This window comes from Acinonyx jubatus, chromosome F2 (assembly GCF_027475565.1).
Source record: "Acinonyx jubatus isolate Ajub_Pintada_27869175 chromosome F2, VMU_Ajub_asm_v1.0, whole genome shotgun sequence".
Taxonomy (NCBI): Eukaryota; Metazoa; Chordata; class Mammalia; order Carnivora; family Felidae; genus Acinonyx; species Acinonyx jubatus.
Genome location: NC_069394.1, coordinates 73,906,916 through 74,051,094, shown reverse-complemented (window position 1 = coordinate 74,051,094; position 144,179 = coordinate 73,906,916). Strand labels below are relative to the sequence as shown.

The 144,179-nt window shown below is 42.5% G+C and overlaps 3 protein-coding genes across 9 annotated transcripts; 1 reads left to right on the top strand and 2 right to left on the bottom strand.

Moving 5' to 3' along the window:
* Window positions 1–12,342: 12,342 nt before the first annotated feature.
* Window positions 12,343–13,654, bottom strand: MOS (MOS proto-oncogene, serine/threonine kinase). Its single transcript, XM_015080691.3, has one exon. It carries the CDS (start codon window positions 13,441–13,443, stop codon window positions 12,397–12,399), a length of 1,047 nt encoding a protein of 348 aa, XP_014936177.2. The 5' UTR covers window positions 13,444–13,654; the 3' UTR covers window positions 12,343–12,396.
* A 52,206-nt stretch (window positions 13,655–65,860) lies between these two features.
* PLAG1 (PLAG1 zinc finger) lies at window positions 65,861–117,360 on the bottom strand. 7 transcript variants are annotated; one of them, XM_053208179.1, is made up of 6 exons: window positions 117,151–117,360; window positions 84,106–84,209; window positions 83,500–83,571; window positions 76,585–76,683; window positions 73,619–73,977; window positions 65,861–73,098 (listed from the first exon to the last, which is right to left on the bottom strand). In XM_053208179.1, the coding sequence occupies exons 5-6, from the start codon at window positions 73,858–73,860 to the stop codon at window positions 71,841–71,843; spliced, it is 1,500 nt and encodes a 499-aa protein (XP_053064154.1). In that variant the 5' UTR covers window positions 73,861–73,977; window positions 76,585–76,683; window positions 83,500–83,571; window positions 84,106–84,209; window positions 117,151–117,360; the 3' UTR covers window positions 65,861–71,840. The 7 variants fall into 7 exon arrangements, with proteins under 7 accessions (XP_053064154.1, XP_026898694.1, XP_026898693.1 ...); XM_027042893.2 differs by lacking the exon at window positions 83,500–83,571; XM_027042892.2 differs by lacking the exons at window positions 83,500–83,571; window positions 84,106–84,209.
* Window positions 117,361–117,769: 409 nt separating this feature from the next.
* Window positions 117,770–125,262, top strand: CHCHD7 (coiled-coil-helix-coiled-coil-helix domain containing 7). The gene is made up of 4 exons (XM_015080699.3): window positions 117,770–117,869; window positions 120,969–121,038; window positions 122,507–122,605; window positions 123,952–125,262. The coding sequence occupies exons 2-4, from the start codon at window positions 120,985–120,987 to the stop codon at window positions 124,054–124,056; spliced, it is 258 nt and encodes an 85-aa protein (XP_014936185.1). The 5' UTR covers window positions 117,770–117,869; window positions 120,969–120,984; the 3' UTR covers window positions 124,057–125,262.
* The last annotated feature ends 18,917 nt before the right edge of the window (window positions 125,263–144,179 follow it).

Genomic DNA, 144,179 nt, shown 5'->3' with positions numbered 1-144,179 from the left:
GCCGTGTTTCACCAGGCTAGTGTAAAGAAAGAGTGGATGTCGCAGAGTGAGTTGATTCACGCATATTAAAGTCATCAGATAATATTTACTTCCGTCTCTTTGATAGCGTTTCTTAAAATTCATTTCGTAGAAAAAGGCACATTAACATATATCCCTGCCATCCACCTTTTCCCGAGACACGCCCACTCGTGTTTACTTTTTCTTTCTCAAAGTTAGTTTTACTTTTCTTCGAAGTCAAATAGTTGCACTAGAATTCGTGCAACAACAGCAACAACAACAAAAGGCCTCTAGGATGCCGCATCAACTCTCGGAGTCTTATAACCATTTTCAACTCCCTTTTGCTGGTGGTTTTGGTATCTGTGTCTGTGCCTAGAAGTAGTGTGCTTATGTGGGCACTGCTGGAGTTTTTTTTTCCCCTTAGTTTTAGGAACTACCCATCGATACCTATGGACTTCTGTCTTCGGAAGATTAAGATTTCGTTTTTTCCCATTCCCATCTCCAATACCTATAGTCAAAATTCCCCTCCATTGGTCCTTCTTTCATTGTTATAGCTTTGGTTAGATCAACATACAATGTGGTGTTATTATAGCTACATAGGGCTATTTTGTTGTTTTTTTTTTTCAACGTGTTTTTTTTTTTATTTATTTTTGGGACAGAGAGAGACAGAGCATGAACGGGGGAGGGGCAGAGAGAGAAGGAGACACAGAATCGGAAACAGGCTCCAGGCTCTGAGCCATCAGCCCAGAGCCCGACGGGGCTCGAACTCACGGACCGCGAGATCGTGACCTGGCTGAAGTAGGACGCTTAACCGACTGCGCCACCCAGGCGCCCCTACATAGGGCTATTTTGAACTGAACTGCTTTTTATGCTGTATTTGCTTTTCTTGTATTGCCCAACTTTTTGTGTCCCCTCAAGGTAATACATTTTTTGTTTCATTCGCTTTGTTTTCTCCGTACTCATCAGTTAACCCTGAGCTCTCCTCAAATTGGGGAAACGTTCTTTCAGTGTATTCAAACACAGATATTCTTTAGTTTTATCTTCTTGGGTCTTCAGATTTGCTCTAATTTGCCCTACTGCACAATTGGTAACTTGTGATCTTCATTTACCATCATCTTTGGAGATTCCCTTTGTCTCTCTATTGAGTTGGATCTATTTCTTGAATCGCATATTTTCTTCTTTTTTGGTTCCTACTTATGCTTTGGTGGAATACCCCCTCAAGTAGTTTCCTGAGAAAGGGTGCACAGGAGTAAATTGAGATCTTGCATGCCTGGAAAGGTCTTTAGTCAGACACACATTCACTCGATAGTTTGGCTGGGTATAGTAGAATTCTAAGTTGGAAATGATTTTCCCTCAGAATTTTGGAGGTGGTAGCCTCCATTGTCTTTTAGGATCCTTATCTATTGTGTGTGATTTCTTGGGGAAGCTTTATTAAAAGCTTCTTGTATTTTGTTTTTGTTGTCTGAGCAATTAATACTGCATCTTTTCATTCTGGAATGTTTGTTTACTAAATTGTCTATTGGTAATCTCCTGTTTTCCATATTTTCTCTCCTTGGATCTTCTGTTATTTGGATATTAAACTTCACAGATTGACCCTCCAATGTCGTGGAGAAGACAATTGATATTTCAAATCTTTTTTTACTGTTCCTCTACTTTCTGAGATATTTACTTCTCTTTATGTATCAGTTTTTCCGATGAATTTTTCATTTATGTTATCATAGCTGTAACTTCCAAGGGCTCTTTACTATTTGCTAGGCTTTTTAAAAAAGTAAAACCCTGGTTTTTTCATGTTGTGAGTAGTTCCTTTTATATGCCTGTGAGGATAATTAAGGTTTTTTGATCTTACATTTTTCATATCCAAAACTTTCTTTAAAGACAAGCTGAGCTATCTACTCCTATTTAATAGTAGGGCACTAAAAAGCTAATTGGTAACTCTGTACATGTGGATTGGCCTCAAAGAATGAAAGCCTCACTGTAAGGTTATTCTGGCTGTTTTACTAGGGAACCTCCACTGTCAATATCTTGAGGCATATTTTCTTGGACTATTCATGTTTTTCTACTTACAGGGTATTAGCCCAGTTGCCAGAATCTATGAACTTAAACAACCAATGCTAAACCCTTTGGGCATTCTGTGATACAACTCAGGTTGTATCTCAGTTTCCCCTATTTCTGGCTCAGGATTAAGCTTTCTAGGGCACACTGAACTTGCCAGCTTCCAAAATTTTGTTCCTATCATTTTCTCTCTGATTATCTTTGCCCTTGTGAATTAATGCTTTTAAAAATTCATCTCCTGTCACATGGAATTTTAGGAGGGAGAAGAGATAAATGAATAATTTTTGCCCTTCATCATTCACTGGAAGTTCCAGAGTTTTCCAGGACAGTCAGGCAATTTAAAATTTGGAAATGTATTTAATATACCAATAAGGAAATCCGTATCCACAAAATCTTGAACATAGTATCGCACTACCTCTTCAACTAGAACGTAATTCTCAAATCCCGGGTCCCAGGGATATACTGGATAGTGAAAGACAGGTTTGCTGAATATGTGAACACATGAAAAATGATCAGAGTTATGTGAAGGAAAGGAATAAGTACAGACTACAACTGTTTTCTTTTTTTCAGCGTTGGGCATCATATTCTACTTCCCAGATATCTTTTCTGTTTCCTTTTAAAAATCATCTTCAACTATCCTATCCTAATATTTGTACAAAGTAATGCCTTACATAGTAATTTTCTTGGTTGATTGTTATGAATTAGATGAAGCAAATTGTTTAAACATTTGAAATAATGAAGCTAAGAGTAGGGTATTCCCTGCCCTCACCACCATCCTGGGTGGTGAAGTAGAATGGCAAGGACATGGGTTCTGACCCTGTCACTTAGCTGTAGGACCCTGGGAAAGTTCTGAATCTCTCTGTGTCCGTCTCCTCAATATTTAACATATAGGAAATAATAATAGTAAGTACATTAGGGGAGTTGTGATGATTTAATTTGATAGCTACGTAAACCATTTTACAGTTCCTTCCTGGTACATAATGCTCTTGACGGAGTTTAGCTATGATGTTGATGATTCTTCTAAGTAGTGAAGAGAGTAATTACAAGAGTGATGGGTGCTGTGCAGATGCAGAATGTGACAGGGATGTTTATCAGAGGGTGTAACCTAACCTGGGTGAGCTTTAGTCTTTTTCTTTCAAAGGCCATGGCCCCGGGAAGCTGCTCTCTGCTTTGAATCTGAGAAAGGTCAGGAAGAAATGAATTTCCCGGCACACTTAAAAGCATGTTTACCATGATTCCATTGGCGTGAGGGAAGCTGGATGAAGAGGGCTGTTAGGTGAGATGATTCAAAGTGGTTTGGGGCAAACTTGTACAGATAAGGTTTGACTTTATTTTTAAACATGGTTACTACTCAATGTTGCTGTTTTTGCAGAGGCAATGCATTCATATGGTTCAAATATCAAGTTAATAGAAAATAATAGAAAAGATCCACTGCAAAAACTCATTACCATTGCTGTTCCATCCATCTCTTTTCCTAACACAGATCATCACTTTTACTTTGTTTTTCCTTCGGGGGTTCTTATACAAATAGAAACAAAAATGAATATATATTCTTATTTTCCTTCCTTTTTTTTTTCGCAAAAGGAAGCATAGCATGGCATATGGCATTCATTACTGTCTTATACCTTGCTTTGAATTTAAAAATACACTCTGAAGGTTTCTCAGAAACAGTAAAAAGTGTATTCTTTTTGTTCCCGGGAATAGTGTTTTATTATATAGATGAATCAAAGCCTAACTAGTTCTTATTGAAAGGTACTTGACCCGCGTCTAATCTTTTGCTATTCCAAAAATACTATAATGAATAAGCTTGTTCATATACCTATGAGTAGATCAACAGGATAAATTTCCAGAAGTAAGGTTACTGGATCACAGGGTACGTGCTTTTGTAATTTTAATAGATGTACCAAAGTACCTTCCATGAAGTTCATAACAATTTGTACTTCCACTAGCAATATCTGAGGGGATCCAGTTCCCCATGCCTCACCAATCTTATTTGTCAACTTTTTTGCATTTTGGTGATCTGTTTTCAATTTCTGTAATGGAAAATGGTATCCCAGAGTAGCTTTAATTAGGAATTTTCATATATTTACAGATTATTCATGTTTCTGTTTCTGTTTCTGTGACCTGATTGTTCACCCTTCTTTTTTTTTTTCCCTTATCAAATTCTAAGAGCTCTTTTTGTATTAGGGATATTAGCTCTTTGCGGTGATTTGAAGTATAAATACTCTCCCCCAGTCTGTATTTCTATTTTGACCTTATCTGTATTGTTAACTTTTTTTCCATGTAGATACGTTCCTTCTTTTTGTAGTTGGGAATACCAATTATTCCTCTTATGGCTTTCGAAAAACTTTCCCACTCTAATGTTATAATGGAGCTGACCCCACCTTTTTTTTCCTGGTAGTTCCCATTAGTTCATTTCTGACACTTAAATCTTTGACTCACTGAGAACATATTCATATGTTGTGAGATGTAGACCTACTTTTGGTTCCAGTTGGCCACATAAATGTCCCAACATAATTTCATTGAAACGTCCATCTTTTCTCCATTGATTTAAGAAGCCATCTTTATTGTATATCAAATTCACATATGTGTTTGACTCTTTTGCTGGACATTCTATTCTGTTTGAATGGTCTGTGTATTTATACATCATACCACAATATTTTCATTACTTAGATTTTATACTACATGTTAATGTTTAATAGGATTAGTGCTTTCTTGTTGCTCATTTCTTTCTGAATTTTTCTGGCTCTTTTTGTTTTTTCATTTTCTATATAAATCTTATAGTCAGCCTGTCTGATTTTCAGATGGAGATATATGAAAATTGGAATCATTTAAAAATTATAAGTTAATTTAGGAACAATAGCCATCTTTATAATAAGCTTTCATTTTGTTTGATGCCTCTTATGTATTTTTTAAGGTGTTTTAAAGTCTCCCCCATGAAGATTTTGCACATTTTTTAAAGCTTATACCTACGTATTTTCTTTTTAATTGTTTTTTTTTTTATTTAAAAAAAATTTTTTTAACATTTATTTATTTTTGAGACAGAGAGAGACAGAGCATGAACGGGGGAGGGTCAGAGACAGAAGGACACACAGAATCTGAAACAGGCTCCAGGCTCTGAGCTGTCAGCACAGAGCTCGACGTGGGGCTCGAACTCATGGACCGCGAGATCATGACCTGAGCCGAAGTCGGATGCTCAACCGACTGAGCCACCCACGCACCCCTTAATTGTTTTATTTTGAAATAATTCCAAACTTTCAGAAAAGTTGCAAAAGTGACATAAAAGTCTCCCAAATCCTCTTCAACAGAGATTCCCCCCAGTTGTTAAATTTGACCACATTTACTTTATCATTCTCTTTACATATGTTTATAATAATTTCTTCTTCTGAACCACTTGAGAGTAAGTTACAGACATGGACACCTCATTGCTCTTTTAGTATTTCAGTGAGTATTTCCTAAAAACAAGGACACTCCAACATAACTGCAGTATAACTATGGAAATCAACAAATTGAGCCAATACTATCAACTAATCCAGAGGCTGCATTCAAATTTTGCCAGTTGTCCTGGTAGTGTCCTTTATGGGACCATGATCCAATTCAAGATTATGTGTTAGATTGGGTTGTCATGTCCTTCTCTGTCTTTCCTTGATGGTTTTCAACTACACGGGCCAATTTGGGTTTGTAGATTGTTTCCTCATGATTTGAATCAGGTTGTATATCTTTCTCAGGAATGTCATAGAAGTGGTGCATGTTTTTCTCAGTGCGCCATATCAGGAGGCACATGATGTCAATTTGTCCCATTGCTGGTGATACTAACTTGATTAAAATAGCTTATATCTATCTATTTCACTTGTAAGATAATGTCAGCAGGACTTTCCACTGTAAGGATAATTAATAATTAATAAGTCTTTTACATTTATTAGCAATTCTATTGTAAGGTAGGACTTTCCTTTCTCCCTTATCTAGTTAATTATTCATATCAGTATGAATTCCTATTTCATTCACTAAGATTATTTGTTCCTATTTTACTTGCTGCTATTATTATTTTATTTTTTTAATGATTCTCTTCTTTTAATGTTTATTTATTTTACATTTTTTAACTTGTTTTATTTTTTATTTTCTTGCCGTTATTCTTTTATTGCACAAATAGTCTTCGGTTTGGCCAGTGGAGACCTGTCCTGTGTCCTTTTGACTTGTCCCTCTCATTCTGGAGCACTTCCCTTATTTGGGGCATAAGATGTTCTAGGTCCATTTTGTATTTTCTCCGCTCTGCAATCAGCCAATTCTCTAAGAAGCCCTGTCTTTCTTCTGCTGTGAATAGTTAAGAATTTAGAAACTAAAAACTCAGAATTCAGAAACTAAAGTCTGATGCTGAAGTCTGCTTCAAAACACCATTATTTTAGACCCTTTCAAAGGACGGAAATAGAAAATACATGTATGTGCATACACACCTATAGATACACATTTATGTCTATTTCTATATGTCTGTATCTTGCTAGCCTTCTATCACTGTTAAAAAGTATGAATTTACACTGATACCTCTTATTTCAATCCAACAGGATGCAATTTATTGTAGACTATTTCCTTTTTGTACGTAAAGCCCCCTTCTCCAAGGGGTTCCCATTATCTTCAATATATTTACTTCTCCGGCCCATGTGTATACAAATCATATCCCTCCCACACTGGCCAAATATCCCATCTTCTGGCCTTAATATCACCAACCAAGCGGCCCATTGGATGTGTCGGGGAGAGTATTTTTCTCTTTTTCATTGCTATGGTAAAAGGAATCCTCTTCTATAAATTCTGGGGTTTTTTTATTTTTACATATTTGAAGTCTATTGGCTCATTAATTTTTTATTATTGAAATACAGTTGACATATTTTGTTATTTTTTATAGTGCTACCCTATACAGTCTTTTCATTGCTCTTTAGTTTTTCTGTTAATTCTTTTTCAGTTTTGCATCCCGAAAATTGAATCTGCAAACAGAATTAGCTTGCCCTCTATCTTTACAATTATTAGACCGTAAATTGCCTTCTTTTTTCTAATTTCAGTGATAAAGTGTTAAATAGTAGGGAAGTAGTGTACATTCTTATGTTATTCTTGACTTTAGTGGGAATGTTTCCAGTGACTACTCATTAGGGTGGTGGCTCTTGGGCTGAAATGTGTTGTTATGATTTTTCACTTTTTATTTGGAAATAATTTTAGAAATACAGAAAAGTTGCAACGATAGTACAATTATTGTCTTGTATACCCTTCACCTGGCTTCCCTTCATGTTAACATGTTATATAACCATGATGTATTTATAAAAACTAAGAAATTAAGATTGGTATGTGGAGTGTTTTTAAAAATATTAAGGGTTCCTCTTTTTTAGTCTCTTTTTAAAAATTGGAACTGAACGTCTAATTTTGTCAACTGTCTTCTCAGTATATATTATTGTTTCTTTGACCAATTAATATGATGAATTAATAATTTTTAAATACTGACCCATCCTTGCATCTTGGAATAAACTCACATTTATTTACCATGCATGATTTTGTTTGCTAATATTTTATTTAGAACCTTTACACTGATTGTTATAAATAAGGTTGGTCTTTGTTGCTTTGTAAAGCAGTCTTTATCAGGCTTCAGTGTGTTATTCTCAAAAAGAGTTGGGAAGTTTTTCTTCTAATTTAAGTAGCACCAAGATTACCTGGTCCTTAAGGATTGAAGTCAGTGGTGCTTTGGGTCTTATGCCTAATGGGGTGAGGAAAGGGAAAGGACTGGACAACCTTCTAGAGAAGGCAAGGATTGGACAACCTTCTGGGGAAGGGAAGGATTGGACAACCTTCTCTATTCTATAGAAATGGGCCTGCTGAGATTTTGTATCTTCATTGGTGCCAGACTTGGTAAATTATAGTTTCCTAAAATATTATATATTCTTCTAGGTGCTATAACTTTTTGAGACTACAAATTTTCTTTGACTTTATTGTTTTCCTTTGTGTTCTAATATATGTGTTTTTCTTATTGTTGCCCTCTGGAGTTCCCACAATTTTGACTAGCATTTCTTTTTGACACATAATTACTTAAGAGTTTTAAAATTTCTAGGAGGGGGCACTTGGGTGGCTCAGTCGGTTAAACATTTGACTTCGGCTCAAGTCACAATCTCATGTTTCACGAGTTCAAGCCCCACGTCGGGCTATGTGCTGACAGTTCAGAGCCTGGAGCCTGTTTCAGATTCTGTGTCTCCCTCTCTCTCTGCCCCTCCCCCACTCACGATCTGTCTCTCTCTGTCTCAAAAATAAACAAACATTTAAAAAATTTTTTTAAATAAATAAAATTTCTAGGAAAAGGAGCTTTTTCTTTTTAAATTTTGTTAAAATTTCAATTGTATTTGTTTTTACAATTTTTAGGTTTTGGAATTTAAGGTTTTCTTCATGGTATAGATCAGTTTTCCACAGGTACTTGAAAAGAAGCTATGTTTATTTTTTTGGGGTCTTAACTGTATTACAACCAGATGTATTCTATTAATTTTGTCAATGTCTTCGACATCATACCTTATTTTGTGCCCATCTAATCTGTTAGTCTTCTGTGGATAGTGTTTCAGTTTGTTCTCTTACTGCTTGTTATTTCTGGTCTGTGAAAATTGTTGCTATAATATGTGGCTCACAGTTATTTCTAACTTTTGTTTATTGATTGTGAATTGTATTCCTTGACATTATTCAATATCCTTCTTTGACTTCAACTCCTTTTTATCTTACGATAAAATTGTGGCTCCCATTTTCAGTTTGCATTTAGTTGGTATATTTTTGTCCATGCTTTTAAAAAAGAACTATATTTGGGGCGCCTGGTGACTCAGTCCGTTGAGCATCTGACCTTGGTTTCAGCTCAGGTCATGATCTCCTGGTTCATAAGATTGAGCCCCTGGGTGCCTACGTGGCTGTTGGTTAAGTGTCTGACTTCGGTTCACGTCGTAATCTCGTGGTTCATGAGTTCGAGCCCCACACTGGGCTCTGTGCTGACAGCTCAGAGCCTGGAGCCCGCTTTGAGAATTCTGTGTCTCCCTCTCTCTCTGCCCCTTCCCCGCTTGTGCTCTGTCTCTCTCTCTCTCAAAAATAAACAAAACAATTTAAAAAAATTTTTTAAATAAAAAAAAAAAATGATTAAGCCCTGCATCGGTCTCTGTGCTGATAGCCCAGAGCCTGCTTGGGATTCTCTCCCTCCCTCTCTGCTGCTCCCCTGCTTGAGAACTATATCTTATAGCATAGAGATTTTCTTTTAACAGGTGAATTAAGTCACTTACATTTATTGGTGATGACGGATAAGCTTAATCTAAATTTTCACATTTTATATTAGTTTGTTCCTATAGTTTATGTTGTTGTCTTTCATTCTGTGCTTGGTTCTTTCACCTTTTTGTTTTGTTTTGGTAGTTCTGATTTTGAAGGCGGGTTTTTTTTTTTTTTGTATTTGTGTTCAATTATATACTTGTATATAACATCCTTAATCCTAGACAGTATCTATGAGTTTACTTCTATGAACAGTGATAACGTTGACAGCTTACATCCTTTTTCCTCTCTCCCCCTGTGCCTCAATTTATGTCAGGAGTATATCTTTAATGCTTATCTTTGTACTGTTAAATATGCCTTTACCTCTGACTTGATGTGTCTACTTTAAGTAATTTCCTGTGACTGTTCGCTATTACAGGTGAAGCCGTCCGCGTACTTATTCTACCTCCCATCAGAGCAGTCTTCCCGCAGCTCAAAGACTTCCTTTCTCTGCCACCCCAAAGACCATATTTGTCTCCTTCGAGCATGGCATTTCTGTGGGTTTCTTCAAGCAACCACACCTTTTTCTCTCTCCAAACAAACCCGGCTCCGGAGGCTTCTGTGCCTGTCTTGTATTCCCTGACCACCCCCGGCCCCCGCCCAAATGACCCTCTCATGCTCAGAGGGGGCTGTTTGCTTCCACTTTCTGAGCTGGGCCGTGGCCAGACCTCCCTTAGTACTTTCTGTGCCTTCGCTCTCTATCAACTCCTGTAAGCTCAGCTCCGTTTGATCTTGGCCCTGTTCTGAGGATTTTTTCCTCCACTTTTGCACTTCACAGCGCGTTCCTCTTCATCAGGCCGTGTTTTTGCCAAGACTTTGAGGTCGGCCACCGATAGGTCCTCCCCTGAGCTACCCTCTACCGCTCCCCGCGCTCTTTTCCTGCAGGCTGTGTCCAGTCATCTGGCGTCACTACATACACTTTGTAGCCTGTACATTTTGTCTCCTCGGGTCACCTATTAGGGGGTATACAAGGTACCTCCCACTTTGGTTTCCAGGAGAAGAGAAGGTATTTGAGTCTAAGCTGTGGCCATGTTCATTCTGGAAGGGAATGCTGGACCTTAATGCTTTTGATAGGGGATCCTCAAGGAGCTCACTGTCTGTTAATGAGATATTCGGCATAATTAGAATCTCATTTTAGCATACTTGATGGAGCAAACTGATTTCATTTTGCTTTGGAGCCCTCGTACCTTAAACTTTCCAACATGAACCCCTGTGGCTCCAATGAACAGGGGAGGAAATTGTTCGCTGGTTATCTGGGTGCTCTGTGCTCCAAGCTGCATGGACAGAGATAGCATGCTGAACCAGTACTTTACGTGGGCGTGGACAGCTCCCTTTTGTTTCCCTCAAAAACAGTTCCAAACCTTGATCTCCTTGTAGACCTCCTACTCTCAATCACCCTTAACAGAAAATAGAAGCCCTCAGATGTGAACCTCCCCAGTGTCTCCTTTTCCTGCGTAAAAACTCACCTTCAGTGGCAATTGTCCCGCCCTCGTTTGCTTGCTCGTATTGCTCGTTGGGGAGAAATACCCTTTCTCTCTAAACCTATGGTTTCCTTCCCTAAGTACTACTTTCCATTTCTTTTACAACTTTTTAAACTTCATCATTTATCCTTGTCTCTTCTTGCTTCGTTCACAAATCAACTCACTTCCTTCATCCTAAGACAACTAAACCAAACCCCGAAGCCGAACACGGGTGTGTCTTACCCCCTTTGAAGGTTTCTGCTCTTGCCTTCTTCCTCAAGAGCCCAAGCACATCCAGTCTTTGCCATAACTGTCTGGTCCATTGCAATGGCCTTGCCCTCCACCACTCACGGAAACTGCTGTGCTAAATGGAAGTCAGAGTGGTCCTAATGACAAAATTCAGTCACCTCATTCTTCACAGTCTCATGTCCTGGCAGCCATTGCCTTGATTTCTAAAGGGGGCATTCTGGTTTTACTTGCCTGCTTTCCTCCAACCAAATGTTGAATTTTACTCTTCCTCGGGGTTGTCATTTTCTTCTCACATATCATAAATCTTTGCTTTGTCACCTATTTCTGAGTCCAAATAATAGGTAAAAGAGACCCAGTTTAGAAGTATTTTTCTACTGGGACGCCTGGGTGGCTCAGTCAGTTAAGTGCCTGACTTCACCTCAGGTCGTGATCTCGCGGTTCGTGGGTTCGAGCCCCGCATTGGGCTCTGTGCTTTGGTGTGGGAGCAAGCAAACTGTTAATAGGTTAAATTTAGGTGGTGGGTACGGAGCATATGATCTGAATTTATAGAAAATTTTGGCATTTTATAATTCAGTTCTTTGGACAAGCCGGTTTCACCAATAACAGATTTGAATAAACGCAGGAGTAGGGGACTGTAGAAGTAAGCATGCATGGGGCACCTGGATGGCTCAGTCAGTTGAGCGACCAACTTCGGCTCAGGTCATGATCTCACGGTTTGTGAGTTCGAGCCCCATGTCGGGCTCTGTGCTGACAGCTCAGAGCCTGGAGCCTGCTTCAAATTCTATGTCTCCCTCTCTCTCTGCCCCTCCCCCACTTGTGCCCTGTCTCTCTCTGTCTCAGAAATAAATAAACGTTAAAAAAAAAAAAAAAAGAAGCATGCTTCCTGCGAAAGCAAAGTGTATGATTCTCTAAGGGAATAAGGTTACTAACAATATTAAGACAAGTACTAGATTTGTAGTTGTGCTGTGTGTCTTAGAAGAGGTATTTGAGGGGCGCCTGGGTGGCTCAGTCGGTTGAGCGTCTGACTCTTAATTTCGGTTCAGGTCATGATCTTACGGTTCAGGAGTTCCAGCCCCGCATCGGGCTCTGCGCAGAGAGCCTGCTTGGGATTCTCCCTCTCCCTCTTTCTTTCTCGACCCCTCCTACTCCTCCCCCACCCCCCATCTCTCTCTCAAAATAAGTTAAAAAAAGAAAAGGTATTGGAGACAAAAAAGGAGTTTTTAATAACTTTATTTTCTAAAAACCCATCCCGCAGATATGTTTTTTTTTCTACATGGTCACTTCTTTAAAAACGAGCAGAAACAAAGACAAAGCCTATCTTGATACAGGTTTAGAGTCAGCCAAATTCAGCTCTTAAGGAGTTCAGGTCGACCAGGAGGAGTTCTGCACTTGGCCGCTGCAAGGCACTGGCCCTCCAGCAGCACCGGATGATCTTCCCCAGTCTTTTCCCAGACACGGAGTCCGTGAAGACAGCTGCTGACAGAGACGGGCGAAGATCGTAGGCCACCACAGCGTAGAGCACGTACTGCCGCTCCCCTGAGTACGGGGCCTCCTTGGTACTCATTTGCCAGAGAGTGATGGCAAAGGAATAGATGTCAGCTTTGGGCGTTACGGCCTCTCCTTTCAGGAGCTCTGGGGCTCGGTGGGTGTAGGTGCCCCCCGGGGGGTAAGGGGGAGTGCGGCAGCACGGCAGATCTCCCAGCTTCTCGGAGCAACCGAAGTCGCCGATTTTGCAGACGTCCTGCTCACTGATCAGAATGTTCGCAGGCTTCAGGTCCAAGTGTACGATGCTTTGCGAGTGAAGGAAAAGCAGGCCGTTCACGACATCTAGGGAATACTTCAGACACTTTCCCAAATTGAATTGCTCTCCGGCACAGCGGCGAGGCTCCGCGTCCTCCTCGGGGCAGCTGGGGGCACCGTATATGACTTGGTGTAAGGTGACATCGCCACCGAACTCCATGATTATGGTGCCCAGGCTGTTAAAGCCTGCGGGCGTGCGCGTGCTGGCGGCCACCACCCGCACGATGTTGTCGTGGCGAAGCCTGGCGATGTTGAGCTCGGCCCAGAAGCTGCGCTGGGACGCCAGTCGGTTCTTGGTGCACCTGTTCACTTGCTTTATGGCCACCGGAACACCGTGGTAGGTGGCCTTGTACACCGAGCCAAACCCGCCAGCTCCCAGCCTCTGCAGGAAGCACACCTGCTCCCAGTCAATGGAGCACCAGGCCAGCCGGCGCGGTAGCCGCGGGGCCCTGGGAGGAGTGCCACCCCCGAGGAGCTTCCCTGCCCTACCTGGCAGCTCAGCAGGGCTGCTGCAGGGCCTCGAGTCCACCGGCGGCGAAAACTCGCCGGGGAGGTAACCGCGCCGGGGAAGCGGCGAGGGCATCGCGCCTTCGAAGCGGACCCCGGAGCCACACAGGCGAGCGAAAAGAGAAGAGGCCCCGGGAGTTTGGAAGCCTTGCTGCCGACGCCTTGGCTCCACCCAGCGTTTTTCTCCTCTTCCTTCATTTTCCCCCAAAGGAGCCGCATCTGGGGTGTAATCAGCAAGTGTTTTTATCAGAAGGGGGAAACAATCTTGAATGAAGCACAGCCCTCTTTTTCAGATGACAGGATTTCCCTTCGACGCTGAAAGCGCCTTCTTGTAAAAACAAGCTCTTGACTGAGAAGAGTTCACCAGATAAACAACACCGAGCTGCCCCTGGGCTCCCCCCCTTTTTCCCAGTATTTCCCCGGCTTTTTTTTTTTTTTTAAGTGTCATCGGCAGAACGTGATCAGTCCTCAGACTAAGGAGACCACAATAGTGCAATGAAATGATTTCACACTTTGCAGGCTATAATGATTGTCAGTGTTGTTTTCCAGCTGCATTAAATCACTTCCAGCAGTTATTGGCAGGAAGAGTTGAAATACGAACAGCTGACATTTGTTTAACCGATTACAGGGATAATTAGGTGCAACATTCATACATGGATAAAAAACTAACCTCGAAGTAATCGATCCAAATAGAATCACTGATACAGGTCAAAACATCCATCTCCTAAGTTCATCAGGGGAAAGGAAAATTCTCTGACACTCCATTCAGCTTATATAGCAAATTAGCAAGACTTCTTAGCAACGTATCGACTTCCTAACAACCCTGGGCCATGGTAGTTTGGCCCACCCGGTAAACTCACTTACAAGAGAGATTCTCGACTTCCCAGCAAATGAGTTACAGAAGTGTCCAAACAGAGTTGGGGGGGGGGGTGGGGGAGGGGGTGAAAAAAAGAACAGATTCAGATTCAGAGCCATGATCAGAGCTTCAAATAATAACAAATAGAGAATCCTAGGAGAGGAAAGATCTGAATAAAAATGGCACAGAATCACTACTGTCTATATGTAATGTGGACAACCAGATGTTGAAATTAAACCAGGGGCTTGCTGTGCAACCATAAATTCTTCCTTTCTAGTTTCTATAACAAACTCCCTACCTCCCACTAATTTGCATTCCATATCTTTGGGGAAAAGACCAACATTACCCTATTGATAAAAAAACAGAGGAACATGTTAGGATCTACGTCTTCAAAGTTCTGTTCTTCTTGTACGGAGAGCACACAGGTGATGTTAAACTATATTTTTATGATGATAGATCTATGCTTTTGAGATATATTCGTTCTGAGAAGATATGAGAATAAACCCAAGGCATTTACAGAAGCCATTTGAAGTCTGTTGAGCCCTAGGATAGGATTTCTAGTCTATACTACCCATCTGCCTTAGTATGTGATCTCGTGTATAGTGTTTAACCTGTTTGAGCTTCAGTTTTTTCACTTAAATTAGGATAATAATTACTAAACTTCTTTATTTTGGGATAAAAGTTGGGGAGTCCTGTACACACTGATAACAACAAAAGTCTAAAAAGTGGACACTTATGAAATATTTTAGTAGAAAGGGGGTTGAATCCAACCCAAAATACAAAAGGATGACAGTGGAGAGAGTAAAATAAGAAAGTAATAAAATTCTACAGTAAGTCAATACTGCAAAATTTATTTCATAGTTGTCACATAGTTGGCACATAGGTATAATTTAGTTTCCTGGCATGAGGAATGCTGTGAATATTAGTCAAAGAAGAGTAATAGAGTGTCATAACCTTCTTGGCAAAATGACGTGACTTGTTATGTAATTTTTATTGTTAAGATAAGAGCATAGAGAGTTCATTTTCCAAAGGTTGATTTTATTATTTATATATAATGTAAGGTATTAATGAAAATGTGGTACTCTATATTCACAAGCCCCAAGTTCATTATACCCATCATCTGCCAATCTGCTCAAGAGTATTTCATTGCTGGGGCGACTGGGTAGCTCAGTGGGTTAGGTGTCCAACTTCCGCTCAGGTCATGATCTCACAGGGTTTGTGATTTTGTGAGTTCCAGCTCCATATCCTGCTCTGTGCTGACAGCTCAGAGCCTGGAACCTGCTTCGGATTCTGTCTCCCTCTCTCTCTGTCCCTCCCCTGCTCGTGCTCTGTCTCTCTCTCAAAAATAAACATTAAATTTTTTTTAAAGCTAATCTTTTTTTAAAAAAAGTATTTCATTGAATATCCATTTTAAGACAGCCTCTGGGGCCAGATGGCCTGGGTTTCTGCCTGCCCTCCAGTTTCATCCGCCCTACCTCAGGATTGCTGTCAGGATTAACAGAGTTCCAGATACTTAGATCAGGACCTGAAAAGTTATACCTAATTGCTAATTGTTTCAAATACTTAGATCAGGACCTGATAACTAATGCCTAACTGCTAGTTATTATTTATGAAACTAATAATAAACAGTGTATAGGTGTTGATACCCGTAAGACAACGATTTGTTAAACAATAGTGGTTTAAAATGTACCCTGCCAGGGCTGATGTAACTCACTACAAGCTAAACCAATCTGAAGTTTGACTAGTTTTTCCGACTTAAATTTTGAGGTTAAAGATCAAAGAGCCTACTGCCTTCTTGTAATATACTAAAAACGCAGAGGATTAAGATTAATCTGATCAAATGCCGTACCCGTGTCATCCCCAAATAAAGGCAAAGGATGACATTTGTTGATAACAGGGTGGGCACTATCTACCCTCGAAGTGCTAATGAAACAACGGAGAGAGAGACACTGGGTGCACCCGCCGAGGAGCAAAAAAAGGCAATGATTGGAAATGCTCCGATTGGCAGCCCTTCTGCGAAGAGCTACTTCGGGATCAGGCGGACAAGGGCGTGTTTCTCACAAGCTGCGACAGCGGAGGGCCGAGTTACCAGCGCGTTGAATCCGATTTCAGTCGGAGAGAATCGCTCTTGGTGCCCGCGCAAGGTCTCCCTTCCCAAAGGGCGGCCGGGCCGGGGGCTCGGGCTCCGGCGTCCGGCAGCGCCTCCGCTCGCCGGCCCCGGGGGCCCAGGAGGGCGCTCTCCCCGCGCGGCTCGTGCGCAGGCAGCGGGACCAACGACGTGGGCGCCTCCCCTGCACGGCGCACGGGGGGCCCTGAAGCCAGCGCGCAGCCGCGTCGGCCGCGGGCCCGGCGCTCCCCAGGGGGCGGAGAAGCACGTGGACGAGGCCGTGACGCCCGAGGCGGCCAGCGGCCCGAGGTGTGGTGTGCGCCCCGCTGCTGCGAACTTGCCCTTCGGCGTACACAGAAGTGCGTCCGCCTTTCAATGCAGAATCGTCCCGTAATCCTCCGGAGGACGTTTTCAAAAGGCCGTTACGCTCCAGGTCGTGCCGACTACGCGCACGACCCCGCCGATGACGACCGCGGCGGAACGGCCACGGCCCTGGCTGCGCATGCGCGCCGAGTGACCACGGCTTCCCGGCGGTCTCCGGTCACAGCCCAGTTTCGGAAAGTTACAATGTGAGGGAATAGGCGTACCGAGGTCGTTGAAGTGTTGTGTTGCTCTCTACGATCATGAATTAAGGTCGAAAATGCCCTTCTGCTGCTTTTTAGAACTAAAAAGCTAAAAAAAAAAAGTGTACTTTGCTACGGATAGAGATTATGGAGTCAAACTTGCAAAACATTTTTTTTTTTTTTTTACTTAAGTGGTATTATACTATTGATATTATTCTGAACTTTGAATTTTATGCTTCGCAATGTATCATGGACTTGTTTCCATGTCTGTAAGCGTAGAGAGCTACTCTGGTTTCTTCCAAAATAATGTGATGGTCAAGGGCAAATCCAAGTTTTGTGGGGGCTCAAAGCTTATACAAATTGAATATTTGTAAGAAAACTATTTAAAAATTAGGCATGGAAGTGAATATTTTTTAGATGATAAATCACAACAGATCACACATTTTGAAAAGCTGACAACATAGTCATCACAAAATTCAGAGAAATAACATAATTTTATTAAAGACTAATACCTGATACATCTATATATTACTTTCCCCTGCATTTTGGGGGGATATACTTTTTTATTCCCTCTTCAGATGACAAGGATTCTGTCAAAATTTGATCTTGGGTAGAACAAGTAATATCAACATGAGCATTTTGTTGTTTTACTATTATGGGTTTATTTTATGGAAAATTAAATCGATCCCAAACTTGTAAGGGTGTAGAGCACTTTGGGGGAGATTGCTTTTATTTAATTCTATTCAGTGTCAGTCAAACATCCAACACACCCCACCGAATGAGATGATGGATTTAGATGTGGTCATGAAGACAAGTCAGAACAAACTGCCGCTTCTCTAAAATATTTGGTTGCACGTCTTATTTTTGCTGTACTATGTGGATCTGTACATTTTTCGGTGAAAACTTTGTGTACCTCCAGATTTTTACTCTATTTAGCTTTTCATTGGCACAGAGGTTAATGGATCTTCCTTTGCCCTGGGAATCATTAATTGCTTGGTTAGTAACAGATACAGTGTCCTGGCCAGACTTAGATGTGGAGAGAATTAATTTTATATTTATGTGTATTTCCATTCATACATGCAACTTTGGCCAATAGTGTTTATCACCTCATGTATTGTTTATAAAATTGCTTTCTTGGAACAGTATAAGAATACAAATGAAAATAAAGGAGTAAGTAGAGGCTGTTTGATTACGATGCAGCCTTTCATAATATAAGAAAAGATATAGGACTGTAGCATGAAGTTTAAAATAATGAAGAGGCTTTGGAGCAATCATCCTAATTCCAGTCCTGGAACTAATACTTACCAGCCGGGTGGTCTTGGGTAGGTCATTTATAAAATGTAAATATTGATAGTGCCCTGCTTCTCAGCTGCGTAGCACTTAGAACTGGAACATAGTAAGTACTCAATACGTGTGTTTCGATCAGATAAAACTAACCCACAACTTGACCAGCTAAAAGTTAAAATGGTCCTAGAAAGTGGCAAAAATGCTTAGGTTTATAATGCATCTTTTAACAATATAACAAAAACTGAAATCATAAGTGAAAAATTTATATTGCTATTTAAGTTAGATACATATATGTGGTAGCCTTTTTTAAAAAACCACATTTGTAATTCAGCACTAGCTGCCCAAAGCTGGAATTCGATGAAATATGAGACTAAAAGCACACGGACAGAGATGCTAGTAATATCTGGATATTACCCATATTGTTTCCAACCCTGCACCTCAGATGGGAAGAATACTGAGTCATCTAGGTTGACCTGAGTCCCAGAGCTGATTTTTTGAAAGAGGAATTGAAAGAGATATCTAGAGTTTGTAATATCTAGAGTTTGGACCACAGCTTCGGGCAAGCCCCTAGCAGAAGTCCGTCCATTCTAGAAAGGGGAAAATGTTTATGCTGGCCACCTCAAGATTTGGGCCAGTGGTAAAAGTTCATGGGCTTTATTTAGTATGTGCTAAGCTGTCACTAAGTTCTCCCTAATCTATCCTGAGTATGAAATACTTACAAATCTATGAAATAAACAATGGCTGGGATGAGTCTGAAGCTTTTTTGTTTTTAATAGTAGTTTGAATACTATATGTAGTCAGACCTTAACTGAAAATGACCAATCTAAACAAATTATTCAATTATACATTTTAAATTAGAGATACAGGCCATCACTCTAATAGGCCCAATCCTCTTACATGTTAACAAGTGTATAAAATCTGAAACACACACAGGTTCCCACTTGCCAGATAGTAATGCTATGGATTGCTCGGATCGTGTCCCTGGATGGAATCTGCACACAGTACCTGCTGCTTCTGTCCATTCACCGAGGTTGGTGGCTCTCATCTGGGCTGGTTGCTTGGATTTTGTGTTTTGACTCTTAAGATACAAAAATACATGTTTACTTCTGTAACGTGTAACTTCTAGCTTCTCTACCTTTTAACTTCACAAGATTTTAAGACATTTGCAAATGCCTTTCAAACTGGTTTTCAAAATCTTTGAGTTTAATGGTATCCTGCGATTTTTCCATATTCTTAAGACCATAAAATGCTTGTGGACATTTGAAATGATATCTGATTGAGGTTTGGTAACCTTGAATGTCTTTGTCCAACTTACAGTCACAGTTTATGGGATCATTCTACTGGCATCCTTCCTTAAGCCAGAAAACACTTGTTAATAGTATGTATTTAATATTTACTAAATTCTGAATTTTTCCCTGATAAAGTAAATGAATCAAAATCACATCATATTTGAGTAAAGGATTCAACACTAATACGGGCTATTCAGTTCGCCATCTTTATTCATCTTTATGCTAATTTTCCTCCTGTATATCATTATAGACTCATGACTTTGCAGAGTCTCAATGTGGTTTAACCAACTGCAACAACCATTGTCTTTTACTGCAAATTGATGCACCCATGGGAATCACAGCATTTGTGTTCTTTTGACACAGTCCCATTAATCTGAATTATTTCTTGTCTCCTGGTTCAGCAAGTTGCCCCAGGCTTATAACCTACCCACCCTAGACGTGCAATCAGCCATTTTTTCCAACGTGTCCTGGAAAGATGGAATTAGAAATCATAATAGCGAAGTTTACTCATTAGGTTCATTTCTTAGTCCCTTGTTCCTAGCTCATTTTAGCTGACAGATTTGGAAAACATATGCTTTTTTTTTTTTTAAGCATGGGTTCATATTGTTTCTAATTCAGTTCTAACATTATAGTTCCTAACTAAAACACTTTGCTTCTATAATTCCCTTCCCCTTTCTCTTATACTTAAGATTTTGATTCCAAACAAAATTAATGTAATTACTAATGTTGTCTAACAAAATTATTAAATAAAGCTTAAGATTTCTTTGGCAGTTATTTTTATCCTTATACTTAATGCCACTACGGATGCGTAGTTCAATTATTTTCTGGGAAAGTCATTCATAATAATTTATTCTGAGTCTTTTTTTTTTAAATTTTTTTTTCAACGTTTTTATTTATTTTTGGGACAGAGAGAGACAGAGCATGAACGGGGGAGGGGCAGAGAGAGAGGGAGACACAGAATCGGAAACAGGCTCCAGGCTCCGAGCCATCAGCCCAGAGCCTGACGCGGGGCTCGAACTCACGGACCGCGAGATCGTGACCTGGCTGAAGCCGGACGCTTAACCGACTGCGCCACCTAGGTGCCCCTATTCTGAGTCTTTATAATTACATGTATCATGTATGTATATGCATATATCATATGTGATAAATATGATTTAATTGGTTTTCAATTCTGGGAGGTTATCAGCAGTTTTCTTAAGAGGTAGTGGCTTTCAGCCAAGAAGTTTTCTTCTTGTGTGGTATTCAAACCCTGGAGGAGGACAGAAGCCAATTATTAGCCTACCTGATGAGATGAGGAGTAAAGGGCAAATCAAGCAGATGAATTTCCCAAGTTCTGTATGAAAATTTCATTTAGCTACATATGTTCATATATTCCACCAATATTTAATTTAGTAAACATGACATGATAGTAAAGCCTTTAAAATTTATTTTTCGTTTTTAGCTTCCTTACACAATATGTAACATTTTTCTGCCAACTTAATAATATCACATTATATCAAAGTTTACAATGTGTAAAATCCAAATGACTCCCTAAATAGGAATCCCAACATCTTTGATTTTCCTCCAGGAAGATCTTAAGGAGGTATGTAGTATCTAATGAAACAGTCGAATTCTGTTTTATTAAGAAAGGATGGATGCTGTGTTAGTCCACCTTTTCTGAGGAGCAGATAGCATCACAAGGTTAGACACGCAAGGGACCTACCAGGGACACACAAGGAGGAAAAATAAGGAGGGACCTGGGCTGGAGGGCTGTCAGCCCGTGATGCAGTCCTGACCGTTGTGAAGGACAGAGGGAGAAAAGGAAGGTGGGACGGAAGAGTCTTCGCCTGTAACGTAGCCCTAAGAAGGTTCAATATGGCAGACGAGGAGTCCTCAAGTCAAAGATGTCCCTTAGAGGAATCCTGTGTCTCCTAAGAATGGGCGGGCTTCTGCGTCCCTGCTGCACAGCCACTGTCTGGGAGCAGTGCTGGGAAGCTTGGCTTCAGTACAAAAACATCGTGGCGGATTTTAGAGCAAGTGCAGCCTGCTGTGGGGCCACTGGCCAGCGATACGTTGTGCATTCAGTGATCTGAGAGACACTTTTCCATGGCCACCACACATCAAATATTACAAGCTTTGAAGATTTGTGTGAGGACCTGTCTACTTGGGTCAAAATTCTGACGTCATTTTGTACATAATAGTTACTATTATCCTGATGTTTAATTACAGTGTAGAATTCCAGTTTTTAAAAAGCCTTTGGATAGGTTCTATTTCTTTTTGAGGTTAAGACTCTGCTTTAAAAAATAGATGTATTTGCTTAAAACCCATTCTAATTTTAGCTTGATACAAATACATATGTACTTACACACATTCAACCAAAGGGGTAAACACAAAGTTGTATATATGCTTGAAGCCAACAGAACCCTTAGAAGTTTCTAAGCAGACCATTCTTGACAATTACAGCACCATAAGTGCTTTTTGGAAGTAGGGCATTTAAAAAAATTTTTTTAAGTTTATTTATTTTTGAGAGAGAGGACAGAGAGTGACAGAGCAAGAGTGAGCAGGGGAGGGGCAGAGAGAGAGGGAGAGAGAGAATCCCAAGCAGGTTCCATGCTGTCAGTGCAGAGTCTGAGGCAGGGCTTGAACTCACGAACTGTGAGATCATGACCTGAGCTGAAACCAAGAGTTAGATGCTTAACTGACTGAGCCACTCAGGTGCTCACAGGAAGGCATTTTTTAAAGCTGGTACAAAGAGAATTGTTTTATGTGTGTGTCTGGATAGATAGGTTGTGTATAAAACTGTAAGTAATTCTCTTTTTATTGATTAAAAACTTGCCTTACTCAATGCCTCTTATTAGACTAAGACTTTTATTTTTATTTATTTATTTAAAAAAATTTTTTTCAATGTTTATTTATTTTTGAGACAGAGAGAGACAGAGCATGAACAGGGGAGGGGCAGAAAGAGAGGGAGACACAGAATCTGAAACAGGCTGCAGGCTCTGAGTGGTCAGCACAGAGCCCGACGCGGGGCTCGAACTCACGGGCCGTGAGATCACGACCTGAGCCAAAGTCGGACGCTTAACCGACCAAGCCACCCAGGCACCCCTAGACTAAGACTTTTAAAATACAAAACTTTTAAACCCATTTCTACATAAAATATATAATGTATCTTCTTAGCGCCTCTTGTTAGACTAAGACTTGTTAAATTTGAAATACAAACGATACATTTCCTACTTGGCCTTCTGCAGTCTGGACCTATCTAAGGAAAGATTTATATCGTTTTCATCTATTCTAAAGTACTCAAATGTGCTACCTTTAATGGACAAAAATATCCTAATTATTTCTAGAGTGTCTCCTTGCCAGCTTGAAGATTTCAGTGCTAATGCTTTAAGGCTTAATCTTACATGAAATTTAAAAACGCACTTTATAGTGAAGGTCCTGGCTCCCCTGGCTCCTCTCTTTGGAAACAGAACATCAGGAAACTTGTTGGAACTCCACAGTAGGTGATTTTAGGTGGTTCTGGAGGAGGAAGAACCCATTACTAGAAGATCTTTTAGCTCTTGTTGAGAGGAAAAGCTGGAGTATAGGCTTCGTAGTCAAAGTTGGGCAAGTAGTGGAAAGAGAATCTTCTTGAAGGCTTCCCCTCGGTCTCTCTCTTAACATCTTTAATGAGGTTTTGGCTGCTTTCTTGGCAACTTGTGTCAGATCCTAATCTCCTCTTCCGTGCACACCATGAATCAATGTGGTTGCATGGTGTTTGCCCTGGTTTTCCTTCAGGTGTTTCTGGCAAAAACCGAGGTGGCAAGGGGGACGTGGAGGTGTGTCTAATTCCTGTGCTCAGCTGGGGTGATTTTGCATGCTCTAGAACCCTCCTGCCATTTCAGGGTAATAGTTTAGGTCGCGGTGAGGATTCCAAAGACTCCTTCTTTGCAAGTCCTAATAACAGTCCCTTTCAGATGTGCTCTCTACACGTTCACACTTTTCAAGGATAGCTTCCTTTCTATAGGACCATGATAAATCAGTTCTTACTCTACTCTTGAGAAGGGAAAAGCTGGCACAGGGTAATAGCCAGGCCTGACTGGCCCCCTTGAAATGTTTGCACAATTAAGTCATTTTGGACTTTTACTTCTCCATAAGTTCCAGTGGTGAAGGGGGTCTTTTCATTTATTAGGGCCCTCGGGCCTAGCTAATTATCATATGCTCTTTCTCTTGGCCGTCATGATTGGTTCAGGAAGTCCCAGTTTCAGGAATTCTCTAGACCAATGAAGAACTAGTAGCCCCTTAGGCAAGTGCCTACCTGAGAGAGAAGTGAATGCGGAATAAAGCACAGCAAAGATGTGGTCAAAGAGAGATGGGGATCGAATGGCAACGTTTGAATTCTGAGAACTAATTCTGCATGAAGCAAGGCACTGTGCACGCGTCAGTTATGTGATGCAGTAAATAGATTACCTTTGGGGAGAGAGTGGATGTGAGAAAGTCTCCACGGTGGCTGACATAGGATTTCCCTACAGTTTGGTGAGACAGGAGCCGTGCTCCCCAGTCGCCCTTTCTCACCTGTTACCCAGGGGCAATCCTTTCCAACTTTCCAAGCTGGGTGTTGGGTATTTACGAATTCTGGCACATACACCCACCACTCTCTTATTTCAGAGTGGGTGGTGGTTCTAGTCTATAACATAGCTACCATCTTGGGTTTCCCTTTACTTTTACTCTTGGGATTCTCTTTGACTCTCTCTTGGTGTGGATCTTCTTTTTCTTGCATTCTGCACCTTCCTCTTGTCTGGTTTATTTTGATTTTTTTAAGTTTATGTATTTATTTTGAGAGAGACAGAGACAGCACGAGCAGGGGAGGGGCAGAGACAGAGAGAGAGAGAAAGAGAGAGAGAGAGAATCCCAAGCAGGCTCCGTGCGGTCAGCACAGAGCCTGACACAGGGCTTGATCCCATGCACCGTGAGATCATGACCTGAACCAAAGTCAAGAGTCTGACTGACGCTCAACCCACTGAGTTTCTTAGGCACCCACCCGCCTCAGTTTTTAAAGCAGCTGATGAGATGTCAAGTGCTTTTATATCCTGGGTGCTTTTCATGTAACTAATTTTTCATTTGTGGAAGTTCTTAGGATAGCCTCTGCATTAGATATCTCTTGTTGAGTAACAGGTGGCCCCAAGGCTTAGTGGGGTTTATATCTCACATATGTTGCCTCATAATTTTTGTGTGGTCAGGAATCTAAGCGCAGCTTAGCTGAACTCTGTAGCTCAGAGACTTTCAGAACTTGCAGTCAAGGTTTCAGCTGGGGCTGCAGTAAGGGTTTTTGTAGTGTTCCTCTGCTTTCACAGACTTCCTATCAGACACTCTGTAATCTAGAAGATAATGGAACAGTCTTTAAACTGCTGAGAGAAAAACTAGGCATCCATCTATTAATCTTGAGCAAAAATGGCACTCAAAAATGAAGTTGTAATAGCCTTCTTTTTTTTCCCTTTCCTGAAACCATTTTCATTTTGCCTTCATTTTTTAAATTAAATTAAATTAATTTTATTTCTTATTTAAAGTTTGGCTAGTGAACATACACTGCACTATTGGTTTCAGGAGTCGAATTCAGTGATTCATCACTTACATACAACACCCACCGCTCATCCCAAGTGCCTTCCTCAATACTCATGGGAACTCTACATGTTCAGAGAAACTTCTCTAGTAACAAACTATAGAAAGGATCCCTGAAAGGATCCCTGAGAGGATAGTCTTTGCAATCGCCTCCTGAGGCAAACAAAAACAGAAAGAATTTATTCTCTGTAGACCCATGCTATCACAAGGTTAAAGGAAGAACATTAAGCAAAAGGAAGATGATGGTGGATAGAAACCTGGACATACACAAAGGAATAGAGATTATTGAAAATAGTAAATAGGTAGCTAACTGTTCTTATTTAAAAAGTTTCTTGAAGGGTACCTGGGTGGCTCAGTCAGTTAAGTGTCTAACTCTTCATTTCGGCTTGGATCATGACCTCATGGTTTGTGAGATCGAGCCCCGTGTTGGACTCTGTGTTGGGTGTAGAGCCTGCTTGGGATCCACTCTCTCCCTTTCCCTCTGCATCTACCTCAAGAAAAGGTTTTTTTTTTTTTTTAATTTTTTAATGTTTATTTATTTTTGAGAGAGAGAGACAGAGAGAGACAGAGCATGAGTGGGGGTGGCCAAGAGAGGGGGAAACACAGAATCCAAAGCAGGCTCCAGGCTCTGAGCTCTGAGCCGTCTGTATAGAGCCCGACGTGGGGCTCGAACTCTTGAACCATGAGATCATGACCTGAGCTGAAGTCGGATGCTTAACCGACTGAGCCACCCAGGCGCCACTCACCCCCCAAAATAAAGTTTTTTAAAAAGCAACTGAATACTTAAAAGAAAATTAATAATGTATTGTTGGGTTTAAAATGTATGTAGTAGAAAGCATGACAATAGTAGCACAAAGGAACAAAGGGGAGACGAAACATGGTGTAAGGTTTACATTGTAACTGAAGTGATATATTACATAGGTGGACTATAATAAGGATATATATTGGAACTTTAGAGAAACCACTAAAACAATAAGATGAAGAGGCATAGCTAATAAGCCAATGGGGGAGATAAAAAAAAACAATCTTAAAACTTACTCAACCCCAAAGAAGGCAGGAAAAATGGAACAAATTATAGATATGAAATAAAAAGCAAATAGTGAAATGACAAAGTCTATCTATCTATCTATCTATCTATCTATCTATCTATCTATCGATTTGTTTTAAGGAAATAGATCGTGCAATTATGGAGGCTTTGGCAAGGCCAGAATCTGCAGGGTGGGTTGTGTGGCTGAAGAGTCAAGTAAGATTGGCAGTTCACTGAGGGAAGGATGACGGGGGGGGATCTGGATGCCTGGAAGAAGTATTGAGTCCTGAAGAAGGCTATGGGAAGTCCCTCACAGTGTCCCCTGGACACCTCGCGTGGCAGATTCACTCCTTGGAAGACACATGTACCTCCACGCTGGTTGTCCGGTCATTCCACCAAGTCTTCTGGGAGTGAAGGGATTCTTGAGCACCGCCTATAGCCTCTGGCTTCCCTGTTGTCTGAATGAATGTTCATTCATTCAAAGCATCATGGGGCCCATAAAATCTATAACTGGGCAAAGTCTCAAAGATATCCATCTCACCAATGATTTCTTCTAGGTCTTAAACCGTTTGGTATATATTTCCATCGTAATTTTGACATGCTAGTTCTCTAAGTCTGGAATATGAACTCTTGATTAGGATACTCCAAATTCTAACTGTCCCTATGGAGAAAATCGGTGTTTCTCTCTCTCTCTCTCTCCTGTATTTATCTCTGGATATGGAACACAGTGTATGCATTAGTATTGAACCTCCGCCCCCTCATCCCCCCAGTAGTGTGACAGCAGATATACAGGCCTTCCGGAGACAGAGTCGGGGAGACCCCTCCATGATGCCCTTGCATCCAGAGAGAGTTGACTGCCGAGTTCTCATGGGATTCTGCTCAGTGGGGCTCCACTTCTACCTGTAAGGTTGGAGCCACAAGGAGCAGGTGGGAAAGTGACCCAGGTGTCCAGGAGCCAAGGTTTCTTATGAAGCTGACATAGCAGGCTTGGCTGGGTTGCTTAGCTGGTGTCCATTCAGAGTGGCTGCTGGGGCTCTTGATGAAGGTGGCTGGGAAAACGGGACGTGTGAAACTCCGTGGTTGTAAGGGGAATTGTTCATGTTATAAGAAGCATCTCGGCACCTCTCGTTATAAAGATTGCAAGTGTGGGGTCTCAGTGGCTTAACTGCTGGATTATGTGGTTAGATTGGAATTTCCCAAAGGGATAATACGGATCAGTGAGGAGATAATGTCACAATTGCTCCTCCAGCTGGGGGAGGCATTTGAACAGTGCCGGCCCCGCTTGGAACAACCTGTAACCTTTTAACCGTGGTGGTTCGATAATGTGGCCAGCAGCCAGGTGCCAAATACCTGGCAGTCCAGACCCTTCGTGTTCTGAAAGCAAATGCCTATGCATGGTTAGGGGCTGAGCAGAAGCCCAAATCCAAGAGCTTCGCTTTTAGGAACTCTCTGCTTCTGCAGAGTAGGGGGAGCTGTAATGAAACTCCAAAGCCAGGGGCATTGTCTTCTCCCTCACGAATCACATGCATGTTTGCTCCACGTTTGCTCGACAATTGTTTGCATTGAATTTCTGTAGGTTATTTATTTGCAAGGTCTAGGAAAGCGTAGTAAGCCTAGGAGTCCTGAGATCTTAGTAAAGGGCAGTCAGTCAATGATCTGACACGTAAAATCTAGAAACCTTTGTCCATCTTTTTCATCCTGTACTGTAGCGATGGGGAAGAAATCAGGAAAATGATAAATGCAGGTAGGCCCTTGCACCCAGAACAGCAGCCCAAAGATGAATCCGTTGTACGTATCCGTTAGTTCTCGGGACCGTACTTGATGGGTAGGTATTAACGTATGCATAGCCAGGGATGCCTTCGTGTGTCCTCTGTGGTTTTCAATTTTGAATGCGCATCACAAGATATTTCTGGGGCACCTGCCAAATTCCAGCAGTTAATGGAAAAGTAATTGGGGGCTATCCATTATCTAGAATGGTTGGTTTGGCTTGAGCCCTGGAGGTGGGTGGAGCACGTATACAGTTGTCCCTAGACAAGCACCTATTCTGTTAGGCGTCTATACGACGCATGGGGTGTTGGTGCCATTCCACGGACTGGCTTGAAAAAATGCCGCTGTCACCAACTGGTCCTTTCCTTGTATTAGTTACAGAAAGTTAATGTTTAATAACAATTGTAAGAGGCTTAAAAAGGATCCTTCCCCAGTGTTTGGACCCCTCTGAAATTCACTCAGACTCATCACATGAAGGTTGTGACACTGCACGCACAGCAGCACACCCTCCTGGGGGCCACCTCTGCTCCACACTGTGGCCTCTGGGACGTGATCAGATTTGCATTAAATTTTCTTTTTTTTTTTAGTGTTTATTTATTTTTGGGAGAGAGAGCAGGAGAGGGACAGAGAGAGGGAGACACAGAATCCAAAGCAGGCTCCAGGCTCCGAGCTGTCAGCCCAGAGCCCGACGCGGGGCTCCAACTCACAAACCGTGAGATCGTGACCTGTGCCAAAGTCGGACGCTTAACCGAATGAGCCACCCAGGCGCCCCCAGATATGCAGTTTTAGAAAGTTTCTTTCGTGGGAGCCTGGGTGGCTCAGTCGGTTAAGCGTCAGACTCTTGATTTCAGCTCAGGTCATGAGTTCACGGTTGGTGAGTCGGAGCCCTATGTGGGGCTCTGTGCTGACAGCGTAGAGCCTGCTTGGGATTCTCTCCCTGCCCCTCTCTCTGCCTCTCTCTCTCAAAATAAATGAATAAACTTAAAATAAAAGTGTCTTTTGGTAGTTATGGGAAAATGGATTGGATGCCAACAAGCCTGGAGGAAGGTAGCCACCTGGGAGGGCATTCTAGTAAGCCCAGACTTGGAATTAGAGGAGTCCACCCACCTCGTCCAGGGCTACCAGACCCACCACGCACTCCCGGAGGGTTAGAAATGTTTCAGAACTTTGTTGTTTTAGGTCTAGCTGGAAAAGAGTGAGGTCGAAGGAAAGATGTGGACCTTGATCACAGAGGCAGGCTGTGTGCACAGTCTACCACTTAGTGGGTCCACTAAGCCCACCAGCAGACGGAACACGCAGAAGGCCAAGGGTGAAGTGCACACGGTGCCCCGGGAATACCCAGGAGACCGATTTGACTTAGGCTGAGGAGGCCCCAGCAGCCAGAAGGCCACACTGCGGTTCACGGTTTCGGGCACATTTGGATTCCCAGACCCCAGGGCACTTTCCTGTCCTGTGCACACAGCAGTTAGAGCCGGGGCTTTCTTGACTAGTTTGTGCCAGATGGGGCAAGAGAAGGAAGAGTTCCTGGGAGGAGAGGAGGATAAGGGAGGATGCGGATTCAAGGGGAAGAGCTGGAACGTTATCTCTATGTTCTTTGTAGGGTAAAGGGGTTGCAAAAGTTGTTATAATGTTATAATGATCCCTCATAACTTTCATCCTTGCTGTGTTGTTGTGGTTGTTGTTGTTGTGGACGTGCACCTAGTCCGCTGTGCTGTCTTTAAGGACATCACCCTGAGGGGTAAGAGTTTTCTCATCCTATTATGAATAGAATTCTTTTACTTCTGTTATGTGAGATTTTGGCAGACTCTTTTTCTGGAACCATCTCCGGGTTCACAGGGGATTTATGTAGGTGAGATCAGAGGTTTTCAAACTTTTGGGGCTCAGAATCTGTCAATCTACATTCCGCAGCCCCCACCAATAACATAAAAGGTTTATTTATTTAATTTTCCAATAGGGATTATATCCGTAAGTATCAAATGATACACAAGGAAAAGACCTCCCTTCCAGCTTGTTCTTCTGTCCATTGCTTCCTCCTACCCATGGAAACCATTCTTACTGGATTCTATGTATCTTTTCAGAGTTTATGTATATCCAAGTAGACACAGATACGGAGCCTTATTTTTCTCTATTTTTACACAAAAGGTGGCTCATTATGTACCTTGTTCTGAATGTTATCTTTTATTTACATTATATCTTAGGGGAATTTCCATTGTGAGTGCAGATAGCTACTGATTGGTTTTTTATCTACATATTATCCATTATATTGATGTGTTATAATTTATTTAAACCTTCTTTTCTTTTTCCAGTATGTACTCCCCCCACATTTTATTTTATGGAGATATAATTGTCATACAGCACTGTATATATAAGTGTAGGGTAACAGCATAATTATTCAACTTAAATATATTGTGAATTATTACCTAAATAAGTTAACAGCCATCATCTCATATAGATATAGATACCAAAAAAAAAAAAAAAAAAAGGAAAGAAAAATTTTTTTCTTTGTAGTGAGAATTCTTTTTTTTTTTTTTTTAATGCTTATTTATTTTAGAGAGAGAAACAGAGTGTGAGCAGGGGAGGGGTAGAGAGAGAGGAAGACACAGAATCCAAAGCAGGCTCTCAGAGCCGGATGCAGGACTTGAACTCATGAACCGTGAGATCATGACCTGAGCCAAAGTCAGACTCTTAACCAACTGAGTCACCCAGCAGCCCCTCCTTGTAGAGAGAACTCTTAAGAACTCTTAAGATTTCTTCTAGGGGGGCCTGGATGGCTCAGCATCTGACTCTTGATTTCGGCTCAGGTTATGGTCTCATGGTTCATGAGACTGAGCCTCACATCCAGCTCTGCGCTAACAGCTTGGGATTCTCTTTCCCTTGCTCTCTCACTCTTCCTGTCTCTCTGCCCTTCCCCTGCTCACATGTGCTCTGTTTCTCAAAATAAAGAAGTAAACATTTTTAAAAAGAGATTTATTCTAACAACTTTCATATACCATATAGCAGTGGTAGTTAAATGGTCAGCATATTGTACATTATTACATCCACAGTACTTTTTTTTTTCTTTTTTTACTTTATAACTGAAAGTTTACAGCTTTGACCACCTCCTTTCAGCACCCCTACCTCCTGCTGCTAGTAACCACAGATCTGGTCTCTTTTTTTCCCACTTTGGATTCCTTCCACAAATACGTGAGATCCTACAGTATGTGTCTTTCTCTGATGTATTTCACTTAGCATAATCCTTATCCTCAAGGTCCATCCAGTGCTGGTCTCAGATGGCAGGCAGGATTACTTCCTTTTAATGGCTTAATTTTCTGTATCTTTACCTCTGTCTCTATGTATATATCACATGTTTAGTCATTCATTTGTTGGTGGGCACTTAAGTTGTTTCCATGTCTTGGCAATTATAAATAATGGTGTCCCGTGAAAAAAGAGGCTGGTTCAGCTTGCAACTTTAACAACTGTACAAGTGCTTTTCCCCAGGATAATTATATGTTGGTATACAGCAGAAATGCCTTAAGTATACACCCTGTTCAAACGATGGAGATTTCATAAAAGCAAAACTTTTAAGCACTTTACTAGACATAGTTCTAAGTGAAACTGCCTCTTTTTTTTTTTTAGTGGGAGTGTGAGACGGTGAAGAAACAATACCTTACTAGCACAGTCTGTTGCCTTGAATAATGCTGAGGGTCCGGCAGTTTTGAGCACCTTTCCTTTTGCATCACAAACACAAATACCAACCGAGAGCTGAGTGAAACAAGCAGGGACGATTGCCATCTCCTAGAGCTCCTGAGGGGGATTCTCGGGGACCCCACAGGGGTCCACGCAGCACCCCTCATGAGCTGCTCGTGAAGACAGAAATGAGAAGGGCATTAAGCCTTGGGGTTATGTCAATCTTCAGAGGTTGGGCTGAAGAGGAGGAGAGCCCACCAGAGGAAAATGAGGTAAAAAGACATCCAGGAGGATTAAGATGTCATTACAAGAATGAGGAAGCCAAGAGTAGAAGGAAGAAAGCCTGATTTGAGTGTGTCCAAAATAGGAGAAGAAATGGTCGTATTAACCATGTTTGTTATTTTCTCTATGCTGATGCTTTGACATCTGGGGCCTTGCTGATCTTGGATGGTCTGCCCCTTCCGGGGTTACCAGTTCCTAGAGATACTGAATGACTCACTCCTGAGCACACTTTTCAAAAACAACCCAACCAGTCCAGAGCCCATATCCCCAACTCTCACATTCTGGGCCACCTATCCCCTGCCCTGACCACCCAGGGCCAACTACCAGACAACAAGGGACATCCTGTGACCCAGAGCCCACTGAAGTGATTCGAGGTAGTCAATCCCAAGCCTGCCTGCCCTACCTTGCCTGTTCCTTCTCGTGGAAACCACAATAAAGCTCTTGTCCACAGTGGCTCCCTCTCCCTCCACCTCTTTACCTCCCAGTGCTTCCCCAGGGGCCCAGCAATGGCGTGGCCTTCCTCTGCCTTTAGGAACGATGAGTAACAAACTGTCAAAATTTTCCCGGTCTGTTGTTGGCCTTACCATACCTCGAATTTTCTATTAATACACTCTATTTTAAAACAACAGTGATGGTGAATACAGATAACTCCTTTAGGACATTTTGCTGCAAAGAACAGAAAAATGGGGGGTAAGCTGGAAGGGAATATGGGATCCAGATAGTGTGCCCCATTCGCAGGACACATTGCTGACGGTAATGATCTTACACAAAGGGGAAAGAAATTATTTTACTTTAATGGGGGGCCACAGGGGAGGTGGGACCCAGTGCAGAAATGGAGTCGCTGGTCTTAAGTATGTGGACAATAGATGGTTAGATTCAGTGGCCAAAACATATGGAAATTCTCTTCTGTTTGCTTCTGTTTTCTTAGTAAAACATGAAGTAAGGCCACCAGCTGGGACTGGACTGGAGAGCAGTGTGGAAGATTTGTGACAAGTGAGGAAATGTGACTTGGAAAAAGGCAGAGAAATTTGTTTAGGACAAGACAGTAAGACCTCTAGACAACACCAAGCACTCATTGGAGGTCTGGGGGTTGTAAAGTTTAGGTGAGACGAGTTCGCCTGAATGTGTGGTTTTCCTAAGGAAGAGACACAGAGTAGATGGTTTAAAATTTTATTTAATTTTAGACTTTTCATTTTAGAACAGTTTTACATTTACAGAAAAGTTGTAAGAGAGTACAGAGAGTTCGCAGATAGCCCACACTCAGTTTCCCCTATTACTAACAGCTTGCCTTGCACGGCACATTTAACGATCGGTATGGAAACATTATTAACAATAGTCCATACTTTGTTCAGATGACCTTAGTTTTTCCCTGTTTTCTGTCCCAGGATCCCATGTAGGGTACATGATATTTTCTTGTCATGTCTACTGAAGCTTGTCATGTCTATGGCAGTTTCTTAGACTTTCCTTGTTTTAGATGAGCTTGACAGTTTTAAGGAGTCTTGGTCAAGCATTTTGCAGAATGATGTCCCCCATTTGGGATTTGTCTGATGTTTCCCTCATGACTCGACTGGGCTTACAGGTTTCTGGAAGGAAGATTATGGAAGTAAAGTGCCATGTTCATCACATCACATCAAGGGTGTAAAGTATCGACATGACTCACCTCTGTTGGCGTTGACCTTGATCACATGGCTGAGGGAGAGTTTGTCATGTTTCTCTACTATGAAGTCACTCTTTTTACCCCCCTTTTCCATACTGTGCTCATTGGAAAGAAATCACTCTGTGCAGCCCTTACTGGAGAGGCAAGGGATTATGCGGTTGCACATATACATAAGTTATTTGGATTCTTCTGCACAACAGATGTGTCTGTTCTCTCCCCTGTTCAATCGTTTATTTATATCAATATGCAGGCATGGATATTTACTTTACACTTTGGGTAATGATCCAATACTACTTTATCTTGTTGCTCAAATCACTCCAGCTTTGGCCACTGGGAACCCTTTCAATTAATTACTGGGTCCCTTTGACACACCCCTCTCATTATGGGCTCTTTATTTCTATTTTGAGCACTTCCTTGCTTTTGGACACTGAAAGACGTTCAAGGCTCATTTTACGTGTTTCCTGTTCGAGAAGCAGCCATTTATCCAGTGCTGTTGTTTTAAATTTATTTTTATCCTTTTAACTGTAAACTATTCAAAAACTAAACGTACAGCTCAGAGAGTTGTTACAAGGAACACAACCTCCCAGTGCTGTGCCGGAGCTGGCCCACGCGGCCCTCTCAGGGCCGTTTGTGCAATCTTTTCCCAGCTCCACGATGACATCATGTTGGTAGCTTGAAAATTGGCCATGGTGGTAGTGTTTACATGATGGAAATCAGGAAATGCTACAAGCCCAGGCTTTCTTTTCCCCCTGGAGAGCCAGTTGTTAAATACCAGCACACCACTGCTTGTAACTGCCACCCAAGTCAAGAAATAAAACCACAAACTAATAAATAAAATGTTGCCAGCTACCCCAGTAACCCCTCTGTGTATCCCATCATAACCGTCTCTATCCAAAAGTAACCACTACCCTGACTTTTATAGTAATCACTTCGGTGTATGTGTGTGTGTGTGCGCACGCACGCGCGTGTGTTTAATGGTTTTTATCAACTATGGGTCCATCCCTAGACACTATGGTTAATATCGCACATTATTTTTACCTTGCTGTGTACTTTAAGGTCTTTAATCTACAGATTCTCTATCTCTTTTTTTTTTTCTTTACAAATTATCTGTTGAAACATATGTGCCATTTTATCTGTAGTCCTTCCCCTGTCTGGATACTCACGGTATCGTTCAACATATTTCTTTGTACTCTGTTATTTCAAATTGACATTGATAGAATATTCCACCTAACAACAACAGCATACACGTTCTCTTCAAGTGTGTGTGGAATATATCACGAAGACCACATCCATAAAGCAAACCCCAAGGAATGTAAAAAAAAAAAAAAAATGAAACCAAACATACCGAAGTATGTTCTCTGATCATGATATAATTAATTAAACTAGAAAAGAATAACACAAAGATAACAGGAAAATCTCCCAGCACTTGGCAACTAACTTACACACTTGAAAATAATCCGTGTTTCAAAGGGAAAAATCTCAAAGGAAATTAAAAAAAAAAAAAACAACATTGAAGTGATATGCATGCAGCATATTCAAAATTTGTGGGACACAGCTAAAGCACGCTAAGAAGGAAATTTGTAACACTAAATGCTCACATTATAAAAGAAGAAAAATTTCAGATCAGTGGTCTGCATTCTCATTTCAAGAACTTAGAAAAAGAAGAGCAAAATAAGCTTAAGAATGCAATAAAAGAGGTCAGAAAGCAAAGTATAGGCAGAAAAGCAATAGAGGAAATCGAGAGAACAAAATCTAGCTCTCTGAGATAACAAAAATGGACAAACTTCAAGCAACATGGACATATAAAAAAGAACACAAATTACCAATATCAAGATTGAAACAGGGAGTGTTGCTACAGGTCCTGCAAACATAAAAAATATAATAAGAGATGCCACAAGCAATTCTGTATGTATACAGTTGGCAAAGTAAGTGAAATAGACCAGTTCCTTAAAAAAAAAAAACTACCCTATTTCAGCCAATATGAAATGAATAATTTGAATTGCTCTATAAGGATTAAGGAAATTGAATTCATAATGTAAAAACTTTCCCCAAAGAAATCCTGAGGCACAGATGGCTTCTTCAGAAAATTCTCCCAAAGGTTTAAAGAAAAATTAGCACCAAGTCTGCATAATCTATACCAGAAAATAGAAGAGGAGGGAACACTTTCCAAGTCATTTTATGAAGTCTGTATTACTTTGATACCCAAACCAAACACAGCACAAGAGAAGCAAACTATAGACCAATATTCCTCGTGAACATTGATGCAAAAACCCTTAACAAAATATTAACACACAGAATTCAGCAACATATAAAAAATTGCGCACTATGGCCAGGTGATGTTTATTCAAAGAATGCAAGGCTAGTTCAATATTTGAAAATCAAATAATGTCATCCACCACATCAATGGGCTGAATAAGAAGTCACATGAGTACATCATTTGCAGAAAAATTTGAAATATTTAAGACTTATTCTTAACAAAATTCTTTACAAATTAGGGGTAGAGGGGGACTACCTCAACTTAATAAAGTGCATTTATAAAAATCTACACTTAACAGTTACATAATGGCAAAAGGCTGAATGTATTTCTCCTAACATTGGGAACAAGGCAGGGTTGTTTGCTCTTCCACTCTTATTCAATAAAATGCTGAACATTCTAGCCAGTATAATAAGGCAAGAAAAGAAAAGGAAAGAAAAAATAGAGTTTAGAAAGGAAGAAATAAAACTGTTTCTATGTGCTGATGATAGGCTTATTCTCTATATAGAAAATATTTTAAAAATCTATTAAAAAACTCCTAGAATTAATAAGTGAGTTCAGCAAATTCATACCAGATAAACATACAAAAATCAATTGTATTTCTACAACGAACACATTCTCATCAAAATTAAAAATACAGTCCCCATTTACAATCACAAGAGAGAGAGAGAGGGAGGGAGGGAGAGAGAGAGAGAGGGAGAGAGACACCTGGGTTGTTCAGTCAGTTAAGCATCTGACTCTTGATTTCGACTCAGGTCAGGATCGTGAGATTGAGCCCAATGTTGGGCTCCAGGCTGGGCATGGAGACTGCTTGGGATTCTCTCTCTCCCTTTCACTCTGCCCCTCCCCTGCTTACACACACTCCTATCTCTCAAAAGAAAAAAAAATTTACATGTAAATCTAACAAAACATGTACAAGATTTGTACATGAAACTAGAAAACATTGATGAAAGAAATCAAATCAAAAAGATTTAAATAAATAGACATACTATGTTCATGGATTAGAAGACAACATTGTAAAGATGTCAGTTCTCCCCAAACTGATATTCAGGTTTAACACAATTCTTACCAAATTCCCAGCAAGAGCTTTTTGTAGATAAAAAGATTACTCTCAAATTTATGTGGGAGGGGCACCTGAGTGGCTCGGTCAGTTGAGCATCCAACTATGGCCCAGGTCATGATCTCGAGGTTCATGAGTTTGAGCCCCACATCAGGCTTGCTACTGTCAGCACAGAGCCTGCTTCAGATCCTCTGTCCCCTCTCTCTCCCCCTCCCTGCTTGTTCTCTCCCCTAAATAAATAAATAAATAAATAAATAAATAAATAAAATTTATGTGGTATTGCAAAGAAGCCAGAAGAGCTAAAACAATTTTGATAGAGAAAAATGAAATGGGAAGAATTAGTCTACTCTATTTCAAGACTTATTATATAGCTATAGTAATTAAGACTGTGTAGTATTGGTGGAGGGATAAACATGTAGATTAGTTGAACAGAACAGAGAACACAAAAATAGATCCACACAAATATGCCCAATCAATTTTTGACAAAGATTTAAGATAAATTAAAAAAAGCAAAGATAACCTTTTCAATAAATGTTGGCGCAAGTAGGCATCTATGAGCAAACCCCAAAACGCAACAAATAAAAAAAAAACCCACCCTGTTTCAGGATCTCACAGTTTATACAAAAATTTACTCAAAATGGATCAAGGACTTAAATGTAAAACATAAAGGGAAAAGTCCTATGAGAAATCTTTAAGATCTAAGGTAATGCCAAAAATTCTTAGATTGGAGACTAAAAGCATGAACTTTAAAAGGGAAAATTGATGAATTAGACTTCATAAAAATTCAAAACTTGCCAAGTGGATAAAAATACAAACTAAAGACTGGGAGAAAACATTTGCAAACCACGTATCCAACAAAGGACTAGTATCTGGAATATATCAAGAACTCAAAACCCAGCAGTTAAAAAAAATCAAACAATCTTGGGGCGCCTGGGTGGCTCAGTCCGTTGAGCCTCCGACTTCGGCTCAGGTCATGATCTCACGGTTCGTGAGTTCGAGCCCCGTGTCGGGCTCTGTGTTGACAGCTCAGAGCCTGGAGCCTGCTTCGGATTCTGTGTCTCCCTCTCTCTCTGCCCCTAACCCACTCGCATTCTGTCTCTGTCTCTCTCAAAAATAAATAAAAACATTTAAAAAAATCAATCCAATTTAAAAATTTAAAAATGGGCAAGAGACAGGAAGAGTCATTTCACCTAAGAAGATATGCAGATGAGAAATAACCACATGAAAAATGTGCCATTAGGAAAACTCCCTATCATTAGGGGCATTTGTTACCTCCGCTTTGCTTTTCTCCCCAGCATTTATTATCACAATGTGCATCATGTATTTATTTGGCTGTTTATTTATTGTCTTTCTCTATGTAGGTGGGGACTGTGTTTTGTTCACTTTTTCACCCTGGAGAGAGAATTGTGCCTGAAGATGGTAAGTACTCGGTAAATATTTATAGAATGAATGAATACATGCTCTTGAAAGTTCAGATAGAACTCAGTTATGAGTTTTATCCTGGAAGTATTGGTCTTTCCAAATAATAGAGTTTTAATCACTTTTCCATTCTTGTCTGATTTGATTAGCATTTGTTTTAGTCCAGTTTTTTACTGCTTCTTGAGTCTTTATAATTAATATTCTGTTAGGAAACCATCCATTTCCTCTAAATTTTCAAAATATTTTCAATAGGTTAAGATAAAGTAGTCTCATAATTCTTTTCCTCTCTTCTTCACCCCTTTTTTTCTTTAGCCGGGATCACCAAGGGTTTCGACCTTATTCAGTTTTGTGATTGTAAAGCACCAACTCTGCATTCATTTTTCCTAATTTTTACCTCACTAAATTCACCTTTAATTTATTTCATCTGTTTTATTTCTCAAATTGACTCTATTTCCCCCCTTAATTTATTAATTGACAGGGCACCTGGATGGCTGATTTGGTTAAGCATCTGACTTTTGATTCAGGTCACGAGCTCACAGTTCGTGGGTTCAAGTCCCGCGTCGGGCTCTGTGCTGACAACTCAGAGCCTGGAGCCTGCTTTGGATTCTGTGTCTCCCTCTCTCTCTGTCCCTCCCCTGCTTGCATTCTCTCTCTCTCTCTCTCTCTCTCTCTCTCTCAAAAATAAAATAAAAAGTTTTTTAAATTAAGTTGACATAGTAGTTACAATGAAGGCTAAGTTGCTGGAGCAGAGACTCGATCGCGAAACGTCTTTGTTATTTTCTTTCATGGAACAGTCCTGGGTGGGTAAGTGGCCTGTTCCATAACGTCATTCAGGAACACAAGCAAGTGGGAAAACTCTGCCATTCTCTAGGGCTGGGGGCAGCATACCAATGAGGGCCATTCCTGCCTATTACCTGTTCTTTATCAGTAAATTTTATTGCAGTGCAACCACACTGATATGTTTGCATCTTGCCTACATTTTACTTTTGAGCTTCAATGGCAGAACTGTAGTCATGAGAGACCAGATGGCTCACGAAACGAAAAGTATTTTCCCACCGGCCTTTGTCAGAACTAGTTTGCTGATTCTGCTCTAAGGCAGAGTCCTGGGTGCGTAATCAAAAGTGGGTCACCAGCACGCCTTCTTCCAGCTGCTAGGGAAGGAAGAGACAGTAGAGAAAAGGCATGTCCCCCCTGTGCCTAGAAGTGGTCCATACCACTTCCATTCATATTTGAGAATTTAGTCACATGGCCACATCTAACTGCAAGGGAGTCCTGGGCCGGTGTCACTGGGCACCAGCTTGTCCTGCCATGTGCCCAGCTACTGTTGTTTTAGTGTGGTAAGCGGAGGGTTGCTTTTGAAGGACAGCTACCAGTTCCCCCCATAGAGAAACATGAAGTTCCTTTATCTTCTGTCTTTCTCTTTGAAGAATGAAGAGATTTCAAGTGACAGATATTTTTCCAGCGCAACTAACACTTTGATTCAGAGGTTTTGAGAGGGTGCGTTCTCCTTTTCTTGATCTCTTTTAGGTAGTTTCAGTTTGGATTTCTTCATTAGTCCAACGTGTATTTGGGACGATGTTTTTTTAGTTTGCAAGTAGTTATGTATTTTCTAAAGTCATATTTTTTATTATTTATTTCTACTTCCATTAAGAGAAGGTGACCCTAACATGTATAGTTTTAAAACTGTGTTTATGCTTTATTTTTGACCAAATGCATATAAGATTTTGTAATACCTGGACATACATATGTGCGTGTGTATTCCTTTTTCAAATGACAAAGGTTTGTCAAATTTATTTTTATTAAAAAAATTTGTTTTAATGTTTGTTTTTGAAGGAGAGAGAGACAGATCGTGAGCGGCAGAGGGGCAGAGAGAGAGGGAGGAAGACACAGAACCCAAAGCAGGCTCCAGGCTCTGAGCTGTCAGCACAGAGCCTGACACGGGGCTCGAACTCGTGGACCGTGAGATCATGACCTGAGCCGAAGTCAGATGCTTAACTAACAGCCATCCAGGTGCCTCATCAAATGACAAAATTTTATTTCATATACACATCAGGTTTGATTATGTTGTTTGATTTTATGTCCTTTCTTATTTTTGTCTTTTGTATCTAATTCTGAGAAAATGGTTACTCTCATTTTAATATAATTTTAGAATGAAGTTCTTTCATTTCTAATGGTTGCCATTTATATATTTAGCTACCGTTTTTTTTGGTGCGGCAAATTTACCACGACTATATCTTGTTTTTAAATTTATGCATTTATTATTACTTCGTGTCCTTGTTTTTCCTTTTTGAAGATTTTAATTTTAAAATCTATGTGTTCTGATAATAATAATACCACTTGTGATGCCTTGATGCCTTTTTTTGCTTTTTTTTAAGGATCTATTTCTCATCCATTTTTTTTTTTTAAACCTAAGAGTTACTTCTCCGATCTGTAAAAATGAAGATGATAAAACACACTCTAACTTTTGTGAGGATGAAGGAAGGCGATGGCTGTGGGAGTGTTTGTAAACCATGAAGAACTCCACGTAAAGGTGGTGTCATTCCTCCTGCTTTGGGGTCTATCTACTACCCCACCTCTATTGTTGTCTGACTTTGAACATACGTTACTGGGAGGAGCGGATCCACTTTTTTTTTTTTTGTGCCATTTATCATCTACCTATGTACCCACCTACCTACCTTTTTATCTGTCTATGCATCCTGATTATCTTCTTAACCCATTTAATCATTAACCTGTGTGCTGCCTCTCCTATTCCAGCGCATCTAGATAACTGTACCCCTCACCTGCCAATTTTCATTGCCGACACCAGGAAGAATATCTACACCATTATTATTACAGGAGCCATAAATTATTTAAACAAAAAAACACGTTCACTTAAGTTTTATTGTCCTACTATCATCTAAAACAGGTACAGAGTTGGAAAAAAAAAAAAAAAAAAGACCCAGCTACTGTGAAATCTCAAAAAATACTCAGGTACTCAGGTAGGGGGTTAAATGTGGGAAGCCAGCATTTTAAGGTTATTCTTAAATTTCAGTAAATTGCAGTAAAGTTATAAGCAGTCACTTGATGAAACACTTTTGAGTGCGACTCCCACTGCCTCCCCCCACCCCCACCCCTCCACCCACTGCAGTTAAAAATGGATAAAGTTATAAACTCAGGAAGTTTGTCCTCTGTTTCTTGCTGCGTTTCTATCTTGTCAAGAGCCACTTCTTGCTACATCATCAGTCTAGGTCCTCCTTAGTTCCCTTATATCCTCAGGGATATTCAAAAAGGAAAAACCAGGGCGCCTGGGTGGCTCAGTTATTTAAGCGCTGGACTGTTGATCTCCGCTCAGGTCGTGATCTCATGGTTCGCGGGACTGAGCCCCGCATCGAGCTCTCTGCGGACAGTGTGGTGCCTGCTTGGGATGGTCTCTCTCCCTCTCTCTCTGCCCCTCTCCTGTGCACATGTGTGCTTATGCTCTCTCAAAATAAACATGAAAAAAATTTTAAAAAGGGAAATCCATATATTTCCAAGCTTACTCTATCCCTGCATTTTAAGTGTTTCTTGTAAACAACACGTGTGTCTTTTTATAGGAGAAAGTAACTCACTTATTACACTGGTATTCACAACTGATGTTCTAAATGCATGTTTATGTTTAGTATACATTTTACTTTGGGGTTCTTAGATTATCTAATTTCCTCATTTTTGCAGGTTTTATGAACTGGTAATTAACTCTTTTTTTCACTTGTTTCATTTTTATTAACCAGTTTCATTTAGCCATTCCTTTCCCAACACTCATCATCAAACTCACATTTCACCACTGTTATATGAAAAGAAGCTTTAGCTGTTTCTCTTATTTTTTTTTTAAGTTTATCTATTTTGAGAGAGAGCATGAGCGAGGAGGGGCGGAGAGAGACAGACGGAGAGAGAGAGAGAGAGAGAAAGAGTCCCAAGCAGGCTCCAAGCTATCAGCACAGAGCCCGACCTGTGGCTCGATCCCATGAACCGTGAGATCATGACCTGAGCTGAAATCAAGAGTTGGACCCTTAACTGACTGAGGCACACAGGTGCCCCCTCTTATGTTTTAATAGAAAATATATTCTTTTGGGGCGCCTGGGTGGCACAGTCGGTTAAGCGTCTGACTTCGGCTCAGGTCATGATCTCATAGTTGATGAATTTGAGCCCCGCGTCAGGCTCTGTGCTGACAGCTCAGAGCCCGGAGCCTGCTTCCGATTCTGTGTCTCCCTCTCTCTCTCTGCCCCTCCCCTGCTCATGCTCTGTCTCTCTCTGTCTCAAAAATAAATGAAAACATTAAAAAAAAATTAAAAAAAAGAAAATACATTCTTTTGATAAAAGTCTTTTGTTTAGGGATTCATATAATTCACATTCAATGTCATGATGAGATGAAATTTAATTTTTCTAACTTATTCTAGTATTTGCTATTTATCTGCCTTTCTTCTTTTTCTTTTTTCCCTTCCTTCCTCGTTCTGCCTCGGGCAACTTTTCTGTTTACTCCCCTTTGTCCCTCATTAGCTTCAAAGTTCTACTGTCCTTTCCAGAGCTCCTAGCAATTGCCATACTGATCTTGAAATCACAGTGAAAAAGTTTGTCCAGTATTACATTAAAGCAAAATAATAAGTATGCTCCCCTCACCCTAAGACACTTTGCTAACCTCCTCCCAACCAACAAAACCAGGAGAAGCCTTCCCAGTGCCTCTCCCTGCCTCACTTCTGGCCTTGCTGAAGCAGCTTAAAATGTCTACACTCGGGCTAAAATCATCTTCCTTGTCAAGAATACTCACGTAACTTACATTAGGAGCTCCAAGTGACATTCCCGTCATCTATGCTATGAAGACACAATAAGATGGACTGCTCTGCTTCTCATCTCATGCTCTGGTTTGCAGTTAGGGAGTTAGAGGACTCTCCCAAGCGTTGTCCTCAGATAGGTTACGTGGCTCTTGTGTTTTCTGCAGCCTTGCACGTCAGAACGAGGCTAGAGAATGAGTCAAGCCAGTGAGGGAAGCGCCAGAATCTTTACAAAGTGCACTTGCGGCTGTTCACTCAAGAGATTCTAGTACAAGATGCCTCAGTGGAAATGGGCTCCCCAATGTCAACAGTGATATGTGATCAAGGTCACAGGATGTGTTTCCAATAACGGATGGCAGGGCGGAGGTAGTAATCAGAAATATTTCTACCACAGATACCTGGGCTGTGTTAATTATTTATGCAGTCTTTAAGTATGCACTAGATGAGCCAAGTAAAGCATTTATTTAATTTCTTTTTTTTTTTTAATGTTTATTTTTGGGAGAGAGAGAGAGAGTGTGTGCGCATGATTTGGGGAGGGGCAGAATCTGAAGCAGGCTCCAGGCTCTGAGTTGTCAGCACAGAGCCCAGCATGGGGATCGAACTTGTGAACTGTGAGTTCAGTTCATGAATTCAACTCATGACCTGAGCTGAAGTCGGATGCGCAACTGACTCAGCCACCCAGGCACCCCTAATTTCCTCTTTTGTAATGTTTACTTATTTTTGAGAGAGAGAGAGAGAGAGTGCACGTGCTCGAGAGAGAGAAAGTGGGGGAGGGGCAGAGAGCGAGGGAGACACAGAATCTGAAGCAGGCTGACCAGACTCTGAGCTGTCAGAGCATTCGAGCTGGCTTGAACCCACACACTGTGAGATCATGACCTGAGCCAAAGTCGGACGCTTAACCGCCTGAGCCACCCGGACGCCCCTCATTTCTGTAACAACCAGTGTCCTCGTGTGATGGACAAGTGCCTGACGTGAGCAACCCCAATACCAAAAGATCCAATTCCCAGGCCCGGGGTCTCCCCGAAGGAAGAGGAAAGGACCTACCATCGCTATGGTGACTGATATGCTTCGATGCACTCTGTCTGCCTTAAACACGTAACCGTGATAGCACATAAAAGCAGCGAAAAAAGACGTGGTCTGGCTGAAAGACAAAATAAAGGTCTCTAGAAACCATACACAGTACGGAAGTGCAAAGCAGTGAGGGGGGCTGAAGCCGCATGTCTGGGTTTTAGGTCCAGAGATGGGCCGTGGCTGTGAGCCACTTGGATCCTACTGGGGACTGATCTGAAAGTTTTATATTTAGATGGGGCAGATAGAAGCCAGGAGCCTGCGTGAAGTCAGGACCTAGAGGGGAGATTCTTCCTCCTCCGTAAAGGCTCCTGCTGTCCACCACACAGGGCCATGGGTTTATGGAAGTGGGGAGCCTGGGGGGATGGGGCCAGGAACTGAATCACGTTCAAGGGATGACCCTGTGATATTGCCAATTAATCGTCGTGGGACAGGAGCCCAATGAGACACTATAAGAACTGTTGTGGACCAGGGGTCACAGCGAAGGGATCCGAGACGGGGACAACTGTCAAACTGGCAAACAGCGAGGGGTTAAAACCAGGGAGAAACAGGGAAAAACAAACACACCTCAAACACCTCACTCAAAATGAGACTGCTAATCAAATTACAAAACGGAGGAAGAAATCTAACACAGAAAGAACATGATCTTTCTGGAACAGTTAGCAAAACCTTTAAATGTGTTCCACGACCAATAGTTAATTGTTCTGGGTATTTATTTCATCCCTTAACATAGTGGCTGAAAACCACAGCAGCAGGAACATACTGGGTCGGCAGGTGGGTGGGGCCAGTCTGTGGTTGGCAAACTGAGGAACGGCACCCCCTGGAGGTTCGCTCCCTTCCAGGCGGGGCATCTGGGCAACTGGAACCCCTGGGGGCTCCTGGTGCGCCCCTGTTTCTTCACGTGCACTTCCTGCTTGGCAGCTGTAGGCAGCGGACTTCGAAAAGCCAGTTCGGGGCACCCCCGGTCCTAAGAGGGGGGCCGAGCCAAGGGCAGCCTGGCTCATTTTTATGACCTAGCCTTACAGATCTCACGGCAGCTTAAGTTGCATTCTTTTTCTTAGAAGTGAGTCACTAAGGTCAGTACAGGTTCAAGGGAAGGCGAATTAGATCGCATCGTTCCGTGGAAGGCAGGCCAAAGATTTTGCGGGCGTGTTTTCAGTCGGCCACGGTTGGCTCTCTGGCCTCAAATTATGTACTTGTCTTCCCCCCACGTGCAAATTACATACAAGCTTCCCAATATCCCTAATACAGGACCGACTCGGGTTCGAGGCCCAGAACCTCCTTTTCTCCGCCTGGTTCCGAGGCGGATGATGGCTCCGGCACAGCTTCTGACATAGCTCCTCAAGTACAGCGTCTCTCAGTCCGAGACCCGGGAACCGGGCACCCAACATACACTGGTGGGACAGGCCCAGAAACACTGCTGTATGAGAGAATGACTCTCATCCCTAACAAGGTACAATAGGGAGCGCCCGAAGGCCCGGGGGTATAGCTCAGGGGTAGAGCATTTGACTGCAATAGGGAGCACCCGGGAATCACTGGCCTATACAGTTCCGGAGCCCCGTTGGGCACGTGTTGCCTTGGCTAGGGCTCAGCCCACCATGTGGGGCGGTCCACCATAGCCCTGGGCCCCTGGTGCTGCCTGCTGAGTTAGCCTTCCTTTTCCATAACATGCTGCCACGTTGGCAGCTGAGGAATTTGGGCACCTGCTTCTTCCCAAGGAGTCTTAGAGCGAAAAGCCGTCTTCGTTGCGTGCTGCCTCTATTCCTTTCAGTCCACGTTGATACAGTTCCTTTAAACTTTTTTGCGGTTTTGTTTTTAGGAACCAACTTCTAGAAACACATGCCCAGAAATCTCACCGACTGGGCTTCACATGAAGCCACTGAGAGACAAGAAAGTCAAGATTCTTAGAAGTCCTAACGGTTAATGGAGAGGATCTGTGAGGCATGACCTTAAGATCCTTCTTCTTCTCTTTTTTTTTTTTTTTTGAGAGAGAGAATGAGAGAGTGCTCGCGCGTGTGCACGTGTGCGTGGGAGAAGGGCAGAGGGAGAGGGAGACAGAATCTTAAGCAGGCTCCACAGCCAACACAGAGCCCAATTCAGGGCTTGACCCCACAACTGTGAGATTATGACCTGAGCAGAAATCAAGAGTCAGATGCTCAACCGACTGCCCCATGATCCTTCTTCCTTTTGTACTGCCTCCTACCATTTAAAATTGCATGCTGATACAGGTCCTTTAGAAACACAATGGGTTTCCTGTGAATCAATTTACAAAATCCAGTTCATTAAAAAAATTACATACACAAGCATCATCGAGAGGCTTCCACTTGGACAGCAGAGAGACCACAAACTGAAGATTCCTAGAAACCTTATTGTACTCTTAAGATGCTTTGATGGTATTTTGTCTGGCTAACTGGTTTTCTGAGGCACTGTCTCGGATCTTTCTGAGATATTAACCAGGGACTTACAGTCCTACTTTGGATGGGATCTTTTATCGATCTGAATATCTTGGAAATCATGGGAATAAGAACAATTTTATTTTGAAGCCAGCAAGTCCTGGATCCTTGTAGGTCTTTCTTGAGCTTCTCTCTTTCCTCTCACATTTTGTGGTAATTTCTTACAGCAGCAACAGAAAACTAATTCAGCTATCAAGTCTCTTTAGTTTTCTTTAACCTAAAACAGTTTCTCAGTCTTTCTTTGTCTTTCATGACTTTGACACTTTTGAAGAGCATTTTGTTGAATCTCCCTCAATTTACATTCATTTGATATTTCCCCATGACTAAATTCAGGTCATAAAATTGTGGCAGGAATATCAGTGATGGAAAATGCTATTGTGTTCTTCTCAATGTAGACTATTGATTTATCCCATTACTGATGAGCTTAAATTTGATCAGTTACAGACAATTGATTTGTTCCATTACTAATGAGGTTAACTTAAAACAAATTTTTCATGTTTATTTATTTTTGAGAGAGAGAGAGAAAGAGAGAGGGACAAAGAAAGATGGAGTCAACATGAGTAGGAGAGGAGCAGAGAGAGAGGGAGACACAGAATCTGAAGCAGGCTCCGATGCGGGGCTCATACTCACGGACTGTGAGATCATGACCTGAGCTGAAGTCAGACACTTAATGGGCTGAGCCACCCAGGCACCCCACTAATGAGGTTAACTTTGATCAGCTGTTTAAATTGGTATACTCTGGGTTTCTCTATAGCAAAGTTACTCTTTTTGTAATTAATATTTTGTGGTAAGGTACTTGAATCCTACATGCTACTTCTCAGCAATACTTAGCCCACTAGTTTATATCCGTTGATGATTATCTTGTGAAGTAATTATCACTATGATTGTTGCCAGTTCATAGGTTTTTAATTTCATTACCCTTCTTCTCCAGTTATTAGATGGAATCCCACTTCTCTACTTATTTATATTTGTTCATTTAATTTTTATTATCATGACCTTTTAAATTCTTTTATTCCACAGCTTTTAATCTGTTGCTGTATTGGTTTGTTTATTTTCGCCCACGTTTTCCTAAAGTAGGCTAGTGGGTGCCACTTCAAAGTGGCTCCTGTGTCATTTTTCACATGTTCCATATCATCCTTTGAACATTTCTTTACTTTCTGGTACCAGATGTCCCAGGACTGTCTTGTTGTACTTTCCTTGCTCCAAGTCTTAGAATTAGCCATTTTCCAGAGAGCTCCGAACTGGTTAGTGGAGAATGGTACTTAGAAACCAAGATCTGGATATTTGTGTGCTCACTGCTACTCTGTATCACTGCTTCTAAGCCCTCTTAGAGGCAGAGTTAGGAAATATATGTGAGTGTGTGTGTGTGTGTGTGTATTTACACATACATACCTCTGTCTTTGTATACATGTACACACACTGTTTTTTATGTGTGTTGTGAACATATACCCTAAGAATATTAATTAAGGGATTAAAAATTATTTTCTCTTCCTCATTGCCTTTGTTTCATCTGAGTTTCCTTTTTCCTTTTTTTGTCATTTTAGTCTCTGTGTCTTTCTTTTTTTTATTTAAAAAAATGTAAGTTTATTTATTTATTTTGAAAGAGAGAGAGAACGTGAGCAGGAGAGAGGCAGAGAGAGGGAGAGAGAGAGAGAGAGAGAGAGAGCATGAAGGGGGGAGGGGTGGAGAGAGAGAATCCCAATCAGACTCTATGCTGTCAGTGCAGGGCCTGACGTGGGGCTAGATCTCACGAACCATGACATCATGACCTGAGCCAAAACCAAAAGTCAGATGTTTAACTGACTGAGCCACCCAGGCATCCCTCTCTTTCATGTGGGGGTTGCCTGAAATGTCCGATGATCACTGACTGTCATTCCATATTTAAGAGTGATGCACAACGGATTTCTTGTTTTCTATAATGATGAAATACATCATGCAGACCAACCTTTTCATGAAAATAACTATAGATATTGGAGAAAAGTATAAATATATCTTCATAGAAGCAACATAAATGGACATACACTTTAATACCACTCTTTTGGAGAGGAATTTGCAAAAATCAGGAAAACTACATAAGCATTTTGGCCCATAAATCCACTTCTAGAATTTACTTTGAAGATATACCTTGACAATATGAAAATATATATAAAGAAAGTTATCATTTGCATGATTATTTGTAATTGTACAATATGGAAAACAATCGAAGTGCCCATACATGAGAGAGAGGTTAAATAAGCTATGCTACATGCGCACAAAGTCACACTACTTAGTAAAATAAACAATAAGGGTGATTTCTATCGACTGACATGGAGTGATATCCAGGATATATTCTCCATTGAAAAAACAAAATGTAGATCAGCATATATCTGTAATATACCTTTTATGTGAAGAAAGGGAGATAGAAAAATATACATGTGTCTGCTTATTTGTGAGTAAAAAAAAGAAAGAAAGAAAGAAAAGAAACTTAAGAAGAATGGACCAGAAACTAATGAGATTGTTTTCCAAGGCTAATGCGTGGAAATTGGGTGGGAAGCATGAGGGTACTGGAACAGAAGTGATGACAAACGGGCATTTCTTTGATTTACTTTTTCATATGTTCTGAATTTTAGAACTATGTTAATGTTTCACATGCTTAAAGAAAATATTAACAAGGGTGGGAAATAACAAAAAAATAGAACACAGAAACAAAGGAACTTAAATCTATTCTAATTGGATAACATGACCACACTGAAAGGGTATGAAGGATGATTTTGAACACAGTATTTTGAATATATGCCCACAGGCTAAAGACCACAAGAACTGTAAACAAATACTGTGCTCTAGTTAGAAAGTATGGGTGAGCAATTATGAAACTACTTTATGTGTATTCCATAACGGGATAAGTAAATATAGTGTGTAATGAGAGCCAGGTTCCTCACTGTTGGAGAAAGCAGTTAATATATGAAAAATGCTAGACTGACGTCTACATACATTGTGTAGACTGTATGCATTTTACAATCAGCTTCTTAGTATCTGCTAAAAACTCAGCTTGTTTGCTGAGTTGTTGGGTTGAAGTTTTTGGATGCATAACCGTGAACTGATGAAGATACTCTTTCCTTCTTTTTCTTTCTTTCATTTATTTTTATACCTCTATATATCTACACACACACACACACACACACTTTTTCTCATATATCCACCAGAAAGAAAACTTAAGGCCAACATCTCTCACGAACACAGATACAGAAATCCCTAACAAAATATTAGCAAATCAAATTCAGCAATATATTAAAAAGGATACTACCTTGCAATCAAGTATGGTTCACCCTAGGAATGCAAGGCTGGTTTAAACATTCAAAATCAATCCCTGTAGCTCACTATATTAGTATACTAAATAGTAAAAAAAAAATCATCATATCAGTAAATGCAATACTGGCATTCAACACAGCATTTATTCATGATTTTTTTTTAAATCATACAACGTAGGAATAGACAGAACTTCCTTAACCTAATAAAAAGTATTCGTGAAAACCTTACAAATAACACTGTATTTAATGGTGAGAGACTCAGTGCAAAGAGGTTCTCATTTACTACTTCTATTTAATATCATACTGGAAGTCCTGGTTTGTGCAAGAAAAAGAAAAGACATAGAGACTGGAAAGGAAGAAATAAAACTGTCTCTATGCATAGATGATTATCTATGTAGAAGGTCCCCCAAAATCTACACACACAAAATCCCTGAAACTAATAAGTGAGTTTAGCAAGGTCACAGGACACAAAGGTAATGTTAAAAAAGTTCCTTGTATTCTTACATGCCACCAGTGACCAACAGGAATTTGAAATTTTAAAAAATACCACTTATAATAATAACAAAGACAGTACTGACAAAATACATGCAAGATTTATATGCAGGAAACTGCCAAGCACAAAAACAAAAACAGAAACAAAGATGATCTAGATGATTTGGCTTATACCCTGGTTCATACATTACAAGGCTCAATATTTGCAAGATGTCAGTTCTTCCTAATTTGATTTATACATTCAGTATCATCTTTTTTTTATATATGAAATTTATTGTCAAATTGGTTTCCATACAACACCCAGTACTCATCCCAAAAGGTGCCCTCCTCAATACCCATCACCCACCCTCTCCTCCCTCCCACCCCCCATCAACCCTCAGTTTGTTCTCAGTTTTTAACAGTCTCTTATGCTTTGGCTCTCTCCCACTCTAACCTCTTTTTTTTTTTTCCTTCCCCTCCCCCATGGGTTCCTGTTAAGTTTCTCAGGATCCACATAAGAGTGAAACCATATGGTATCTGTCTTTCTCTGTATGGCTTATTTCACTTAGCATCACACTCTCCAGTTCCATCCACGTTGCTACAAAAGGCCATATTTCATTTTTTCTCGTTGCCACGTAGTATTCCATTGTGTATATAAACCACAATTTCTTTATCCATTCATCAGTTGATGGACATTTAGGCTCTTTCCATAATTTGGCTATTGTTGAGAGTGCTGCTATGAACATTGGGGTACAAGTGTCCCTATGCATCAGTACTCCTGTATCCCTTGGATAAATTCCTAGCAGTGCTATTGCTGGGTCATAGGGTAGGTCTATTTTTAATTTTCTGAGGAACCTCCACACTGCTTTCCAGAGCGGTTGCACCAATTTGCATTCCCACCAACAGTGCAAGAGGGTTCCCGTTTCTCCACATCCTCTCCAGCATCTATAGTCTCCTGATTTGTTCATTTTGGTCACTCTGACTGGCGTGAGGTGATACCTGAGTGTGGTTTTGATTTGTATTTCCCTGATAAGGAGCGACGCTGAACATCTTTTCATGTGCCTGTTGGCCATCCGGATGTCTTCTTTAGAGAAGTGTCTATTCATGTTTTCTGCCCATTTCTTCACTGGGTTATTTGTTTTTCGGGTGTGGCATTTGGTCAGCTCTTTCTAGATTTTGGATACTAGCCCTTTGTCCGATATGTCATTTGCAAATATCTTTTCCCATTCCGTTGGTTGCCTTTTAGTTTTGTTGGTTGTTTCCTTTGCTGTGCAGAAGCTTTTTATCTTCATAAGGTCCCAGTAATTCACTTTTGCTTTTAATTCCCTTGCCTTTGGGGATGTGTCGAGTAAGAGATTGCTACGGCTGAGGTCAGAGAGGTCTTTTCCTGCTTTCTCCTCTAAGGTTTTGATGGTTTCCTGTCTCACATTCAGGTCCTTTATCCATTTTGAGTTTATTTTTGTGAATGGTGTGAGAAAGTGGTCTAGTTTCAACCTTCTGCATGTTGCTGTCCAGTTCTCCCAGCACCATTTGTTAAAGAGACTGTCTTTTTGCATTGGATGTTCTTTCCTGCTTTGTCAAAGATGAGTTGGCCATACGTTTGTGGGTCTAGTTCTGGGGTTTCTATTCTATTCCATTGGTCTATGTGTCTGTTTTTGTGCCAATACCATGCTGTCTTGATGATGACAGCTTTGTAGTAGAAGCTAAAGTCTGGGATTGTGATGCCTCCTGCTTTGGTCTTCTTCTTCAAAATTACTTTGGCTATTCGGGGCCTTTTGTGGTTCCATATGAATTTTAGGATTGCTTGTTCTAGTTTCAAGAAGAATGCTGGTGCAATTTTGATTGGGATTGCATTGAATGTGTAGATAGCTTTGGGTAGTATTGACATTTTGACAATATTTATTCTTCCAATCCATGAGCAGGGAATGTCTTTCCATTTCTTTAAATCTTCTTCAATTACCTTCATAAGCTTTCTATAGTTTTCAGCATACAAATCCTTTACATCTTTGGTTAGATTTATTCCTAGGTATTTTATGCTTCTTGGTGCAATTGTGAATGGGATCAGTTTCTTTATTTGTCTTTCTGTTGCTTCATTGTTAGTGTATAAGAATGCAACTGATTTCTGTACATTGATTTTGTATCCTGCAACTTTGCTGAATTCATGTATCAGTTCTAGCAGACTTTTGGTGGAGTCTATTAGATTTTCCATGTATAATGTCATGTCATCTGCAAAAAGTGAAAGCTGGACTTCATCTTTGCCAATTTTGATGCCTTTGATTTCCTTTTGTTGTTTGATTGCTGATGCTAGAACTTCCACCACTATGTTAAACAACAGCGGTGAGAGTGGGCATCCCTGTCGTGTTCCTGATCTCAGGGAAAAAGCTCTCAGTTTTTCCCCGTTGAGGATGATGTTAGCTGTGGGCTTTTCATAAATGGCTTTTATGATCTTTAAGTATGTTCCTTCTATCCCAACTTTCTCAAGGGTTTTTATTAAGAAAGGGTGCTGGATTTTGTCAAAGGCCTTTTCTGCATCGATTGACAGGATCATATGGTTCTTCTCTTTTTTTTGTTGACGTGATGTATCACGTTGATTGATTTCTGAATGTTGAACCAGCCCTGCATCCCAGGAATGAATCCCACTTGATCATGGTGAATAATTCTTTTTATATGCCGTTGAATTCGATTTGCTAGTATCTTATTGAGAATTTTTGCATCCATATTCATCAGGGATATTGGCCTGTAGTTCTCTTTTTTGACTGGGTCTCTGTCTGGTTTAGGAATCCAAGTAATACTGGCTTCATAGAATGAGTCTGGAAGTTTTCCTTCCCTTTCTATTTCTTGGAATAGCTTGAGAAGGATAGGTATTATCTCTGCTTTAAACGTCTGGTAGAACTCCCCTGGGAAGCCATCTGGTCCTGGACTCTTATTTGTTGGGAGATTTTTGATAACCGATTCAATTTCTTTGCTGGTTATGGGTCTGTTCAAGCTTTCTATTTCCTCCTGATTGAGTTTTGGAAGCGTGTGGGTGTTCAGGAATTTGTCCATTTCTTCCAGGTTGTCCAATTTGTTGGCATATAATTTTTCATAGTATTCCCTGATAATTGTTTGTATCTCTGAGGGATTGGTTGTAATAATTCCATTTTCATTCATGATTTTATCTATTTGGGTCATCTCCCTTTTCTTTTTGAGAAGCCTGGCTAGAGGTTTGTCAATTTTGTTTGTTTTTTCAAAAAACCAACTCTTGGTTTCGTTGATCTGCTCTACAGTTTTTTTAGATTCTATATTGTTTCTTTCTGCTCTGATCTTTATTATTTCTCTTCTTCTGCTGGGTTTAGGCTGCCTTTGCTGTTCTGCTTCTATTTCCTTTAGGTGTGCTGTTAGATTTTGTATTTGGGATTTTTCTTGTTTCTTGAGATAGGCCTGGATTGCAATGTATTGTCCTCTCAGGACTGCCTTCGCTGCGTCCCAAAGCGTTTGGATTGTTGTATTTTCATTTTCATTTGTTTCCATATATTTTTTTATTTCTTCTCTAATTGCCTGGTTGACCCACTCATTCGTTAGTAGGGTGTTCTTTAACCTCCATGCTTTTGGAGGTTTTCCAGACTTTTTCCTGTGGTTGATTTCAAGCTTCATAGCATTGTGGTCTGAAAGTATGCATGGTATAATTTCAATTCTTGTAAACTTATGAAGGCCTGTTTTGTGACCCAGTATATGATCTATCTTGGAGAATGTTCCATGTGCACTCGAGAAGAAAGTATTTTCTCTTGCTTTGGGATGCAGAGTTCTAAATATATCTGTCAAGTCCATCGGATCCAATGTCTCATTCAGGGCCCTTGTTTCTTTATTGACTGTGTGTCTAGATGATCTATCCATTTCTGTAAGTGGGGTGTTAAAGTCCTCTGCAATTACCACATTCTTCTCAATAAGGTTGCTTATGTTTATGAGTAATTGTTTTATATATTTGGGGGCTCCGGTATTCGGCGCATAAACATTTATAATTGTTAGCTCTTCCTGATGGATAGACCCTGTAACTATTATATAATGTCCTTCTTCATCTCTTGTTACAGCCTTTAATTTAAAGTCTAGTTTGTCTGATATAAGTATGGCTACTCCAGCTTTCTTTTGGCTTCCAGTAGCATGATAAATAGTTCTCCATCCCCTCACTCTCAATCTAAAGGTGTCCTCAGGTCTAAAATGAGTCTCTTGTAGACAGCAAATAGATGGGTCTTGTTTTTTTATCCATTCTGATACCCTATGTCTTTTGGTTGGCGCATTTAATCCATTTACGTTCAGTGTTATTATAGAAAGATACGGGTTTAGAGTCATTGTGATGTCTGTATGTTTTATGCTTGTAGTGATGTCTCTGGTACTTTGTCTCACAGGGTCCCCCTTAGGATCTCTTGTAGGGCTGGTTTAGTGGTGACAAATTCCTTCGGTTTTTGTTTGTTTGGGAAGACCTTTATCTCTCCTTCTATTCTAAATGACAGACTTGTTGGATAAAGGATTCTCGGCTGCATATTTTTTCTGTCTAGCACACTGAAAATCTCGTGCCAATTCTTTCTGGCCTGCCAAGTTTCAAAAGAGAGATCAGTCACGAGTCTTATAGATCTCCCTTTATATGTGAGGGCACGTTTATGCCTTGCTGCTTTCAGAATTTTCTCTTTATCCTTGTATTTTGCCAGTTTCACTATGATATGTCGTGCAGAAGATCGATTCAAGTTACGTCTGAAGGGAGTTCTCTGTGCCTCTTGGATTTCAATGCCTTTTTCCTTCCCCAGTTCAGGGAAGTTCTCAGCTATAATTTCTTCAAGTACCCCTTCAGCACCTTTCCCTCTCTCTTCCTCCTCTGGGATACCAATTATGCGTATATTATTTCTTTTTAGTGTATCACTTAGTTCTCTAATTTTCCCCTCATACTCCTGGATTTTTTTATCTCTCTTTTTCCCAGCTTCCTCTTTTTCCATAACTTTATCTTCTAGTTCACCTATTCTCTCCTCTGCCTCCTCAATCCGAGCCGTGGTGGTTTCCATTTTGTTATGCATTTTGTTTAAAGCATTTTTCAGCTCCTCGTGACTGTTCCTTAGTCCCTTGATCTCTGTAGCAAGAGATTCTCTGCTGTCCTCTATACTGTTTTCAAGCCCAGCGATTAATTTTATGACTATTATTCTAAATTCACTTTCTGTTATATTATTTAAATCCTTTTTGATCAGCTCATTAGCTGTTGTTATTTCCTGGAGATTCTTCTGAGGGGAATTCTTCCGCTTGGTCATTTTGGATAGTCCCTGGTGTGGTGAGGACCTGCAGGGCACTTCCCCTGTGCTGTGGTGTATAACTGGAGTTGGTGGGCAGAGCTGCAGTCAGACCTGATGTCTGCTCCCAGCCCACCGCTGGGGCCACAGTCAGACTGGTGTCTGCCTTCTCTTCCCCTCTCCTAGGGGTGGGATTCACTGTGGGGTGGCGTGGCCACATTCAGTATCATCTTAAACAGAATCCAAGCGAAATACTCACAAGCTGATCTGAAAATACAATCTACACACTGTATGCAAAGACAAAAGGAATAGCCAAGCCAATTCTGAAAAAGGAATATATACTGGGAAGACTCACATTCCTTGGGTTTGAGACTTTTATAGTAATTATAACAGTGCGACACTGGTGAAAAAGATAGATACACAGGTCAACAGAACAGAATCGGGAGGCCAGAAATAAACCAGAGGGGCTGGAATAATTGGATATCCACATGCCAAATAAGACAAAATAAAAAAGGATCCTGATACATACCTCACATCTTATACAAAAATTAAATAAAAATGGACTATAGATCTACATGTAAAACATAACACTATACAACTTTTAAAAGAAATCTGGGAGAAAGTCTGCATGACCTTAGGTTTGGCGGTGAGTTTTTAGATACTACCTCAAAAGTACAATCCATGAAAGAAAAATATATATATAAATTGAACTTTACAAAGGTTAAAAACTTTCTCTTTCAAGGAGACATTTAAAACAATTAAAACACAAGTTACAGACTGGGAGAAAGTCTATGCAAAATACCTATCTGATAAAGGATTTACATCCAAAATATATAAAGAACTCTCAACATTTAACAATAAGAAAATAACCTAATAAAAACCAAAAAGTTCATTTAAAAAATGGGCCAAGGATCTGAACAGGCATTTTACTAAAAATGATACACAGTTGCCAATAAGCATATGAAAAGGTTCTCAACATATGAACCTTCTCAACATATGAACCATATGCCAATAAGCATATGAAAACCCAATTATCATTGGGAAATGCACATCAAAACAAGGAGACACCAGCTAAAGTTCAAAAATCGTATAAGATCAAAACACTAGGAGGATGTGGGACAACGGGACCTCTCATTCATTATTCACAGAAATGAAAAATTTGGTACAACCAGTTTGGAAGATGGCATAAAAGTTCGTTATCATGTTAATCATAGACTTATCATATGATGTAGTAACCACACAGAATATCTGCTATCCAGATTACACACAAGAAAAGAACAACCCTTTGTATTGTAGGCAAAGGCCATACACAGTGAACCAAAGAAACACACCCATAAAATCGAGGAAACTTTTTTAGGTTTAACAGATTTCATAGCTTTTTCAGATACAAGTGTTATAAACCGAGGCAAATAAAAGTCACTTTCCAAGCGTATTACATTCTCAAGGGCAACTAAAACTCAGATAAAACTCTGCAGTCTTACTGACTTGAAAAACCAAAGTTTAAAGGGCAAACAGCAGCTGAAAAAGTGAAGGGGGGAGAATCCCAGAAAAGAGAGAGCCGTCGAGTAAGAGCCAAATTATGTGTATAAATTTGCACAAATTTCTAACTTTCTGATACCCATCTAGTGGGCAGACTCCAAATAGCCCCAGGGAAGCAAAAAGAACCTCTTATCCATTGCAGCTAACCATGGGGGAGATGGGCTACAAACAAACAAACAAACAAACCCAATAAATACTCTTTAGAGAAACATACCCCAAGTTACTAGAATACTCATGCACAAAATTACTAGAAATACAAAGAAAAGAAACATGTGAGCCACACACGAGAGAAAGGATAATTGACGGAGGCTTGACAGCAAGAGGGAGCAGAGCCTAGAATTAGCAGAAAAGGATTTGCAACCTATGCTCCAAGGGATCAGAGTAAATATACTCCCTAAACAAACAAATGGGAAACATCAGCAGAGAAAGAGAAATTATAGAAAACAACCGAATGAAAATTATAGAACTTAAAAATCCACTTTTGGAATGAAACATTTCCCCAGATGGTCAATAGAGTTATAGAAAATAACAAATGCTAAACGATGTTGCAAAATACTGGAGTCCCCCAGGTAGTGTGGTGAGGGTTGTGTAGGTGGGGAGGTAAAGGGATCTTTTCTTGAGGAGAAGGGTAGAGGAGGTGAGCAGGGAAGAATTAGCGTGTTGCGGGGGGTGTCTCAGTGAAGGAAAATAGTTCGTATTTTGGTGAGTTGTGTGGGACTGATTAATAAAGCAGGGAAAACAGGACAATAATGATTAATGGAATGAAAACATACAAAGGAAGACCAAAATTAACCAGAGGAAGAAGTGAAATTAGTAACAGCTCTATCAAACTCACAAAAATAGGGTAAAAGACCTTAAATAAAAAGTCCTTAATATAAATAATAATAACATATAATATTGCAATATTGCGATATAACAATATGGTATACAGTGTATATGATATTATTTAACATTATATATTAAATATAATAAGTATAGAATAAGATAGAAGGAATATAATAAAATAGAACAATGTGAAATATGAATGAACTGAATCAACCCATTAAAACACAAAGTCCGGGGGGGTGGGGGGGCAGGCACCTGGGTAGCTCAGTCGGTTAAGCATCCGATTTCTGACTCAAGTCATGATCTCTCAGTCTGTGAGGTCGGGCTCTGTGCTGACAGTTCAGAGCCTGGAGCCTGCCTCGGATTCTGTGTCTCCCTTGCTCTGTCCCTCCCCTGCTCACGCTCTGGCTCTCTCTCAAAACTAAATAAACATTAAAAAAAAAAATGTTGTAAAGTAAAAATTGGAACCTCTCTTTACTCCCGTCAGACAGGCAAAACTAAAAGGAAACATAAGGCCTATTACTTTCTGGTTGGGCAAGTGGGAGGTACTGTTTTCACATATCGCTATAGGATGGTTAAGTGTTATAGCACCCGAACAATGTAATGTTTTTGGAAAGCAGTCTGGCAACATCCCTTATAATTAAAATTTCAAATACTCTTCAACCCAGGAGTTCCCCTTCTGGGAGTTTGTCCCATGGATCAATTGATAAGGACCCATGATCACGGATGCTTACTAAGGCATAGGGGTGCCTCGGTGGCTCAGTGGGTTAGGCATCCTGCTTCAGCTTAGGTCATGATCTCATGGCTTGGGAGTTACAGCTCCGCATCGGGCCCGCTTTGGATCCTCTGTCCCCCTCTCTCTCTGCCCCTCCCCTGCTCATGCTCTCTCTCTCAACAATGAATGAGTAATTAAAAAAAAAAAAAAGCATGGTCCATAGTGACCAAGATCAGGAAACAAAAGGAATGCCCATCATTGGCATTCTTATAAATGCTTAAGCAAATTTATTTAAATATATTTGCAAGTGGGGCACCTGGGTGGCGCAGTCGGTTAAGCGTCACGATCTCGCGGTCCGTGAGTCCGAGCCCCGCGTCAGGCTCTGGGCTGATGGCTCAGAGCCCGGAGCCTGTTTCTGATTCTGTGTCTCCGTCTCTCTCTGCCCCTCCCCTGTTCATGCTCTGTCCCAAAAATAAACGTTGAAAAAAATATATATATTTGCAAGCAATGCTTAAAGTCAATGTATTAGATACAGTTAATAATTTTGATGAGTTACATTAGTACCTGTGTGTCTAGAAAATGTTGCTAATTATACTTACACATTTTATAGTCAGCTGAGAACTTGCAGCACTTGAAATTCCTCTTGTGCCCCCAAATCCTTTGGATACTTCAAGATCCTAAGAATGAAGAAAGTGACATTATGGTAGTAACCTCCATCTGGAGAAGTTAGCACATATAAATAGCAACTGAGAGAAGAATAAATACAGAGAAAAATGCTCACCTTCGTCTGGCAATATTTATCAGGGTTTAAGAAGTTTGGGAGAATTCAAAATTCTGCCATGCCTGTGGAAATATTTCACTATTTGGTGTGGCGGGGGGAATTTATTTTTTGTTCTTGGTGACTCAATACAGGTCTCAATTCAGGTCATGATCTCACGAGTTTGAGCCCCATGTCGGGCTCTGTGCTGACAGCTCCGAGCCTGGGGCCTGCTTCGGATTCCGTGTCTCTGTCTCTCTCTGCTCCTCCCCCCTTCCCCTGCTCTCTCTCAAAAATAAACCTTAAAAAAATGTTTTTTTGAGTTGAACTTTTCCAGTGTTATTTTTGCTCTAAATTGCTTCCCAACCAAACTGGATTTTTCCAAATCTCACTCCCTAGTACCTTGCTATATAGCTTCATGCAGAGGTCTCCAAATTATTTTACTCCTGTTTTCATGTGTGTTCAAACCTTGATATGTAAGCCCTAGCTACTTTTATGATTACCACATACCCCCTCGAGGACACCTACATTACAGCAGGATTTATCTTTCTTTATACTTTTTTTTTAAGTTTGTTTATCTTGAGAGAGACAAAGCCTGATCAGGGGAGGGGCAGAGAGAGGGACAGAGAGGGCATCCCTAGCAGGCTCCACACTGCTAACGTAGAGCCAGATGTGGGGCTCGAACTCATGAAACTGTGAGATCACGACCTGAGCTGAAACCAAGAGTTGGTCACTCAACAAACTGAGCCACCCAGATGCCCCAGTAGGATTTATCTTTCAAAAATACTTTCCACTAACAAATGATCATACTTTAGATTTAATCAAATTATTAGCATTATTGTTCACCACTTACCTTCTGCTTTCTTGAGATGTCCACATTGATTCCATTGTTTCTTCTCTGGATTATTTGTAGCTTTTTTTAATCTTTTTTTTAATAAAAAGACAATAGGGGCGCCTGGGTGGTGCAGTCGGCTAAGCGTCCGACTTCAGCCAGGTCACGATCTCGCGGTCCGTGAGTTCGAGCCCCACGTCAGGCTCTGGGCTGATGGCTCAGAGCCTGGAGCCTGTTTCCGATTCTGTGTCTCCCTCTCTTTCTGCCCCTCCCCCGTTCATGCTCTGTCTCTCTCTGTCCCAAAAATAAATAAACGTTGAAAAAAAAATTTTTTTTTAAAAGACAATAATTTACTTTCTAAAAATCTACGTGTCAGAACTCATCTGTTTGACGACTTAGTTGACTCCACTGGCTTCTATCATTCAGTGTTTCAGGTAAGTCTGATGTCAGTTCTGATTTTCTTCCAGATTGTAAGCATCTGGGACCTAAATTTTTTTATTTTTGCTTTTCATTTATTCTCATAATTCCCCACATTTTTTGGGGGGGGGCGCACCTGGGTAGCTCAGTTGGTTGAGCGTCCAACTCTTGATTTTGGCTCAGGTCATGGTTGAGTGACCAACTCTTGGTTTCAGCTCAGGTCGTGATCTCACAGTTTCATGAGTTCGAACCCCACGTCTGGCTCTACGTTAGCAGTGCGGAGCCTGCTAGGGATGCCCTCTCTGTCCCTCTCTCTGCCCCTCCCCTGATCAGGCTGTCTTTGTCTCTCTCAAGATAAATAAACTTAAAAAAAAGTATAAAGAAAGATAAATCCTGCTGTAATGTAGATGTCCTCTCCCTGAGTTGTGGGATTGAGCCCCGCACTGGGCTCTGTGCTGAGTGTGGAGCCTGCTTAAGATTCTCTGTTTCCCTCTGCTCCCCTACCCTCCACACATGCTCTCTCTCTCTCTTTCTCAAATTAAAAAAAAAAAAAAAAAAATTCCCGTATTTTCTTAACTGGGATTGTGGCTTCACCAAATCCTCCTAGAATTTCTCCTAAGATATTGGTCTATGTATTTTGCTGCTAGGTTGTATTGTGTGAACATGTTCGTTATACTTTGTCTTGGTGGAACAGACCTTTTTTGGTAATCCTCTTCCACTTGTTGTTGATCTCAGGTCTTGGATCTTCCTTCAGCTCAGGGAAAAATTCTCATCGTATTTTGGGGGCACTGTCTCCCCAATGCTCAACCCCCACTTTCTTCTCTCCTTTTGGATGCCTGGATATTGCCTTCCCTAAAACCATAGCGGTCAATTGGCGTGGACCCCAGAGTCAAATGACCTGGTTTAAAACCTGCCACTTCCAACTCGCAATCTCTCCGAGCCTTAGTTCCTTCCTGTAAAATGAAGATAGTAGTAAGTGCTGACAAGGGAGGCAGAGACACACGGTTTTTGTTATCTTCCCAGAATTTGAAAACTGAAGGTAAAGCATGAGACTTTTTAAGAGATTTCTGCTTGTAGCCTTGCATGTGATAAGTGATGCCTCTCCCCGTAAGAGGCATGTGGGGCGGGTTCCGGTGGGGAAATTCGGCCGCCTGAGACAGAAGGAGCTTGAGCACTGTCGGGAGACCGGTGCCCAGCCTCGGGTAGCTGGTGGCCCTGGGGAAGCAGCCTTCACGCCCTGGGCTAGTCTGCCAAGGTGAGGGGAGAACTTGCAACGTCTGCTTGTTTTAAAGTTTGGTTTTGATTTTTTTTTTTTTTTTTTTTTTTCAGAACGAATGCATTTGCACTGTCCGTGTAGGATAAGCAAACAAAAAGGGTCCCCTTCAGTGGCTTTTTATTCAGTGGTCTAACTGTAAAGATGGGGCAAGTTAAAATTTAAGTAAGATCTAAGGGGATTTCGAAGAGATAGTTTCTGTTACGAGAATTTTACTTGATGAAATAAAAATCTCAAGAAACTTGCCTATTGGGGCACATGGGTGGGTCAGTCGGTTAAGCATCCAACTCTTGATCTTGGCTCAAGTCATGATCTCGAAGTTTGTGGGTTCGAGCCCTGCGTCGGGCTACACGTGCTGATGGTGCGGAGCCTGCTTGGGATTCTGTCTCTCCTTCTCTCTGCCCCTCCCCCACTCTCTCTCTCTCCCAATAAATAAACTCAAAAAAAAAAAAAAGAGAGAGAGAACCTTACCTACTGATGCCTATCTAGCCACCCACTTTCCAGAAATTTTAAACAGAGCTAACGACTCCTTGCTACGAGCTTATGCAGTACAAATTTACAAGAATTAGATTTCTCAGAGGCTCTCCAGTTGTGGGCCATTGTAGTGAAGTCATGTCAGGTGGTTCACTTCTGGGAAACAGTACATTGTTGTGGACTTTGCTCGTTTTGATGCAAAAGGGCAGAACAAAATGGACATTTTAAATATGATCACACCATCTTTTTTATTTTTAAAATATTTATTTCTCTAAGAGAGAGAGGACACACACACCAGCATGTGGGGGAGGGGGGGAGAGGGAGAGAGAGAATCCCAAGCAGGCTCCGTATTCAGCGCAGAGTCTGAGACCTTGGGATCACGACCTGAGCCGAAATCAAGAGTCAGGCGCTCAACTGCCTGAGCCACCCAGGAGCCCCGAAAGAGTATTTCTTTTAAAAAACATGTCCTAATTATTAAGATGGTTGATGGCCCCGCAGCCAACACCAACAAATGTGTGTTAATTATTTGCTACATGCAGGGAAATGTGTGAACGGAGTTTCAGCCCTCAAGTGCTCAGGAGAGTTAAAACATGTACACATCCCTGAGAAGACCTCATTGCTGTAGTAAGTGTTCATAGGGAAAATACGTTACCTTTCAGTGGGTGAGACCAGGGAAGGTGCGGAATGGGGGTGCAGCATGGCTGAGATTTTGGCATGTGGGATTCCTGAGCAGCAGCAGCAGAAGGAGGCATTCCGGGGACGGAGAAGAGGACAGGTGAAGGCAAAGGGTTGGAGGAGCACAGGGAACAGTGAGTCACTTCACATGACAAGGAGAGAAGGCGGAGGGGAGGCAATGGGCAGACACTGCTAAGAATGGATGAGAATTGGGGCGCCTGGGTGGCTCAGCTGGTTGAGTGTCTGACTTCGGCTCAAGTCATGATCTCATGGTTTGTGAGTTCAAGCCCCGCATCGGGCTTTGTGCTGACAGCTCAGAGCCTGAAGCCTGCATCCAATTCTGTGTCTCTGGCTCTCTCTGCCCCTCCCCTGCTCACACTCTGTCTCTCTCTCTCTCTTAAAAATAGATAAATATTAAAAAAAAAAAAAAAAAAAAGAATGGATGAGAATTTCCAGGGTCCACTGGTACTAGCCTGATGCTCTGTTAGTAAAGGTACAATTTAAAAGCAAATACGGAAATATCGTATGAAAGAATTTACAACAGAAAATACAATATGTAGCCCTTTACTCCTGCAGTAGGTAATTTAATTTAGAAAACCGGGGATGAGTTGAACTAATCTGCCTGGAGGCTTGAAGCAATAAGGTCTTTCAGATGTTTAAAAGGGTGTGTATCTGTTACAGCCACTGAGGCCACTAATTCTGGGGTGGGAAAAGTTGACATACCTTGAAATCTTAAATAGGGCAAGGCTTAGGCCATTAACCCACTTACACAATGAACATTCCTAGGGCATGAAAGTCTGGTTCTAGGAGCCTTCCTAGAAATGTCATCAGGGTGTGTCAATGTTAATATCAGATCAATTATGTATTTTTAGAAACATCATTCCAGTAAGACTACTGAATGCACTGGCAATACTTTGAAAGCCCCCCGCCACCCCCAAGATTAAAGTTCCCCAGTTACAAATAGAGTAAACCAAAAGTTAAACCTTTGCAAAAATTCTAACAGGAAATAGAAAACTCCATAGCTTATGGGAGTTGTGACTCTCGTCCCCTCTGAACCCCTTGACTGAGGTGGTGTTATAAATGGACTCTTGCCTGCTTTCAGAAAAGATTCAACTCGGGGCGCCTGGGTGGCTCGGTCGGTTAAGCGTCCGACTTCGGCTCAGGTCATGATCTCATGGTCCGTGAGTTCAAGCCCCGTGTAGGGCTCTGTGCTGACAGCTCAGAGCCTGGAGCCTGTTTCAGATTCTGTGTCTCCCTCTCTCTCTGCCCCTCCCCTGTTCATGCTCTGTCTCTCTGTCTCAAAAATAAATAAATGTTAAAAAAAAATTAAAAAAAAAAAAAAAAGAAAAGATTCAACTCACAAATATTTCCACTCGTGCATGTATCATAAATATTGGTCTACATTTCAAGCACGCTTCTACGGAGGAAAGCAGAGTTAGCCCGTTGAGGTTTTGTAAAAACTTGCTCGTTAGGAGAAAACCCTTTTCATTGGCAATAACGGCCAAAACAACAGTACAGAAAAGGAGATTCTGACAACTTCTTTATGTGTACGATCTCCACTATGCACCGTGTTCTTCTGTGTGTGTGATTCTTCTCTAAAGCATTGAGAACCTGGGAATTTACGTTCTCTGTCATCAGAGATCGAAAGACTTCTACTTCTTTCCAGGTAAAACTAGCACCTCTAAAGAATGACAGTTGACACTAGTTGTATTAGCCAGGGTTCTCCAGAGAAACCAATCGGACATGTATATAAGTAAATATAAATATAAATATAAATAATATAAATAATATAAATATAAACATAAACATATAAATATAAAAGAAATTGGCTCACGTGATCACGGAATTGACAAGCCCAAAATGTGCAGGGCAGGGCAGCAGACTGGAGACGCAGAGAAGTGTTGCTGTTGCAGCCCGAGTCTGAAGGCAGTCGGGGGGCAGAATTCCCTCTTGCTGGGGAACCTCAAGTCTTTTCTCCTGAAGGCCTTCAACTGATTGGATGAGGCCCACCCACCTTATGGAGGGTAGTCTGTTTTAAAGTGAGCTGATTATAGATGCTTAATGACATCTAAAAAATACCCCCACAACAACATCTTGTCTGAGTACCACGGCCCGGCCATGTTGGTGCATAGAATTAACCATCACACTGGCCAAGAGTCAAACACCTTCTGAGTAGAAAAATGTATTATTGGGGCGCCTGGGTGGCGCAGTCGGTTAAGCGTCTGACTTCAGCCAGGTCACGATCTCGCGGTCCGTGAGTTCGAGCCCCGCGTCAGGCTCTGGGCTGATGGCTCAGAGCCTGGAGCCTGTTTCCGATTCTGTGTCTCCCTCGCTCTCTGCCCCTCCCCCGTTCATGCTCTGTCTCTCTCTGTCCCAAAAATAAATAAACGTTGAAAAATGTATTATTGACCTCTGTGTTCAAAGAACGCAGTGAAGTCAAGACATCCTGGATTTTTTGTTTTTCGTTGTAGGCTGAAATTGCCAATTTTTGACCACTTTTGATCTGCAAAAAAGGGTAACTGGGTATGGCTCAATACAGTTTTTAGGCTTTCCCCAACTGCAATGATGCTGCCATCATCAGTCGGAGGCTTGATCAGGAAATCACCTTCTTTTTATAAAGCTGATTTCTTTGGAATACCCCTAGGACTTAGCACAAAGTGGTGCCTTTTGCTGAAGAGATGTCTGATTAAGGAAAAGTGACAGCAGACCTCAAGCTGTCTACAGCCAGACTGAACCTCTGCCTCCCCTGGATGGTAAACCCTTGGTATGAACTTTTGCATTTAACGATAACACAAATGAAAAAGTCTTTTAACCCCATTGCGTCTAGGAAGCAATGAACAAACTGCGTTTCTAATGACTTTTCCATTAGGGAGAGAATACCTTGAGTGAATTAATCCCAAACATAGTTTTTCTAAGCCTTTGTAACTAAGGAAAGCATTGTTTTGATCGACAGTCCTTGAAATGTTTCATATGCACGAATTTAAATAAGAATGTCTTGAGCGCTAACGTTAAGAGTTAACAAAGAAACGCTTTTAGATCTTCTGGAATGAAGTACGGGAAAGGAGGAGGTGAGCCTTAAATCGGGAGAGCCAAAGGTATAAAGAGGGAGGTTTCCTCTCACACTGAAAGAGGTGCTGGGGGATCCGTGACAAATTATTTCTACAATTGGTTCTGCTCAGATTACTCACTGAATCTTCCGACCATTTCTCTCTTTCTGAAGCTGCATTACTGTTTAACCGAGGAGTTTTAGATGAAGCGGTGTGTGCGTTTTGGTCCAGTTAACCGTCACGGGAGGGTTTTCAGCAAAATTTTAGACGAAGAGCCCCCAGGGAACCTCCAAAAGGATAATTTACCGGAACCGGCCGACACTTCGTGTGAAAGGAATGCTTAAGGCCAATCTTCTGTCACGGGAACAAGAACCATTATGGGTTTATACATTCTAATGGCCTTTTGGGAATTCTTTTTTCTGGACTCTCACCTGGATTAAAGTTTTGATGCGTGATATTTCGACTGTTTTTTATTTACAGTTTCTATCCTTCCTTGAAAGGTACGAGAGTTTTCCAACAAAAGAACCCCTGGAACTTTACATTTCCTTTCAACAACCAAGCACTGTCCTCCAGCTAGCTACTAGAACCTTATGTTAACCCCAGGAGAAAATCTTTAAAATTCAAAGTGAAGAAAAGGAGTTTTACCCAATAGAAGTTGATCCTCCATTAAAACTTCAGGAAGGGCTACATTATCTAAAGCCATTCTAGAATTTTATTCATATATTCTGTGGAGTTCACATATCTTTTTCTTACAGCAAACATCACACTGTAGGCCACAAAAAGCTGCAGTACTATTGTTTAATTAGCAGCAAAGTAATATTTTATATCTGGGTAACTGGACAATAAATAGCCTGCTTCTTTGGATGTGGATGTTTAAAATGTATCAGTGCAGCTTCATAATGTGATTGCTATTTTACAGAGCTTATACACACACAAAAAATACGATCTTTGTCTATATTTTATACAAATACAACAGTAGTTTGTGAATACATTTTAAGTACACGATATACATGATAAGCCACTTGATTTCCCCATATCACAGAAGAGCGATTTTTAAATGCAAGAAAAATATACAAAAATTCAGCCTGGAATGCAGATTTTTCTGGTCTATTCTGACTCACACCTTTATCATTAGAACATCTTGAGAGTACTAGTCCAAACACTTTCTCGTCAGCTAAAAGTACAATTTCAGCAGTCCAGCTTATGCTCAGGCATGATGCAATCCATTTCCTAGTGGATTCCCAGTTTTTGTTAAATTCAAAGGGCTGTTAGTAACCTACAGCATGTTCTTCACTCCACACCGTATTACGAAGCCCACTTTTCACTTTGAGTAATAGTCACCTCGCAGACAAAAGCTGGGTTTGTTCCGGTAACATTTGCACGTCCCAGATTTCCTTTTGCAAGTGCACGCGAATACATTGTGGTGGGTGCTGTAAAAGTCTGTTCATGACAAATTGAGTCACAGTATAAAAATATATTGTACACCTTTACGCCTAATGGAGTCCTCTTGTTTTCCTATGGATACAAAAATATGACTGAACGAGACAGAGAAGTTTGTAGCACCATGAAGAGTTGTATCCCAAGTTCCATTAGCAGCATGACCCAACATAATACCGAAGGAGTGTTTCTGAGAAGATAAACATTCATTCTGGTTCGTCTGTACCACTGAAGCTTATACAAGGAAGTGTTTCATACATTAGCAATGGTTCTTGTCATTTCTAGAGCTAGAGCACTTATCAAAAGACACTGCCTTTCCATCCTCAGAGGGCTGATAATGTAGAAGGGCCTAAGGGGGACGAGGGCCTACGTGTGCCTTTGTACCAATGCTGGTGGCATCGGTCTGCTCTACGTGATCGAAAGGGCGCCCTGGAGGGTTCTTAGCACAAAACTACACAACACGACTCGCGTGGATCTAGGTGATCACAGCAAGACTATCTGTGGTGTAGGCATGGCTGCTGACACCCTGCGAGAAAAAGAAGACAGAGTCAACTGAGGCACTACTCGTCAGAGACAACAGTCTGCCATTGCTAATGACGAATGCTCGCCATTTAGAAGATCTCCTCCAATGTCACGTGGATCTCAGTAGGCTAGAAGCAACTTGGGTGAACTGGTATTCTTTAATTTACATACTGGGAAGACAGTGTGTTTTGAGACACGTAAACCTTGTAAAAAAATAAACCATTGTAAAACCTTATGAAAAGACACACACTGATTCTGTGCAATATAGCAAATTGATAAGAAAACACTGTAAAAATGTACCTGTTTAAAATACCATCTACCATTTTTGAACACAAAGCATTATATATCAAAGGCCTACATATATATCATCTAATGGCACTTGAAACAAATTATAATAAGTCTTAAAATAAAAGGCATAACCTATAAGAAAGTTTCTGTAAAGGTTTAGATTCGTTTTGAAAGTGCTATATCTTGTAATATGTGTAGTATAGAGGTTGACCAAGCTCTATTTTTTTTTTTAAAAAAAATATTGGCCTATATACGTGTATTGCTTACTAGATGAACGATCCTGAATTATGTACTCTTTTAACATTCATTATTAGCTTAATAAAGCAGTCAGCTCTGGCTCATGTTTCAGTCAGTATATGGTTTTTAAAAACCGCTACTGTCCCAATTAACACAATATATCACTATATTCCACAAATGACTAATAAAGCACAAGCAACAAATAGGCAGAAATACACAGCTTGGAAGAAACATGAAATGAAATGAAATGAAATGAAAAAGTTGCACAAAGAGTGATGTGTGATCAGCCAGGACGACCGGAGTTCTGCAAACTGCACTCGGTAATAGGAGTTTAAAATGTGAATTGTAACAGTGACCACTTTACTATGAAGATGATATTTGCATACATCAGTGGATAATATTGCTTACGGTGCCAAGACCCTTCCGCACTGGCGCTTTTGTGTCTGCGGATCGAATCTGTACACACGTGTGGAAGTTCAAACTGAATGAGGTTCAATATCTTGTCTGAGGTCCAAATTCTAAGAAACTGAATTATTTTTACGTTTTTACTTAATCCCTTTTTTTGTTTTTTCTTTTTTTTAAACCAAGCAAAGGCACTACTAGAAATTTCAAGGATGAGGCTTCTGGCCACGGGGAGAGTGAAAAACAGCATTGGCAATCATTATTTTTAACACATCCAGGTGATGGAAAAACACATGTCCACTTTTCTTTTTCTAGGAAAAAAGAGCCAGTTCTGTGTTGCATCCTTGTTAGACCATTGTGCAATTAAAGTAAATGAGGCTGCCTCGTGTTTAACAGAAATTCTCTCCAAAAGGGTCTGGTGACCAGTAGAGTCAATGTGAGAAACAAAAGAGCTGAAAGTCCCTCTTCCTCGGAAGCGTTATTTCAAGTCTGTGAGGCAGCGACAGGCAGAGAGGGGTGTTCACGTGAATATTAAGACTCTACAATTCTAACCCAGGTGCCCTGAAAGAAATGCCTCCGTGTATCTGAATTCCGTGCAGGGCGAGAATTAGGCTAAAAAGATATACACGCATATGGTGCCATTCCCCATTTCCAAAATGCTTTGCTGCATAAATCCTGGTACTCCCTTTTTAATCGTTTATGACCAGTGAAATACAGCCTACCAAGGCCAGCGTCTCAGGTCATTAATTTGACTTCTCCTGAAGCAAATTTTAGACAAAGTAGTGCTTCCACACTTGTATTTGTGACGTTTACTTAAAAATAGGTTTTCTATTTATTTGTGCTCTGTCACCAATTTCTTTTTCCTTTTTTTTTTTTAATGGTGATTAAAGCAATATTGAACACTAATCATTCAACTAATGATTTAAGTAAGCAATCTGTTTCATAGAAACTAAAGGAAGCAGTAATAAAGCAGAGCTAAAAGCCTACTTTCAGAGCAAATAGTCTCCTAATCAAAAGCTTAGGAGCAGTTTGAAAAAATTTTTAAATGTATTTCCTTATTAACATATATAATTTTAATGCCTTTGGAACACACTTTTTATAAAATGTAATTTTTTAATAATAAAATTTAAATACATAAGTATAAAAACTACTGCTCCTAGAATTTAAAAAAAAAAATAGGAGCATGATAAAGTATCAGGAGCCAAAGCTCCCTTAAGAGAGCAACTCTGGTTCTATGAAGTGCGATATATGTGTGTGTGTATAATATATATAGTGAAACCCCCCCTTTACATTATTACAATTTACATTTTTCCACAAATTATACTACTCCCAAATATTTTAAATAACGTATTATATTCCGTAATCTGCACTCAGTTTTAGAAATTCTGGGTAAACATCGCAATCTGCAGTGATAATCGGCCCTGTGAATGAAAAAAAGAAGCTTCCGTACAGGGCTAATGAGTACTCAGAAATATTTTTCTTCTCTTTTTCTTTCTTTCTTTTTTTTTTTTTTTTTCAAGAGATCTACACTCTTCTATAAACCTTCCCCCTCCTACCCACCCCAACAGACAGGGTCCCCAAATAAGGTGTTAGCAAGTGCTTAATAGATCTGTTTCTTAGGCGGATGTCCCAGCTAACACTTAGAAGAATATAATGTGACCTTCAGAAGGATGCTGGTGGTTGTCTACTAGGAGGAAAGCCCATAAGAACTGCTGCGTCCAGGGAACACACTCTTCTTGATCGTCGCTTTCACGTTAAGTAAGAGTGACGTAAGCGATATGCTTTGACTTTACGCCTCGAGAGGCTAGTTTCCAACCCTGGCAACAAGGGACATGATCCCTAGACAGGTTCCCGAGCCGAACCAAGTGCTTTACATCACACATCTGCCTTCTTAGCAGTCTATCTATCACCCCATCCAAGAAGAGACGGTCCGCTCTGGGATAAACACACCTAACACCTGTGTTCCACAACGGCTCTCGATTCTGGGCTAACTGTGGACCGACATTTTAAAATAGAACTGCTGACTGCACTTGACCCCACCCTTTGGCCACGAAAGGCGGAAAGGATTAAGGAGCCCAGAGATCGATCCACACACTGACTCTGAAGAGTCCCATGCCGTAACGTGACTAGCGCTGTTCAATCGGAAAGAGAGCAACTTTGAAACGTGGCAAAAAATATCCTGTGTACTGATTTAAGGCCAACTACTGAGTACCATGGAATGCTGTGTCACCTTCCCAGGAGTCTTTTTCTGCTATAAATACTGGTGCTTTGTGTTTAGGTTTCGTTTTCCTTACGTGTGCATAATAAAGACAGCAAAATATCTGAGCCAGACAATAGCAAAGTCTTCAAAATATACTGACCTGAAATTATGGTATAGCTAAAGAAACATCTATCATCTCCCCAAACTGGATTCTTAATTCATTTGAAACATTTGCTTACGAATCCATTTAGAGACTAGTAAAAATTTAAAAACTCTCAGGTTATTCACATACATTTTAGAAAATTTACATCCTATTGCAAAACTCTTTAACGAGCCAAATGTCAAAAGGCAGAGCCATGGTTATTGGACAGAACTGGACATTTTGAGATCTAAAAGTAATTTGCACGTGGGACTCGTAAGACTTTACCGCTACTGATAATAATGGCTTCCCTAGAGGAAAAACCGTCTTAAAACAGGACAATTAATTGGCAGTGAGCGTGGACAAAATACCCAGGTAAACAGAACTGAACGCAAACGGTTCCGAAGCTCGCTTATAAAAGCTTGTTTCTATGTCATACTGGCTTAATGAAAATCGGTACTGTACAAAAGCAGAAATGTTTATGCTGTTTTAACGTAGGCACTAAAATACACACGGTCACCTAAGGCAGGGCTACACACAGATTTCTGCCTTCGGTCCACGTCGTGGACTCCTACTGGAAAGCCTGATGGAAACGCGGGAGCGTGGTGCTCGTGCTAAAGCTGCTCGTGAACGCTGCGGACAGTGAGTGCAGGGAGCCGAGACCTATAGTGTTTGCGGGATCCTGAAGATCCGGGGTCTGGGGGGGCAGCTGAGACACAGAAGAATGCGCTTCCTCTTGGGAATAGCTCATTCCGAGGCTCCCCACCGACAGAGGATTATAGGGAGGGCCGTTTAAGGGTATGAAATTAAACAGCTGGGAAAAATCCAAGGCTGGTGTGTTTAGGGGGTCGCTGATGGAAATCGAGCTTTTTGACAGGGACAGGTCCCCTGCGCCATCATCTAGGGAGCCGATCTGAGGATCCAGCCCCAGTTTAGATGATGATGCCTGGGACTCCTGGGATGAGGCGGGCACGCCGCCTTGCAGCTCCATCACGTAACTCTCAATTTCCCCCTTTAGTGGCTGTTCTTTTTCAGGAATCGAAATCGCGTATGAGGTAGAACCGAAGGGGTATTTGAAAGAAAGGTGGTGAGAAGGGTGGACAGCGTCCATATCTATCGGGCACGTCATTCCCAAAGGTAAAGTTGTGATCATCTGGTGGGCGGGTCCCGAGCTCTGCATGGACTGAAACGGAGTGTTGTAGAGGTTTAACTGCAAAGTGTTTGTGAATGGCTTTGACAACAGTTCACTGGAAGGTAAGGACATCACCGGAAGGAGCTCGTCTTTGATAGGCACGGAAACGTTGCAGGTGAATGGATCGAGAAAGTCCACCGGTTCCGTCTTGACCTTCAGAAGTTCTTGGTTGTGACTCTTCTTCATGTGGCGAGTCAGGTGATCCTTCCGCCCAAATCTCTGTGCACAGTACTGACAGAGGAAGTCCTTTCTTCCAGTGTGCACCACCATGTGTCTCCGGACGTCCTTCCGGGTGTAGAAGCGGCGGTCGCAGTGCTCACACTGGTGCTTCTTCTCCTTGACCCCGCCGGACGACTTGCCCGCGTGAGACTTGAGGTGCTCAAGCAACACTCCTGTGCTTTCGAACGTCTGCAGGCAGACCTTGCAGGTGAGGTCACCGCTGGTGGCGGCGTGCAGGGCCAGGTGACGTTTGAAGCCGAGCTTGGTGTTGTAGTTCTTGCCACACTCTTCACACTTAAACGTCTCTTTGTTAGGGTCGTGCGTGTGCAGGTGGTTCTTCAGGTGGTCTTTCCGGTGGAACATTTTCTCACAATAATTACACTTGTGGGTTTTCTCAGGAGAATGAGTGGCCATGTGCCTTTGAACACAGACATATTCTGTAAGTACCACGACACAAGTGCTACGGATTCACTTTTCAAACGGAAGCTACGCTACTACGCTACGCCAGAAACTCCCTGATTACGGACGCGTCTTAACTTAGCATGCGCCACAAGGACAGTCACTACCCCTCGGCTCTGCAGGACTCGAGCCGTTTAAGTTGCCACGTTAGTTTCTGCCGGCCTCTAGCTACAACTACGAAAGCCAATGAGCGAGCCTGAACATACTCACGTAAAACGTCCGTACCCTTTTCTGGCAATTTCTTTGTACGCACGGAAATTCTACTCTCATTAAGCATTGCATTTACAAAAAAATCCAAAGACACTAACACGTAAAAGTATGTGGCTCAGAACGCTAAAACTAGCCCACGTCTAATCTACGTAACATTTCCTCTCTGCAAAGCGGCTAAAGAATGTGTATACAGATATATACGTTTACAACGGCTTCAAATGGCCAACATAATAGAAAATATAATCTGAAAGACAAATAGAGTTTAATACCTTTGTAATTTGTACTTAGAAACAAAGGCCTTGGTGCAGTCTTGTTGTATGCACTTGTAGGGCCTCTCTCCTGTGTGAGAGTAGGAGTGAACCTTTAATTTCTCAACACTGTTAAAGGCCTTGTCACACAGTTGGCAAGGGAAGTTTTTTCTTGGTTTGGTTTCACCACGCTTACGTTTCCCTGAAGGGACTTTCTGGGTATCTCTTACTTCTGACAAATCACCAGGAATGACAGTGGCCATCGCAGCCTAAAGCAGGCCTTCTTGTTGGACACTTGGGAACTGCCCAACTCCACTAAATGATTTAGCTTTAGGTGGCTTCTCAAGTTTCATGTGGTCGTAAAAGAAAGCAAAAAGGGACTGGAAAAAAAAAATAAGAAACAACTAGTTTGTAACTAAATTTAATTTTTAAAAATTTTACTTGCTATGTGATGCTTTTGAATTCAAAAAGGAACCATAAAATGGATTCAGCTGGTCTAATGTAATATCTGTAGGTTTCTTTATATTCGCAAAACACATCTTAACGCATTGCTCAGAATGAACAGTTCACGCACCCCCCTGAAATTCTACCTGACAAATGATCATACGTAGGGAAAGCAGTAGTGATTCCAGGAACTCTCAGGAAGCGTCAAAACAGGACACTAAAAGTGGCATTATTAAGCCTCAGTTTTGACAAGGGATTAGACAACAGAAATCTAAGAGCATAAAAAGGTTTCTGCAAATATTTCTACCGTGGAAAAAAACCCCTTTAGCCTGGGCAAGCCAACTCTGGGCAGACTCCGTGTTACAGAAAAACACAGATAAGCAACGGGAAACTCTTATAGGCACCCTGTGAGCCATTTAGTTCACGGAGGAAGTGCTTAATGCAGACACAGGAGGCCTGAGAGAGTTGAAGGCACCACCCAGGGTGGAGATTTGCTCTCTATTATCACACACAGAAGGATTTCCGAGTCAAGAGGAGAAATGACTTCTCTTCTTGAAATCAGAGTATCTGATGAAGTTATACTGAGGCGAGTGAGGATCACGGCTCCTGATCATTCGGGGGGAAGAAAGATTGGATCGAGGCACTTCTTCCTCGCCTTCTTGCACATCACAGAAAAGGATTCTGTTCATCGGGCACCCTGAGGTTAGTGGATGAGCCCGAGTCATCAGGCCTCCCCAAGAGTTGAGGGGCATCAGTCTTTGGCACACCTGTGACCCGTGGGTGGCACACCAGTGAGACTTTTGGCTTGGAGCACAATACCTGTGCGAGGACGCATCATTGTGGAGGTGTTTCGGGTAAAAGGTGTGTCAGAGCTTCGGTTTGTTATGGGTGCTGTGAGGAAGGATGAAGTGTACGTATTGCATGGCAAAGAGTAGGTCTACTTAAAAAACTTTTTTAAACTGATTGAAAGCTTTGAAAATTCATGGACAAGAGACAGTGAGTATTACCAACTGTATTTCTCAGAGTAAGGAACCAAGTCCCCAAAGATCCACCTGATATAAAAAGAGTTAAAGGATTCCTCCAGGTTCCTGAGTGCCAGTCTAACAACTCACTTCTAAGGGGCACAGAAATGATGAGGCCTACAACCTCTTTTAAAAAATACCTGCTTTTTAAAGTGAAAACTGAACGTCGCTAAATGAGTGTTATCAAGTACTGCTCACTTGGACTTCTCATGCTATGATGTATTTCAAAAAACAACGAAAGCCCGTTTCTTTATACCCCTTGGGTTTTGCCATCAGACTCATTTGCCCTTACGGGCTGGACGTAGAATACGGACTCCTGCAGAGTCCAGTTATATTTGGGCAGGGGCTCTAGACTGAATCTAATTTCTGTGAAACGAAGTGCATATTGGACTAGATCCCACTGTATTTGAAGGGGGAGGCTGTCCCTCAACAGGCAAAACAGGGCAATTATTCACTCATTGGCTAAAAAGTAAAGCCTGTGGGTAAGTTAACCAGTGTGCGCTTCACGTATACTTTCTTCGTCAGCAGGAAGACACAAGCAAGGCCTTCCTTCAAGCTGTGCAAACTGTCTGCATGCCTTCTGCTGTTTAAAAGTGACATTAACACAGTCAACACAGGTGACATTACTGATGCTACCACAATATGCTCTCCCCGTTTTAGAGTTTCCTAATCTCAGGGACTTGTTCTTTTCTGGTTATATCCTCATTCAAGAGACAGCCTCTCTCTCTCTCTCTGCCTCTCTCTCTCTCTCTCTCTCTCTCTCTCCCTCCCTCTCTCCCTCTCCCCCTCTCGCCCTCTTTCTGTCTCTCAGAAATATCTACACAGCTGTTTTGCTGTGACCAGCAATGACACTGTAAATTGGTAGAAAGCACTGTGCCAATGCAGGACAAGACAGCAATTCTGACCACCTCATTTCCTAACATCATGCTTCCATGCACTTATTTAGAGCACTGTGGGAAACAAGCTGATAAATGTTTCGACTGTAAAATCAACACGGAATGCTAAGTATCTGAGGCCCTGTTTATAACTAATATCTGAAAATATTTCAAAGACTGGTCATATTTGTCACTGTTGTGTTTAGAGATCCAAGCATAAGGGGCAGAGAATTTCAGTTGAGAAAAAAATGGCAGCTTCTAATAAAAAAAAAAAAAAAAAAAAGAGTATTAGAAATATACCATGAAACAATATACAGACATGGATTATATTCAAGTTGGTGATACTCAATATGGAATAACAAGTGAATTTCATCACCTTTGGATGTACATACTGAGCAATGAAGAACTGGAGATTTCAAATATTACACGTTTCTAAGACCAGCTGAAGTTTTTTCATGGCTAATAATATCTTTTCATCTCAACATATTACAAAAGTCAAATTACTTACAGGTGCATTTAAAACAATAGGATAATACAAGGTTGTGGGTTCAACATGGAATAAAAGCCCACCTTCATAATATGCATATCAATCTAATGCTTTAAAGAGACATGCACAGAATGGCAGTGATTCTTGTTCAGTGCCTACCTGGTGACAGGTGGAAAGAGCCTCAGACCTTGATCTCAGCCAGTCCCATTGACTCTTCGTGGAAGAGAGCGGAATCCAGTCCTTCCCATTTTGGCCAATCTATGAAACAAAAAATAAGAGTGGACTACACTCTAAAGGGGACCGGCACGTAAGTGATAGAAAATAAAGAATGAGAGAATTGCAATTTCATGGCACATGCTTACATTCCATACTCTGCTGATAAGTCATGCATTAATTTTCACCAGTTGCAAATTTGTATTAGTTCTAAGCACGTTTACATGACCAAATAAATGCAGAAACAAAAGGTAAAGTAGTATTACCTACATAAATGGCATTGTGTGATGCTGAATGACTCCCCACTTCTTTCCCAAATTCAATTTAATTTTTTAAATCTAACTTGCCTACTGGGAGAAATGGATGTTAGAGTCGCTCTTTGTAAACCGAACCGAGCAGCATTTTGTTGAGCTTAATAATAGTACGGAAGAGACGAACTCAGTGCATCTGGAACCACAGGACAGCAGACTCCTGAAGCCAGCACCTTGTGTGCCCACAGTGCACACACTTATGGGCTTCTCGGAGCTACACTTCGGTCACCTGCAACACCTGCCAGTTTATTTCTCGGAATGCTGCGCAGGATGGCTGAAATGTAGCGATAACTCTGTGCTCTTTGGATTTCAAAAGCATGCAAGGGAAGTTATACACAGGTGTGCTGCGGAGGCATCAGGAACGGAGCGTCGCTGGGTTTTAAAAGGTCACTGTCGAAAGATCTTCAAAGTATCTTTACAAAATGCCTATTAGCATGATCTTCAGTAAACTGAGGACATGCGCAGGAAACAAATCTGTTAATAATTCTCGATGGTACAAGTAAATGCGAAAAGAATGGTCAAGAGGCAGAGAAAAAACTAGGATTCTCTACTGGAGCGACTACAGGACACAGTTAGATTAATAAACTCTGAATATTTTAAAGGCGAATGTTCAGAAATCGTGACTGTAAGAACACGAGAGGGGTAACAGAAATCAAGTAGTTAAAATATAGTAGTGAAAGGATTCCCTAATGACAAGTTAAGTGAAAATAATTTTACTTAACGTTCCAAACACAAATCTAATTAATTTCCCCTGAAATCAAATTGTCGTACTTTTAAAAATTTGTTGTGTCAATAAAGTATTTACTAGAGGACATTCCAGCATCATTACAAGACTACTGAAAGTACATTTGAAAGCAGCATTATTCTCATAGTTTAAAAAATGAGAAAAATAAAAATTGTGACTAATAAAAGATATTTAAAAAGTTAAAGCGAAAGCTCCATTCTTTTGGAAAGCACAGGACATGCATAAATGGAAGAACTGAATTCTGCACATCAAAATTGCAAAAGAATAAAATTAACTTTGTAAATACTTACTTGCCCAGGGCACATACTGAGGTTTTGGTAGGGTAGTTAAGCACATGAAAGCCTGTTTTGTATATTATGTTATTTCAATAATATAAATACCTTACAAGTGCAGAGTGTTTTCATCTCTGTGATCTCCCTGGGACTCAGTGGCCCTGAGAAGTGGATTTACCATCACTGCCATTTTAGGGGGAGAGGCCCAAAGAAGCTGAATATCCTGACAGCACCTATGTGGTCAAGAGGTGGCAGAAGCCCTAAAATTCCTTTTTCGCTCTTAGAGGCCTGCGTTCTACGAGGAGGACGGGTCGGCAAATGAGTTTGCAAGTGGATACATCCTGTGGTGACACTTAAAAGACAAGACCAGGGAACAGTGCTGTTCCCCCGATCGGAGCTGCCACTACGATCCCCCCAAGGAAACAAATACAAGACTTTGCTTCTTTTAATAAAGGCAGTTTGCGAAGTAAATTTTAAGTAATTGCAGCAACGGTTAGAATAACAACAGCATACCTATCTGGGTGGATGGTGGTTTGGGTAGGAAAAAAGTGTAAAAACCAAAGTGGACCGGTAAACAAGATATCCATGTAGTTTTCCTGACCAGGAGAAATTTCGCTGCATTTCAAGTAGATGCATAAAAATTTCACGGATGCTTACTCTTCAATCTCATTTATAATAAAAATCCTTTAGAGTTGAAGTATTTCAATAGTTTAAAATCTGAATCTTGATGTGAAATATTACTATTTCAAAATATTACGTATTTTACAGTCTGAAATAAAATCATAAAGCCATCATTTTCATTCATTTTATCACAAAACATAATTCTAAAGTCACAGTTAATTTCCTTAAATTCAGTCTATTTTGGGCTCTTATGAATGACCAAATAATTTCAAAGGGCTGCTAATTATTTCCTCAAACAAAGGAAACCAGCAGCTGGTTAGACTTCATTATTATTGAGCTTGATAAACTAAGCATTAAAAAATACACAGTTCACATTTATGTAACCCTAACTAAAACGCAACTCAAGTTACTTCTGGGTTCTTTTTTGCGGGAACAGGAACAACTTTTAAAAAGTACTGTAACTACCGTTCTGAAAAGTCTGCAACAAAATGTGTACTCCTATCTTTCTTTTTTGTGCATCAAAGAGCGGTTACCATGTTCTTCAGAGGATTACAATTCTCCTTTGCCTTGATCTAAGAATTGGGAAGCCAGGTAGAAAATGTACATCTACCTGTTTCAAATAGAAACTAACACCTCAGAATGCCCTTCCCGTGTTTGCTGGTGTTAAGAACGCACGTTTTTTTTTTCTAGGGCAACTTGCACACATAAAAACAATGTATAGTTTATGAATGTATTTAGATGTTTGTATTTTATGAATGTATTTAGATGAATGTATTTTAGAATGTATGTTTTACATTCTAAAACAGTGACTCACACGGAAACATAACAAGCAAAAATGAATCATACATCAGAGGGTCTACTAAAACAAATTCCTCTGGGGACGCCGGGCTAAGAACAGCCCTGTGCTGAAACTGTTTCTGTGCTTTTAAATTCCACAGTTCTGATTGTCATTTGTCTAACAGCTGTGAATTTTTACAACACTTACCTGCATCAATACTTCTTTCGTATTTAAGTTAAAGGTCAAACATGTACTTTGATAGTTAAGGGCAAATGCCATCGATAATCAAAGCTGTGTTTATTCTCCCATGTGTTCATCATAAAACACCATGAGTAAACAATGCAGAAAACGTCAACATTTGCTTCCAACATGTTTTTCATATAGATAGGTAGCTTGCAAAAGGAAACTTACCAATAGTTAATACTTTAACTGACAAGTACAAAACACAACAGAACTTTGAATAATGGGGAAGAAATTAACAAGATCACATAACCGAGGACCAATTTTGAAGTAAGGGCGATGGCGTACTCAGAACGCTTTTTTGATTGTGAATGCAATGTGGAAGTTTTTACGGCATTCAATTTCTGTAAGTCTGTAAAATCTCTTATTAATGAATAATAAAAGGAAAAATATTATCTTGCAACTACAAAGACCTAAGCCTATTAAAAATAGACGGTGGGGCAGGAGCTGTGTCAGTGTTATTCATTGCTGTTTCTCATAAAAGTAAACATTTTTTTGAATGAATGAAAATAATTAAAGCAGGGCACGTGCCTTCCAGCGTCAAAACGGACTTACAGGCTTGCTCGATCACCGGAACAGACATAGGACAGAATATACGTTATCTATGTTCAAGTAAAAAATTATATAGTACAGTTACAATTTGGTCCAATAAACTAAATAAGCCACTAGAAAGGGAGACACGGCCAAGAGCTGGGATGGCACCTGACCCGCCCGAGTTGTGAGCACTCAAATAACAAGCCTCATACTCAAAATACTTAAAATTACTGTACTTATTTTCCCGGAGAAATCATAGTTAACTAAAATAGTAAAAATAAGACTGCCTGTTTTGAATAATGGTACTTGATGTTTTCAACTTTGAAGCAATCCATTAAAATGTAGTTCTAACACAACCCTTTTGAAACTTACCATAAAATTTAGCTTTACTGACAGGTAGAGGGCCTTATATTTAAAAATCAAATAATAGAAGCCAACAGAGAAGTGAAGGGAAAAAGCAGACCAACGGGGAAAACTCAACCAATTCCAAAGTGGAACCCACACACTCCAACATCGGTTCTGTCTCTGTACAATGAGGATGTTCCTTTTTGGGCCACCTTGAACCCGGGTATGGCTGTTTATTACATTTTCTAGAGTATCCAGCGAGGAGGAACAGACAATCTGATGAAGATGGAATATCCAAGTAAATTTTATCTTCCAATTCTGAAATGTTTTCATTGGTTATTGATTTTATAGAACATAAATGTCATGTTAAAACTTTTTTCTTCTCTTTTAAAAGCTCTCTTTTAATGATCCATAACTTAGAAATTAGCATTTCATCTCAACTAGCATGTGGAGGATTCTTCCCCCGAGACTGTATATTCTCATCCAAATAAAAAACTAATGGGGCGCCTGGGTGGCTCAGTCAGTTGAGCGGCCGACTTCGGCTCAGGTCATGATCTCACAGCTCGTGGGTTCGAGCCGCGCATCGGGCTCTGTGCTGACAGCTCAGAGCCTGGAGCCTGCTTTGGATTCTGTGTCTCCCTGTCTCTGCCTCTCCCCTCTTTCTCTCATTGTCCCTTTCTCTCTCAAATATAAATACACATTAAAAAAAAAAAAGAAGAACCTGCTTAAAAAAAAGCAAATAAAAAAATACACATGGGTGGGATACCAGGTATTTCCATTTTCTTCACAAAGGGCAATTTTAGTCAGTATTTGCAAACAGGAAATGAGAGGGCAATTGTGCACAAGGGAATCAATGGTGCCTGAGAAAGAGCGAAGAATCACAATTGCATCTGAACGCAAAGATTGCTTAATCAAAACTTTAACTGTTCTTAGAGGTTTTCCTGGCTTTGTTTTTTTTGGCATGAAACATTTCCAGAATATCGGTGCTCTGGCTAGGTATAAAGTAGGTCGGTAACTCACAGGTCCGCTCCTTTGGAAAACTGCCTATCGCCCAAACTGTGAGGGGTTGTTGTTTTCATTCTTACGTTCCTGGGGCTACAAACAAAAATGCTTGATATCAACTCTAAAAATGTTGACACTGATGGGCCCCCAACCTTTGGAGAACATGCCTCCATTCATTTATGGCTGCCTGCCTGACACTACTCAATTACAAACAGCATCCTCCGGGTTTTGGGTCTGAACTCTCCAAGCACTCGTACTGCATATGCCTAAAATGCCAACGGGGAGGCAGAGACAGTGCACACGAAAACACACGTGACGAGAAAGGAAAAGTTTTTTGTAGTTACAAAAGCTCATGCAGAGAATTAGTTTGAGGCCATCTCAAAGTAAAGTGCACTTTAAAGGCAGGCTTGTGCTATGGGATACAAAGAGGTATAAGTGTTAAGCGTGTGTGCAAAATCTTGAGCCGCACTAAACTGTATCAGGAAGATAGCCCACATCCAGGTAAGGCTCTATGTGTGTCATGACTCCCTAAGTTATGCCCATGTGGCCGTCCAGACAGGACACAACCATTCTGGAAACAGCCGCTTCTATACATTCCTATATAGTTGAGTAAATAGTATCAGGTCTAGGCAGAATGGTCAGGTCAGGGTGGCCACTCCCTCCTCCACCTCCAGAGGGCAGGTGCACCACCCCGGCCATGGCAATGAGAAGAGACTTGATAATTACATTCCTTGGCCGATTTTACTTGAGCGGGAACGAACTTCACAACTTTACCTCTCGGAGTTTAAGCCTGTGCCCGGTAAAGCTCTTCTTGGAATTACTTGCCTCTCCCCCGGGGATCCTAAATTCATCTGCAGGGAGACTGTTACTTATCCTTATACCCCCAGCACCTGGTCAGTGTTCTGGCATGTAGTAGATGTTCGATAAATATCTGTTGACCATAACCATAGTCTTGATAAGGAATTTCAGGAATCAAAACGAGCAGGTAAACAAACGTGTTTTGATGTTTCTGAAACTTCAGATCAGCGTAAAGCAAGCTCAGAAGGCGGCTTGTAGAACGAAGCTGTTAGTTTGTTCTGGCAGAGGAGTGGAAGGGAACCACGGGGACCATCACAACCACCTGGGGGTCCCTCCTGTTTCGGTCAGGGGGCGCTGAAAGTCAGGGACACGTGGGCATGTGCTACTCAGAGGCCTGCAGGTGACCCGTCAGGCACTGCAGAGACATGCCTGGGTGGTGCTCAGTCGGCCTGCATTTTCAGAACATCTCTGCTTTCAAACATTCTATTCCATACCTCCTTGAGCGCATGCAACCGTGTCGATTACGATTTACCGTTTGGAAACAGCCCATGAAGTTTTATGGGAAAGAAAAAGGAACAGAGTGAAACTCAGATTCTTTAAAGAGGATGTTCTTCACATGAAATTAAAATGTGACGTTGAAATGACGTTGAAAATGTCAGAGAAAACGTCTGAGGGATTACCGACACAAGAGAAATCAAAACAGGAAAATCTACATAAATGTCGTTGGCTAAGGAAAAGTAATGAAAAACAGTTTTCTTTTTTTCTAGCCGCTAAAACAGTTGCAACAAAACCTAGTGGACAAAAAAATCCACAACCTGTAGCACTAAAAAACTAGGAACATCTTCTCATATATCTTAAAAATGGACTGTACAAATATACAAATGACTCAAAACAGTATGCTAACTAGATTTTTAATGCTTACTCTTCACGGATACTGTGATTAGGAATTTCAGCCAGATTAATTTATGTACCTTTTACTTGACGACAAAGCTCTGTTCACGTATACTGTGGGACCTCGCCGGCTCCCAGCCTGCATCCTTCTTCCCCCCAGAGCTGGGTCCCTGCCTGCCCTCAGTGGAGCTCATGACCCGATTGGGCCCATCGTCTGGCACTTGGCACGGCCCTCTTTGTTCTTATCATTCTACCTCTCCTAGGGCCGAGGGTCCTGGCCTCTAAACCTCAATCCTGCATCAGAAGTCCTGCTGACAGACTTACCTGGTACCACATCCACGGGTGCCTGGATGTCCAAGTATCTCTACACCTCGATGCTGTGCCACTGAGCTGCACCTAGGGGCCGGGAGATCTAGATGCCTGGGTGTGTCCCCTTTCCAGCAAGGCTAGCAAACTGCTCTTGTCCCCCTGGGTCCCTTATCCTAGCATCTGCCCCATCCCAGCAAGCAGAGACAGCAGCCCTCCCCACCTGCCCGTAGTTAATCAGATCCCTCCCCGTAGACAGAAAGGAGATAGACTGGTAACGTGGGACAGTCTATCACTCCGAGCAAGATTCAGAGAAAGAGGAGCTTAAGAGTTCATCTGCAGGCTATTTGGGGAAGATGAACAAGTAAGCTTTTACAGCAGCGATGCAATTTGTGCACAAAGGGAGACTGCTCACTGCCAGTATTCCACTCCTTCCATCAGACTATAACTATTAATAAAGTCCTGCTGAACACAATACGTATTGATAGACCTTAAAATAGTAAGTGGCATGCTTATTATGTGGCATGCTTTTCAAAGCTTTTAATGTGACGTCTTAAATTATTTAAAAACTGAAATAATGGATCACTTTGAAAGCCATGCCATATAATGATAAAAGCCACCTACCTGAGGCCCTGCTCCAAACTCTACAAGGTAACCTTATTAATAGATCATCACAGAATGGAGCATTCTGGGTGCCAAATACGGCCAAGGCAGCACCAAGAGGCAACCTAAAAAGAAAAGAAGAGTTAGTTTGAAATTCCAAAAGTCAGAACCAATCTGGTTAATGGCATATGAACCAAACTGGTTTTTATGCATTATCATATTTTTATACTTTATCGGAAAAGCTAGCTCAATTCCTGTTAGAAACAAATACGAAACAATTTACAGCACATTGAAAAGCGAAAAGTAAGTAACTCAAAATGCCTGGATTTATAGATTTCCCCCCAAATCCCAAGTTCTCTAGATTGTTCATATTTTCACTCAAATATTCCCAGTTCACTGCCATTTCTCAAAATTGCCGCTTATTTCCCTCATTTGTATTTCCAACACATCCACTACTTCCTCTATAAAATTTTCAGGAACACTGTCTGGGGTTTTTCTAAGCACCAGCTAATGGAGAAACACTGCCCGGGAGTGTTTCCCTGAGGCCATGTGCTCACAGGCCGGGGTGCAAACCGGAAATGCCCCCGAGTGGAGACGGAGTAAGGAGACAGAGAACTGCTCGGCTCCTGCCTGTGTCCTTAGGATGAGACTAGTATTTGTCCGAAAGCGAATTCGCAGCTGGCAAGTCTGTCTTCAAGAACACACGAAGAGGCAGCAAGACGCATTCCAAAGTACTCGGGGATCTGGAGGAGCCACAGCTTCGTCCTGTGGGTGCAGGGGACGAAGGCCTACCACCAAAGGCGCTAACCGGGGCAGGAAAGGCATGCCAGGAGTCTCGTGCAGAAACCCTCGGCTTTGTTTCTCCAGACCAGAGAGTCGACGCTCAGTCATACGTGGCTGCCGCTGGTTAAGACAAACAGCTGACACCGATGCAATAAATACTGCCAACAACCATTACATGCGGCATCGCTCTGAGATTCCTGGGGATGCGACAGGCGCGGCCCCTGTTCGCAAGAGAGCGGCGGCCGCGGGAGAGATACCTGATGTCAAGTGAGGCGACAGGACTGTTAACTAAAACAGAAGCTGCCATGAGGCAGTATTACAGGGACGAATCAGCAGGGTATATGGTATAAACAAGTACCAGAGGGTCAGAAAAGGGAAAGAATACAACCGGGTTTCGGCGACCGGGACCTTCCAGAAGGCACAATCGGGGGGGGGGGGGGGGGGGGAAGGGTGTGCTGTGCGGGGGCATGCCGGTTAGCCAGAAGAATTCCGAGACTGGAAGCCTGGCTTATTACAGATTCTGAGGCGGTGCTCCGGCCGGAGTGTAGGATGCTTTACAGACACTGGTTTACAGATTCTAACGACAGAAGAGCACTAAACCCGAATGGCTGGCACACTGCACGCTCACGTACCAAGGACGGCAAGTGGGGCGGTTATGAGACGCTGAGAACAAGTACTTGGGGAGGTGGGGTGGGGGGAGAGGAGAGGAAAAAGAAGGGAGAGAAGAAAGCATAGGGCGTGCTTGTGCAAATGAGACACAGCAGCTGGGTGCTGGAATAGTCTAAAGCAGAGAGCTGAGAACCAGCAAAAACAGGCATCTCCTAGAAGAACGCAGACAAGCCCTCGAGTGCCTGACCACAGTAACAAAGGAGATAAGAAGAAGACAGACCTAGTTGGGTAGCTGACTCTTGTAGAAACGGATTCAAACCGAGTTACTGATTAACTCGTGTCGGTGCCCAGAGGCCACCGCTTTTAAGACAAAACTAGGTAATTTAAAGATGTGATGGGCAGAGACAGAGCTTCAGATAGAAGGAAGGACAAGGTGGCAACCCCCACGAAAAGACAAAGCTACTCAGAATGTAGATTGCCGCTCCCGCATTAAGACACCACCCCACCGCAAGAAAGACTGTGGGGGTGGAGTGGGAGGGAGGGGACAAGTGGGGCAGGAGGAGGAGGCAGAAGCACCCCCAGGTGGATTGCCAGTTGGGCAAGGAAATGACTTCCAGCAAAGGGAGGCTCTCTTCCAGAGAGCTTTGCACTGGAGGAGAAGAAAAGGGCTGGTACCTAAGGGGGGACTCAGGATGCCAGGTGGGACAGACCTGGGACAGCTTCTGTGCTGAGTGAGCATGAAGAGGCAGGGAAGAACATGGAGCAGATGGGAGCCTGAGAAAAGGGAGAGGTTTTCATCTTAGATGACAAGAGGAGCTGCTTCTTCTTCTTCTTCTTCTTTTTTTAATGTTTATTTTTGAGAGAGAGACAGAGCGTGAGCAAGGGAGGGGCAGAGAGGGAGGGAGACACAGAATCCAAAGCAGGCTCCAGGCTCCGAGCTGTCAGCACAGAGCCTGATGCGGGGCTCGAACTCATGAACCACGAGATCATGACCTGAGCCCAAGTCGGACGCTTAACTGACTGAGCCACCCAGGCGCCCCGCATCCCTGATGCTTTTAAAAAAAACGTAAAAAAAAAGTTTTTTTTTTTTTTAAAAGTTTGACGTAAGAACTAAGTTTCTTAGTAGCTCCCGGTGGGAGTGTAGACTGTTAAAATTTTCTGGACTACGTTGTGGAAATATGTCATCAAAGCCTTTTAAATGTTCATATATGCTGACCTCATGAATCATTTCTAAAAATGTAAGCAAAAAACAACAACAACAACAACGAGAAAGGTGACAAAGATTTAAGTGTAAGCATGTTCGAAGTATATTTTAAGAATAAAAATTGATAATGTGTAATAAAAGGGGTAAGGTGTATGTCTGTGTGACAGAATAACAATGTAGCCATTAAAAACCGTGCATCTAAAGAGTATTAAATCACATGGGGAAAACACTGATATGATGCATTGAAAAAGTAAGACAGAGAATATACTATGATTCCAATTTTGTGAAGTCTACACTTAAACACTTAGAACTATTCCCCTGTAATACCCTTAAATGTATCTAGGTTATTTTTAAAAATTATCAAGAAATACACTTTATATTCTTCTGTATTTTACAAACGTCCTACTTTTATATTAAAAAAATATTTTACCAAAAAGAATGGTTTTCCAAATAACGGTGCTGGAAAAGTTTGTTGTCCATTAACAACAACAACAACAACAGCAACAACTTGAATCCATACCTCACACTATATGTAATCTTAACTCCAAGTGGATCATAGACATCAATGTAAAACCTAAAACTATAAAAATTTTGGAGCAAAACAGACAAAAATCTTGTGACATTCAGTTACTCAGAAATTCCCTGGCTGCAACATTGAAACCTCAACCTATAAAATAACATTGATAAACTGGATTTCATCAAAATTTAAAACTGCTATTCAAAAGAGAACGTTCAAAAAATGAGAGGACGAGCCACTAGAGGAAAATCCTTGCAAAGCCTGGATCTGATAAAGACCTTGTACCTGGAATATACTAAGAACTTCCAAAACTCAACAATAAGAAGACAAACAACTTGAAAGATGGGAAAATATCTGAATGGACATTTCACCAATGAAGATGGCCAGTAAGCGCATGAAGAGATGCTCCACATCATTGGTCCTTACAGAAACGCAAGTTAATATCACAGTGAGACGGCGCCATCTACCCCACGAGGATGACTGCGATGAAAAACACCGACCGTCTGACTGCATCGGGTACTGGTGAGGATGTAAAGCAAACGGAACTCGTGCCACTAGCAAGAAGGGAAAAATAATGAAATCTTTTTCAAAGTCTGGCAGTTTCTTAAAATGTTACGCACGTGTCTACCGTATGACACAGTCATGTCACCACCTATGTGTTTACCCAGGAGATACGAAAACCTGTATGTATGCGAAGACTCGTACATGGATATTCACACCAGCTGTATTTGTAATAGTGAAAAACAAACAGATACGACCCAAATGGCCATCAATGTGGTGAGTGGGTAAGCAAGCTGTGGCAGATTCCTGCAATGGACTACTAATCAGCAATAGACGGGAAGGAACTATTAATACGCACAGTAACATGGAGGAACCTGGAAATAATTATGCCGAATGAAAGAAGTCAGACAGAAAAAAGCGTACATATGAAATGATTCCATTTATATAAAAGTCTAGGAAATGCAAGCTAATCTGTAGTGACAGGAAGCAGTTCGGTGGTTATCCGGGGACAGGAGGGGGGCTTGGGAGGGACAGCTCACCAAAGGACACGAGTAAACTCGGAATGATGGTTACGTTCACTATGTTGGTTGTGGTGAGGGTATCAGGGATGTGGACGTAGGTCACAACTTGGCAAATTATACACTTTAAATATGTGCAGTTTATGAAGATATCAGTCATACCTCAACGAGCCAGAAAAAAAGCCCAAGTTTTCATGTTGAGAAAAAACAAGTTACTGAGGATGACCAACAAATCTTCATGTGAATTCACTGAAGTTTGCAAAAAAACACAAAAAAAAACAACAACAAAAACCAAAAACCAAAAACCCCAAAGCACACCACTTTCTGTGAACTGATAAACTAAAATCCTTTGTAAGGGCAATGACTCAAAATGACTAAAATCTTCCCTTCCCATTCAGAGGGGGGAAAAAGAAAAAGAGGAATATTGGCTTAAATGGAAGAGCCACATTCAGTCCTTACTAGAAAGGGTATGTCTAGGCGGCTTGAGAGCCACATTCTCAGCTGTTGCCCGTGGAGGAAGCCAGTGCATCTCACCTGCTGCTTTAGAGACTGGCACATCGTGCTATGTGATTTAGAGGCTCCAGGAATACACTCTGGTTGGAACTGAGACCTACAAATAATGAATAGTTCTGGGATAAGTTCCCTTTATCAAATACCAAAGGAACTACCCGCCGAAGGGATTCCATGCAGCCTCTGTCCGCACCTTTTAAATATGTTAATTCGTGGAAGCCTTGAAAGAAAGAAGTGCCAGGCTAATTGGCGGGCTTGCCTTTGATTAATTAAAAGTAAGTAACCCTGGAGCCAAGATAACAAAAGAACAGGTATCAGCCATGCTTGGGCAGGTACTGCAGGTAGAGGGAGTCAGAAACTGCGCGGCGCGTCTGGGTAACTTGAGGCAATTTGTTATTTTTGGAGCCACAGCCAGAGGCAGGCGCTGGAGCTAAGAGACCGGCAGCGGGTAGAGGGGCCTTGCGAGTCATGTTACCGAAGGCTGATCATTTTTAAATTATTCTGATGATTTACAAATTACCCTAAATGTGGGCACCTGTACGATTTGCTGCCCCCCACTCCCATCCCCGGCCACGTTTCTAGGTAATTCAGAAGACGACCAGCCTTCGTGTGCTTTTGTTGCTTTCCGAAACGGAATGGAGTGTGGGCTCTCCTTTCGGGTTTTATTTAGCTTAACATTTTCCGGAGAAATCTGACCTTCCCGAGTTATAAACTCATTTCTTAGGCCTCTGCAGCGTTTGTCAACACGTAATTAACAAAAAGGGGTGGAAAGCCTTCAAAGGGAGGCCCCCACCCGGGACCCGGCCACCCCTTCTCCCCTGTGGGACATGCCCGCCTTGCTCCCCACGCCCCACTCCGAAGGGCCCCTGGGTTACAGAAAGCCGCCCTCCCGTGACCCGTGACCCGAGCGGCACACTTCTGGCAATCTCCGTCTCACTGCTCCTCGGCTCCTCTGCTGCGGAGAGGGCCTCGCAACCTGAGCGCCTCCACCCGGTCACAGAGCCCAGGGCAGCACAGGGGACGGTGCCTGGACGCGAGGGACTTGCCCTCCGGGAACCACAGCGGTGCCCGAATCCCGCCTCGGCCCTACTGTAACTTCGGACGACTGGATGGCTCTTCGGCATTGTCCTCTGCAAGGTGGGAATAAATACTTACCATGCGGCGCAAGGTCAGCGGGGTCACGGATGGAAAGTTCTGGCTTAGTTCTGAGGGTTCAAAACGCAAAGCCATTATACTCAGTGTGTTGTTCAGAAGTAAGTGCCGCCCCCAAATGGCCTGAAGTGCACTTAAAAATAGGGGGTTTTGTTCTGGTTTGTTCTTGTTCTGGCCCCGGCTCCCACAGAATCACAGCCCGCACGATCCCTGACGGACAAACAGCGGCGGCGCTCCGTGAAAAGACGACCACGCACACAGATGTGACCGAGATGAGTACTAAAGTGACGTTTGGTAAGTGGTATACTCTTAATCGTCTCATCTCTGCGACACAGGTGGTGTGTACCTTAACTTTGATGGCGGTCACAGTCACAGATAACCCCAAATCACAGCTACGACAGAACCAATCCACGGGGAGCCAAGGGCCATTCTGCACGTTGAACTGAACGTCGATTTGGTGACACGTGATCGTGACCATCCAGGGATGGACTGACCCTTGCCTGCGGCTTAACTGTGGAGAAAGATTGCATCGTGCCTCCGAAAACATAAAGATCACCCCAAATCAGAGAAAACAGCTACATGTTAGGGGGAAAAAGGTACTGCATCGAAGTACGCCCGCAGTAAACCGAAATTCCACACTGTGACTTCTCAAACGTGGGAACGTCTCTTTCGCATAGCATCTCAGATTAATCCCCTGCAATCATCCTCCCGAATCTGAAGCAAGGGTTGGCAAGAGGAGTGTGAAAATGAATCCCATCTTGCAGAGCCAGGCCGGTGGAGGGATCAGGTATGGAGGGGAGGCACAGGGAGGAGACGGGGATCCAATCCTGGGGCAAAAAATGAGTGCTCAACTGTGACACACCACAAAGGAGGTTGCTCCAGCGGAAGGTAACTTCTCCCAGTTTTAAAACGAGCCGTGAGTGTTTTTTGAGATTTCCGAACGGTCGTACCCGTATTACTTTTACACTCTTGCTCATCCCTTGGCAGAAGAAATGTTTCTAAACACTAGATGCAATTTGAACGAAATAAATTTATATGAGGTCCACCTTGGCACACAGTACCTTTGGCAACAACGCAGTTTATGTCAAATAGATCTGTAGGTACCTGCCACGATACTGGACTTGGTTGTTTTTTTAGCATTTTAAAAAAATGTTTATTTATTTTGAGAGAGAGCGCACATGAGCGGGAGAGGGGCAGAGAGAGGGGGAGAGACAGAGAATCCCAAGCAGGCTCCACACTCCGAGCAGAGCCTGACGAAGGGCTCCATCTCACGACCATGAGATCATGACCTGAGCCGAAATCAAGAGTCAAACACTTAACCCACTGAGCCACCCAGGTGCCCCCGTTTTTAAGAGTTTTACTGGCACCGATCTTGACCATAAGGTAATGAATGATACAGAGACCTGTGTATGTATTTTTCCATGTATTTGCCTATGCAGTATGCACGTTTTGGCCTTTCTGAACCTCAATACCTTTAACTGCAAAGTGAACATGGTCGATTCTTGATTAAGCGGAATAGCCGGAAAGTAAGGTAGAAGGTCACAGAAAATCATGGCTAAGACAAAATTGATCACAACGATACGCTGACTTGTTGCCCTTTTGCTTTTTAAACTAAATTTCATTTGGGTAATTTAAAGCTACAGATCAATCCATGCTGGGCCAGAGGGGGAAGAAGCGACTTCAGGAGTAACAAAAAAATAGCAAAGAAACTCGTGGGTCTGTCTCCAACAGCTTCCGCTGGGTACCGGCGAGGGCCACGGAATAAGTTCCACCAGAGCAGAGATCTTGCTTTTTACCGACCCTTTCCGGGTCCCTAATATCTAGAACAGTGGATGCCGGAGGAGGTACTGCAACATTTACTGAATGAGTAGCAGGAGGAAGAGAAAAGAGGGAAGGAGGGAAGGCTTCCCTTCTACTGGCCAGTGTGGAAGAAGACAGCTGCCCAACCTACTTGATGACCTTTGTGAAGGATTCAGAATTGACTGGATACTTTAAACTTGGAAATTCTCTTGGATTTCCCTGGAGTATACGGCAATCGAGAAAACCTTGTTCTCTCTCCTCTCTTGGCCCACCCTCAACAGATACCAGGACACTGCAGTCACTGTGCCATCTTGTGGTCATGTCTCGCAAGTTCGTCTTCCTCAATATACCATTAGAGTCTCCCTACCTGCACAGAGTCTCTGGGAGTGAGCTGTAAGAGTAAAGTTTTGGATAAATAAATCGCCATCATTTAATTCAACTGTCACAGAAAACCAAAAATGTAATTAGTCACCAGTTCTATTATCAAGATGTGTGTAATCTAGAAGGGGAGATGTCTCAAAAAGAGTATTTATAGTTACCAATAACACAAAACAGAAGGTAGAAAATGCCCGGAAATAAGTATAGATTAAGAATAATGGGAATTCACAGAGATAAAAGACTCATTCGAGCTTTGGAGGGGAAAATGTGGGGAGGAAGAGCCAAGTGAGCGGAGAGAGAGAAGACGTCGACTTGTCAAGGGGGGCTTGGAGGTGGGGTGTGGCTCCCACGGGAGGCGCAGGGACAGGGCAGGGACAACGGCGGGGCCTGCAGAGCGCGTGGACTATGGCAGGGGCAGTTACTTCTTCCTTGACTGGAGCTGATGGTGGCCTAAGCGAGGGAGTGGGGAATGAGGCTGTAGAAAGGCGGGCTGAGAGGGACCAGGAGGCTGTGAAAGGGCTGGAGGAAGCCGAGCATGGAGGGCAAAGGGCACTTCTGTGGGCGAGGTCAGCCTCCGTGGCGTCTGCGGAAGCAATCCTGACTGGTGGTGACAGGCGTCAAGTGCACCAGCTGTGATGCCGTGGGTAAAAAGGGACCTACCTTTTGCAGCTGGAAGGTGAAGTACTTAAACCCGGTAGGTTGCTACGAGGGATAGATGGGAGCGGGCATCACACGCAAAGCACCCTGGCGGTGTGTTTAACAGACAAGGGAGGACCAACACAGGCTTGGAAGAGCAGGGGAAGGATGAGGGCTGAAGACGGCTTGTGACAGAGACACAGGGGCGAGTCTGCTCACGACACGCAGGTGTTCAGGGGAAGGAGCGTGGAGAGGGGCCGAAGGAGGAACCTTCTGTTTACGCAATGGACAGAAGAGGCTGGCCAGCACAGGGGTGGGGGAATACCACCGAACGGGAGGACAAACCAGGGAGCCGGACGGTCCGAACAGCAAAAGGAAGGAAGTAGTCAAGATAAGAGAGACAGTAGTCGAGATAAGAACTAAATCCTACTCCCTTTTGCTGTGGAGATGGGTAGGTTTTTAGTAATCTTGGAAAGATTCAGGGGGACGGAGGAAGCCGCATGGAACGCTGAGGCTGAGGAAGGGGTGCAATGCGAGAAATCTGAGGCTCGAAGCTCTTCAGAGGAATGGTGTCGGCTGAAGGGGAAGGTGCAGAAAGGAGTGAGCTTTGTGTCACCGCGTTTGCTCCGAAGCTGGCAGAGGCTTGGCACGTTTATGTGTTGATAGGACCAGGGAGAGAAAGGATGAAGGGTTAGCGGGATGGGACCCAGAGCAGAGGAGCAGGTCCAGGAGGAGAGGCTGTGTGCAGACGCTGACCTGAGACCCCACAACACACGGGCGGAGGGCAGAGAAGACAAGCGAGCACTGCCTCACAGAGGAGGGGACGGCTGGGCACGATTTTCAGCGATGAACAGGCACTGGCCAAGTGGACGCAGGGAGGTGAGAACATTCCAGCAGTGCAAATGGCATGAGGGCGGGCATATGAGACCGCACTGACGAGCCCGAGGGAGGACCTGCGGTTTGGTGCTGTGGGGGGAGGAGAGGGAACGAGAGCCAGAGAGGAACCTGGGACCCAATCCTGACGGGCCTTGGACTCGAGCCGTCATTTCAGGACCACTTTACACATGCTAGTTCTAAATCACCTGGTGATATGACCGTCCATCTGGAAGCCCAGGAAAAGCAGCAGCCAGGGGGGAGGATCCTCCCAGGGCTGGGAGTACCAAGGTGGGAAAGCGGGCAGGCGATGCAGTGCAATGTTCTGGAGCACTAGCGAGAGCAAGCCGGGGCGGCAGAGAGCAAGTGAACACGGACCAAGAGGAAAGGAGAGGCGGAGAGCGTCCACAGAGCGAGAAGCCCAGGTCCCGCAGGGAAGGCAGTAAGTGGAGTGGAGGGGACACAAGCTGTCCCCACAAGGCTCACGCTAGGGCTCATTCACAGAGGTGAGCAGCATGAAGTGACGACAACACTCTGGAAGGAGGAATGCAAATGTGACGTAGTTTTAGTACGTAGGATAGCGTCAGAGAATCTTGATTACGAGGTTTGCACCTTCTTAGTATCTAGATTTCTTAGCTGCTATCCCCCCAGTTAATACTTAAAGGTACCAAAAGAAGTGCCAATTTGAATCCTTTTTTTTAAAGAAAGGAATTAGGTAATGTGAATAACCACTTCCTTAATTTGCGTTGAGAATTCGGATTAATTCAGAATTTGGCAGGTGAGTTTTTCCCCCTCACTGTAACTGCAGTTGTAGTAGGAATCTCCTTCTCACTTATAATGCAATGTCAATGATCTGGAACAGGGAGAAAAAAACAGAGAGGAGGAACAGGCTGTGAACGGCCAAAGTAGACGTTACAAAGCCACACGCTCCATGCACTTGACGATGGAGGTAGTGCCGTGCGCCCTCCCTCACCGGGTGCCAATCTCTCAGGCAAAATGATAACAAGTCGGGTTCCTGGGATTTCTGGCACGGGGAATATGAGCGGCCTCAGCCGTCAAAGGCAACCGTAATGATGGCAGCAAGCGGTGGCAGCTCGGAGGGGAAAACATACGAAAGACAAATATGCACAAGAAAAATCAAAAAGCATAGATAGCAGCAAGATTTCCTTAAGTGGTCAAGGCCCACGTGGGGGCGAGTTAAGGAAGCGGGCACTCCCATGTGCTAACGATGACTGAAGATGTCCTCCTGGAGGTCAAAATGGCCGTGCAGTTGCCAAGCCAAGGAAAGCATTTATCATTTCCCCCACCCATTTCCCACCTAAGAACTTAGCTGAAGAAAATAACCTGAGGTGCACACAAAGGTTTATGTGCAAGGCCATTCATCAATGCTTCTTTAAAGGCTGGAAATAAGGTGCACAGCCAACACCAGGAGAAGGTGAGATAAATCGTGGCGCTGACTCACACGTAGCTAGCTTGTGAGGAACACGCAGAAGTAACATCCAAGCGCACAGGAGATAACCTTTACGTGATGTCACGCTTTCACAAAGTAGGATATAAAGCAAAGAAGATCTGACTTTGGTTTACAAAGGTATGTGGTTTAATGAAAAAAAATTACCTGTTTGTATTTAACGTTTCAATGATGTGAACTTTGATATTACGTTGGAAACACAGTATCATGTGCCTGTATTTATTTGATGTATATCGATGTTATTCTTGTTTCTGGCACTTAGCTTAATATTTACTTCTTCCACAAATTCAATCCTTCCTATTTTTCTTTCTAGGTGACTCTAACATGTCTGGAGGTAAGAGGAGAACCTGAATCTTACATAAAATGAGGGGCCACAGAAGCATGTCGGACAGTCCTACAGGGATGCAGTTACCAAGAAACGGACGTGCAGGAAACTCTACAGGACTAAACCAAAGCAAACCAAAAAGACCCCACTTCTTCAACAAGCAAATTTTAAGGGTGAACGTAGGGAAGGGGTAACCAGTAGGTCAGAAAAGATTTAGAGATGTTATCAACTACCTGTAGATACAGACCCTATGGGTTACGCAAACTTAAAAAATATTGAGACGATGGTAAAGATTTGAACATTTCTAAATAATTGACGATGTTAAGACATCGTTCTTTTGAGTTGTGATCATCATATTGTGATATATCTAGAAAGAGCTTGTACGTTTTGGAAATACACCAGAAAAATGCAATGATATGAAATAATTTTGCATCAGAAGACTCCCCAGAAGAGATACGCATGGGTAGGGGACAGACAACACGTGACTGCCTACTGAGGTTGAAACAGAACTGTTGAATCAGGTTTTGGGAATATGAGGATCATTCTACTGTTCTCTATGCTTTCGTGTGTCTGAAATATTCTATAATCAAAAGTTTAAGAAATTCTCTAAAGGCAGCACCGCACATAACCTACGTGGTAAAAACCATATGTGATGTATCACAAACCGTATGAGTGCTTAATACGAACCGGTGGACGGTGACAAAGAAATTGCGTGTAGTTTATGACACTTACAACTTCTGTGAGCTAAGGAACGCGCATGATCATTTCTGAAAGCCTGGCCCTGCCACAAAGGTCACAGGCCAATCAACCGATGTATACTACCCAACTGAAGCCCAGTAGTCCTTTGTACTTGTGCGTAAAAGTGACACCATGACAAACAGCTTTAGGACTTGTGGCCTTTCGATTCTATAGATTGTTTTTTAGAAACAAATCGTGTGGGAGAGGGTTTTTAGGCTTTCAAATAATCACTTAGCGGACTGTGACGGGGTAATTTTTTCAACTCTACTAAGGGTGGAGAATAAATTGGTCCAGCGGGATCAGAGAACTGTGTCAGGCTGGGATGAATACGGTGGCTTGTGGAGGCAATGGCGGTAGAAGGGCCCTGTGTCACGGAGCAGACAGACCAGACACTGGGGGAAAGCATCTGCTGGACTTGGCAACGGGGGTAGGGGTATGTGCGCCTGCAAGGTCTGCGGAAAAAAAGAGGAAGGCCGGACGGACGTGGCAGAGTCCAGTGAGGGCTTCAAGCTGTTCTGGTCTGGTCTGTCCACCGGCTGAAGAAACATAGCCAGTGTGGGGTACGCATTTCCATCTTCGATGGGACAGGAAAAGAGATGGTGAGCCCTGGGCAGGACAGCAGAGCTTCCCAGCAGGCAAGAGAAGAAGGGGTTAGGGTGCAAATAAGGTTTGTGGTCAGAGGACGGACTGCAGATAGGGCATATCTGATAGACTCAATTTCCTCAGTGAACTTGGGGCACTTATGTAATGTCTATTACAAATTCTAATTAGAATCCCTATTAACTATTAATAGACTAGTATTAATCACCAGATCATAAAATATTAGGTATTTCTATTTTATTAAATACTAGAATGCAAATAAAAGGGAAATATCAGTTATGTAATAGATTAATACCAGTCTACTATATTATATATAATTCTTTTATATATCATATATTATAATATATATCTACTATTCGATTATTAGAGATCCTAGTTCTATGACAACCATTATCGGTGTCATTATGTTAGCTAGAATTTCATAGAACAGAGTGGACAGGGCTGCTTAGAAAACAAAAGCCATGGAAGCACTTACACGAACCAGGTATTTTGCTGAGGACTGGATTCACGCATCATCTCATTTAACACTTACTTAACTTCTCCGAGCCTCAGTGTCTTCCTCTGTGAGTGGGGGATAAGCACAGTACCTCTCTTTACGGAGTCGTCGCGAGCGTTGAAAGGGTCCCTGTGTGTAAGTGTGCTGGACAGTGAGCACACGGTAAGCACCTCGTGGCGTCGGGGGCGCCGTTGCTCAAGAAGCGAGCCCACTTCCCCATCCACCACTTCTGTAGCTACCACGCCACTCCCGCCGCAGCTAACCAGCCCCCCCCCCCCCCGGCCGCCTGCCACAAGGCCAGGGCAGCACAGGAGTGGGCATGGGCAGGGAGAGGAGAGGTGCGGGGGGCGGCGGGGGAGGGATGGGGCTGGCAGTGGGGTGGTGGCGGAGCCACGAGGAAGTCCGGCTTTGGCCTCTAGGGATGGCTGAAGGGGGTGACAGCCACGAGGAAGCCGGGCAGAGCCTGTACAGGCCCCCTGCCTGCAGCTCCAAGGAGGCAAGGAGTCCTGAAGCCTGGAGGGCCTGGCTTCCTGTGGGGGGGACAGGGGGCGGCGCAAGCTGGGAGTGGAGAGTGGGGAGAAAACCCCCAAGGAACTCTGGGTAAGTGAGGCCACGGGACCCACCCGAGACTCCACTTCCAACTCTTAGAGCTCAAGCCTCGCGAAGCGTGCCGCGTGCTTGCTGTGCGAAGCTATGAGGATAGGGAAGACTTAGGTCCCTGGGCAGGGCAGGGGGACATCCCCGAGTGCAAGTCAGAGCAAGCTGCAGGCTGGGGGCACAGAAGAACCACGGAGTCAGGCCAGAAGCAGGAGAAGAGAATCCCAAGCTGAAGGACTCGAGGGCGCCAAGGGCAGGGCGGGTCGGGGTGAGTGCTTCAGGTATCGGCCGACGGTGCAGGCCCAGCGAAAGGCTTCCAAAGTCTACTGAAGATGGCCGAACGTGCCGGAACGCTCTCAGGATGGCTGCGATGAACATGTACGTTACACTCAGAACTGTGCAAATGTCCAGCAATTCTAGTATTTTATTTGGGGGTAAAAGGCACAAGGTGTGACCTTTCTGGAGATGTGTGACCTCAAGGGGGTACACTGGCGCTCAGGGTACCCTCGGCGGTCAAGTGATAATGTCCATGTGCAGACTGTCCCTCCGGGAAAAGCCAGCGCGGGCATCTGAACGCATCACTCCCCTGGCCCGAGAGGCGAAGTGAGCGCTTCCCGGCCTTGGGTCTCGGCTGCGGTAGTGCAAACACCAACGGTGGGGGGACGCGTGTGTCTCTGGATTCCTCAGGCGCGGGGGGCGCTCCCCCGTCACGTCTCCTCTCACTGCCCTGGGTGCCATCTCCTGTGTGTGGACCCCCCTCCCTCCCACACCGTCTGCCTCCTGGCCCTCCTGGGGTGTGTGATGTGTGTGTGGCTTCCCCTGTGTGTGAGCACACCCGTGTGTGGGTGCACAGGTGTGCCAAAGCTCTCTGCATTTCTCTGTGGTCCTGCTTTCCCAGGTGGAGGCATACTTCTGTCTCCCCTCTCCTGGTTTGTGTGTTTGTGCACCCCTAGGGGTGTGTGTGTCCTTCCCTTCCCTCTGGGAGTCTGTCTCTCCTACCGAAGGCGTGTGTACCTGGTGTCTTACCTCTAGCTCTGGCGGGGGGGGGGGGGGGGTGTCTCTCCCACCCTCTGGAACCTGTGTTTGTGTCTAGCTCCTTCTGGGCATGAGGGTGACTCTCCCTCCCATCTAGTATGCTGAGTGTGATCGTGCCTCTCACGACCTTCTGGGTTTGTGTGTGTGTGTGTGTGTGTGTGTGTGTGTGCGGGGTCTCCTCTCACGTCCTGGCATAAGTGGGACTCTCTCTCTCCTCCCTTCTTGGGGTGCCCCCAAGGTGAGTGTCTCTCCACCAGCCTGCTGCAAGTATGTCTACTGCCTCCCACCTTTCTGCAGTATGTATGTCTCCTCCTCCCCATCCTGGAATGGATCTCCCCGTCCTTCCACCTCCCGGATGTGTGCCACTCTCTCCCCCTTCATCCAGACGTCGGTGTCCCCCAGGCAGGGGTGAGATGGAGTTTCTGTATCTCTCCCCTCTCTGGGTATGAGCTGGGCATGCTGCTTTCTCTCTCCCTCCCCTGAAGCACAGACTTTAATTCACGCATACATCTATGGAAAGACCTAGTATCCCCAGGTGCACAGGTCTCCCGTCCCCACTGTGTGTTTAGTCTGTGTGTGTGTGTGTGTGTGTGTGTGTGTGAGTTTCTCTCTCCGGGACTCTGGGTGTGTGTACGTCCTCTCCCCCGTATGCGTGGCTGGCTGTATTTTTTGGGGTGTACTTGTCTCCACAGCCTCACCGCAAGGCGAGGGCGAGGAGGGGGCTTCTGTGTGTCTCAGGGATGGCTCAGGCTGCGAAGGGAGGAGCCCATTGGGTAGGGTGGGGGACAGAAGAGATGGAACAAGCCACCTCCCTGTCTCCTATCCTTGCCACCCTGCACTTCATGGTCAACAAGCGACCGGCGGCCACGCCTGCGGGCAAACCCAGGCGTCTTCTCGCCGGCCTTTCTACGGGCCCAGTGCTGCTGCCATTCCTCTCAGGGATGCTGTCCCGGGACACCCTCTTGCAGGACTCTGATAACACACCCTAGCCGCCGCTCCAAGCCTCCTCCAGCTCCCCTCCACAGCAGCTGACCCTCTGGTATGGCCCCGAGGGCAGAGCGCCCCTCCCCAGATATTGCCGCTGTGGGCTGTGGGTGAGCCCGGTTCCAGAGACAGAAAGAGGGAGGAGGTAGGGGCTCCGTCTAGTGAGGAGGCTGGGCACGCACAAGATGAGAGCAGGGAAGGGAGCTGGCTGGGCGAGCACAGATGTCACCCGGACCGGACCGAGACATGGGCAGGCGACCAAGCTCAGAGGAGCAGGGGAGGAAGCTGTGAGGAAGGTGCAAGGAAGGTCACAAGTCCCAGGCAGCTGCACTCTCAAGGACACCAGGGAGGGGATGACTCCACTGCACCCCGGGCCCTCTGGCCACACGGAAGGGGCAGTCGTGAATGAGGACGAGGCCTGAGGTGTGGGCCAGCTGGCAGAGGGCAACCGATGTGGCGCTAAGGAGTTTGAGCCACAGTCTGGACCGGCTGTCCCCAAAGGGGCACGAGACAGTCCCGCGGGATGGCTCTCTGCCCTCACCCCCTACCCGGCTCCCTGTGCCTGGCTGGGCTCCTCCTGCGTCAGGGTCTTCTCGGGAAGTGCCCCTCGCAGGGTGTTCCTGGTTTGTTCCTTCTCCTTTAGGCCACTACACACGGTCTGTAAGGGTCCCTCTCTCCCAGCCCCCCAACTCTTCATCCTTGTGTTCCTTACTGCCTTCCAGACCACCTGCCACGAGCTGAGTGAACTCTCTACCGTCTGTCTCCGTGCAGTCTGGCTTCGTGTCTGGCAGGGTACCTAGCCCGTGGCAGGCCCTCTGTAGAGTCCGCTGAGATGTGAGGACAGCGTCCTGTACGCAGACGTGGAGATGTGTGCGTACACGGATTAACAGCCATGGAGGCCCGCGAGGGGGTAGCGACTGAAGCTTTCTCAGCATGAAGCTGCCAGGCACAGGTACGGCAGGAGTGGGAGCCTGTGCTCAGGAAGGGTGCGAGCAGAGAGATGGGGTCCCAGGAGCCCAAGGAGACGCCCAGATGTTGGGAGAATGGGCACCGCCAGAGGGGAGCGCACAGGAGACGTCTGAGCAGGAAGAGCGGGGCCAGAAGAGCAGGAGAGGAGGGGGTTTTCAGGAGCACGTCAAGTCCTACAGAAAAGCCAAGTGGCCATAAAATGGAAAGATGCTACTATTGGTTGGGCTATTGATGGATGTTCTCCTGGAACACAGACTCAAAACAGGGGGTCAGGGTCAGGTAGAGAAGATGAAGGAAACAGACCGGGCTGAGACCATGCTGTCAGGGAGTGTGGCACTAATGGGAAGGGAGAAGAGATACACAGTTGGGGGCGGGGCGGGGGGCAGAGGCAAAGGTCTTCCACGACACTTTGTTTCTGACGGGGGAAGATGGAAGCAGACTTCGCAGGTGAACGGGGGCAGATGGGAAATACCAGGACGGGAGGGGTGTGTGGTAACCCAGTTGGCTCCAGCCAACTGATACGTGCCTCCCCAGGTCATGAGGCCCAGCCCCCCCTAGACAGACTCCCTGAGGCTCTGCTAAAGCGTGTCCCACCCACAGGAGTATTCTGGAAGAGCGAGAGGCAAGGAGGAGGTAGGCGGGGAGCCGCGTGGCTGGCCCAGTCTTCCCTGTGGACTGGGCAGGGTATCAGGCGCGAGGGTGGGGGAACGAGGGTGTGAGGGCTGAGAATCCGTGAGGAGAAGATGCAGCCAAGGGGCCGAGAACAGAGACAGAGCTGGAAGACTGGCTGTGGATCACTAAAGACGCAACCGTGAATCTCAGGGGGTCTGCTTCTCAAAGCATAAAGATCCCTCAGTGTGGCATTCAAGGTCTGGTACATCCTGGCCCCCGTCTCCCTTTCCAGCCTCATCAACCTCATTCTATTCACCTCTGCCATCTGTACTCCAGTTACAGGGGAGCCCCAGGCGTGTGCCACGGGCCCAGAATGGTCACCCCTCCCTTGTTCTTAGTTTTCCCCTCCCATTGGCTGCTCTAGGACCACCTCCTCTGTGGATCGAATCATCTCCTGCCATTGAACCACTTCTTCCTCTGTATGCCCGTGTATGTTTTATGTTTCTACAAAGGAAGTACTAGACCCACAACACAAGCTCCAACTGAAGGGTAGAAAAGATGGCTTTGTGACCAGGGGTCGGAAGGAATGGTCAGGCCACAAATAAAACTACTCAAGTCTGAACTGCTGGCTTTAGGATGTTGAGAGTTGAGAAGCCAGCCTTCCATCCGGGCAACTATGTCAAAAAGGCCTTTGAAAATGTGGATCTAGAACTTGCCAGTGAGGAAGGGACTAGTGATAAGGATCTGAGTCATGTGCACAGCAGTGGACGACTGCTTCCAGTCTGGATTATAGTAACATTTCTGTAACTCCCTTCTCACACCCACGGGCTCAATTGCTTTTGGATTCTGAGCCGACTTTACTTTCCTAACTCATATCCTCCCCTCCTCAAAAAGCTACAGTGCCTTCCACAGCACAGAGTGCAAACTCGTTGGGCTGGGTGGGAATCAAGGTTGTTCACATTCAGGCATCAGCACACCTTTCCAGTCTCACCTGGTGCTGCCCCCCAACAAACCATCCTTTCCAGTCAGACTGGTATTCCTGGAGGCCACGGACAATAAGCACATTTCTGCCTCCTCACTTCTGCTGAAATCATTCCTTTCAACCTGAAGGCCCTCCCTTCTTTCTGTCCATTCTTAACTCACGCCTGTTGAAAGCCCACCTCAAGTACACCTCTCTCTCCTCGGAATACCTATAATTTTTGCCGCCTATACCATTCATTTTGCATTTTTAAAAAAAGTTTATTTATTTATTTTTGAGAGAGAGAGAGAGAGAGAGAGAGGCAGAGAGGGAGAAAGAATCCCAAGTAGGCTCTGTGCTGCCAGTGAAGAGCCTGCTGTGGGGCTCGAACTCACAAACCATGAAATCATGACCTGAGCTGAAATCAAGAGTTGGATGCTTAACTGACTGAGTCACCCAGGCACCCCTCGTTTTGCACTTTAAGATATACTGCCTGTTTCCCTTTCATCCATCAACCTATCATCCACAGGCATAAAAGAAAAACAAAGGAAAGGCAGAAGGCAAATACAAGTTCTCTAAGAGGAGCAGGAAGTACTCCTCCTACTTCTGGCTCCCATTTGGAGACTAAAGAAACTTCGAAAAGAAGATGGTTTGAGATGGGACTTATGGGACAGGGAAGATGTGGACAGGTGTGTGAGGAAAACATTGCAGGGACTGGCCAAAGTAAAAAAAAAAACAAAAAACAAAAAACTTGGGCACACTGAAATATGGGGTGTGTCTCTGAATTCCCTAAATCTGCAGAGGTAAGTACATGAATAACAAAATAGGGATCTGGAACTTAACTTGGAATCTTGGAGGACTTGGGATGCTGCTGCACACGGCATTAAATTCTTTCAATTCTCCTGAGTGGTAAGATCATCAGTGACACCTTCTATCTTGGAAGCCTAATACCTGAAATTAACTAAACGCTATTTTCAATGGTCATAATAAAGAATTACATTGTTTATGGAGCTCAATTCAAAAATTCAAAAACAGACCCTCATTATCCTGAAGCTGGATGGCATTGTTATAAATGTGTTTTAAAGCAAAAGCTGATCAAGACTACACCTTGTGAGATCATGAAATCCTATAAAGCAAAGTTTACGTTTATATTTTTAAAAATCTCCTTTAACTCAGCAAACTTAGAATTTCCTCCCAATTCCCAGTAGATGGCTTAAAAATAAGTAGACATGTAGCACTTTCTAACTTGCATTAGCATCAACCTTATGACTGAAAATTTCATTTTTACAGCTTTTAAAAAATAAATATATAAATTCCAATCTGGATATAATTTAGGTTTACATGAGCAAATTAATGTACCATAACTAGCTTACATGGCCAGTGCATTCTAAGGACTTACTTACACAAAGTAACAGAATGCCAGTTTCGGAAATCACGACTGCCCCTTGCATTTACATAATGCCTGCATTTCCTATCTCACAAGACCGAGGTGGAAATACAATGAGAGAATATAGGTAAAGGAAAATATTGCTCTCCAGCCAAAGTCCTTTATAACGGACGCGTGGCATTAATACTCAAAATATTTTGGGTGATATAATTTAAAAGTCATGTTGGCTAATGATTCGGGGAATAATTTAACCAATCAAGTTAAGTTTCTTTTTCTTTTAAACAGAAACAGTCTCTTTTTTGTGCTCATTTTGGTTTTGCTTTTTACTAGGAAGAACTTTTAACTAAAACTTGGCTAAAATAAAACATCTGATAATAGCTCTCATCTTTGAAGGATCAAACCCTCTGCTTTCTTATTTGATCAATTTCAAGCTATCTTAAAAACACCTGTACAACTCCACCTTATGTTAGTGAAGTGATCGATGAAACAGATAAAGGCGTTTACCTTTAAAAATTCCCAAAGTTCCTTTTTTGGCAGCTGAATACCATACTTCTGAACTGTGTAACTTCAAACTCTAGATTTAGTACAGCCTTAGATACAGAAGCACAGTGTCCTAAAATGCCTTTAAAATTTACTATAATACGTCTGCTTCTTTTTCAGAAGTGGTTTTGGACGTTATCGCTTGATAAAAAGCACAGAAAATTAGTGCATGCGGTACACAGGCACTGCCATACACAGGGTGGCAGCACTGAGAACAAAACACAGGCAAACGGCAGAACACCCGAACGGCCCAGGCGGCCACACACAAGTGTGCCCGCAACCTGATTATGAAAACGCTTCTGAGACTCACGGCGATTTCGGTTTTAATTAAGAAATTCCTTTTAATTCTGGCAGAGGTACCATGCATTTTAGAAAACCTCTTATGAGTCAGGCTCTGAATGGGATCAATTGCACTTTTCTCACAACAAACCTTCTCTTCCTCTTCCTGCACTGATAAAAGGTAAACTGAGTACCGTTACATTTAAGACATTGTACCCATTATACCCAGTGCTTAAGTAGAGCAGCTGTATCTCAAGTGTGTGTGTACACACACACACACACACACTCTTCTGTTGTTGTTGTGTTTCTTTCCAATTTATTTAACTTAAAAACAAAAAGTTAGTTCATCTATTTCTCCCACCCCTGCCCCACCCTCTGCCTCTGGCAACTACGAATCTGTTCCCCGTATGTATGAGGTTGGTTTTATTTATTTTAATTTCTCACATATAAGAAAGATTATGAAGAACGTGTCTTCTTCTGTCTTCACTTAGCTTAATATCCTCAAGGTTCATCCATACTGTCACAAGTGGTGAGGTTTCATTTTTTTTAATGGTTGAATAATATTCCAGTGTGTGTGTGTGTGTGTGTGTGTGTGTGTGTGTGTGTTGTTCCTGTACCCTGACCATTGTAAACGGGGATGTACATATCCTTTCAAGTTAGTGCTTTCATTTTCTTTGGATAAATACCCAGAAGTGGAATTGCAGGATCATGTGGTAGTTCTATTTTTACTTTTTTGAGGAGCCTCCACACTATTTTCCATAGAGGTTGTACCAATTTACATTCGCACCAACAGCGAACAGGGTTCCCTTTTCTCCACATCCTTGCCAACACTTGTAATTTCTAGTCTTTCTGAAACAGCCACCCTAACAGGTGTGAAGTGATATTTCATCGTAGTTTCGATCTGCATTTCTGTGATAATTAGTGATGTTGAGTATCTTTTCATGTACCTGTTGGTGATGTGCACGTCTTCACTGGAAAAATGTCCATTCAGATCCTCTGTCCATTTTTTAACTAAATTGTTTGGTTTATTTTGCAACTGGGCTGTGTAAGTTCATATATATTTTGGGCATTAGCAGATAAATGATTTTATCAGATAAATGATTTGCAAATATTTTCTCCCATTTAGTAGGTTGTTTTTTCATTCTGTTGGTTTTCTTGGTGCCTACAAGCTTTTCAGTTTGATGTAGTTCCACTTGTTTATTTTTTTCTCTTGTTGCTCTTGCTTTTGGTGTCAGATTTTTAAAAATCATCACCAAAGACCTGTGCCAAGGAGCTTATTGCCTTTTTTTTTCTAGAAGTTTTAAGGTCTCAGGTCTTCTTTTTTAAAAAAAAATTTTTAAGTTTATTTATTTATTTTGAGAGAAAGAGAGCACCAGTGGGGGGAAGAACAGTAAGAGAGGGAGAGAGAGAGAATCCCAAGCAGGCTCCCCCTGCTGCTAGCGCAGAGGCCAATGCGGGGCTCGAACTCAGAAACCATGAGATCGTGACCTGAGCTAAAATCAAGAGCTGGACACTTAACCAACTGAGCCACCAGATGTCCCGGTTTCAGGTCTCACATTCAAGTCTTTAATCTATTTTTAGTTAATCTTCGTGTATGGTATAAGGTAGTGGTCCAGTTTCATTCTATTGTATGTGGCTGCCCAGTTTTCCCAGTACCGTTTATTGAAGAGAGTGATCTTTCCTTGTTGTATTTTTGGCTCCTCTGTCATAAATTAATTGGCTATATGTGTGTGGGTTTATTTCTGGGCCCTCGATTCTGTTCCATTGATACATGCGTGTGTTTTATGCCAATACCATACTGTTGTTTTTTTCATACTGCTTTACTATAGATTCGTAATATAGTTTGAAATCAGGAAATTTGATGCCTCCAGCTTTGTTGTTCTCAAGACTATTTCACAGCTATCTGGTATCTTGTGGTTCCATACAAATTTTGGGATTATTTGTTCTGTTTCTGTGAGAAATGCCCTTGGAATTTTAACAGGGATTGCACTGAATGTGTAGATTGCTTTGGGCAGTATGGACGTCTGACCAATATTAATTTTTCTCATCCATGAGCATGGAATATCTTTCCATTTATTTGTATCTTCCTCAATTTCTCTCGTGTTTTCTAGTTTTCAATATATAGGTCTTTCAGTTCCTTGGTTAAATTTATGCCTAGGTTTTCTTTTTGATGCAATTGCAAAAGGTGATGTTTTCTCAATTTCTTTTTGATAGTTCATTATTAGCGTATAGAAACATTATAGATTTTTATATATTGAGTTTGTATCCTAAAACTCACTGAATTTGATTATTAAATTTAATAGCTTTTTGATGGAGTTTCCATATATATAATATCACACCATCTGCAAATAGTGGACAGTTTTATTTCTTTCTTTCCAATTTAAATGCCTGTCTTTTATTTCTTTTTCTTGCCTAATTTCTCTGGCTAAAACTTCTAATACCATGTTGCATACAGGAGGCAAGACTAGGCATCCTTGCCTTGTTCCTGATCTTAGAGGAAAAGTTTTCAGCTTTTCACCACTGAATATGATGCTAGCTGTGGGCTCGTCCTATATGGCTTTTATTATGTTGAGACACATTACTCTACACCCACTTTGTTGACAGTTTTTATCATAAATAGTTGCTGCATTTTTTCAAAAATTTTTTTTTGCATCTACTGAGATGGTCCCATGACTTTTATCCTTCATTCTTATTAATGTGGTTATCATTCTGACTGATCTGTGACTGTTGAGCCATCCTTGTATCCCTGGAATAAATCCCACTTGATCATGGTAATAGGATTCTTTTAACGTATTGTTAAATTCAGTTTGCTACCATTTTGTTGGGGATTTTTATATTATGTTCAACAAGGATATTAATCTGTAATTTTTTCTTGTGGCATCCTGTTTACTTTGGGTATCAAGGTAATGCTGGCTTCATAAAATGAGTTTGGAAGAGTACCCTCCTCTTCTATTTTTGGGCACAGTTTGAGAAAGATTAGTATTAATTCTTCTTTGAATGTTTGGTAGAATTCACTAGTGAAACCATCTGGTTCTGGACTTTTGTTTCTTGAAAAATTTTTGTTTAGTGACTCAATCCCCTTACTACTGATTGGTCTGTTCAGATTTTCTATTTCATCATGAATCAGTTTGGGTAGGTTGTATGCCTCTAGAAATTTATCTGTTTTTCTCAGTCATCCAATTTGTTGCCATATAATTGTTCATGGTACTCATAATCTTTTGTATTTCTGTGTATTTCTGTATCTCCTTTTTCCACTTCTGATTTGAGTCTTCTCTTTTTTTCTTGGTGAGTCTAGCTAATGGTTTGTCAATTTTATCTTTTCAAAGAATCAGCTTAGTTTCACTGATCTTTCCTATTGTCCTTTTAGTCTCTTTCATTTACTTCTCCTCTAACAGATGTTATTTCCTTTCTTCTACTGGGTTTCATTTGTTCCTTTTCTAGTTCCCTGAGGTGTAAAGTTAGATTGTTCATTTGAACAAGAAGATGTAACATTTGTAAACATTTATGTACCCCAAATAGAAGTACCTAAATAAATAAAGCAAATAGTAACAGACATAAAGGAAGAAATAAACTATAATACAATAGTAAGGGGCTTTACTACCTAACTTACATCAATGGATATATCATCCAGACAGAAAATCAATAAGGAAACATTGGCCTTAAATGACACATTAGACTAGATAGACTTAACAGATATTCACAGAACATTCCATCAAAAGCAACATTCTTAAGTGCACACAGAACATTTTCCAAGAGAGATCATATATTAGACCCCAAAAAGTCTTAAGAAGATTAAAATCGTATCAGGCATCATCTTTTCTAACCACAATGGTATGAAATTAGAAATTAATTACATGAGGAAAACTGGAAAATTCACACAAGATTAATAAGCAACATGCTACTGAACGACCAGCAACTTGCTGGTCAAAGGTGAAATCAAAAGAGTAATAAAAGAGACAAATGAAAATGGAAATGTAACCTACCAAATGTATGGGATGCAGCAAAAGCAGTTCTAAGAGGGAAGTTCATAGCGATAAAAGCCTACCTGAAGAAACAAGAGAAGCCTAGTGCATATTTAAAAAAGATGACCCAAGCTATGATTAAAAGTGCTTCAAGATAGAAACTTCTTTTAAGAATGATATGATCTTGGGAGCAAAAATGCTGTGATTAGGTAAAGGCAGTTAAAGTTTTAAAACACTTGCCTTAATTATGTTATAATGTCCAAAAAGGGAGACTTTTCAGGAAAACATCTGTAACATTACTTAAAAAGAACTGAAATATCCCCAAGAGTCTTAAATGCTTAATGATTAAAAATTTCAAATGCAGTGGATATTCAACTGGCATAAAGTTACTTCTAACCCATTTGTCACCATTTTTCCTTCAAAAATAACTGCAATAATCAAATATTATAATTTTCTAAGTAATTGCGTGCCTGTATTTGAAAAATATATATACATTGTGTAAAAAAACAGACGTTTATGAACTGCTACAAAGCGTCAGATTTATAGGTCTTCACTTTGTTTACAAAATCCTAGGCATATAAAAATAAATTCAGGTACAGAAACAACTTTCAATGAAAATTCCCAAATTTCAGCAGTGCATCAAGTTATCCCAATATTTAAAACCTTCGTTTTGTGTCGAATTACATTGATTCCTTGATAATCAGATTCATTTGGATTTAGGATAATATACTGTGCATGTATAACCTCTTAAAAGGTAATGTATGCAAAATTATTGCTAAGGAATATTCATTTGCCTTACACATTTCTCTTAAAAGTAAAGTAAAGCAAATTACCTTAAAAGCTGAGCCTGGTACGTGTGCTTTGCCCAGGGCATAGTTAACTCAGTTATTTGTTTGGATGACAGTAGCTCCAAGGATGCTCAAGGTTTATGAAGCAGAACAAGAAAGGCATAAAATATCACCCACTGTTGTTGGAAGAGCACCTTATCTTTGAGGCATTTCCTTCTCAGAAACGTTTTAAACTCTTCCGAATAAGACCTAGCAGGGATCTTCTACGCCGCTTGGTATAATAAACCTACCTATTTTCTTAGATGGCTAATTCTGTTTAGAGCTGAAACCCTACGCATCTGAATAGTGATCTGCAAATAAAATACCACTATTAGAAGCATAACATAACCAAGGTTGAAATTTTACCCAATGAAATGACCTCAGACAATAACAAATTAGAAAAACACATAAAAAATATTTTCTCAGATTTACTCAGAAAATAAGGTTAGAAATACAAAGAAAGTGAACTCATATTTGAGGTGTAGTTTATAATAACATATGCTGGTCACATGAATATTTCTTTTTAAGGTTATAATAGATCTTATTCAGCTATATAAAGAACCAACTCTCATAAGCTGCAAATTTAGAACAAATTCAATTTCAAAGTAAAGGAGCTAATTTCTCTTCTTTGGAACGGAACAGTTACAGAAATTATACTTAGGAAATACAAAAAGCTTAAGAAAGATAACATTACCCTTAAATAAAACTGTATTTTCATTTCATTGGCTAAAGTTGATTTAAAAAAAAAAAAACCTATTCTTCTCATCCTTTTAGGGTATGGTGGATAGGGATATGGGCACTATGTAATTCCAGCTTTGAGACAATTCAAGAAAATAAAATCAAATTACTGAGAAAATGTAGCATACTAAAATTCAACTGGTGTTATTTTTAACCTGAGTGTCTGAACTACCTTAGGTTTCCAGGTTCCGTTTCTTAAAATTCTTCTGATCAAGAACGATTCAATCAACTTTTTACTAATATATTTTAGTCAACAAAACTGATGAAAAATTTTCTCAGCTTGCCTTTTAGCCAAAGGAGCTAAGTCCCTCATTCTCCGACTGATTTCTAGTTTAACAGTCTCCAAAAATATATCTCAAAATGAAAGGCTCTACTGCCTAACTATTGATCAAAAAGACAGAAATTAAAAAACAACAAAAAAACTGATGGCAGTCCTTTAACTGTAGCATTTCATCTGAGAATTCATAGTCCCATATTCAGAAACTTTTTAGAAGCTAGGATATCATAAAGAATCAACAGGCACATGTACAGTTTCGATATTGGCTTGAGACAGTAATTCAAGTATTTGTTAACTGAAAGTCTAACACGAGTCTCTCATTCTCAAAAAAGGTAGAGTTCAAGACTGTGCAAGGACAGATCATCGTTCACAATCTGCAGAGGATTCGGTCGCCCTTTAGGAGAAGATGCCTCCTCTACCCTCAAAATACCTTCTCATGCTAAAGGAAACTTGGACACGGGAACATAACACTATAGTAAGTCTAGATTCTCCTTCAGAAAATCAATTGCTACTTCATAAATAGGAAAGAAAATTTTCCTTTAACTGTCAGCAGACACTCAAAAACATTCCAGAAATTAAGAACTTTGTTGAATGTTCTTATCTTTACCTTGTGAAAAGCTTTTTAAATGTCATTAAGTCTGTAGGAAATGATTTAAATTGCCCTAAAAAAAAGTCTACAAAGTACCTGGTTCTTAGCCTACGTTTTAAAAATCCATTTCATTAACCTAACAGAAAGCTTTAAAATTTCTGATGAAGAATGGAGAAAATAATTTTCAATATTTTCTAAGGTTTTTCAGAACACTTCACTTCGGTACACACTTAAAACAATCTTTTAACATTTTTTAAAAATAGCAAGAAAATCATTTTTCCTTACTTGAATTTAAAGAATTGAAAAAAACCACTACAAACTATTCTTAGAATTTAATTTAGTTTGATTCAAATCTAAGAAGACACAGAGGAAAGGCTTTGGAGGAACCTATTTTTAAAAGGTTATCATAAAGTCATCAATTTGTTTTAAAAACACTCTCTTATAGATTCCCCCAATTACCTCTCTCTTTTGGGTGGGGGGTAAATTTATTATTTTTGCTCTGTAATTAGTTATTCTTTATTCACATAAGTCAATTTTTAAATTTACCATGATTTTTATTTTATTCTGAAATTCTCATCTACTTACTTCTTTCCCAACAATTTTGGGCATTTTAGTCCATTCTTATGTTCCTGTTATACACTTTCACTACTTAAACTCTTATTTTTAAAAGGCACCTAAAAGACTTTCTAACACCTTTACAGTTCTAGGTTTTCTGGGTTTTTAGATTAGGAAAAAAATTTCACTTAAAAAAAAAAAACTGCAAGGAAACATTTCAAGCAAATTGCTTATCCTATTAACCTAGGACATAATTGCCTAAACTCACTCATTTTACAAATGCACACACATTTCTTAGGTAGTCATCTCCAATTCCCAACGCACACTGTGGTTAGTTTTAACGCCATGATCCTGCAGTAACTCTGTTTACAAGACATCCAGGGACTTTTAAACACTAACAATTTTAATGCACACCACCTCCCTTTTTGAAGATGAGAAATTATTTGTTTTACAAAAATGGATTTCTGGTTTCTGATAAGCATTACAAATTTTTAAAAAAAGCAAAAGCCTTGGCACCCTAATGACCACAAACAACAATACACACACAAAACAAAAATACCAAACATACAGAAAACAAAAATGCCAAAGCACCCTTGGTGGTGCCCCACAGCCCTGTCCTTGCCCATACCACTGTGGAGAGGGGAGGCAGGGGCAGGTGTACCTACTGAGGAGAATGCACACCCATGGACAGCAGGCCAAGCGAGTTAAAAGCAAAAATCAAATTATGTCTGTGTCATAACTTCTAGGAGGCTTTTGTACTTCATATAGTTCTTGTAACATCAAACGTGAACAACTACACACCAATGCTTTCATAAAATATTATGATCTAAACATTTTCATTTAATTTCTCAAATTATGCTTGGAAATGAAAGCTGCTAATGAAATAGAAAAGCTGTCCTGTTACAAACGAAAAGTGGTAATACAGTAGATGTCAGGTTCAGGCATTTCAAAAAATTTGGGCACTGAAATAAACGCAAGAAGTAAAAATTAGTTACCTCCAAAGTGGTCTTATCGTAAAACGGAAAAGAATTCCCACACACGAATTCTAAAATCATAGTTCACTTTGCAGTTTATCAATCCAATGTACCCTGCCCTCACATTTAACTTACTTGTAAATACTTTTCCAAGGCTACCTAAACACTAACTAATTGGTTAAATATGCTGCCTGCATTAATTCCTCTTAAAATTAAAGAAATTAAAAGTCCACTTTTGTTTTTTTGCAGTGGCTGATACATATTCCAAGTATTTGATGTTTCAGAAAAGGTGCTTATCAGGTTCTTAAAACATTTAAAACATGGCTCAAAGGACAATTTATAACCCTTTTACCTTTAACATATTCACTATCTTGGATTTTGTTGTACACATTCAGTTGTTTTTCCTTCTTCTGAAACTCTTCCCTTACTCAAATAACTAAAGAATCTACGATATTATCAATACAAAGAGAAAAAATTTATATTTATTTCCTATACATTTGGAAACACACAAAAAAAGAAAAAGTAATCCAGGCAGTGTAAGTAAACTCATTCAGTGAAACTTTTTTCTTGGGTTTGTGTGTGTGTGTGGATGAATGTGTGTGTAACAGGTAATTTTTTATATATTTTAATTTTCCAAAAAAAAAAAAAACAGGATTCTAAATAAAGAATATTAAAACATTCCTAGAAGGAACCAATATTTTGATTACACAGTTCAAGAGGCAAATGATTATTGAAACAAAACTTAAAAGACAGCTAGCTATAGATATAGGTTTCAGATATTTGGCTTTTCAAATGTCAAAGACAGGAGCATTACATTTCATTTAGCAAACAACAATTTAATCCTCAGAAAGGAAAATTTCCAGAATACCAATCAAAATGTATACAATTGTGTTAAAAATGAGGAAAAAATTCCCACTTTCGTAGGGTATTAAAACACAAAGAGTATCCTTAAAACTTTTTAAACTATTTTGATAAAAGCAAATTCACTATTTAGCTGTAAGACATCTGTTTACTAAAATATTTTTGTTATAATAAATATACAGATACAGAATTTTGTCAGTATTAGCTCATATTTATAAATTATCTTCCACAGTGCTAAATTCCTTATAGAATTTCAAATAGCAGAATTAGGCATATAAATTTCAAGTAAGAATCTCAAACTAGGAGGTTTCTCTAATTCTAACTGAAATAAAGAGTTTGAGTATACACTATCCTTAGATTATTTCTGTAAATTTGTATAATTTAGTAGTAGCTTCAGAAAAAGTATGTTCAACAGGTAGTGTATCTAAGACATTTAAAAAGCTCAATACAACCAATTCAAATTAGATATTATGCTGTGTCCTATCCAAATAAGACTCTCTAAGGAATTACAGATTTTTATACTTTGTACACTCTCAGTGCATCTTCTAATTCAGTTAAGTAGCTAGCTGTGTAAAACCCAAACACAAAGAAAGTTTTATACCACCCTTTGTGGGAAAGGGGAAAAAAAAAATCACAATACCAGCACTTTTATTTAGGTTGACAACTCACTAATCATAACTTGAAGTGTCCAAACAAACTGAATAACTCAATAGTCTAATGCAAGTGGCAGAAATACTTTTCCTTCACTTTTACAGAAACTGAATTTAATGATATTACTATCTAGTTTATCAAAGTGGCAAGCATTCAAGATGTAAAGGTCTCCTTTATTTTAAACACATAGCCTAACCCTGACTACTTATAGTTAATGGAACTGTCCCCAGCCAAAATACAATGAAAATGTAAAATGTATTTCAAAGGTTCTATAAATATTAATGGTGTTCTGAAACCCCTGGACAGATGATTATTTTGGGGAAGGGGAAATTACTCTTTCCCATTGATAGTTTAATCACTTTCCAATCAGTTTTGATTTTACAGTGGTTCTTGGGAATAATTTTTAATGAGTTCTTAGAAAGTTATAATTGCTTCCAAAATCAGAAACCACAAGATGATGTACTCAAACACTACACCGATGTAATGCTGTTAGGGAGGTATTTACAGAAAGGTGCAGATAGGGGCTCAGCTGTGAACACACGTTAACATACAATGGGCTTCAAAACAATAATCTGTACAGTATGGAAGGAAAAAGTATTCTGTATAAGAAGTCTAAAAATCCAGCTCTAATTTTAATCCATTGCTATAACTCATAAAAAAACAAAAGAAAATAGGCATTTATTTCAGAACTCCATATACCTGTGGAAAACAGAGCCCAAGTAAATTCTCTCCGAGAGTAACCTTAATCTCAAATAGAGCACAGCTGACAATGGACACATTTTAATTTTTGAAAATACTGTGAACATGTAAACCATTAGAGTCAATAGTAGTTTATGATCAGTAAACATTTCCTGGCAAATAACACAAATAAATTCAACTGAAAAGATGCAGACTGACAGGTCTCAGGATTTTAAAACCTTTTAATTTCAAAGTAGCAGAGTTCCAGCACATGTATAGGATGGGCTTTAAAAATGGGTCTACGTAAACTTTTCCATGGTGTTGGTGGATGTGCTTTTTTTTTCCCTTAAAGAAATGCCTACTGCTTACAGTGTAAAAGAATCTCCACCACTCTGTCTGCAGTTTTCAACCAGAAGTCCTCAATGTACCTTAAGCCAAATTGAATATTAGGTATTTTACAGCTTTTACAAAATGGCTGTAAAATCACATTATGGGCATACACAGCTCTTTGATCTTGCTGCACAGAATTCATAACTGTTCAATAATGCTATACCATTACACCACACACCTTAAACTATTTCCATTTTTCCACAAATCCTTCCAAAACCAGCTTCCAAAGCAAAGAAATGTAACATGAAAAGTTCCTGGGAGGCTTGTTACACAAAAGAACAGCTTGGATACAAACTAATCTACACAATGTCCATCTTCTGGTGAGCCTGTTTATCCCTCCTTTCCCTCCATCACTCCTAAAGGTGGCTGCACTGGAGTAGTGGAAAGAGAAGGCTCTTCCCTCACCACACCCTCCCAGCACCTCTGCTTTTGGTCCTCAGACAGGGATTCTGTGTAGGTGATGAAAATCACAAGAAAAGAGAAGCTGTCCCTTTAAAATGCCCTGCTCTGTCCCATATCCCACGTGGAACCAACATCAGCAGCACTTTCCCATTAACTTCAATGTGATGCAAGAGGCACCATCCTTTTATATACGTAAAACCAGAAAACTTCAGCTTAATATTCTTTACTAAGGATGAACAGGTGAAGCAAACGGGTCAGGAAGGGAGAAACCAAGCAACTCCCCACCCCTCCCCAAAAGGTGCTCCAGTCTTGCACTCCAGTCTCTCTGTGCAACATCACCTCTCTACCCCTCCTCTGTAGAGCCCAGATTAAAGAAAGGAGGGAGCCACTAACAAAACCTGAAACATAAATGCGACGAAAATGCAATCTAAAGCCGGAAAGGTTTATTCTTCCAATCACACGTATTAACTCTATTAAGAAAATGGCATCACTTTTTTTTTCCACCAAAAAAAACCACCCACCCCGCAAAGATCATTAAAAGAGAGTTATAAAATAGCAAATATAGTGTTTATCTTATCTCAGATCAGTCCACATTACCAATAAGTTTAGCAGTTTCTGCACTACCACCTCCCCCCTCCCTCCCCCTCCTTCTCTTGCATCGGATTTTCACGTTTTCTCATTGTCGGTTGAGTTATAAAAGGCTTTTGCCCTTCGAAAGTTTTAAAAAATAAATAAATATTAACTCCTTGGTCCCTGCAAAGTCAAAATGGACTTCAGGGGAAAGGCGGTTCATACTTTTACCTTTAGCGAGAAAAGGGGGAGCATCCCGGATTTTTAGGGATTTTTTGCGATTTTTAAAAAATTTTTATTTGGTTATATGCCTGAGTTCTCCCTCCATTTTGGTTGTTTATGATACTGACAACAAGCTGTCCCTGCTCTGTGCAGATCTCCTGCTTTCATTTAGCACCCCCTCCCCCTACCCCCCCCTCGCAGCCACACATCCAGGGCTCACACCTCCCCGCAGACCCCGCACCCCGACCCCGACTCGCCCACCTGAGGAAAGGGCAAAAACAAATTCATTTCTCCAAAAAAGAAAAACCTCTTTTGAAAAAGGGGCAAAGTTACCCCAAGTCACTCAAAGTGCCCCCCAAATATTGCCGACTGCGGGTTTCCGCCAGGCCCTTTGGGAAGCGACCTTCCCCCGGGATGTTTTGGTGGAAAATGCGGAGAGTTTACTCTCAAAACTGAATTTATATTAATTTTTCCCTTATTTTTCGGGTCTCTAATGTCTTCCGCTCTCGCTGCTGCCGCTGCCGCTGTCACAATATTCACAGCACCAGAGAGGAGGAGGAGGAGGAGGAGGAGGAAAACTTTTCAAACTTTCCAGACCCTGAATAAAGGGTTTTTTTTTTTTCCCACCGACCTCACCTTTGGGTCTCCAGCCGCATCGCCCCCTGCCCTGTCAGAAGCGACTTCGGGAGTCCTCACACCCCCGCTTAATTATTTTATTTTATTTTTTATTATTATTTTTCTCTCTGGGGTCCTGAGCAGGGGCTGAGAGTAGCACAAACTTTTCCTCCTCCTGCCGCCGCCGCTGCTCCTCTGCCCCCTCGGCTAGTCCCATAATTTAAATAACCCTGATATTTCTCCCGCTAAACGCCTCTCCGCCGCCCCGGACCCCGGGAGAACTCACCGCGGGGCTTTAACATCCTCCCTCCGGCCCGTCCGCCGCCTTTACACCGCCCGCGGAATTTCTAATAATTTTTTTCTCATATTTCGGGCTGGACGCGGCGGGCCTGGAAATTGTTTCCTTACGCCTCTTTCCAGCAGCCATTGTAGTGTATGCGCTGCCCCTGCAGCCCAACTTGCAGCTGCCGCTGCCGCCGCTGCCGCCGCCGCCGCCGACGTCGCGCCCACCGCCGCCTCCCCCGGCTAGCTCGGCCGCCACCCCCGCCTCCCGCCGGCCCGCCCCCGGTCCCCGCCCGCCGCTGTGCCCGCCCCCCGCGCGCGCTCCGCCCCGGAGCCGGCCACTAGGCGCCGCCGCCGCCAGGGACGGGCCCGCCGATTGGGCGGCGGTGCCGCCTGTCAAGCCGAAGTGTTAAGAGGCGGGCCTCGGCCCGGGGGGCGTGGCGGGGCGGGGGAAAGGGGCGGCACCGCGGGCTCCGCCCCGCCCACTCCTCCCGCCTGGGCCCTCCTCCCGCCGGCTGGGGGCGGGGCGAGACCCGCCCGCCCCCGCCCGGCAGGGCCCGGCTCGGCTGTCAGTCTGGCGGCGGCGCGCGTCGATTGGGCCGGCGGCCGCCGGGGAGCGGGGGCAGCACGTTGGGATGCGCGCTACTTAAGGTCCAGCTGCGTGAGCCATTGACGTGTTTGGAGCTGGAGACGGCCTGGGCGCTGGTGAAGCGGCGGCCCGAGGTGAGTGGTCCCCCGCCCCTCCTTCCGCGGCGGCTGCAGGGATGCAAGAAGAGAGGGGTGCACCTGGGCCACCGCGGGGCCCGAATCCACTCCTTCGGTGTGAAGCCCCTACCACCAGGCCTTGCCTCAGCGCGGGCCCCTTCCTGTCCTTCTTTCTCCCCACGATTTGGGTTTATCCGGGCTGGGGACGAGGAAGGTGACCCTCGGCCTGCCTGGGCACCCCTAGCTCTTTCTTCACTCTGTTTCTCGGCCTTTGGGGCGTCATTGCCTACCCCCACGTCCAATTTCCTGCCTTTTCCTTTCCCCCTGCCCCACTCGGCTCCATCCAAGGTCAAAGCAAGGTGTGTTCACCTGTGCCCGTCGTCCACCGTTAAACCGACAGGCAGCATCGCGGAAGGCAGCGAGGCCGCGGACTCGCAGCCAGTTTCTCCATTCGACTTCCCCGCTCCGCCCCGCTATGCCATGCTGACTTCCTGACCCTGCCTTTCTGCACCCAGCAGTGGGTTAAGGGCTTTGGGCTCTGGCATAACGTGTTTCAGCTTCCTGCTAGTTGCATCTGAGTTGTATCAGACCCACAGACCTTGCCTGGGCTCTGACCAGCATGTGGGCATGGACGTGTTCCCTATCGTTCCCTTTCCCTTGCCTTTCAAAGCTAGTTGGGGAGTGGGGATGTGAACTGGATGGGAAATCAAGACATATATATGTATATGTATTTTTTACAGTTTGCCTTTTGGAGAGATTTTTAGAGTTATTCCTCCAATGTGCTGTGCTTTTGTGACCCCTCCCTCAAATCTTTGGTTTTCTTTCTGTCTGTCCTCTGCAAGAAGAACTTGCTTTGTAATATTTGCTTCGTGCCTTCAGAAAGTAAGCAGATAAGCCCTCTCTAGCGGAACACTCGATCTTCCCTTTAGCCCTTTTCCTCACTGTAAATTGACATTTCCTCTTCATTTCCAGTGATACTTGAGGATTCATGCAAAGAAAGTGACATTTAGAAATCCAAACTTACTTTGACTTGTGTTTAGAATCCGGAAGAGAAAGGAAATGAAATGTGAATAACTTCATGCTGCAAACCTGATTTTGTGTATATGTGATGTTACCCAGGTGTTATTTTTATCAAAGAATTCTTGATTGGTGATGATTTTAAAATGCAGTGCAAGTGCAGTTTCATGTAAGGCATGCAACCTGAATTTTGCCCCAAGCTGATCGTTGTTGAGATGATATATAAGGAGTATGAACAGCTAAGCAGAGTTCTGTATTCTCACGTCATAGGATGGATGTTAAAAAAAAAGGATGTGAGTTTATTTAGTATCGTTATCTCTTCGTAAGAAGTCAAGCCTGCAAAAGAATCATATTCAGGAGAGGAAGAAGCTTCTAGATACAATTGAACAGCATCTTGAAATTCCTTTTTACCTCGATGTTTCTGTTAGTTAAGGTATATTCATGTATTGTTTTTAAGTTTATTTTGAGAGAGAGAGAGAACGTGTGTGAACAGGGGAGGGGCAGAGAGAGAGGGAGAGAGAACGTCCCAAGCCAGCTTTGCACCATCAGCATAGAGGCCAGTTCGGGGCTCAGTCTCATGAACCTGTGAGATCAAGACCTGAGCCGAAATCAAGAGTCAGATGCTTAACTGGCTGAGCCACCCAGGCACCCCTAAGTATATTCATGTATTGATCAATGAAAATCATAAAATGAAATAATTTCTTAGAGGATTCCTAAAATCTAAAGGATCCTGGAATAACTAAACTCTTTTCCACCCTTCTTTGTAAAGATTAATCTCCTTTAGCCTGGACATCCTGGTCTCTGAACTAGGTAACCCTTGACTGCAAATGCCTCCATTTTTTAGGAACTTACGGGGTTTGATTGATTTTCCTGAGTGTCCCTTATTTCTTTTAACATGACAGATATTTTTTTGATGGTGTCGTCCAGAGCCAGAAAAGTAGAAACCCTTTCATACAAAATTTCTGACCTTTGGTCAAATTGACTGATGGCGGTTCTTTGCTGGGCGGTGTTTTGTATGTCATAGTGCATCGTTGCTTGTTTCTCCTTAAATCTTTAGGTGGAAGATGATTAAGCTAGAGCAGGATTCAAGAGCAGGTTAACTCAGCCTCTTAAACTTAGTGCAGAACATTTAAAAATATTTGTGGGTGGCTCATCAATAGAATATCGATGTATTAAAACAAAAAAAGCCACTTTGAAATAATTAACAGTGTGTTGACTGTTGTTGGTTTTTTTTCAACATTTTCTCTTTTAGTTCCTTTCTATGACATGTCCTCGAAGATGATAGACATACCAATTTGGGTTACACTCCATTAGAGAGAGCAGTTGTCCCAGAGTATAGATGACATGCCTATTATGGAAGTACTCTGTGACTTGATAGAATCATCATCGGTTGGCTCTTAGGGAACTGTGATCAATCTTTAATCGATAAAGACTTGTGCAGAGCTGTATGTGTAAGGCTTGAGTCGGAAGATTAATGAACCACGGTAACATTCTGTGACTTCCTTTAAACCAAGGGAAGTATCCGTTAAATAGAAGACGCCCCTGGAAGTAAAGCTTTAGTTTTTCTTTTTTAACTTTTCGAAATGTAGCTGAGCCGTCACTTTGTTCTTTTGGTATGTTGGCCAACCTTGGTGCTGGTTACAGAGTACATACTCTGAGTTTAGTTAACAAATGTTTTTGCTAAAGTTGGGTTGTCTTAATGACTCCACACTCATTTTATATGCTGATCGATGTACAATAAGGAAGTAATTGTTAGAATGCACGCTGTATTCTCAGGTTTTGTTAGGACATTTCACAGCTTCACGTTTGGAAATAAAGATAAACTAAAACTGAATTATAGCTGAACTGTCCTCTTGGGCATTATGATCAACTTGCAGCGGGCGAATTTAGATATGGCCCTTGTGCTGAGGCACCATGGCAGTGCAAAGGAAAAACACGTCCAAATGTTTATTCTCAGAATACAGAGGCCATATGAAGTTCCTTACTCGATAATCATTACGCCAAAATTAATTTTTCAAGTACTCGTGGGTCCAATGAGATGTATTGATTTATTTTTCTCTCATTTGCCATGTAACTCTTTTCTCCAATGTCTGCCTGCAGTCAGAAACCCGTGAGGATGCCTATGGCAGCACGGCGGCTGAGAGATCCAGACATAAACCCTTGCTTGTCGGTGAGGTGGTTTGCTTTTAATTTTCATGAGGTTAAGTTGGAAAAACAGGCTTGTTCTGCTTTTGTGGGTATCTGTTTTCTGCGGTTCTTGAATAAAGTTATTTCAATACAAAAAAGATTCCTGGCCAGCGTATCCTTATTTCACTAGAACATTTTTAGGTGTTCATAATTTAGCTGACAAAGATTCACCTCTTCTGAGTTTACCGTTGCTTGTATAACGTGCAAGCATTTAGCTGTCGCTGAAACTCCAGACAGGCATAGGTTAACAGCAAGGAAAATCTTTGGTCCAGAAATGGAAAGTTGCAAACTATGTTTTTAAACTGCCACTGAAATTTATGTTTTAATAGCAATAATTTCATCATGTCCGTGAGACAGCCTGGCTGAGAATAAGGGCCTATAATAGAATGTGCCCATTTAAAGCCTAAAGATTTCCACAAAGGTTATCATATAAGCAAAACGTTTTGTTGTAATAATGTTTTATTCGCATGTATGTGGTGTGACCAGCAATACTGACTTGTGGCTTTGTTACCCTGGGATAACGCAGTCTCCTATGACTGGTGCTATTCCCTGATCCTATATACATTTTTCAAATATACACACTCGTTAAATATTTGGCGTAGAAATTTAGCTTTGCTTCGTGTATCAGATCTGTTTTCAACAGCTTTATTCAGTCTGTCTAGATAGACTGTGTTTCTTAGAGCTGTGCAGCAAATTACCTACCCCTTTAGTTAACGCTTTCCTTTCGATGACCTCTCAGAATCCTACTTTTCACTTTGAAGTTTGTTATCCAATCTACTTCCGGTTTAGACAGCTTAATTTTAATTCCCAAATGACTGCTACTCTCCTTTGAACTCACAGCCCTGTGTTGCTCATGTAGGTTTTGAAGTGATATTAATGATATCTATTAAAACGGCATACATAATAGTATACGTACTTGCGTAATGCAGTGAGCGATAGCCAAAAATACATCGCGATGAGTGGTGGTAATTTAAGTTGCCTTGATGTAGACCAGTTATTAGTGACTTACTTGGGCTCTCGAAACCAGCTTAACATCAAACAGCCAAGTCAAAGCTGGAAAACAGGACAGCTGCACTTGGAACTGGGAGACTGGGTTTTGACTCTATGCTGCGCAGTAGTGATTTCGAGCACATTGCACCTTGCCTTAGCTTCTTTGTTAAACACTCACTGGGGTAAATGATCTCAGTCAGTGCTCCGGCTCAAGTTCCTGTGATCAGATATTCAGAAAACTGACCCAGACTATGAAAAGGAAGATGTCTGCTCTGAGCAGAATGAGTACTGGGATAGTCGGAAAGATAATTCAGTGTTTGTTCATGACGCGTTCGTTAAAATGAACAGAAAGGAACGAGTTCATGTTACCTGCTTTGGGGGGGAAGGAGCCTCAGAAGTTTGGGATTTTTTTTTTTAGATCCCATTCCACCCCTAAATGATGCCTATCTTACATATTTAAGGAATCTGATGCTTCTACCAGATGTATGGATGAAAATAACTATGACAGGGAAAAGTGTTCCACTTACTTCCTGAAGTACAAAAACTGCCGGAAATTCTGGGTAAGCCGAGCTCGGTCAGCTTTGTGTTAAAACTCCTCTCTAAGGCGTGAAATTGAAGCCCAAACTTAGTCAGTACCCACAGTCTTTTCTTAGTGATGACTGGGGAAACTTAACTTTGGCTGTATCCTGTGTGCACCCTAAAGGATCCTTGAGAGCTCTTAACTGGCCACCTCCTCCTCCTACTCCATCCAGGCAATAACAACGCAGTTCTGACTTAGGTGGGTCTTCCTATGCATGTAAGATCTGCAGCCCTAAAACAATAAGCTTGTTACAATTTCACTTTTCCTGGAGAGGAGCAGACTGGATAACTTGTTCTGTCGTAACACAGACTTCAGCTGCCACACTGTCCCTCAGGGTGAGCAGCCATGGCTGGGACGATGGTGACACCTGCAGCGAGCACAGCCATAGTGAGTCGGGCACCACTGGCTCATCCTTTGAGGAGCTGGAGCTGGAAGGCGAGGGACCCCTGGGATTGCCAAGGCTGAGCCCCGAGGCTGAACCCCTAGGGACTGTCAAGTGGCCCCGGAAACCTAGTACCCCCTGAGAAGGGTGAGGAGGTAACCCTAGGCTCATACCTTCCTGGGGTGCAATCGCTAAGGAACTGAACAGACTCTCCAGCCCTCTTCTTCCTTGACCTCTCTGGCCCAGGCTGGGGCCTGGGCCTCAGGGGGAACTGACTTCCAGTAACCCTGGGCTCTAGCTGAGCCTTCTTACCACACCTGTGGCTTCCAGGGCCAAAGGAGCCAGGGACTGTATTCTGCACCCAGACCCCGGGGCTACCGCCCCTCTGACATCTTTTTTCAGAATCACATTGGAGCTTCCAGGACCAGAATAAAGCAAATGATTTTCTTGTTTCACCAGAGGGTGGGGTGGGGTGGGGGGGTAAGGCTTCCATTTCTGCCTTCTCCTTTCCCACCACCACCCATGGTAGTTAAAATGCCCCCCTTTTTCTTGAGACATCGGTATATGATTTCTTTTTCTCTGAGCCCTGGATCCAGCTACTTCCTTTCCCTCTTTTGAATTAACTGTTGGTTTCATTTAGCAATCACTTAGTAGGTCCTCTTGATGGACTGGATTCCTGTGCTCTCGTACTTAAACAGTATATTCCCAGCCCAGTTACTGTCAATGGATTCCTATGAGAATAATCACTTCTATTTAATTGTTAATAGCTTGAAAATACTGTCCGAAGAATGAGAATTAGTTTTTTGGTTTTTCTTTACACTTGGTTTTTAGAATTTCCCTTATGAGGACGTAATAACCAATTACTGGCAAATGATTAGCATTTAATATGTGTCTGATTTTGGTTTCTTCTTCTTTCTTTTTTTTTTTTTTTAACCTACGTGCAGAATTCTGTCATGATCCAGAGAAGACAGAACGGAGTGCAGCCGTCTATGCCTACAGCAGCAGAACGAGACGAGATCTTGGGGGTGATGGGAAAGATGCCCTACTGACTGTTTGCATTAAAATTGTTTATTTAACTTAGAAGCAGATGAATATTTTTAATAAACGGTGACTGTGACCTTTGAACACCTTTCGAGCCTTACGCAGACAGATCTCCAACTCTACAAGGGGAGACAAAGTTAAGTTAGCCCCGTGTCCTCTGTGTTTGCGCTCAGTGCCATGATGGTGGTCCGCCGCGGCTGGCTGTGCCGTGCCGCGGAGTTCGCGTTACTTCCTGAAGGTAAGGGAGCATTAGGAAAGGTGACATGAGGAGTCCCGCTTTTCTGCGGGTAACGGGCACAGAGGACAAGGAAAGACTTTGCGGCAGCGCAAGGAAGGTGGTGTTTCCAAGGATGGGAAATGACGTGCGCGGCAACGCGATGGGAGGAAAGCTCGAGCTGGGTCTGGAGAGTGGTCTGTAGACTGTACCACCAAGAGTACGAGGTGGCGGTGGAGAGGCGGACAGAAGCCCGGGAAGGTGAGTTCAGGGTGGCTGGGTGGCGGGCCTCAAATCTCGGGCTCAGTGCAAAGCAAGACCCCGACCCTCGCTTCACTCCCTTACCTCTGTTTAAATAAGGTTAGTATGTTGACTAGGCGGGGAAGCAGGGGTGCGGGGGGGTTGTCTTAGACAAATGGCAGGCCCAAGAACTGGTTTTCTTTTCTTTCCGTAAGGGGAGGCTTCAAGGATTCCGTGACTGAAATCCACACGTATTGGATAACCTTCTGAAGGGATAGTATTCTTGAAGCGCAGTCATGGGAAAAAGATGATTCTCTTCGAAGTGGGATTTCTCTTTGCAGGAAGAGATGGGTAGGAAGGATACAGGGGTTCATAGGTGAACGCACTGGGATGAGACTAGAGCCCCACTGCGTTTTCTGCCGTAAACACAACAGCATTCAGTGTGGTGATGGGGGCAAGTCGTGTGGCAACTCTCATACCCACCAGCTATTTAAATCCAGTTTGTCTCATTTACAGAACAGTTTTATAACATATATTATTTAATAATATTTAATGTATACAAAAAAATCAATGAAAACAGCTTGTGTCCCTTCTCTTTATCTGGCGCTGGGTCAAGAGTATTATTTTAAAGGCTGCTGACCATAAACTATCCATCTCGTTGGTCTTTGTCCAAAACCCAGGTCAGATGTTTTTAAGCCATCTGACCCTGATTGTTAAATGTGATTCTGTTTGAATAAAAGATGGACTGTTTGAGAAATCCCTTGATTTGTATTGATTGCTCTAAAAATGATGGGTTGAAAAAGGACCCGACAAGACATTCATACATACTTGTGTGATCAGCATTTCAGTATTTTAAGCATGCTGTTTTAAGGGCTTGGAATGTTAATGTCCCCTCTTTAAATGTACATACCAACATCAACATTCATCCGGGAGCTGTTTGTCCCGGCCTCACTCTTTTTCTTTTCGTTTCTTCTTTAAATAGCAACTTTGTTGAGATACAGTTCATCTGCAGAAGTCATCTGTTTAAAGTGGAACTCTGATGGTTTTCAGTCATCACCACAATTAGTAGTAAATCACTTCACCCCAGAAAGAACACATTCTTCATTTCCTCCTCACACCTCCCTTTCCCCCCACCTTTCCGACACTTCAGCAACTGCCTTCTGCCTCTAGAATTGCCTATTCTGGTCATTTATATAAATGGAGCCCTGCCATGTGTGGTCTTTTGCGACTGGCCTCTTTCCCTTAGCCCGATGTCTTCAAGGCTCCTTCACGCAGCACGTATCAGCACCTCGTTCCTTTTTATTGCTGGATAACATTCCATGGTATGGATGTACCACGTTTTTTGTGATCCATTCATCAGTTGATGGGTATTTGGGTTGTCTCCATTTGGGGGCTATGATGAGTCCTGCTGTTTGTTGAACAGTGGGGTACAGTTCTTGGTGTGGGCATTCATTTCTTTTTGAATGTACACCTACCTTGGAGGTGAATGGCTAGGTCATATGCTAACTGTGTTTAACCATCTGAAGAACTGACCAACTATCTTCCAAAGTGGTAGCACCATTTTACAATGTACGAGAGTTCCAGTTTCTCCACATCCTTGTTAACACTTATTATCCGCCTTTGGTTACAGTCATCCTAGCGCGTGCGAGCTGGTATCAAGAGTGTGGTTTGGGTTTGCATTTCCCCGAAGGCTAGTGATGTGGAGCATCTTTTTATGTGCTTATTGGCCGGTCACGTATCTTCTTCGGAGAAATGTTCATTTAGATCCTTTGCCTATTTTTAAGTTGGGTGGTGTATCTTTATTACTGAATTGTGAGAGTTCTTTATAGGTGCTAAATCCAAGTCCCTTATCAGATACGTGGTTTACACATGTTTTCTCTGATTCTGTGGGTTGTATTTTTGCTTCATGATGTCCTTTGAAACAAAATTTAAAAAGATTTTTTTTCCTAATGTTTGTTTATTTTTGAGAGAGAGAGCAAGGAGGGGAGGGACAGAGAGAGAGGGAAACACAGAATGCGAAGCAGGCTCCAGGCTCCAAGCTGTTAGCACAGAGCCCGACGCGGGGCTCAGACTCACAAACCGCCAGATCACGACCTGAGCTGAAGTCGGCTGCTTCACGAACTGAGCCACGCAGGCGCTCCTGAAACCCAAAACTTTTAATTTTGATGAAGTCCAATTTAGTTTTTCTTTTGTTGCTTTTGGTGACATATCTAAGAAGGCGTTGCCTAACTCAAGGTCAAAGGAATTTGCATCTGTGTTTCCTCTAGGAGTGTTATAATTTTGCCTCTTATGTTTAGGTCTCTGATCCCTTTTGAGTTCATTTTTGTATGTGGTGTGAGGTAGGAGTCCACAACTTCATTGTTTTGCATGTCGCTGTCCAGGTCCCAGGACCTTTTATTGTAAACGCTGTGCTTTCTCCTGTTGAATTGTCTTGGCACTCCTACTGCAAATCGATTGTGTATGTCAGTCTATTTCTGGACTTGGAATCCTGTGCCATTGACCTGTATGTCTGTCTTTAGCCACACTGTCTTGATGACTATAGCTGTGCAGGAATGGCATAGTTCTTTGAGCGTGTATCTGAGCGTGTTCTATGAGGTACCATTGGTGACAAACTAATTGGGGACTTTTGACCAACAAATCCTTAATGTACGTAATCATAATATGGCTCCACTTAGGCAAGGTTGTTCGGTTCTAAGTTTGCCTTTAGTAATTCCCTAATCCCTTGTTTGCGTCTTTACACATACCCTGATAACTTCAGTATACTCTTCTTGGAACCAGATTGTGCAAGAACCTGTTGCACCACTTTGGAGGGGCAGAGTCCCAGGGGTTCATCACCCAGCTGTTACATTTGCCACTATTGTATTTCTCTTTCTCGAAGACACTACTCCAGGAGAAGCAAAGGTGATTAACCTGAGAAATCAATTGTATGGGGCTGTTTGTTGGTGTCTGGAGAAAATTTTCAAGTCAGACAAAGCTTTGATGTCAACTATCAACTAACAAAATATGTAGAAGGCGTTTTACCGTGTTCACGTGCCTCTCACCCTTGAGGGGGGGCGCATCTCATTGTAGATTATCCGTGTAATGGGTGAGCGTGGCACACGGTGTGTGTAGTATGTAAAAGAAATCCTCTTAAGAAGCACTTCCTACTTGAAAGCTCTTGGAGGATACAAGCAAGGTCATTCATGGTTATATATCCATAGTACCTGGCAAACTTCTAGTGTGTCTGAATGATCAACAGTTGTGTACCTGTTGGGAGGGGTGGCTTTTGAAGTCGAACACATTGAAGAAACGTGCTCGGACCATGCAAATGGGTACACGATATTCAAAGGTCCACACAATGCAAAAGGCATTACAGTGTAAATCTGCCCAGAAGCAGCCAACGTCAAAAAGTTTTCAATTTTTTTATTGCAGATACAGGCATATCTGTGTATGTGTTTGTTTTGCACAAAAGAAGCATCATAGGGCGGAAGCTGGAGGTACCTTGCTTTTTCCACTTAGTTATATAGTTTGGAATAATTCTCCACCAGTGATTATAGATCTGCCCCAGTTCTTTTTTCTTTTTTTCCATGTTTATTTATTTTTGAGAGAGAGACAGAGTACGGGCAGGGGAGGGGCAGAGAGAGAGGGAGACACAGCATCTGAAGCAGGTTCCAGGCTCCCAAGGAGGGGCTCGAACTCACAAACTGAGATCGTGACCTGAGCCGAAGTCAGATGCTTAACCGACTGAGCCACCCAGGCCCCTACTCCATTTCTTCCAATGGCTGCAGCTTTCCCTTGTGTAGTTACAGTGTCATTGAACCAGTCTCCCATTGATGGTTTTCTCTTAGAGACAGGGTTGCAACAAACATCTTTACATACGGCTCTTGGCTTGTTCTGTTCGAACTCTAGAATGCAGTTCTAAGAAGAAGTATTTCTAGGTTAAAGGCTTCTGCATTTTAAATCTTGTAGGTATTGACAAATCACCCTCCCTGGGGGAGCAGCCCAATTTCTACTCCCATGAACAAAGCCTGTGAGTGTTTCTTTCCTCACACCCTCAGTCCCACCGAGTGCTTTACAGCCCTTTCATCCTTACAACTGATGAGTGAAAAATGGAATGGAACGAGTGTATTTATTTCCTTTGCCCACTTTTGTTTTTTGTGGTTTTTTTTTTTTTTTTAGATATTTGGTGTGAATGATTTGGGGGCCTCTTGGGATAGTAAGGAATCTGCCTCTCTGCCATTTGTAACTTGTATATTTTGTCTTTTAACTTAGAATTGGATACCGTGTTTTACATTTTCATGTAATTAAATGGATCCATCTTTTTGTTTATGGTTTCTGGTGCTCAATAGATATTAAATGAGTCCAAGTACAAGTACTGTTATTACAGTTCAATTCTGCTTAACAAATATTTGCCTGTCATGTACAAAGTGCCAGGGCTAAAGGGGGTGGAGGAACCTGCATGAATAAGTCAACCATCTGGCCCCAAAGCACTTCACTGGGCTGTGTGGGAGAAGGAAGGGAGAACCACAGTAGGAATAAGAGGGTAAGTTCCTTAATAAACACACAGGGCCACGTGCATGCGGGGTATTCGGGGATTAGTCCTTACTGACTGAGGCCAGAGCATGTGAAGGGAAAAACATAGACGGGTAGAGTAGGTACCCATGAGGGGCCTCGAAGGCCCTACTTGAGACTTTAAACCTTATTCTGTACATAAAGGGAAGCTACGAACTGTGTTGAGTTGGACAGGGCCAAATCCAGTTTGCGTTTAGAAGAATAATTCTGGAGGTGCGGAGACGGGGTCTTACAATGATGCTGGATCACTGCAACCCCCCTCTCAACTGTTTTCCTCCGTAAATTCCTGCCTGACTCCCAGTTCCTTTTGCACACGGCAGCCAGGAGAGCCTTTCCAGAATGCAAAGACAGTAAGCCCCACTTCAACTTCCAAGTCCTGTCCATTGCCTCATGATAAATGTCCAGATTCCTTCCTTTGGTTTACAAGGTCCTCTGAGATCTGGGGACGTTTGTGAAGGGTGCTTGCAGGCTTGAGGAAGGTGGGAGCAAGTCTGCTTTTGGACATACAAGGCCAAGACTGTGTCCTCAAAGACCTTAGACTTCAGTGAGGGAGACAGGCAGGAAAAGGTCTGGCGATATCCTTTCCGCTGTCACATTCTACATTGGCCGACCACGCCCCATTTTCTCACCCTGAACAGCCGTCCCTCAAGGGCTGCAGTTGAATGCTGCCTTCAGGTTCAGCTCGCATGTGTTGTCTCCAGTACCACCAGTCAGAATTAATGTCATCTCTTCATCCTCCTCCCATCTCTGCAGTGACACTCACCGCGTATTCCCCGGGGAGCTGCGTACACAATCCGATGTAAAATTAGGCAATTAAAGTTGCCCACACGTTCTATTAATGTCTCACCTTCTGTTTTTATTTTGCAGAATAAGAAAATGAGAACCGGCACTTGGCGTCAAATGCTTTATTCTGCAAAGGAGCTAAAAAGAGGTGGGCTTGGGGCACCTCTGGCTGGCTCAGGTCATGATCTCATGGTTTGTGGGTCCAAGCCCCGCGTCGGGCTCTGCTGACAGCTCAAGGGCCCGGAGCCGGCTTCCGATTCTGCGTCTCCCTCTCTCTCTGCCCCTCCCCCCACTCACACTCTGTCTCTCTCTCTCTCTCTCTCTCTCTCTCAAAAATAAACATTAAAAAAGATTGAAAAAGAGGTGGGCTTGATCTGCCTTTCAGCTACAAACACTGGACCGTTTTCATTAGCAGGTCTAATATCACCAGTGGCCTCTCGCCTTCAGACCCCGCAAGGCTGCTGCCCGTCTTTCAGGGTGCTGGGCCTTTCGTCTGTCACCTGGGTGGAAGCTCTTGCACCCCGAAATGCAAAGGCTCGTATGCTTCTGGAAGGATGTAAAAGTGAATGAGAAAGTTGAATTGAATAAGCACCTGTTTTCCTCCAGGAAGACTTGTAAATTACATCTAAAAATCTGTCCGTCTACCAAAACTCCAGGGGCTCGATTTTTGTTTCTTTTATCATGACGTTTAGAGCCCTTAAATAAATGGGCTTGGGATCAACTCAGATTCCTCCACCAATACTGGTAGCTCTCCAGAGAAAGAAAAAGAAAGTAAGGGTCATTTCACAGCATCTCATTGGCAGGATTCGGGAAAGTGGGCCGATTTCAGGGAAGTGTAGGCAGGGGTGGGGGGGAGGGCCTGACGAGGTTGATGAGGGGCTGAGAGAAAAGACGGGGTGATTCAAATGGCCATCCACTGGTATGGATGGCCAGTGAGCCCTGGAGAATAAAAAGATCAGTAATGATGAAAATAAAGTTTCTGATGCCAGAGCTTAACCCCAAAAATCCTGCTTAATACACAGCGGTAAAACATGACATGATTGGAAATCGTATGCGTCTGGGATCAAAATATCTGGATTTGCATTCTGCAAATATCTGCACTATTTGCCAGTGCAGTAAATAGCATCAGCCTTTAGAGCCTTTCCTACTGTGAATATTAGATTTTTAAAAATGCCTTACCTTTAAAAAAAATTTTTTTTAATTCTTTTTTAATGTTTTATTTATTTTTGAGACAGAGAGAGACAGAGCATGAGCAGGGGAGGGGCAGAGAGAGAGGGAGACACAGAATCCGAAGCAGGCTCCAGGCCTTGAGCTCTCAGCACACAGCCCGACATGGGGCTCGAATTCGCGAACTGTGAGATCATGACCTGAGCCGAAGTTGGGCCCTTAACCAACTGAGCAACCCAGGTGCCTCTAAAAAAATGTTTTTTAATGTTTATTTTTGAGAGGGAGACAGAGACAGTACAAGCAGGGGAGGGGCAGAGAGAGACGGAGACAGAATCCGAAGCAGGCTCCAGGCTCTGAGCTGTCAGCACAGAGCCTGATGCAGGGCTCGAACTCACGAAGCGTGAGATCATGACCTGAGCTGAAGTCGGACGCCCAACTCAGTTGACCGAGCCACCCAGATGCCCCAAAGTGCCCTATCTCATAGGTTGTTGTGAAGCCCACGGAAAGTTCCACATGTGTTGTGAATGTAGATATTAATATTTGAAACACATTTATAAAAAATAGATCCACTTAACTTATTTGTAATAAGTGAAAGCCTAGATTATTCTTGGTCTACTCTGGGAAAGCTATAATTTCAATTACTATAACCTTTTCACTCAATCCCCCCCACCCCCGGCAGGTCCTCCCTAAGATGCTCCCCAAACTCCGTCTGTGCTAGAAGTGATTACAAAAAGCCAAATTGTTGTTTTATTTCTCTCCTTCACGTTTACAGTTCCACAATAAAATCTGGCCCAGAATGTTCTCTCCCCATATTTTTTCTCTCATTCATGCCCTAACACTACCCTAGATGCTTCATATACTCCTGAAGGCTGCAATAAGCAAGAACAAGAAAATTCATTTCGGATGGACTGGAAATGTTTACTCAGTCACCCAGAAGAAAATATCCATCAGTATTCAGGGCGTGACATGCACAGATAAAGCTGACTCTTGGCTAGATTGTCCCTCTACCCACGAACAGGAGCCCTCTCCTTTCCCTCCCTTCAAAAACTGTCCCCCCTTCCCTTTAGGGATCGCCTCTAGCTCTTGTGACAGCCCGAAGACTTTGCGTGTCAGCTCTATCCCGCACTCTGAGTCCCCGGATCACTCCAGCCTCACACACAGCTTCCCCCTCTTCTACCTTCCCTGTGCCGTCTTGCTGCGAGCAGCTCCAGTTGACTGCCCACGATTATGTGTTGGTGCCTGTCGTTTCGTCCCTGCATCGTACACGTGGGTTGTGTCAATCACGTCCTGCACCGAACTGCAGAAACAGAGACAGTTATGCTCCTCGCGAGCGCAGCATCCTGCAATCTACAAGGTGTAGTCAGAAACACGGGCGGATCTAAACTGCCCCCCAACCCCGTGAAATCGGTGCTCTCCTTGGCTTGCAGACACGAGACAGACCCTTGCCGCTTAAGAAAACTTGCCTCCATCCACCGCCCCCACCACCCACTCCCATTTTCCCTGCGGTGGACTTTGCCTCCTCAGCGTCTTTCGTTTTCTTTGCGGCTCCTGACTGTGGCCATTATTCAGATTACTGTTCATTTCGCCATTTAGCACTTGCTGAATGTGCACACAAATAAAAGGCTTCTGTAGGGGATGGAAAAGTGAATGAGAAAATTTATACTCGAGGAGGAAATTTACAAATTAATCAGCATCACGGGCTGTATAGCGGATTCTCCGCGGAACCATTCATTGACTCGAAGGAGTCATTCAAAACGCTTGATTCCGTGCGCCCTGTCAGCCCTGTCTCCATTTTCTGCTCTTGAAGTAAGATGTGACATTAGTGAGAGATGACAGTGTTCTTTGTCGTGAAGTAGCAAGGGAGGGGGGCACGAAGGTCTGGGTGATCCGCAGAGTGGACTTTTCTCCGGGATGAAAAGGCTGGGTTTGTCATTTTGTTGTACCAAAGACCTTCCTGACCCCTACATAGGCTCCTTGAAGACTTGGAGAACCGTGGATTGGGGCGGGGGGTGTTTTGAATTTATAGTTCATAGACTTGTAAACTAGAGTGTCATCTTGTCTCTCTGTGTCTTTCATTTCAGATGTGTATGTCGTCTTGTAGAACAGCATTCCAAACCCTTGACAGCTTCTGTATGTAGTTCCCACTTTTGAAGAATGTCTTACACAACCTTAATGAACTACATTTCTTTACCTCTCAGGAAAACAAAACCAAACACTGACAACACAACAAAGCCCGGGCTGGTTAATTCTTCCGCAGTCCCGTTAACCATGGGGTCTACACCTCCAGGCCTTCACGGATCTTAGGACCCCTGGTATCTAGCACAAGGGTGTTTAGAGATAGTTATTAGGGTCACTTACCTCTACCTCTTTTTAAAAATCCTTTATTTATCATTTTGGTATGGGGGAGGGAAGACGTAAAAGGCTGCGGACAAGAAGGTACGGTATGGGATGTGTGCAGCTGGTGGGTGAAGGTGTGGGCTTTGCTTTGTCCTGCCTAGATTTATGACCTTACTTCTTTCTAAATATCCTAAGCTCTCCGAAGCCGTAGGCTTTGGACAAATTGCTCAATGTAAAAGTATCTAGTTCTGCAACTCTAAAATACCAGCTTCAGAGGGTGGTTGAATTGAAAAAGACGATACCTGTAAAAAGCTTAGGATAGCGACCAAGTCAGGAGGCACCAATAAATATTACTTATTTGTATTCTCTATTCCTACCTTTCGAAGAGAAGGAAAAGTAAGAAGGGAATTATGAAATCTTCATTCAAATAGAGGGCTTTAAAATTTGAGACTCAAGGACCTTATACTTTGTTTTTATTTGCTGGAACAGTAGATCAATACTATCTACTTTCGGGGCGCCTGAGTGGCTCAGTCGGTTGAGCATCCAACTCCGGCTCAGGTCATGATCTCATGGTTCGTGGGTTTGATCCCCTCATTGGGCTCTGTGCTGACAGCTCAGAGCCCGGAGCCTGCTTCAGATTCTCTGCCTTCCTCTCTCTCTGCCCCTCCCCTGCTTGAGCTCTGTCTCTCTCTTTATCTATCTCTCTCTCTCAAAAACTAAAATAAAACGTTAAAAAAAAAAAAAACCCAACTATCCACTTCCATGTTGTTGAACTCCTCGTACTCTCAAAATAGAACTCTTGAGTAAGAGGTTTTTTTTAGTGCTGAGTGATTACCAAACTAATTACAGTAATTTTATTATCTAAGTATCTGCAAGGGAGAGGGCCAGATGCATGAGATTGTATGGTTTGGCAACTCAAGAATTTCAAGAAGACAACATATTTACAAAGATAGAGCATTATGTTAATTTGAATAGAAACCTTTGTCCTGAAATGTTTATGGCTCTGAAGTTCTTAATTCTTCTCTAAACCGTAAGACAAGCGATGGGGTGGATTTACTTGAAAGGGGTGAGTAATCAAGAGTGAATATGCATTATATATCGAAACATGGGGCACTTTGAAGAATATGGGTCAGAGTGGATCCGAGAAATGGGGGTGTTTAGGTAAAAGTCCTGAGCCACAGGGGATTGTACAAGAAAGACATGAACAGAGTTTAAAATTTTGCCAATGTTCAACACCTGGAGAGGAAGAAAGTAACCAAGGAAACAATTTAGCAGTCAGTAAGGAAGGCTTTATGACCGAAGCGTTAGAGAAGTACCTGTCTTGTGGCATTTATCATTTGTACAGCAAATACTTATTGAATTCCTACCATATGTGCTACACCGTCCTTAAAGAGATTTAAAGCAAATGAGATGTATTACTACACAAAATAGGCCAAGACTCCTGCTCTCCTGGGAGTTATTTGATTGTAGCGTGAGGGAGAGACAATCAGCAATAAACACAACAAATGAACTAGATAGCATATTAGAAAGTTATAAGCGCTGTAAAAAAAAGGACCCTGAAGGCAAGAGAACGGTGAGGAGTAATGTGATGCAGGGGGCAAGGGGTAGGGGATGCATTGGCAACGGCCAGTAGCCACGGGCAACAGAGCTCAATCTTCCCTGGCGGTTGTTGGGGCCACCACCCAAATGGGTAACTTTGCTTTTCTAATGCACATCTCCTAGGTTTTAGGATGTGGAAGTAAAAAGAGGTCATATGAATGTCCCTATGACAGCAGAAAGAAGCATTTAAAGAACTTGGAAATCGGGGTGCCTGGGTAGCTCCGTTGGGTAAGTGACCAACTCTTGAATTTGGCTCAGGTCATTATCTCACAGTTCATTGCAAGCCCTGTGTTGGGTTCCATGCTGCCAGTATGGAGCCTGCTTGGGATTCTTTCTCTCCCTCTCTCTCAGCTCCTCCCCTGCTCATGCTCTCCATGCTCCCCATCTCTTTCAAAAAAAAAAAAAAAGAGAGAGAGAGAGCTTGGAAATGATGTTTATTGAGGCAATGAAAATGCACCAACGAAAAGCAGTGTCAAAGCGTTGTAGGATCCAGGCAGCAAAGGACAACAGTGAGGGCAGGACCATGAGTAAGTGCAATGAACTTTAAAACCATAAACCACAAGGAGAAAGTAGGTGTCGTTTTCATACATAAAATGGGCAAAGAGTCCGTATCAAATCATGTCCTATTACAAGCTCTGTGGATACTCCTATTGATTAGCTTATACTTTTGTTCTTGTGTAGATTCAAATTCTGGAAAGAGGGTGTTTGTTTCACAACACCGAAAAACGTGAAGTTAAAAAAATAAAATGAGCAAAGGCTGCGCATGAAGTTTTTGAATTCAAAGACACTTTCGCTTTTGAATCTATAGAATGCCAAACGCCTCTGAAGAAAATCTCTTCCCACACGGGATCCCGAGGTCCTAGGTGAAAAATCCAGTTAGTTGTCCATGAGCATCTGGTTTCGTGTTTAGAACGTGATTGCCTCAGTTTCTCACTTTTCTCCGGGACATTGCACTGTGTACTCATAGTCAAGCTCAGAGCCATGTTCAGAAGGCTAGTATAAAATAATGAAGACACTGTTTGAGATTGGAATAATGGAGCCTCAGGTAGGAGGAGGAAGTACTTCTTCCTCCTTCGGGAAGCATGCTGGTCGTTGTCCTGGCTGCCGGAGGCCCTGCTGTGCCAAACACATTGTGTATCAGACCTTCGTCTTGGACAGAGGCCAGCCAGCCTAATGAATCCACATCTCAGTACGTGGAGGGTCCCTGTAGGCCATAGGAAGAATTCGACAACTTCTGATCTGCTCCACAACCGGGCCATAGTGGGGTACGTCTCTTTAGGTCCCACCCTCAGACCAGAGAACCAGTTTTGGAGACGTGGGAGAGCAAGGGCCCTTGTGGCAAATTCTGAGACCTTCTTGGGGTCACCTGCGGTGTGATCGCACTGAACGTCCTCGAACCAGGGGACATGATGGGAGCAAGAGTTCTCCGAACTACCTGTCTCCTGAAACAAATTTTCTCCCCTCTGATGCTTCAAGCTGGTGCTTGAAATCTTACAAAACAATCGATAATATACCCCTTCTTAGACTATGCTGGAGGCAGGGAGCCTGGGCGGCTCAGTCAGTGAAGGGCCCAAGTCTTGATTTTGGCTCACGTCATGATCTCACAGTTCGTGGGTTCGAACCCCGGATCAGCCTCTGTGCTCACAGGGTGGAGCCTGCTTGGGATTCTCTCTCTCCCTGAATGAGTGAGACAGCATCACCTCTACACTTCAGAACACCCTAGAAATCCCACCCACACAAGAAGTTGCTCAAGTCAAAATATTTCACAGTATTCCACCCAAATGGAAACGATGGAGACAACTGAAACGTGTGATAGGAACTGTACATCCCAAAGGAAGAGAAAAGACAGTCTAGATGCCTCCATTCTTAACACGGACAGGAAAACACAGAACCCATTGGTGAAAAACGGGTACTTGACGTTTTCAGCAAATTTTTTTTTCAAGTTGGGGGGATTCCCTTGTAGTAGATTTTTTGGACATCAGGAAGGGGATAAAGGAGGTATCAGAGACAAGTGTACGACAGAAGGAAGCGCACAGAGCCAGGGCGTAGGAAGCATATTTAATTTGAATTTGAACCTAAACATTTTCGCAGAGATGTCAGAGTTTGTTGGCTTGGCTATGTCAGTCTGCTACACGTGGCGATTGTTCCGTAATGTAGAAATGAGGAAATGTTTCACGGAATTGTGTTTTTCGCCTTTGGTTTTCCTGGCTTCCGTGGAAAATGTTGAGAAAAAGTGTACCCTGTGGTTTATTCTAAACAAATTCAATTCAGCAGGCAGGTATATTGCTCAATCAGCCAACTTAAGTACTTATTTTTAAAAGTGTATTTTTGACTTTAAACACTTAAATCCATTGTGGTTTATCATGTCAATATATGTTTTGGCGCATGCACAGCTCGGAGAAGGCCTGGTAAAATTCCTTAAAGGAGTCTTTGAAAAGCTGTTGCAGCAGAAGCAGGCCTCCCGGCTCCCAGAGAAGATAGATCCGCATCTGAATACCTTAAAGTCTATTCTGAAACTGCCTGTCCCTCCTTTTCCAGAGCCAAATCCAGGCCCCGATGATGGGGTAAATGTCCCAACCAAGTAAGTTGTTTTTCAGTTCAGTGCAAACAAAATCCGAGAATTAGTGTTTGTGTGGGTGAGTGAGCTCACATTTTGAAATAAGAACAAATTAAATTTGTACAAGGACTTCAATTACAATTCAATCCAAGTTTTTCCTCCTCTGATCTCCAATAACAACCCTGGGAGACAGGCAGGGCAGCTACTAAAGTTCCTATGTTCATAGATGAGGACATAGATAAAAAAAAATATATCCAGCAACAGTCCAGGGCCACAAAATTCTGTCCAAGACGGTAGATGGAGTGGTGAGTACACAATATATTTGGTTTTGTTTCAACTTCAAATCCACTGCAGATCTCTTATATAATGGTGCTCCCTGAGAATAAATTGCCTTCAGGTAAATACTTAACACACTCACACATTACACCAGTGAAAATTTTTATATTAGAACTATTGGCAGGAATTGTTACTGTTTTTATCAGTGTCCCATCTATTTAAGTAGCACAAGAAAGATTTTTAATAGAGTCAGAACAAACAGAACAGCTCAGGAGGGGGAAAAAAATGTTTCCTTCTCTAGAATATTACTGGATGATGTGTACTTCTAGTTCATCTAGAACATTCTTTCGAAAGGTCCTTGCACCATTCAGAGAGGATGGGTATTTGTGACAAGCACTAGTCGAAGATGGAAACATTAATCCTGCCAAGAACATTTTTGGGGGAGATAGTCCTCTGTTAATAATTATTATAAGTTGTCTCCATAATAAAGCAATATTATTACCAACGATGCTGTTGCTGATTCTACATTGCCGTGAATAATAACGATAACTAATATTCGTAAACGCTTATTATTCACCAAGCACTGTGTCACGCCCTTTCTGTGGCTACTTGGCTTTTCTTTCTCTTTTTCTTCAGGACAACCCTCAACCTTACATTGCAGAAGAAATACCTATGACTTGGGAGTTGGAGTTAAATGATTTGCCCATAGTCATCTAATTGGTACGGGAGGGAGCCACGATATCAACTTGGGCAATGTAATTGCAGAACCCACAAGCTAAATGTCTCGTGACATTGCCTCCTCAGTAGCTGCTGCTAATACCTACTAATAATAACTGAAATGTGTTTACTATCAAACTTGTTTTTTCCAATGATCTAGTGAGAGTTGAAGAGGTGAAGTGATTTGCCCAAGTTCCCCTGGCTTGTATGTTGAAGAATAGATTTTCAGATTCAATCTGATTTCCAAAAAAGAGAAATTGAATCCCAAGTCTACGACTCCCCCTTCCTGTGAAGGGTCTCACAAATTAAACTGTATGTCTAGATTATTCTCTAGAACGAGGGCCTCAGACTTTGTCTTTTTATTTGTATTTTATTTATTTTTTTAATGTTTATTTTATTTTTTTGAGAAAGAGAGAGAGAGAGAGAGAGAGAGAGCACAAGCAGGGGAGGGGCAGAGAGAGAGGGAGACACAGAATCCAAAGCAGGCTCCAGGCTCTGGGCCATCAGCACAGAGCCCGATGGGGGGCTTGAAACCACGAACCGTGAGATCATGACCTGAGGTGAGATCAGGAGTCAGATGCTTCACCTTAACTGACTGAGCCACCCAGGGGCCCCGGGGAGGTTTTTATTAAGTGTCCAGACCTAAGACCTGGAGATTCAAGGAATTACATGCTTGTTTGTCTTGAAGATGTTTTCATGAGAAAATCCTCAAGGGGATGTGTGATAGCAGGTTCTGCTGGACCCAAGGCTTCGTGAGGGAGCAGTCCCTGCACAGAGCAGGGGTATCTCCAGAAGCACAGCTCTCATCTAGCCTTGGCAGGGACTGGGGATTAAACCAAGAGGAGCTGGAGAAAGCTCACTGCAGAGCTAGTGGGAGGCACGATGCCTGTGTGTTTTGTTCTCTCACATGCTAAGATGGGAGGGATCATCACCATGTCAGGTGAAAGGGGCTATCCTCATTATTGCCAAGAGCAGTAACGAAGGGAATCGCCTTCCCTCACGGAGTTCCCCTTAACTTTATCTTCTGTTCGCAGACAAATCCCGACAAGAAGACAATGTTGAGCATCTCCCTAAGTGAATTGGCTTTTTTCCTTTGACACGTTAGTGTGAATTCAGATCAGGCGTCAGGTGCTGTCGTTCAATGGCTTGCCAACCTTCCAAATTTCCGGAGGCACGCTGATGGGGACAGAAGTAGCCCTCTCCTCTTCTGCCATTGCCAGAAAGAAAACACCGCAGTGGTTGCATCTGAAGAGTTGCTTGCGATTGTATTCACCGGGTCCACTTTAGAGAGGGACCCCCCTCAAGGAGGCAGAGCGTGTGCATACTGGACCCCAGCCCCGGGGGCTGGAATGACTCCAATGCTTCAAAAGATGTCCTCGGACGTGACTTACCTAGGCTGCCATGCAGTCCCAGAGGCACAGGCAGGGCTGAAACGTGTGAATCAATGCCACAAGTCAAGTATGGCCTTGGCTTCAGCCAAAGCTCCAGAGGCCAGCCTGGTCCGGACTGACTAGAAGCGTTTCACGGACGAGGGTGTATGGCAGTGAGACACCATTCCGTGTCGCCTTTAGCAAATCATTCAGCCGGTCTGGTCTTGACTGTCCTCACATACTCAATAAAAAGTTGGACTGGCTGTTCATCACCCCTTCCCTTGACACTGATGTGCTCTGATGTCTAGTCTAGATTTGTAGACCATGCGTTCAGAGCCATTGATCGAGTACCCTGAAAAAGTGACCGTAATTCCCAAGCTGTTGAAAATATTAAAGGAAGAAAAGTTGCTGCTAGAATTCCGTTCCAGAGGTATTTCATTACAGCATCTGTCATTCATCCGTGGCTGGTCAGAGCCACGGTCAACGGTTTTGCTGAGTCGTTTACTATCTCCTTCTACAATTCCCAGTCTCATCACCTAATTCTCCTCGACCAGCTTGTGTGAGAGGGAGTCTTACTCTGCTATCCTCTGCCTCCAAGCCCTGAAATAAACCTCCGACGTTCGCGATCATCTTTCATTCTGTTGCCCTTCACAATGTTTCTGCTCCAGATTTTCTGATTATTTCTGTTTTTCCTGGCTATAGAATCATAGAACTACAGTCTTTCAGAACTAAAAGTGATTTTAGAAATTACTTAATCCTCTGTTTTACTTCATTGAAATTTGAGAACGGGAAAAATTACACGATTTGCCAAAGGCCTGCAGCTGCTTAGTGGCAGAGTTATGCGAGACCCTCCAGGCTCTGGCTCACGCGGAGGGCAGATCCCAATCTGATCTGATTGGGGAAATTAAGGCACAGCTGCGTGGCTTCAGCGATGCCCAGGTGGAGAGCCACAGAGTAAGGCAGAATTTGGGCAACCCACTAGAGACGGGGTGGGGGGGGGGCGTAAACTTAGAGTTGAGGGCATTTAGCAGAAGGTGAGCTCTAGGGATGAGCGAGAGTAGAAGGGAGTTTACTGATGGTAAACCAAGTTTGATGTCTTCGAATGCTAAATATTTGGCCGGGCGCTTCATTATGGATTTTGCCCAAATCTCTACTTTGGTGAGTTTTGTTTGTTGGCTTGGTTTTGGTGAACGCGCACAACCTCGCCGAAGGTGCGGCACACAAAAGGCACACGTTGGCTGCTCTGGTGGGAGAATGGATGGGGAGGGGTAGGTGGAGGCGGGGAGCCCAATCTCCAGTCAAGAGGTGATGGAGGCTTGGGTGGGGGCTTGGCACAACCACAGAGAGGGTACAAAAAGCGCATGACAGCAAGAACGTGGGAGGAACCTTGTAGACATGGGAACACCCGCAGGACAGGGACGTGGGTGGTGGGCGATCTTCTTTTCTTTTTAAATCTTCCTTTTATTTTCTTGGTACATGTTGTTTTATTAAGAAAAGAATGAAGCCAAAATGCCTTTGCTGGAACTGAGTCTGGAATGACTTTCTGGCTACTTTTTTTGTTTTTGTTTTTTGTTTTAATATTTTTTTAATGTTTATTTCTGAGAGAGAGAGAGAGAGAGAGAGAGAGAGCAGGGGAGGGGCAGAGAGAGAGGGAGACACAGAATCCAAAGCAGGCTCCAGGCTCTGAGCCCGATGTGGGGTTTGAACCCACGAACCGTGAGATTATGACCTGAGCCGAAGTCAGATGCCTAACCGACTGAGCCACCCAGGTGTCCCTACTTTTTTTGTTTTTTAATGGATTACCTTTCCTTTGAAACAATTTCAAATTTATAGAAAAGTTGCAGATACAGTGCAAGGGACTTTGATATCCTCTTCACTCAGATCTGTTAATTGTTCACATTTGCTATGTTTGCACTTTGGCTTTCTTATGTTTATTTTACACACATAACAATTATATACTCTTTCTGAGTCACTTGAGAGTTCATTGCCCTTTACTAAATGTTTTAAGTGTATATTTCCTAAGACCAGGACATCCACTTATACAACCATGTACAGTTCCCCAAACCAGGAAACTTTACATCAGCACATCATTAATATCCAATCTATAGGCCTCGTGTGAATTTTACATTTTTGTCCCAGGACTGTCCTGTACAGCAATTTTTTTTTCCTTCGTGGTTCGAGATCCAATCCAGGATCTCATGTTGCATTTAGTTTTCACGTCTCTCTGATTTTTCCTCCTTTTTTTTTTTTTTTTTTTTTTTTTTTTTTTTGCCTTCCATGAGTAACATTTTTGAAGAGTCCAGCCCAATTATTTGTAGCATGTTCCTCAGTTAGGGCTTATCCATAGTTTCCTCATGACTGGATTCAGGTTACGCTTTTTGCAAGGAGTCCCATCTAAGAATACTTACAGCCTTCTCAGTGCGTTGTATTAGGAGACACATTGAGTGGTTTGTTACTATTGCTGAAAAAGTTAATTACTGGTGATATTACCTTTGGGGTAAGAACACATATTTCAAATCGTGGATTTTTTTTTTTTTGTCTTCAGCTCAGTGTACTGTCATTATTAAAAATGATTTGGGAAATATTTCTTACATTGACATAAACTCACATTAAATCATACGAAAGTTAGACATGCCTGCAGAAACAGGGGATATGAACATGCTGTAGCACCAGACTGAGCTCTATCGCAATAAAAATTCATATTAGGGGAAAATTTCAGGTGTAAGGGAATGTTGGCCTGAGCGGAGCAATGGTTTTAGCTTCTGCATGTGTATAGTTTCTAGGGAACCGTTTGGGATGCTTGTATTTTTCACATCTGTGGGCTAAAACCAAGCACCAAATGTAAATTATACCATTTGGGGGACGTTATCTATACCTGCGAACTTGTCCTTGAATGACTTCCTTAGTCCCAATTAAACATGAACAGATTTAGAATAATGGTCCTACAGTATTTTGATCTGTGACAGAGACGGATCGCTGCAATGTTATTCCTAATTGTGGCTATGAAGGAAAAGGACCCATTTCTCTAGATCAACAATGAAAATTGATAAGGATTTTGGGCTTGGGGATGAAATGTGCTTTCTTCGTAGGAATCCACTTAGAAGCTCCCCAGTATCTGAAAATTGGTTTGAAAAGATGTTGATGGAATAATGTTTGACTTTTCTTTCGAACCGCTCTTGGCAGAATGTGATTTACCTTCACCGGTGGCGCTGTTAAGCACGGCAAACGTTGGTTTGTTTTAATAAAAGTTTTAGCCATAGCTGAAGTACTATGGGTTTGGAAAGAACAGTTAACAGGCCTGCTGCAGAGCAAACTCTGCATTTTTTTGCTTTGGGTGTAGACTGATTCTCTTTTGAGTAAATCCGATTTACTAGTCATTCTATATTCCCAAGAAGAGCACGAAGAAAAGGGAGGGAAAGTGGATGGAAATAGGGCTTTAGGAACACTGGCCCTCAGGACTTAGATGGTGCATTACGGACAGTCTGGCTGGGACACCTCGGATTTCCACCGCTGTGAACCCAACTCTTTGGAACGTCATGTACAGCTCAGCAGGATGACAACTGCAATGCTGCAGGGTGAAAATGGCAGCGGCTCTATGCTGCCATCTGGTGGTTTATTGCTGCACTGCCTCCCTCAGTGAGTCCTAGCCTCCACTGCTCGTGGGCCCTTGGCTGGCCCACCCACCAACGCCTGGAAGTCGAGAAATTTGGCCGGTTTGTCCATTATGTGCCTCAGGAACTTCTCTATTCTTCTGGCGTTCTTTTCTCTTCTCCCTTTAGATACCTTGGTGCCCTTTATACTGTCTCTCCTTTTCCCATCAGTCCAAGAACAACAACAACAACTTTTATGAGTCCTTCCTAGCTACCGGCCTCACTCAGTGCTTTGTAAATACTATTTTATTTAATTGTGGAAAAAACCACATGAGGTAGAGAGAATTATTATTCCATTTTACAGATGAGGAAACGCAATAATGGCTGAGCTCGTGTTGGATCATTGGCCTGTGTGTCTAGAGCTTGGACCTTAATCACTGCGTTGCCTTCACACTTGTGCGTGAAATCGAATAAAATGTTACCTATCCCGTGGACATTTTGTTTGGTCTTATTTCGAATTGCAGAATGAAAGATTTATCTCTTACGGAAATGTGTCAGGCATTAGTGAGCAGGTTGCAAAAATGTTTGGGGGAGGTAAGGAGGACTTAAGTTGTGTCCCTTAAATTTGTCAACCATGTTTCTGAGGTGACTGATCCACCTGGAGAAAATGGAGTGACTTAATAATTGTGGACGTCAGATGAGACAATGCATATGAATTGAATTTGAATAT

Bases quoted from the DNA above. Each gene is read 5' to 3' on its own strand.
- MOS (XM_015080691.3), bottom strand. From the start codon at position 13,443: ATGCCCTCGCCGCTTCCCCGGCGCGGTTACCTCCCCGGCGAGTTTTCG.
- PLAG1 (XM_053208179.1), bottom strand. From the start codon at position 73,860: ATGGCCACTGTCATTCCTGGTGATTTGTCAGAAGTAAGAGATACCCAG. The intron at 73,099-73,618 runs GTATTAAACTCT...CTGTGTTCAAAG, and splicing joins TCTAAGTACAAATTACAAAG to GCACATGGCCACTCATTCTC.
- CHCHD7 (XM_015080699.3), top strand. From the start codon at position 120,985: ATGCCTATGGCAGCACGGCGGCTGAGAGATCCAGACATAAACCCTTGC. The intron at 121,039-122,506 runs GTGAGGTGGTTT...TACATATTTAAG, and splicing joins ACATAAACCCTTGCTTGTCG to GAATCTGATGCTTCTACCAG. The intron at 122,606-123,951 runs GTAAGCCGAGCT...ACCTACGTGCAG, and splicing joins AAAACTGCCGGAAATTCTGG to AATTCTGTCATGATCCAGAG.